At 37.0% G+C, this 121896-nt stretch overlaps 1 protein-coding gene and 1 long non-coding RNA gene across 15 annotated transcripts; one reads left to right on the top strand and one right to left on the bottom strand.

Annotated features, from left to right (window-relative positions):
- Nucleotides 1-349: 349 nt before the first annotated feature.
- Nucleotides 350-40073, bottom strand: LOC116961051. Of its 4 annotated transcripts, none has more exons than XR_006166557.1 (6): nucleotides 39103-39233; nucleotides 32832-32899; nucleotides 27648-27734; nucleotides 25828-26210; nucleotides 12590-12676; nucleotides 350-828 (listed from the first exon to the last, which is right to left on the bottom strand). It is a non-coding gene; the product is annotated as an uncharacterized LOC116961051 (long non-coding RNA). The 4 variants fall into 4 exon arrangements; XR_006166558.1 differs by having other exon boundaries at nucleotides 25828-26067; XR_006166559.1 differs by lacking the exons at nucleotides 32832-32899; nucleotides 39103-39233 and adding an exon at nucleotides 39817-40073.
- Nucleotides 39391-98633, top strand: ZNF280D (zinc finger protein 280D). 11 transcript variants are annotated; one of them, XR_006166554.1, is made up of 19 exons: nucleotides 39392-39529; nucleotides 43641-43786; nucleotides 47590-47655; nucleotides 47769-48139; nucleotides 53979-54096; nucleotides 58691-58858; nucleotides 61393-61502; nucleotides 63148-63377; nucleotides 65780-65937; nucleotides 66380-66480; nucleotides 66574-66720; nucleotides 67281-67415; nucleotides 68971-69215; nucleotides 70406-70546; nucleotides 70891-70953; nucleotides 71529-71647; nucleotides 71840-71876; nucleotides 74581-74678; nucleotides 96007-96113. XR_006166554.1 is itself a non-coding variant. In XM_042803767.1 (19 exons), exons 2-19 carry the CDS (start codon nucleotides 43648-43650, stop codon nucleotides 96638-96640), a joined length of 3072 nt encoding a protein of 1023 aa, XP_042659701.1. In that variant the 5' UTR covers nucleotides 39392-39529; nucleotides 43641-43647; the 3' UTR covers nucleotides 96641-98633. The 11 variants fall into 11 exon arrangements, 7 of the variants coding, with proteins under 7 accessions (XP_042659708.1, XP_042659701.1, XP_042659702.1 ...); XR_006166556.1 differs by lacking the exon at nucleotides 96007-96113 and adding an exon at nucleotides 76978-77131; XR_006166555.1 differs by lacking the exon at nucleotides 96007-96113 and adding an exon at nucleotides 76738-76794.
- Nucleotides 98634-121896: the final 23263 nt, after the last annotated feature.

Below are 121896 nucleotides of genomic sequence, written 5' to 3'. Positions count from 1 at the left end.
ACGAACTTACCACCCCCAGGCAAAGACAAACTGGAGATTCTGGAGCTTTAAAACGTTCTCCCATAGATGCCGTGTACTGGATGATCGTCTGGCCCTGTGATTCTATGCATATTCATATATTTGCCACTTAGAAATGCAGGAAGCAATTTGTATTAAAACATCAACACAATTACTTCTATTCTTTGTGCCCTTGAGGGACATAAATGCCTACTTTTCCCCTTTGATGTATAAATAATACTACATTTTAGAGGAAAGCACCCAGTGACAGAAATCATTATACATTTCATGAGGAATATCCTTTAATGTATTTTAGTTACAAGGAAGATCCCGTATTTACATACTGTGAAAATATTGTTGTTTTTTTTGAAGCGTTACTTTTTAACCAGTACTGGTACTCAGTACCAGTTAGTACAGCTGCAACAGGGATAAGCATTGATTTGAAAACTAACTAAATGTAAAGGTGGAAGCAATAATGCTAACAATTATTTGTACTGACATATAATTGTAAAAATTAAAACTTAATTTCAAATACAGTACTTTTTACTTGCCCTCTGACCTAAGGTTTTAAGGTTCAAAATCACAAGCTTTTATTTGTAGCTGGAAACTTTGAATGGAAGATGATACATCCATGTAATCCATGACATAGGAGTTAAAGATACACAAAATATTGTAAGGTATTTCATTAGATCCACAATGACACATCACTTTCTCATGCAGGTGCTGGCAGTAAACATGCTCATTACCAAAAGTCACATCATAGCAGCCGTTCTTCTCCTTTATATCTCTACGAGTTGACTGTCCTCTCTGGAAAACTTCACTTTCAGGCACCTGCAGAAAAAGGACTGGGACATAAACAAAGTTTCCAGAAATTATGCCAGACAACTTAGCAAATACCCAAGGCCTCAGGGTAGGTATGCTTTGCCCACAACATGCCCTGAGTCTGACCTAAAGGAGATTGCTCTGGGGAGCCAAAACTGTAATGAAGTGTCCAATTAGGAAATTAGAAAACAAATTCATACAGGTAACTTGAGTAAAACTCTTGTGAAAGATCAGTAACTATCACATCCTTTATTACATTCAAATTCTAAAAGGGGATTTAACCTAACGCTTCCCGGGTGCTGAATGTCATCTGACACACTGGAATCTTTAACTGATTTGGTTTTTAACCCCTCTTCATGTAATGCTGATCAGATTTAACATGTACACTCAAAACATCAATGTACAACATACTATGTCCATGCAATACTTTCACCTATTCTCAGAATCTCCAGCCCCTTTCTCAAGCTGCTACTTAGTATCCTTTAATCTCTGCTTCTCCTTACAAATTCTTCCTGTTCACTGCAAAGTTTAAAAAAGAAATACATTGTATATCCTTATCCTGTCATAGTTATACACAGAAAATGAAACAGAAAAAATTGTGGTCAGCATTCAAAGGAAAAACAACCAAACAAAAAAAAAACACCAACAAGAAACCCAAACAAACAAACTCTGCTTTTAGCGATTTAGAGATCTTTATGAGAAAATATGACCAAATACAACTTTATAAACATTTTAAAACATTTGAAGAAATAGGTATTTGAAACCTGGTTCAGACAATTACTATAGTTTCTTGTTTGCAACAAAGCAAATACTTCCAGTTTCCTTCCTGCTTCAGTGCCTAGTTATGGTTCTTTCCTTACATGTGCAAATGTGGCAAACACTACACAGATCATACAAAAATGAAAAGCTTCCAGCTTTGCTATGACACAACAGTACTTCCTCATATATTACATTGAAGGCTCAAGTGCTACTGTCTCCTGCAGGTGTTACACCTTTTTATCTCTCACTTCTTTAAAAATAAAAGGCCTTCGCTACCTGGGGAGCAGTGGATCAGATGGGGAGCACATCAATATAGCAGCAATCATAAAGACCAATCATTTTGCTAGTGATTTTGTGAGCAAGGACTCCAGCCATCAGGGCTGAATTCCTGAAGATGCTTTCCCCAATTGAATTATCGTCGGTGAATTTCCTATCAAGATAAATAAATTTATCTGTCTTGTGGATAAAAACTCTTCCCTTAGAGAAGTCTTAGATCTGTTGTGGAATAGTGCAAGTAATAGACAGGGAAACCCCTGCACACGAAGTCATCGGTGAACTCCAGACTCTGACAGAGCATACACCACAACTGCAAATCTTTGTCATAACAGCCCTGACAGCTGATCTACCACCATCAATATGGCCAGCTACCAACCAGAGGAGTCAGGGAATTGCTAGTTGCCAGATGGCGATGGCAACATTCTTCCACATGCTTCAACATGACCATGAAAATGAAAAATTACTTGCAAGACATAAAAAAATTAAAAGGAATATAAAAACCAAATCACTTGAGCACAACCCCCTGAAAATAAACACACTCATATGCTGTTTCCACAGCCTTCATGAATTGCTTTCCACCCACTCCTTAAAGGAACAATATTTGATACAGCAGACAGCTGTTGTGCATTCAGGGATGTGAGAAAATGTATTCCGTATTACTATTTAATGTATCATGCCTTTGTGAATAAAATCATTAAGCTTGCATGTCTCCTTTTGGTTTATTTATTTTTAAATTTACACACATTGAATTAATTCACCACCACCACCCAAACTGTACGAGCTCCTAGGGTGTTCCCTGACAGAGCATTTGACCCAGGATGCATTTTTTACTGGAATGGCTCCTTTAAATCAACATGTATGTGCTCAGCCTGCATCCACAGCCAGCAATTTATCCCTGATAAATACTACTGCTCAGCAAATCCATAGCCCTGCAGAGAAGTCAGCAAATCTCCTTTCCTGCTTCAGTTTTGGAGTTGTTTGGGTTTTTGTTTTTGTTTTTCTTTTTCACAACAAATTCCCACCCCCACCTAAACCACTGAATCCTTTTTACTGCTTCCAGCAGACTTCCCACTACAGAGAGCAATGCTCATTTAGAGGCAGCAATAAGGAGAACACAACTTTGTTTCCTGGAACTAACACGGACAAAACAATACCATTTTCTCATTGACTTGTTTCTGGGGTCACCTGGAATCTGAATCAAGCCAATAAAAATTAATAAAAATATTTTTGTTGCCATTCATTAAACTTTTGGATTAAGGTCTTGGGGAGGCACTGTATTCTTCCTACAGCTCTTCCTTCCAAATCAGACTTTGGAAGAGTATCCTACAAATGAGCTTACAGCTATATTCCTACCACCAAGCCTCATGATTGCGCAGGGCTTGCTGTTATCGGTACAGCCCATCTTACAGATAACTGAATTTACTGCCTCACTGCCTGCTATATTTATGTCACAGTAATTAAAATTATATAACATATATATTATGTAACGTGTTGTACAATAGAAAATATTTAGACTATTTGCAGGAGGCTACAATGGTGAAACCTCTCACCAGTCAGTATTATTTACGAGGGGACCAGAGAGAGCATGCAGGCTGACTACTGTAAAGTCCAAACCTGTTTCTGTGGGGGCACTGACAGCTACGCATAATTTGTTACCGCTGCCAACAAAACGCTCGCCGACCAGTACTTCTGGCTAAGCAGGAAATGGGTAAAAGCTTTAGCTCGTCGTAAGGGACGACCCTCAGAGAAGGAATTCTTAGAAAAGCAGAAAAGGAACTGCGGGGAAGGAGCTGGGGGGGGAAGCGATAAAAAGGCGAAGCGGCGGCGGCGGGCGGGCCCCGCTGGCTCCGGGGGTGCCGGGCGCTGCTCGGCGGGGCCTCCCGCCCGCCCCCACACCGCCGCAGAGCCGCCCGGCCGACTGCTGGGGCCGGCGGCGCAAGAACCGCGGAAAGGCGCGGAAAGTTGCGCCCGCGCCCCAAGGCTGCGCGAACCCCGCGCCGGCGCCCCGGGGCGGGCAGAGCGCGGCCCGCCCCCAGCCCCGCCCCGAGGGCCCTGCGGCCCCAGGGCCGGCCCCCGCGGGGACAGCGAGGCGCGGGGGGGGCGAGGGGGGGGGGAAACCGAAGTTGGTCGTGCCCGCCCGGCTCCGCCGCCCCTCCCCGGGGCCGGCAGCGGGGTAGCGCCCTGCCCTTGCCGGCCGGGGGCGGCCCCGCTCCCCGCCGCCGCCGGCCGAAACTTGTGCGGGGCCGAACAATGCGGCGAGGACTATTTATCCTTCCGCCGGCCGGCGGCGGCGGGAGGGGGAGGGGAGCGCGGAGGGCGCGGCGCGGCCCGGCCGGGCCCGGCCCGCTGCTGAGCGGGCGGGAGGCGCCGGGGGCTGCTCCCCGCCTCAGGCTCTCGGGGCGAGGCGGCCGGCGAAAGCCGAGGGAGCCCCGTCCCGTCCCGTCCCGTCCCGTCCCGCCGAGGCCCGGGAGCGGTTGAAGCGCGCTGCCCCGTCCCGTCCCGGGGCGGCGGGAGGAACCCGGCGGGTCCCTCGGGCCCCCGCCCGGCCTTAAGCACCAGCACCGGGTGTCCCTGCGGGCGCGGCGCTGCTCGCGGGCCGTGTGCGCCCTGCAGAACTTCTGCCCGTCTTGCCTGAGGTTCAAGAAATAAACCTGAACGTCAGCGGCGGCCGAGTAAACTGCTTAAATCGAAAAGTGACTTTATATTCACACAGGAGGTGGTTTGGACACTTAATTTTAAAAAGGTTGGCTTAAGCCAAGTAACTAAAAACAAGTAACAGGTTTAAGCTAAAAGCAACATAATGTTTTCTTACTTTTACAGTACCTTGCTACTTAAAGAGGAATAGTCACAGGAGATTTACACTGGCATAATAAAACTATCATAAAATTACACTGTGTCCAAAGATGACTTAAAGTCAGTATGATGTAAAGCTTAATTCACATAAACACCTAAACATACTCCTGGTAAAGCATGCATTAAATCAAAACCAGATCACTATCCCTGGAGAAAAAAGCTCCTCTCCCCAGTCAGTGCCTGTGACCCTTTCTGCTCCCCACGCAGTGCAGAAGGCCGCGGGGTGTGCTGCCACCCAAAGCAGCGCTCACACCTCCTCCATTCTAACAAAGCTCATTTAGAACCTCAGAAGACACAGATTACAACAGAGAAGCACATAACCGAGATTGCTGAAGGGAGGTATTTTCAGCGAGGAAATTCATACAAAGTTTTAAGTTTCCCATGTAAACTATGCCCATTGCTACAAATTTTTATGACCCACTGCATCATGCAGTTCAATGTTTTGAAATATCCCTAGGATAAGCATTACTGCTGAAAGCAGTTGAGGCGAAGCATCTCTCACCAGAACCTGTCTCATGCTGAAAGACATTGGCTAGACAGTCAGAATGGAGTTAATTTGCAGAGAGGATAAAGCATGAGTATTGCCATTTTTAGCCTGGTTTCCTCGGGAAATCACTTGCAGACAAGTACACAGCATCCATGTGGATGGATGTATTTCCTTAATAAATCATTAACTTATTTGCTAATTTCAACCAAGGAAAATGAGATCACGTTCACACACATTTAGTGGAAACAGGGATTGAAGCAGGAAAACAAAACAAAACAAAACAGATTGTGTTGGTGCACCTACTGAAGAAAAGACTAGTTAAGGTCAATCCTTGTCAGTGACCAAAAAACTTGGACACAGGATGCAAAGCCAGCGGAAGGTAGCTTTAGGTAGTTTCCCTCCTGGCAAAACAATTTCTGGTGTTCTGTGTGTTACTGGGAGCTGGAACCAGCAATCTGTTTTATACAGACCTTTTTGAACACTTCTGCATCTCCAGAGGTTCACAGGAGCCAGGAAATAATTGCTTTAATGTAATCAAAAGCCATATAACCCACAGATAATGTTTTCCATTCTAAAACTGCTTGAAAGAATGTAACTGAAGTCTGATTACAGCCATTCATCAGCCAGTCCCAGATGGGCCTCTCATGCGTGAGATTCCCACTGAACACTAATTCCCTCCTTGGCACTGAAGGGAACATGTTCTGTCCCTCACACAACTAATGGACCGTCAGATGATGCGTTCTGGGGAACTAAGGGATGACAGAGAAGACCAAATTTACAGAGGAAAATCACAGCTTTGAACAGTAGGAACTCTTTATACCAAACACATACAGAGCTACACTTTAAATTACACTGAAAAAAGTTTCATTTCTTAAATCAGTGGAATGATAACACATTTGGGTTAGTATTAGTTTCTATCATTTGTTTAGGCTTTAGGAAGAAAAAAAAATCTTAGTTTGTTCTACTCTGAATACTGCTCCAGCCCCATCTTAGGTGGGCTCTTATATGAAGAAAATGGTGACTATTCAAGTATTTTCCTCCTCATATACTATCATTATTATTTTGTCCAACAATTCTGCAGACCACACCAGATTAATTTTCGTTTGGGAATACAGTTGTGGGTAGTCTCCTGGTTAGATGTATTTATACGTTCATTCTAATTAATATAAGTATTTCTGTTAGAAATAAGGGACAGTTTTCCAAGCACTCTGTTCATAGAACTACTGACTGATTACGATTAATGTTCTTTTTACATGAATCATTTAGGATTGAGCTCCAGAAAATACATCTCGCTCCCATAATTTACCCTTGTGTGGCTCTTAACACAGTAAAATCTGGGGGAGTTGACTCAATTATTGAAGATACTTGATTATCCAAGATCCAGAAAATTCTGGTTATCTGTCTCAGACTGGAAAAAAAGTGGTTTCAGAAATAATAACGTGATGGGATTACTGTGTATAGCATATCACTGTTTTGACCATAAAGGGTTTCCATGACAGACATGCAAATATTCAAGGCCAGATGACTTCAACAATGGCACCCATGCTTTTGATGAACTAGTTTGCATTATCTCATCTGATCCTCTCTTTTATCATATGTAGATGAGATGTCTTATGCATTCACATGGTTTTGACATTGTCCCATGCAGATACTTATTGCAACTACATAGTTTCCAGATGCTAGAGTAGTACAGCAGCCTATTCAAGAATGTGTCCAACAGGAATTTTATGAGTTTGCACTCCAACTAGAAACTACCATAGAAAATATGCATGTTATACCACGTAGTAGGTAGTTCTGTACAGGTCTCAATTCTAGAGCTACAGTACACTTCAAAGAAAGTGAATTTTTTTATGTTTTAGCTTTACCTTTCTTTTTTGGGGAGGGATTTACTTTCTAAACAGCATATTTATACTTTCAGTTCTTCTGTGCTTATACAACACTACTTATAACTTCCAGAGCCATCATAAATCACCAGTAATCCTATCCTAGCTGCAGGTCTTGGAGAGCTGGCATGTGTCAAACAGAGGCTTCTGAATGAAATATGACCTTTAATCAAGTTTCAACAGCTTATAAGAACAGAGAACATAAGACAGGCCATGCTGCTCAGACCAAAGGTCTACCTAGCCCAGCAGCCTATCTCCAAAATAACAACCCAGTATTACATTTATTATCTCTCATATATTCTTAATGTAGTGACTACTCTGTGGGATTCTGGAGAGTGGAGATGGGTCTGGCCCTTTGCCCGCTCCTGGTACTGAATTGTTTCCAGAGTAATGAGAAGGAACAATCATTAGCCAGTACAGGACACTCAGGGAAGTACGAAAGAACCACGTATGAGCAGAGTCATCCTGTATCTGGCATATTCCCCCTTCTACCATTAAGAAAATTAAGAATTTCTCAACCAAGAAGTTGCATTTAGTTATTGTTCTTAATGGTTATTGAGGGCTTATACTTTATTAACTTCTTTGGTTCACATTGAACTATTTTAACTACTCAGTAGCTGTACATGTAGAGAACATGAAAATAGAGTCAGCAAATAATAAAACTTTTTAATACTGTCAATGGGGCAAACATATTCCACGAGGGCAACTCTTTGAAAGTCAGTAAAGGAGATCCAAGTCCTAAGAGGGAAGACTTGAGGGTAATTGTTCTCTGTCAAATACAGGATAAATGTTGCCATTGAAAGCTCTAAGGGCCAAGTTTGATTTCTGGTAAAATCCAAGATTTTAGTCATTCACATTTCCTGCATCACCTTATCTCTAGTTGTAAAATTAACGCTTTACAATATGGAACATACTGTGATTAGACCAGGGTTTCATGGTTAGTTTGCTACTATATGCAAGCTGTTGCCCCCTGGGTGCTGGATAGACCAAGCAGCATGGTTAAAGGTCAGTCTCTCCCTGCATTTGCTTTAGCAGGACTCAGGGTCTTCTACCCCGATTCTAATTTTCATTAAACTTGCAGAGATTTAGTATCTTTGAGTCAAATACCCTCCGTTAAATTGGATTAAAAATGGAAAATATATTTAAAAGTTATTGGAAAGACAGATGAACTGGTAGTGCAATTGCATAAACATATCTTCCATAAGGAAAAAACAGAATAAAAGCAGTTATAAAAGGTACTTGCCATAATATTGTTCTGATTGGATATGAAGCTACTGGCTTCAAAGAAGGACCAAAGTATCCCATCTATTGTCCCTTTAGTAATATTTCCAGCTCAAATGTCACAGCCTGTCAAAATAATTCACATTACATGTGAAAATTTTTCATTAAGTTCCATAGGAAAAATTGTTATTTCAAAGTCGAAAGATTTTTCCTTCTAACATTGTTTTGTATTAATCCCCTCTTTTTCAAACTGCAGAAAAAATTCAAATTAGTTGTACAGCTCAAGGCAATTCCAAAGTTTACATTCACTGTTGATGGCGATTGAAGTGATGGTTATTAGAGACCCAAGCAGCTGCACTGCCATCAGGGTCCTGGCTCAGAACTGAAAATTGAGGGGTTGAGGATGTCTCTGGGAGCCAAGAATTATGATACAGTTTGCGAATTTTTTTCAATGTTAGACTCATTTTAAGGTTTTTGAAAGGCTACTATTTCATAAATAACTTTGAATACTGCCTTCCACTTCATAGCTTTAAATATGACAATCCTTGTTCTTATTTTTAATGTTAAGGAAAATATTTAGAGCAGCACAAATAGAAGACTTGCAGCAGAATCTTGCCCTCCTGAACCATCTCAAAGTTTTAGGTGGAACTATGATTTTATCTCTGGGCTTTCAATTCTGCCAATAATCAAGTAACTTTATATAGGTCAGTTTAATTTTCTTTATCTCAGTTGCTTCAAATGTAAAATGAGAGTAAACAATAACCTCTATTAAAGAGTTGCCAAGAAAAACTAAAATACGAGATCTTCAAATGAAACACATAGTAAAAAAAGGTTTTAGATAATTTAACATTTAAAACTAGATGTGGGTATTATTCTGCATACATATATGGCTTTATTTTAATTTTGGATTGTAGGACAGATGTACATAGAAGAAAACCTTAGGTAATGTATCGAAGTTACCAGTAGGGATATACTAAATTCGTTGTAAAAAGTTTATAATGTTCATCTAAAAAAGCCTCATTATTTCATACACAAAGATTTAAAGAGACACTGCCCTACAATTTATTTAAATATCTTTTCAAATTTTATGAGAAATACATTTTTTAATTAGTGCTTGTAGAAGTATTATTAATATATATATATATATGACCTGCATTTCCTAGCAGCTGTACAATACCTACAAAATATCTTCAGATTCTATTACCTGTGAAAGCAAGGATTTCCTAATTTTTTTTTGTATGCAGAGACCATAAATTTAACTTTCTTTTCCTATGTAGAATTCCACATTTTCTGTTTCTCTGATCATGTTTTAAAATATGTATTAATTTAAACAGGAAACAGTTTCTATGGTTACACCTTCTACCTGATATTCTAAAAACATTGTGCAACGTATGTTGCAACTCATATCAATATAGCCTTTAAACTCTCTTTAAATCAAGTAACAAAAGAAGAACTATTAGAATAACAGTTAAGTGAGGCCTGCTTTTTGGAGGGAGGTTTTGTTTGTTGGGTATTTTGGGGTTTATGCTGCAGCTGTGTATTTGTATATTACATTTATGGTAGTTAAACTGTCATGGTAAAATAGCATGAGGTATGTATATCTAGAAATGAAAATGTTTTACTCCTTATTCTATGAGACAAGGCCATTTCCTGGACAACTCCAAGCATGCAGGAAAATTTTTACATAGTACATTTTACAGCTATTTGGGCATTTGTAGCTCACAAATAAAACATTATACATGTTTACTATGAGCTATTACTTACTTGCATTTCACATTTTCTGAACGTATTTTTCACCCCTCCATTATAGGATACACAATACCCAGAGAGTTAACAGAAGGTTCAGAGGTCCAGAACTGTAATATCTAGCATAGATGTAAGTCTGGGAGAAGGCCATAGAATAGTTAAAGCTTTGAAAAAGAGGTCTTCAGCTTTTATAATCCATTGGAGAGGTTTTATTTTGATTGATAGGAAAACAGTTTTAAGAAACCTTTAAGAACTTTCTTGAGACAAGAAAAGTTTCCTGTGGGATTGTTTTTCCAGACTACCAGTTAAACAGTGATACATTGGTATGTAAGCAACTAACTGCCAAGACAGAAGAGTATACAAGAACTGTTACCTTTATGTCATGATATTCATGATACTGGTCTTGTGACCTGCTCAGTGCCACCGCCTTGGTCTGACTTAACTCTGCCACACCTAGGATAGCTGGTCATCCCCATGTATCACTTGATTCATTGACCTTCTGAGGTCACTTCCAACATGAATTATCCTATGATCTTTTGTTACTATGATTCTCCATAGTCCATGGTTTAACATTTCTTTTAAACCCTCACACCAGCAGAGAAATTGCACATGAAAAACTGCTATAGGTACATAGAACTTTCTCACAGAGGACGGAATGGTGATGCCTCTGACCTACAACCAGCCCTTAGAAAGGTTAGCAATGAAACATCAGATAGTTGCTCAAATGTAGAAAAAAAATGAAAACAATTTGTTTAACATGATGTAAAGCCAAATTAAAACTAGGACAGAAAGCTTTTGGGGGAATAGACACATGCTAAATAAAAGTGGCTGCTGCCACTGCCACCCTGAAGGGCTTTACAAGATATCATGGAATGTGTCAATGTGATTTATTTTTATGAATTATTCCTATGGGCGTTATGTATGTATTCTGTGAAGATTAAAAGGAATTGTTTCTTTAGAGATATTACATTAAAAATCACCATAATGTTATAGTTTAATTTGGCAAAATAAAAGATCCTACTCACTGAACATAAATCAGTATAATAGAATAAATATTGTATACATATTCCATCACAGAACAATTCACAAGGCTGAATACATTTTTAAAATACAATGATGTTAGAAGTGAAACAATGAGCAAAAATATTTTCCAACTTTGAATATACTGAGAGACATATTTCCTATATTGTAGGATTTAATTTCCTTAATTATATCTGTTAGCCCTTCAAGAACTTATGAAGTGATTCTCACTGTTGCCCACTTTTTTTGAAGAGGTTACCAGCCTGTCAAATGCCAGAAGCATGAGTTTCAGAACAATGTGTAATTTCAGCTCACACAGAACAGGACTATTATTATCTCAAAAACATTATTTCTAGCGGGTTTTGTGTCTTTCTAATAATCCATACTGAAGGTCACACTAGACTTGATACAGGACTACTAACTATGTAAGTTTCTATAATAATTAATCACAATAGAGTATTTTTCTGTGCAGTGCCATACAGAAGCTTCAGGACACGCACAGCCTATCTCTTTCAGCATCAGAAAGCATTTAACGAGTGGCCTCTAGAGACTGCACCAATTACCTTCTTGGTTCCGACTGTAGTTACGAAGTTTCCACTGGACTACACTTATTTGTAACAGGTGCTGATTTTGACACAGACAGTACTCCCTATACTTTCAGTCACTGCTATTAGGGAAAACAATCACTGTGTGCAGCGAGACTGTCAGAATTCTCTTTTGCTAAAACCTTCTAGGACTACACTTGGCTGTTGACTATGGCTGATATTCATGCTGAAGGGCTCAACTTTGAACTGTGCTCACTTTGTCAGATACAACTGGAATAAGTTTAAAGCTTTAGGCAGTATAGAAGATTTCACTCCTATGTATGAGAGGACACAAAAATAATTCATGTTTCTACTTTTTACATAGGGCAAATACCTACATCTAAATAAAAAACACCTCATCTAATTACTTTTGAAGATTATTAGTTAATTTAATTTTGTGTACATGTGGATAACTATTGTCATCCTTCCATACTTCTATAGTCCCTTTTTTTCCTCTTCGTGTCTCATAGTGTGTTGTGATTAGGGTAGACTCTTGGTTCACAGAGTTCTTTTGTCTTCATCATTAAATGCAAATTTTTGTGGCAGGCCGCTTACACATGAGAATGTAACTACAATTGTGCTTTAGTTATATACCTCTATATCTACATGTGCATTTATACATTTTAACTATAGCACAAAGTACTTGAAAAGACATTTTATAAAATAATTGTTTAAAATATTATTTATGTAATAAAAAATTGTTTTTAATCGACACCCCAGGTACTTACTTGAGACTAGCCTCTTTAATATAGATTAAGTTCTAGTTAAGTGAGCTTCCTAAAAACATCCATAGACACTAAAGCAACAGAAATCAAGAAAATTTATTCTGTTATGTTCTGGAGATAGCTATAATGACATTTATCACTTATGAGAGGACTTCATAAGTGGAGCATTTGGAGCATCACATGTCAGAAAGAAAATCAAGTTCACAAATGACTTACCAAATATTACATGAGGAGAAGAATGATCCTGGGTATCTTTGAGAACAGTAATATATGTTCAAAGGCTGTTCCAGAGTAACAAACTACCTTGGGAATAAAAAATACATGTAAATGCTCTCCTGTTTTTTCTGTGTGTGCATTCTCTTTATGTTACTAATGATAAAGAGACCCTAGTTTAGAAAACATATGATAAAATCTACCTATTCAGTGTCAGGGCCCCAAGTGCAGTAATAAGCTCTCTCACTAATTGCTCTCACCAGCTTCACCTGAGGTCTCCCCCCATCTTTGATCAAGGACTCCATTTAAGTTCAGGTTAGGTTTTCCACTCTGGTTCTAAGCTATGTTTTGGGTGTGCTTGCTGCTGACTCTGTTCTTGATGTGTTATAATGTGTTCCTTGATGGACCTTAGGCTCTGTCTTATGTGATGATCACTGGACCGCTGCTGGGACTTGTTATTGTTATCATCCTGTTCTGCTTGCCTGTCTTTGGTGCTGTACCCCTACATCTTGCCAGTAAGGTCCCTGCCAAGTCTATGTTGTGGCCACGCTTTAGCTACCAGCTTACCTTCTCCTTGGGGAGCAGTATGCTCTTGTTGTTTCCTAACACTGGACTTAAACTGTATTCTTTAAGAGAGACACTCTGAAAATAATTTCTCTAGTGTTACAATTGTGGATAGTTTGTAATTAAGTAACTGAAGCATTTACTCATCTTATGATGGAAGATTAAGTTGCAGCTGGACTGATGGGCCCTTTTGGGGTTTACAGTTTGTACCCAGTTCATCGGGAACTCAGATAGCTTTGGAGTCCACACAGACCAGTGCAAAAGTACACAGGATATGATACCACCCAGGTTGTTACTATTATAATAGAAAGGTATGATTTTTACATGAGACAACTATTATACACACATGTCTATTATTGTATATTAAACTACAAGCAATGGGACAATTATTGGAAAACAATTACTGCAAGAAATGCATTTTGTGATTGAGACCCATCTTGGTCATTAACTAAATCTTGACCAGTACATAGCCATTTTATTGTGAGAGAAAACAAAAATTGTGGGTTTTTTATGAAGCATGAAGCGTGCTACCTAACAGAGATTTTTAAGCAGGATGGCAGATTACCTTGTCCATCCATTGCTCAATATCAACTTCTAAAACATGTTTTAAAGAGTTAAGTACTTATAAAAAATTTTATAGCCATACAACATCAGTCTTACTGAGTCATTTATCAGTGAAGTGTTAGGAATGAGTCATAATTTTATGAGGTGCTGTTTTCCTATAGTATATGAAATGCAAGAGCATGTCAAACATACTGCCACTAAGGTTTACTGTGAAGTCTGCTGAAATCATTTTTTTCAAAGCAACGTTTGCTGTATCTCATACAGCTTGAAGTCCGAATTAAATGAGCCGCTCTGTTGCGGTCAAAAGGAGAAAACAATCCTTTCCTTGCCTCAACTTTCTGCCCTGAGCAGCAATGGTGTCAGCTGGTTCAACTATACTACAAATATTAGCCGTGCTAATTTACAACTATACTTTAAGCAACTGTGGAATGTCTTTGCCACTATACCTTTATCGCTAATGCAAGATGGATGAATGACAATGCTACATAGTTGGCCCTTTTATAGTGACACTAGTCACAGTCTCTCATTTACTGTATATTAAAGCAACTACATGCTCTTGTACAGGCTAAAAGGTTTAGATGTATACCTGAATTTGTAACCTATTCCAGGTACATGTGCTTTGCATTAGGCAAGTGAGTGCTTTATCTCACATATGCACAGTTGTGTATGGAATTAGTCACTTACTGAAATGTTACTGGGGGAAAAAAAAAATCACAGCAGCTGACATGGACATGAGAGTATGACTAATCTCTGTTGGGTTTCAGTTACTTGAGTTTAGAAGGCTCTGTGAGGATACGTGTATTATTAAGATCCTACTGTATAATTCAAACTCTTTCATCTAGCCAATAGACTATACAAGGAGCACAAGAACACAAGGAGCCTCTAACTCATAAATGGTGATAATACTATGAGGCATTCCTTTAGTTTTGACCTTCATGCTCTGAGGTATGCACTGTTTGTAGAAGCGGTGATACAACTATTAATTTTTCAGGGTTAATGTGAAATTACACACTACCCAGATCACAGTGAAAGATCATGAGAAATATGTATGTGAATACTATTGACAACTGAAAACCAACTACAATCTTTTCATATACCCTTCTGCAGCCCTCCCCAGTTGTGATTCATGAGAATCAATATAAGCTGTGTTTTCTAGAAAAGAGGACTTACGGACTTGATTCTAAATGTAGAGTATATTTGACTAAGCCATAAAAATACTATCAAAGGAGAGGCCCAAGGCTAAAATAGGAGGTGTTTTTCAAGCTAGAATTGAAATCAATTGGTGGCTCTGCATGAGGGAAGCTTGAACGGTATTTTCCTGAACTGTCTTTGATTTAAGCAAGTGTTGGCAATCCTTATTTTCATGGTTAAGATGATTTTTTTTTTTTCAATAAATTATAAAAAATATCACTTTTAATCAGGCCTTTTCACATTGAGCAAAAAAACCTGCTGGTCTTCCTGACAGTTAGATAAATCTAATAATATCTTAAATACAAATATAAGTTAATATAAAATTGCACATCTTTTTGAAGTGTTATGAGCAGTGGCTTTATGACTGTGAAGTCTGTCAGGTTTTCTCAATGGCTCACATTTCAGTATCAGAACTATGGGTGGCATCAGGTGTCTTATATTTAACACCATTTAAACCTGGCAGCTGTTTAGCTTACCTTTCTTGCATAATAAAACCTTCCCGAATAAAAAGGGAAATTTTCAGTAAGACTGCTTAGAGCAAGACCACTAGATGCCACTTTAGTGTTTCACTGAGTATAGGTAACACTTTCAAAGGGACAGATTCTATAGGTTTCTGAATTCTTTGTGCTCCTCAGCCAGTAAGGAAAGAACAGAAACAGGGCTGACAACAAGCATAAAATGAGTGAAACAGGATGCAACAGCTCACCACCTATAACTGTCAATCTTAATGGGAGAAGTGACTATAGCACCCTAGGGTAAGGTGGTGGGGGTGACCCTAGTCCTCTGGTTCACTGCTAAATAGGAAGGATTAGAGCATTCCCCACGTTGCTGACATCTGTTATGGCCAAAGCATAACTACAACAGCAGACAACTAGTCGTAGTCTTCCAATTCCCCTTGCCTCCCTACCTAACAGGAATTTTCTACAGCAAATAATTATGTATCCATCTCTTGCAGTTCTTGCACTGAAGAGTGCCTTTGCCCTGGCCACGAGGAAGGTTACTGTCTGGACTGACTGTCTTTCATGCTACTCCTCATCAGTTGTTGATTTACTCTCAGCACTATTAAACATACTGCTCAGAATGGTCATCATGGAGATTCTTCCTGTAATTATGACTGAAGGTTTACCTCATCATTTCTGACACATGTTTATGTCATCTTGGAGGTAGATTGTATTTCCAGGTGCTATTAAACAATTAGGTTTCAAAAGGATCAGGAAGTTCTTTACTTTTTTTTTAAACACAGCACGATCAGATTCTTCTAAGAACAGTAGGTAATGGGCACAAAATGAAACACATGAAATTCAACATAAACATAAGAAAACACTTTACTGTGAGGGTGACTGAATGCTCGAACAGGTTGTTAAGAGTTATTGTGGAGTCTCCATTCTTGGACACATGGTCCTGAGCAACCTGCTATAGCTGACCCTGTTTCAGCAGGGGTGTTGGACTATATGTAATTTAGGTGTCTTTCAACCTCAACTATTCTGTGATTCTGTAATTAGATAACCTTCTTTAATGTAGCCATCATATGATTTATGCTTTTCACTTTGGGATTGGATAATTAATTGATTCAACAGAGCAATGCCCCATGACTACAGAGAGTATGAAGCTCTTAGAGATTCATAGCCTAATGGTAGAAATGAGACACCTGAAATTAAACACATCAGTGTTTCATGTCTATCCCAGCTTGGGTGTGTTTGAGGAGGAATCCAAAAGAGTTGGCTGGACTACATGTTACCATCCTGAAATCACCCTAAATGAGAGACCACATCTCTCCCTCCCTGTTCTTCACAATGAACCACAGAGGTGACTGAGCTAGCTGCCTTTCCACTGGCAGCACTGTCTGCCAGCATCTCTCCCCACTGGCATGTCTTCCCATCTGGTCTTGAATAGGCAGGTGTTGTTAACTCAAGCTAGTCTATAAAGGTGCAGGAGTTTCACAGGAGAGAGATGCTGAGAAGGTTTTCTTTCAAATTAGTAGAGTGTGTTTACTCTTTCAAATGTTCTGAAGACAAGCACTATCTGCTTCTTGCTGCACAGTGGTTGTAGGCGTTAGTGGTTTACCGAAGGGTACTTTTAAAGCATGAGAAAGATCACAAGTATTCTGGCTGAAAATATTCTTTGTCTTTGTGCATTCCAAATAAACACAGTTTAAAATTTAGCTTCCTTAGACTGTTTTCTCCCCCTAAATGTTAGAGATTAAGTGCCATTCAGATGTGTTGGAACATCTCCCCCCTTCCAAAGGCTACCCATACAGAAATGTTTGGCTTCCCTTCAAATCAAAGACTATAAGAACGGAAAACTGCTGAGAATGGGGGTTAGGAACAGTTGCACTTTAAAATGACTAGGGGACTGAGTTTATACTTGTGAAAACGGAACAGGTACAGCAGAGAGGCCATGAAAATCAGGTTTATACTCGGACTGGTTGGACTCATGGAATGTGATTAGATTATCAGCAATAGAACTTGCACAGATCATGGGAGTTAATCGTATTTGTACAGAGAGGCCTTAGCTGTACTGGCCTAGAGGAGTGCACTTGTTTAACAAAGAATTTGCAAACAGAGTAGCTCACTTAAAAATGCAGAGAACTAGAGATTTTGATGTCATGCTTCCAAATGTGAGCAGAATGTGTTTCTTTTTTTAAAATTTAAATATGTTTTCAAACTCCTTTAAGCGGAGAGCAGTTCTAAAAAAATAACAAAACAAAAAAAGCCTCTGTTGTTAAACAAATAATTGATTAGTAATTTTTAATGTTATTCCTATGACATTGGAATTAATAGTATGTGTTACCTATTTCAAATGTTAGAGCTTTAATAAAAACTGAGTATGTATTTAGTCAGCCCTATCAGTATAAAGTTACATGAAGCACTAATACACCAAGATCCCCCTTTCCTGTAACTCCAGAAAAGTGATCCCCTTTCTTATCTTTTCAGTATATCAAGCTCTTTTATGCATTTCTTCTACAAGCTGCTGTTGCCACTCTTCCCCCTCATGAGTCTTGACAGCTGATTAAAGTTGATGGCCACACTTCCACTGACTGCTGTAGAGTAACTGCCAAACCTGTTTCATACTGCAAAACTGGTACTATCTGTAACTCCTCATTTCTCAATTTTCTCCTAATATGTATGTAATTTCATTATGAATATGGTGTTGTGTAAGATATATGTGTAAAGTGTGGAGAGAAAAAAAAAGCTTTGTTTTCTGTTTTGTTCTTTTGCTGAAATAGTCAAATCTTTAGGAGTTAATATGCAGCAGAATTCCTTTGCCCAGAATGGCTAAAACAGGTGAAAGACTATGTCTTAAAAGTGAACTTTCCTACTACAAAAAAGAAGACAAAAATGAGTTGAGGATGCTAATCAAACAGTAGAAAAAGTCCTCAAGGAAGTATGATGGTGTTGAATGTGTGGTACAGGCCAGTTTTTGACTGAGGAAAGAGTGGTCATGTCAGTTAAAACCTACAATGTGTGGGCCCATAAGCAGACATTATTGACAATATTGTGTTTTGCAGACAATAGGAAGCAGGGTTTTGACTGGCCATCTGGTCTGCACTCTACAGCTACAGCTGTATTAGCTAGCTTAGAGGAGGAGCTGCAGCTGTGTAATGAACATATACAGTATAGGAGGGTGTGATATTTATGGCAAAGATAATTGATGAAAAAGTAGGACTGGACATGCTTTAGGTTTAAGATATCATATCAAATCTTGGTGTCTATGATTCAGTGCTGGACAGTATTCAGAGACCTGAAATAAGAGATTTGATTCATAAATTTGCTGTAGTGTGCATAAATACAAATGCTAGGAATTAATATACAGTTGCCCAGGTCCAATTGTTCTAAACATAGTTATACAAGCACAGACTTTTTCTGCCAAGCAAGATGATCACAAGTCTTCAGTTTGATAGCTTAGTATCTAAAAATTAGGAATTTCTTTCAGATAGCTCAACTGTGAATACCTCCAGCACAATTACTTTTATGTTTATTATTCATGCCAACGAATCAGACTCAGAATTAGAGATGATCTAGACAGAACAACAAATTGTCATCACAAGACATCTTCACTGATGTAACTTGATGGTATTCATGATTTAGAAAAAAAATTAAGATTTATTTTTTTTAATGATACTTTTTTACAATTACATAAACATATATACAGCAGATGTTAAACACATTCTACCTACTGCCCCTACTACAGAGATGGTGAATAAAGAATTTGAATATAACTAGCTAAAGATATACTTTTCCCTAGAGTACATTATTCAGCTGCCACAGGTAAAGCTGTTTGCGATGGTCCATATACTGGTAGAGAAGTACTAACCTGCCCACCAGTTAATAGCAGACGGGAGCTAACATGCAGTTGCCACAGCACACAGTACCAGCAAGAAGTTAGTCTGTAACTGGATGGAAGAAGAATTGCCAGCAAGATTTTCTTACTCTTGCCTTGTAAAAGAAATGTACCTTGGATGGTAGGTACTGCCTTGGAAAAAATATTCAGCTAGAAGCCCTTGAATATGGAATTAGTCACATTCCTGGCTGCTTTTCCTATGCCCAGGAGAGTTTGTGACAAGCACAGACAAGTGTGAAAAGCTTTGATAATAAATCTAGAGATAACATTCATCTGAAGAGTTGGTGTCCCTGGAGCATGGAGGGAAAGTGTTATTCTCTAGTGTTCCTTAAAACACTCAAAGCAAATGGGTATTGTTCTGCCTGTGAAGATGTTCTCAGAAATCTAATTCTATTAAGTGCTACTGCCACTACCTTAAGAAGTACTGTAAGAGAGTTAACACCCTATGCCTTCAAGAAGCTTTTATTGTCAGTGGAAAAAAATGGGCCACAGTAAATCCTTAGATATAAGGGTGGACATAAGTAGCTGGCATTTGTTTCTAATTTGCGTTTATCTTATTTTGTTGCAAATTTTAATTCATCTCTTCCAAATGAATATGGAACATTTCATTTGCTGATCTTTTGCATTAATGTGGTCAATATAATTGGAGCTGAAGTGAGCTGTTTGCCAGACTTTCTAACTGCTGCCAAGAAAAACTTGGGTGTCATTTTAGAAAAATCCATGGGTGGAGGAGGAGGAGATCATGACCATCTGTCTATGCATCAAAGGCTAAATCTTTATAGGGGGAAAATAACTTCTCAGTTGTGTTTGCCAGCCGCATTCCCTTTTAAAGTAAGTTCAGTTACTAACTTTTGAAGATAAACATTTTCTAAATTGTCTTGCGCACTCAAACATTTATTGGAAGGAATGTGGGGAAAAATTCAAAGGACAAAACTGCACAGTTTGGAAGTGAATGAGATAGCAGGAGGATAACATTAGAGGAAAAGTATACAGTCTCCTTGGAATCTTCCCAAACGCTTTCTGTTGCATCCGTTCCCGTTCCAGGATGTAACAAGTATATAGAAAAGGAAGCACATAGTCTCTTACTTGTCCTGCAGACAAATTACACACATACCATGCACAACAGCATTTACAGACTTCTTGACTTAACATTTAACAAAGGGACAATAGACTAACAGCATTTGAGATGTGACAGTGAACACACATCTGGACCTATTTGAGCCTTAGAACTTCTGTTGTCAGTCAGGGTAATAGTCTGAAAAGTAAACATGTTGCAAAAAAACTGCATAGGAAAGAGGGGCATTATCTGTACTATAGCCAATACTTTGCTTTTTACATTTGGTTGGTTTTTAATTTAATGCACTGCAAAATTAAAATCTTGGCATCATGCTGAAATCCATCATAAAGAGCTAAACTACGAACATCTCTGAAAAGCCATCAGTCCTTCAAACCAGGAGTCACTATTGCAGGAGTGCTGTAGGCTCCTTTATCAGTAGTCACTGTGACATAAAGGTCTCTATGATGAGAGTGAAATGACAACAAATTGAAAACGCCAGTAACCATGGGAGTTCTGTTTAGACTGCCACTTCCAGCATAGCTACTGTTTTAGTCAAGTCTGCTATAGTAACCACTTTAGTTCCCCTAAGTTCCACCTTCTAGCACAGTCTCATAAAAATATTTGCATTTTGTAAGGTATGATATCTAAGTCCAGATGTTACTTTAAAATATTGCTCTGGCTTCTCTGAGCAGGAATCCTTCATAGTGTCAGTCTTCAAAGGAAAGATTTACACTTCTTATCAGGAGTATGGGGTTCCTCTTTGTATTGAGATTCTGAATTCTCTCCTTCTTTGAAGATAAGAAACCCCTGCTATCACAGACTTTATCTGAATATGAATGGGTCCCTGGATTTGATAAACTGTTTAGGACTAATCCTAAATATGTGCACATTGAGAGTTCAAAAGGTGAATTAATTTCACCTTTGTATGCCTGCTATTCTTGATTCCTATCTTACCTGATAATAAGTAGTAAAATTTAAAAACATGACTTAGAAAAAAGTATGGCTTTTTGGAGTTATACTTCATGTTCTCCTCCAACATTTTAAAATAAAATTTAAAAAATATAGAGGCAGACCACGGTGTGATTTTTGGAAAAATAATCTATTGTTAATTTTTTAATAAATGAAAAACCAAGCACAAGTGAATTTTTAGTATGTAATCAAACATCACTAGGATGTTTCACATACTTGAAATGGAACAAACACAATTTTAATTTGCAGTACATTTTGAACAGAGATCCACAGCATTCCACCACATATGGAATCTCTGAAGATATATATATATATTACAAGTTTCTTTCTAACAGTAACTACAAAGTATTACCTCAGCCTCAGGTAATAAAATGCCAGCATGAAAATATATGGAATAATATAACTGTCTAACCAAGATTTTTAAGAGGTATTGACAACTGAGACAAATTATCCTTTAACATTATCAAAGTTGAATGATATCTTGAAAAAGGACTCAAATTCTGCAAGTTCTCTATAAAATTAAAATTAGTTCACTGCAACGATATGGCTGAGTTTGCTAAAATGTTTGTTTGCATCAGGCCTCTTGCTTGAATTGTATGTTAATCATATTTTTAAGTCTTTAGTCTTTAATTTTAAGTTAGCAGTGCAACAGGATTTGTGTATTTAAAAAGAAAATAATCAAAGGTTAAAAGAGTAAAGCCTAATAATTGGGCACTCTTGTAACACTAGCAGACACCTGGTGGTAAAGAATGAAATTGATTCATTATAATGCAAGTATATTTAAATATACACTGTTTCAGAACATTCTCCTAAGGTTTTTTAAAAAAAACAAGACTAAACACCTTTCTGCCCTGCCACTGTGTCACAGTCCACATGGTCAACAAATACTTGACTGTGAATAGTAAAACTTAACGTCTAAGCTGAATAATAGGATATCCTGTAAAGCAGGAGTGTTAGAAATCTGCATGGAGGATTGAATTGGAAAATTGCCAGAAGTTCAAGGGCCACATCTATTTTGCATAAAATGGAGCAGATGGTAGCTGACTTAATCTTTGATATCATGGTACGGTCCATAGAGATTATAAATCCCAGCATGAAACACTTGATTTCTTTCTTGCATTGAGCAGGTGATAAAGGAAGATACAATACATCTTGAAGATACTTTGAAACACTTATTTTGAAAATAGGCTCTATGTCGCATTATTGTTTCTCATCTAGATTTTTCTAGCAAGAGTTCTGGTTTTAGCATCTAAAACTAATAACATACAGTTGATTAATAACTACAACTAATTGGAAGTTTCTTGGTCATATTATTAGAGCTTTGCATATGCTGGCCCTAAGATTTACTCTGTCTCTTAGAAAGTCTTTTTGCTATGTTACACAAGCATTTATAAATCTTCCATCATTGTATTTGATCTATCTGATGCCATTCACAGGCATACCTACATCAACCAATATATCAAATGCTGAGAGTCAGTTTTTGAAATTCTCACACTACTCAAAAAGCTTGTGGGACATTAACATATTGCGAAGGAGAGGATGTCTTAGGTTGTCCCTGAGGACCATCAGCTTATAGCTATTTAACATACCATGAGTGTCTAAGACTATCAGCTTTTTTGGTTGAGAGCGTAAGAGATTTAGAGCCTAATTCAGCAAATATTAAATTTAAAAATAGTTCCTCTCACACTAAGCAAAGCAAGTAAACATGTAAAAAAAAAAAAAAAAAAACAAAACTCTAAATGGATATCTTAATGCGTACATCAAAATTCCAGGAAAGTCACACCATCTACATATGTACACTAAGGAAGCGTATGATAGAAAAATGTGTTATGGATAGTATTGAATCAGTCACTACTTGTAGACATCTCTGTGCTGCACCATATCAAATGAACACTTGGTATGATTTGTGATTTAATCATTTAATCATTTAATTGTGATTTAAAGAATCATAACTGGTTTTAGTTCTATTGTTAAATTTCAGATACAAAATACTAATCTGAAAATACTGGTATTCCAGATTGAAAAGGCTAAAGTCTGAAGTCAAAAGAAGTAAAGTATAGAATAATTTTAGCAACTGTCCACAACTTGTTTATACAGTGTAAAATCATTTGGGTATCTGATAATAAAAATTGTCTTTTGGAAATACTTATGCATTTTTCGGTTATTAGATTTAAAATATAGGTGCAAGAATATTCCTAAATTTCTGGAATACCCAACAACTATACTGTACTATATTTGGGGATATTTTACTTTCATCTACTTCCTAGATCCCTATGGGCTATGACAGATTTTTGGTGCAATTACTTTGTAAGAAAATAGTTCAAATTTGATTACCGATAACTGATCTGTTAGTAGGAAGATGACCTAGAAAGGAGTTATAACATTTAATCGCTAGTGGTTTTGTACTTATTTCCTTCAAAAAAGGAAAATGGACAATGTTTTGACATCAAAAGTTATAATCAGTATTACTCAACACTTGTGAAGCCCAGCCTTAGCCTGTCTGCTTTGTTCTGATCTGACTGCACAGAGCAAACAAAAATCTGGGTGGCTTAAATGGTGGAGAGTTCAGTGGCATTCCTGCATGTCTTTCAGATTATGCTGCACTTCTCCCATGTAGGTGCTGCCGAACAGTGGACATAGCTTTGTAGCTCTGTATTGCTCATCAGGATCTCTGGGTAAACCTTTAAAAACTGTCTGAAAGCTGAGGGAAGCTCAAATACATTCTTTGTTGGAGCCTGCTGGGGCTGTAGCTCCCACTGTGAGTGCTATCAAATAGTTCCAATCTCATGATGCAGTAAGAGCTGCAGAGCCAAAGAGCTGTATCCATTGCTTCAACTGGAATAGCATTAGAGCTGCTATTATTTGTATCAGGGTCTGACTCAATGCAAAACCTAAGGGGCGTCACTGCAAACTAAGGAGTAGCATTAAGGTTTACCACTTCTGATGAGAATTGCCCTGAGCCCCTGTAAGCAGTAATATTTTGATTTTATAGATGAGAAAATATGGAAGAGAACAAATTATTTCTTTCAATATTACAGACAGTTTAGCATTCAGGAATTTCTGTTCTTGTCCTAATACTGCAATATGAAAACAAAAAAAAAAAAGGGAAAAGAACATTTAGAAATTATTGCAACTGCATCTTTTCTCTCCCTTTGAGGATTTTGTTTTCAAGCAATGGCTTCCTCTCACAGCTTTTAATACTTAATTAGTAATTTTCATCAGCATGGAGTTGTTCTAATTTGTTACTTCTATGTTCCGATTATGAAATATGACAGAATTCTAAATATTTAATGGGAATGGGATTATTAGCAATGTGCCCTTGTTGCATGCTGCATTGTTATCCTCTTTGGTATCATAAAATATACAATGTACCTGCAGCAAAGAGACCTTACTAGAGCATACAGATGGAATTGAATTCCTAAAGCAGTCATAGATCTGCAAGCGTTATTCTCAAGATCTCAGCAGAGTCTTTTTAGATTATTATACATGAACATCAGTGAAAAAAGTCTTTCTCCATCTTCTTTTTAATATGGTAAGTCCACGTATTATTCAAACATATACTGGTACAAAACGATCAGTTGGATTACACCCTAAAATAGAAAAGATCATCTATGTTTTGGTTGGTGTTCATCATCATAAAGCCTATGATTGAATATTTCACAGTGCGGGATATTTTCTTGCAGATTATAACACCCCTTAGAGTATTCTGGGTTCTTTGCTCACCATTTTAAACAATTTTTTCTAATATTCTCAGAGGAATGTCAGACTCTGCCAAAGGTTTATAAAGAAATATTCTAATTTGAAATGGAATAGTATAAAACATTATGGTTTAAGACTTTGAGAATCATGTAGTGAGATCTTTTGTTCACGTGTTAAACCATTGAATTAAGATTATTATAATATCTGTTAGTCAGTGAAAGAACATGGCATTAGAAAGCCTCCTAGATTATTCACTTGGCACTGGCGGTTTTGAAAAGAGAAATCCGTGGTGTAAGCAAAAAATAAGTTTTTGTTTACAAGGAAAAAGAAGGACAAGTACTTTATGGCTGGTAAGACAAGCTTTTCCCACTGAAAGAGCTAATTCTATGTTGGTGGTATTTTGCAATGGTTGAAATTAAAATTTTTTCGGCCACATCAAAAAAGTAGCAAATCAGTGTGGGATTTTGATATAAGCCAGATATAAAAATAGAACAGCAGCCCAAAACATTCACTGCTCATAGGCAGATATGCAGAGAAAAGCCTGCAATGTACTTAGGGCTGTGTTACAGATCAAATTCTACCAATGTTAAACCAGCTGTGGGAAGTAGAAGATCATGATAAAGTCAGATTTTCTTTCTAGAACAGCTGGTGAGACCAATGAAGTTACTCATGTGACAGAGAAACATATTAGCAGCAACCATAGAGGTAGGCTGCTTTAGGAATAAGTAAAATTAATTATACAGTGGTCAAAAAGAACATGAAATTAAGTTGTGAGTTGCTGAAGCAAACTGAAATACATGATTCATCTTGTGTAGTAAAAGCAAGAGCACTGCCTAATCAACAATAAATTACCTACCTTCTTTTCTGCTGCCAGTTGCTCTTAGAGACAAAGATCAGGTCAGTGGCAGGGTGTCAGTCACTGGTTCCTACAGTCTTGATTGCTCTGTAAATCACAACAGTCCACCTGGGACTGCTGCTGTAGAAGATGATTTTCATCTCACATGTATCTTCTCTCATGTCTGTTAGGTTGTCACCAACCAGCTATCTGCTGTGTTCTAGCTTCCATTCAGCCATCTCTTATTCTGTATCTTGACCACTGAAGATGTAAAGCACATCAAGGGCATTTAAAAAGTTTTTTTCCTCATTATCTGAGGCCCTTCTTCCTCACTGTGTTCTTCAGCCTCATGAGGTTGTGTCTCAGGGACAGCTGTACCACCAGAATAGCATCTAAGCCTTCCACTAGTCAAAAAAGAAGACTTATTTTAAAGAGTATTCCTTAAAATTCTCCTAATGTACACTTTTTCAACAAACCTTACAAAAAGGTCCAACACGAGTAATCAGATATCAAGCATAATGTTTGCATTGGAGAGGTCATTTCCTTGAAAATGGTTAAAGAATTAAAGTATTTCTCAAATGGTGAGCATGAAGTCTAATTAAGATCTTGTTTTTCACAAAAACATGGAAATCAGGTGCAGGGTGTTCTTAGCACTGATGGTAACTACTGGGAATTAGGAAATGGAAGTAAGTTTCAATATGCTACATATGGAAGATTGACTTCTTCAGGACTGATAAAAAGAAAGTAGTTAGCCAGAAAGACTACTAAATAAATTGGGTTTTTTCACTATGACAAAATTTTGAAGATGCTTTGTATTACATCTATATGGAATAGTTCATGAAAGAAAAGCATAACTCAAGACTGATGTCATCAAAACTATTGCTACTCTGAATCTGTCTTAATTTCTAGTTGCTTAATACAGTTGCTTCATGCACTTCTCTTCAGACAGGATTTTAATTTATGGCACCTGATACTGTTTTCTCAGTATCTTCTGTAATTCAAGTTTGGAGGAAAAATGGGATCACTGATTTGGAAAACAGAGATTTCTACAATACATCTCCTCTATTAAGAGCACAAATAGATTTTATGTTATTGTGTGGCTCTTAAATTTTGCAGGTACTAGCAATATAAATTTCAATCTGTGAACAGGTAGAACTGTAATTTTTTTTTAACTCGGTATTAGGAAACCAGACGTAGGCAAACAGTCTGCCCCTCTGCCTAGAAAACATTTTAGTCAGAAGCTCTACGGTAAGTAGATGCCTAACCATGGAAAGTTAAGCTCAGACCAGTTTCTCATGAGATCGAGATCTGTTCTATGAAAAACTAATCATATTCCCTTATATTGTCAAGTGTAGGTTTTTATTAATACGATACAATCTTTCACTTTAGGTTTTTTAATTGCTGAGACAGAAGCTATTAAAATAGAAATTATTATCAATCTCAATTTTTTTTTTTTTTTCAACCTACCTTTTTTCAGCCTTCAACATCCCCCAAAACTATATACTGGAATAGAACTGTTTTACCCTTGAGCCAAACCCCCAGATTCTTATTTACTCAGAAATAAATAGGCACTCTTTACATTTGCCTCCCATTCTAGCTTTCCCATAAAAAGAACCAGGACTGCATTCTAGCAAACTAGGATTTCTATAGTTTCAAATAGCTAACTTAAAAATAATTGAATCCTGTTCTATTCTGCTGAATGCTGTGTTCAGTCAATTAGAGCCTTAACAACTGACCCACCCCAGGGGAAAAAACAAAACAAAACAAAACAAAAAAACCCCACCCCACTACAACTGAAAAAATAAATGAATGCAAACGTTTCCCTTGTATTTTTACATTACCTTTGATTTGTTCCTAGGTGTGGACACACATACATTGTACTTTCATAACTGTAGACTATTTCATTTCCAAAACACTTTCCACTATTCCTGAAAAGTACAAAATGATAAATATCCTGATTAGTACCACAGATACTGATTACTGATGCTACTACTGTTTCTGTAAATATTTTGTATTCCATTAATATTTAGCTTTATACCCAAAGATAACTGCTCAGTGCAAAAGGGTACCTATAGCTGATCAGTTCATCATAATGGCCTTCAAAGTATTGTTCTGGAAACTGAAAAAATACCCAAGAGAATTGATCCTATCCCAAGGAGCTGGTGGAGGTCCTCATCCTAGCAGTGGGTCCACATGGAAGCAATTCTCATCTAACACACATCCTTTTATGCAATTCTGACATATAAGACATCAAGTTTTTGCTTTTCCTGTAATATTGTTCAGTAAGTTTAGCTGTCTTCTCATTTACAATGCTATTTGAGATTTGACAACGTTAGCTATCTATGTTCAGTGTTACCACTTTCAAAGTACAGTTGAGTAGAAATGCAACCAAACCAGTAAATAGCTGGGAAAAGACATGGCAGAAACCTAACTTGAATACATTTTATTTTAATATGCTACAGTATAAATCAGTAAAATGAAATATTTTTTTAATCCAATTAGCACAATATATATGGTGAGGAAGCTATGTTCTGTTAACGGACACCAGAATATTTGATTTGGACTCTGGAAGTATATTGCTTTAAATATTTCTGATGTTTAAAAGAACAAGTTTGAGGTACATATATTTTATTCCTCTCCAAAATTATACCAAATTGAAAATACTCTAAATGAATCAGATGACTATAAGAGTCCACTGAAGCAAGATCTCTTTCCCTATTATAGATCATTAAGTGGTTAACAACGTGAATGAACGTGGCTGCTTCTGCAAATTGTTTTCAATTAGCTGTTGAAATAGAAAACTCATCTGAGAAACTGCTCTAAAATTATATCACAAGTTTCCCAAGTGAGTACTTTGCTACTAAATAAAAGAGCAGTCCTGTAGCTTAAGCCTCTAGACACTGTTTAAAATTAATGCCTAATTTTTCACAGGTGCATTTTTTTATGTATTTTGTCAGAGCATTGGCATTTTATAGCTAATTCATATTTTGTCAAACTGAAAGTTGCAGTTTAAGTCCACACAGCATAGAAGGTGTGTTGTTAAAATCTGTAAGTCAATTCCACTTGGTTAACTTCCAGAAGATTATTTTAGTTAAAAATTACCTTTTTGTCCATGCCAATAACCTAAGTTGCAGCACTGTGTGAAAGCCCTCTCTAGAACAGTAGTTCTGAACAGAAAATTGCCTTCAAGTATCACTGCTCCATATATACCACTGCTTCTTGATATTTTATCCTTCTCTTTCCTGAAAAGTAAAATATTAGCCTGTCTCAAACCTTCAAAGGGATGAGCTATTTTTTGACTGACTTGTACATGGCCTTTTAAAAAACTAATTTTGAGGACTGGCAGATCTGGTAAGTAATCCTGGCTTGTAGTAAAGGATATGCACAGTGTTGACATTAGTTTAGAAAACATGAAAAAATACCATTTTTAAAAATTCTGTCACATTCAGATAGGTATCTGTTTACTGTAGAAGTTTAATATCTGTACTCCACCTGTCTAAATAAAAGCAGAGTGGTCGACTGATTCATTGTTAATGCTCCCCAGTAAAACCATATACTAGAAGTGGGGCACTAGAGAAAACTGCTAGTCTGACATGTTTTGTTTGTGACAATGAAGTTAACTACAAACCACAAATTGTTTAGGGCTTGAGTATTTTGCTAGATATTTAAGGTCTGGAAAAATTGTTTTTTACTGCACATAGATTTGTACTAATATATTAGCACAACTAAGGAAGTCACCCTTCAAATGTCTGCTGCAGGCACATAAAAACTTGTTAGAAATCTGTGGGCTGCAGAATGCTACTATCTAGAGCCCTTAAAGAATTCTATGCGGTGTCTGCTTACCTGTATTTTTTGTAAGGATGGATTTTATTGCCATAGCATTGTTATTTGTGATTTAATACTGGTTGTTCATATAATTAAGTTATTTTTCAGCTGTTGTAACACCAGAATAGCATTTCTGTTGTCCTAGGCCACAAGAATTTTCAGCTGGTATCAATGGAATAGTATTATTTGCAATATCATATGAAAATTCTAATTTCTCTCTGTAAATCATCACTCAAAGATCAAAAAAGCGTCCGTCAAACTTCACTCTCCTATAACTCCCCCTGTTGTTTAAGGTTAAGCTCTATAATCCTTCATTGCTACAGGCTCTGATACGACATTGGTCTCCATTGCTACCAGCCCATTATGTGGGTTTCCAACACAGAAGTATCATCTCTACTGCAGTTGGCATGAAAAGTAACATCAGCCAGACACAGAATTTGAAGAGACAAAATAAAGGATATTTTCACTAGTTTTATGCACTTACACAACAGTGGAAACTGAGATAATAATAGGAAATACTGAGAGGAAATGGAGCGTTATGGGATGTTGAGAAAAAGCAAAGAAAACAAAGATAATCAACTTGAAGTGAGGTCAGCAGAGAAATGGTGTCTTCCCTCCTTCTTCCATATGCTGTATAATGCAAAAAAAGCTCTAAGTTCTAGTTTGAGACTTACGTAAGACTATTATTATTTTAAGAATACTTGTAGGATGCAGAGAAGTAATACACAAGTCGGAAGAATAATTCTGTTTGTGATAAACAGCTAATAAATTTTAGATGTAACAGAATGACACAGACTGTCACATGGACTTTGCTTTAGGAGCCAACTCAGACACTCACGTGCCATCCTTGCCCTCAGTGTTCAGGAGTTACTGGGATAATAACGGTGCTTTCCCTCAGGTCTGTGAGGATCACAACAAATGAAACCTGGCTCTTGCCTGCAAACTGATGGAAGCCACAGTTGTGGCATTTCTCAGCTCTCTCTCCTGGATGGAATGAGCGTCTCTTCATTCTAACTTTCACTACAGGTACTCTCTACCCAGCAGTTACTTTACAAAAATTTTAAGCTTTTACTTACACTAAAAGTGTATCTACCTTTTTATCAAATTTGTCTCAAATCAGCAGATGTGCTCAAAACCTATTAATGAGGCACGTATGTGCTATGATTGCACAAATCTCCTTTCTTTGGTAAAGTAGGCTAAACACCTCTAGGAAGCCAAATGAAAGTTTAATCTTTAAGAAATAACATTTTTTTAAAAATCAATTTCTTATAGAAGTTCCTACCAAATTTATTGTCATGTTGATACTACTATTCAAATGTACAGGAATAAGTAAGAAGTTATATTCTTTATATGAATTTTTGATTCCTCCTCCACATTTCTACATGAGAATATGATTCTCAATCAAGCTGTTTAAAACACCTGAGATGTTGCACAGCAAATGATTGCCTTGTCTGCTTCAGAGCTAAGTCAATATTAACACCAATGAAGTATGTATCACCATGCTATTCAGATGGACTTTGCATTTTGATTGAAGTACAAACATATCCAGGCTGCCAGACACATGTAGTCCAGCTAGGAAGCATGTGCTGTTTTGTAATTTGTCAAGAGAACTACAAACTGACTAAATTTTAGTCAAGGACCAAATATTCAAGAATCTGGAGATGATGGGATAACCTTAACAATATTAACTCTGCTTTAGAGTTGCTGCTTACAACTTTGTTTCTTAAGTTTTCTTCAAGGAGTGCAATCATTCCTGCTAAGAACATGTCTGTCCAACATGAGGGAGCCTGAAGGAAAGATAAACAAGTCAACTCTGCTGAATATCAAGGCAAAAACAAAATAGTTGTGCAGATATGAGGGCTGTTGGACAGTTTCAGACTTCATAAATAGCGGTTGGTGGATCAGAAAACATATGACAAAAAAAACACCAGCACAATGATTGTTTTAAAGAAGGTTTTTAAAAAGACATAATTTTACTATACTAAAGTTATCATTCATATTCTACAGAGGAACTTACTAAAACTGTAGAGAAAATGTTAATCTTCTAGACACTGTTCTCAACAGAACATGGCAAAAAATTGAGTTTAAGGGAATGCAATGATACAGTATTCACATTAAATAGAATGTTTTAGAGGTCAACATTTTCTTTTGACGGTTCCTAAACTTCATAAAGCAGTGTGAACGCAAACTGTAGGATGTGACTGGCTAGATTCATAAGCAAGAAAAGGAAGGTGGAAGTGATGTTGCCTTTCATCCAGAAGTCCAGGCACTAGTGCCTTCATCTGGGAGAATTCCCTCTCTGAGGAGCTCCACTCAGACTAGTAGGGATTTTGGAATAAACCTCCTCATTTTGTTTCATGTAAGCATTTACTGAGTCAGAATGACTCAAGCCATATGTGTCAACCAGAAACTGGGGAGGTGGGGCACCCTCAGCTTTTTATCTCTGTTCAGATAAACATTTAACATTCTTAAAGTGGAACAACTAAATCAGAAGAGGACCTCAAACACCCTGCAAGAGTCTGATTAGATCAGATCTCTGGGAAGCTTGAGCCTAGGACTAACAAGGGGTCTCCCCTTGCAGACTGTAAACTATCTGGCTACTGGATAAAACAGCAACCCCCATTGTTTTCTCTTTTGTTACCCTAATAATTTCTTTCCTTTCAGTTTGGCAGCCAATCTGATAAATAAAAATCAGTTATTCGCACAGACTTTCTCAGAATTCATGGACACATTTTAAAGATGTGATGATAATGCCAAGAAATCAGTTTCAGTTCTAGTTTTATGAACAGAAACTGCTAGGCAAATACAGGATTACTTGTAAAGAATATAAAGAAATCTAACACTCTCTAAGTGTGTTACTTTCTCATTACAGTGAACTGCCCGGAGTTGCTGATACTTCAGCAGAAATTCTGAATAATATCCTACTAAAGGAATATTACATTTAACAGATATTCTTCCTTGATTTCTGTATTATTAGTTTGTTTCTTTTGGATAACGAGAAAATACTTATTGCTTAGGAGCTGATACATTTCTATGTTTACCCTTCAGATATTTTTAAAATATTACTAATAGCAACTCATTGTGACACAATGGAAGCTATTTATGATTTCAAAGCAGATGCATAATTTATCACGTCAGTACTATCTGCAATAGTTTAAAAGCCACATTGGAGCACTGTACTTCTACAAGTTTTAACTCACTTTTTTTGTCTTTTTTGGAAGGAATTATCTTCTTTTTGTCCAACACAATGTGGTTTGGTTGTGGGATCCTATGGGAAGAATGGTTAATATTTTGTGTAACAAGTTAATAAATTTTTACACGTCACAACAAAAGGAAGCATCATAAGAGAAATTTTCACTTCCTGTTAACAAGGGCACATGCTGCTGAATATCTGTTCACAATATTCTAATGAACTAGAGTACCCTGGCAAAGTAATGTACAACAACCTTTCTTTCCCTGACAGGGCTTTGTGAGAGAGAAACCAATCTAGCAGTAGGATTCTTGCAGTATAGCAGTTGTCAGTATGACCTGGCAATTGCTGTCAATATGACAACTTCTCCAATAAATATACATTCCTCCTTTTTTTTTTTTTTTCCCTCAGTGGTGTCATTTTTTTCAACAAGTCTCTGGGGCATATGTTGAGTTGGTATTATGTCACTTCTCATGCTATTCAAGGCTTCTGCCAAGTATTACAACAATGTCTGGCAGCAACCCAGTGGAACAATGTTCTTTACTACTGAATTTACTTAGTTGAGTAGAAGGGAATGCAAAGGCTAAACCAATTAGTTATTTGCCTGGGTTTTCCTTACTATGTGAAGTACACACAGTAGTGGACATCTAGGATTGAATTTGTTGTAAGGGGAATGATAAGAATTAATCCAATAGACAAGGTATATGCCCTGTATCTCTGAAGCGAGAAGCGGACAAGCAGTTGCAATAGATAAATGAATGTACATAGGATCATTTTTCTAAAATCAATTTCTTAAATGAAAACTAAATTATTTCAAGGCTTATTTCTTAATCTACTAACTTTATTTTAACCTAAAGTCACCATTAAAAGATTCTGGGAACAAAAATCTTTTTAAGAAATGTTTTTCTTTTGCATCCCAATAAACAAACTAGACTTGTAATAGCAGTGACTCTGTAGCCATTTTCACTCCAACAGAGTTCATCCAATTTCAACATTTCTTTTAACTTCAAGTACTTCAGAATGTGTTCTCGACTGATGAGTCTGAGTAATGTAGACGAGAAATGTATGCATACTGAAGAGACACTGACTCTCCTCGATGTTATTTATTATTATTATTCATGATGGTATGTTGGAAGTGCTTAAAAAGACAATTTATGGTTTGGGTTGGGCTTTTTTCTTAATTTGCAGAAGCATACTTTCAGAGTTTAGAAGACTGGAAGCTTATGCCTTCTTCCGGGTTGCATGTTAGACTTTTCATATTGTGTCAAAAAGGAAAGTATAAACATGTTATATATACCTAACAAACATTATAAAGTAATGTTATAAAAAGATTAGATCACCACTTAGTGTTTATACTTGTGCCAAATTCCTGAATGTATGATACTGTAACAACAAACCACATCAGACTAAATGCAATCAATTTTACAAGTATACCTTATGGAATACTTGAGTAAACCATACATGTGTTGAATAGTGTTTGTTTTGCAGATGTTCATTTAGTATCTGTTTGTGCATTCATAGTTACAGGCTTCCCATCTGACCATAACCATTCTAATAAAATTTTGGCAGCATCCCCAATTGCAATGTCATATGGGTTGGTACTTGGTTTATGTGTGTAGTGCCTCTAAGAATAACAAATAATATTAAACTAACCCATAACTTCAATGCTAATGAGGAAGACTTCCTCACTCTGCTGTAGGTTTTTTACTGACATACAAAAACAGAACTAGACAATTGCACTCTGATTTCCATATTATATTCAAACAGTGATTAGGCACAACATGGAGTCTTCATTCAGTAGGGTTTAAAAAAAAAAATCATCATTAGGTATATTTGTCACAGTAGTTCAGTAGCATTTCCCCCAGTAGCTTAGTAGCACCAAATGTACCAAGTCTGCTTCTGACGTTTTAACTTCCTCTAGAAATATTCACTGATAGGGACTTCATAGTTTCCCTGGGTACCTCTGACAAAGTAAACTTTTATGTTAATAATAAGGCAGCATTATATCAAACTCAAGCCACATATTTTTTCAGGATTCTGGTCAAGACTTTTCAGAAAGACTTTTTACTATGGACTTTTTTACTCTTCAACCACTCTTATCAAATATTAATACTGTTTACTAAATCAATAGTGAAGAAAATACTCAAAGTTCATTTTTAAATATCAACCTGAAACTGCAAATTACATAAGCAGCATTTTAATATCAGCAGAACAGAAGGGGATGTCTGCTGAAACATACTGTAAAGTTTTAACCTGTAAAAGTTTTCCCTAAAAAGTCTGATAACTTTATGTTCTCCTAGCACTCTGCTTGTATTTCTGTGTAGACAAATTCACGATCCCTATTTAAATTCCCTGACACTTTCTTTGTAAATGGCACTTTCCTTCAAGTGGAACACTGCTGGCAGTTACAGTGACCTCCAAGTTCTACAAAAGAGGTATCTGCATGCTGATGGTAGTTTAACTGATCATCATATTTACATAATAAATAAACCTATACATTTTATGAGGCTTGCACAAATGTTTTGCAGTGACATCTGTCAATGCTTTGGTTAAGAAATGTGAATTCTACTTTTTTTGGACACTATCTCCCATTCACCCCTGTTATTTGTAGAGAGAGTTGGGAAAGTGAAGACTTTCAATCTAGTGAAATTGGTTGGGCCATTATAGTAACAAAATGGATTTTCCAAAATAAGTATCAATAGCAATAATTCTAAAAACTTCTTTATAAATTCTTAATCCAAAGATAATGTAATCTGTAATGTATATCTGATTTTGTGAATCTTTAATGGCATGGTTAAAGGTTTTCAGAATCAGCCAGTAACTACAGATTAATAAAACATCAGCTTGTCTTATGATTTTATGGTAAGTGGTAAGGTGGTTTATACGCTTTAAGCACACATATTGCTTAGCATAGCAAGGTTTCTAAAGTATGAACTATATTTCCTGGTTTCCCACTATCTAGCTCTTTGGTCTTGATCTGGAAGTATCAAGCAGTTCAACCGAACTCTTTGTGTTGCTAAAAATCTTGACTGAACTTTTGCTTTTTGGCTATATATTGGTGGGATGGCTGTAGTTAAAAATCAAAAGGATAAACAAGTTACAATGTATGGTGCAAGGGTGAAAAGTAATAATCCATCTTTTGCAGCCATCGATGCACTGTTTGAAGACCTGCTAACTGTTATAAAGAATACGAGGATTTTTTTTTTTTCTCAGCTGCAAGCATTTTTTCCATAAGAGAAAAATGGATGACCATCTTGAGAATTATTTTACTGGGCTTTTTGGTTGCAGAAATCAATGACAGACATTTGCTCACCTAATTCTTTTCTAGTCTCTATGAACCAATATGAGAATTTCTATTTTTTTTTACCATTTCAGCTGAAGGAAGTGAGAGCAACTGCTGTCTTGCAACTTGCTTGTCTCTAGTTATTGATTACTGCGTGAGAAGACATGCTTTGGTTTCCAACTTGCACGCCCTTTGCCTATCTCAACTGCAAAATCCTCATGCTTAGCTGACTGACACTTTTGCTTCAAAATGCCTGAATGTGCTAAGCAAAATAAGAACAATATGAACAGCTGCTGGTTGATATATAGAATAAAGTTGATAGTTGCATTCATAATTTCTCACTTACTGCACTTGTCCCTCTACCAGCAAAAAGTCAGAGGAGTCAAGACAGGAAGTTATACCCTCTGGTGTTGTGAGCAATTCAGCTACCAGTTTCTGCTTTCTTAACTGTCTTAGGGAAGGGAAAGGAATGTCTCTTCAGTAATTGAGTCATAGGCCAGTAAATCAAAGATGAGGTAATTTGGACTAGTTAGCTTTCAAGCTCAACTTCACTAATATAGCCAACAGTGCATGCATGCTGCCCAACAGCATGAAGTACAATTGTTCTCTATAATCAACTTCTGCCAAGCTTCTCTTTTAGAGTACATCATTTGTTTGCAGTGTTCTCTAAGTTTTCAGGCATGGTCCTGTTAAAACCTCTTGTTACGGTACCTTCTCTTACATATAATACAGTCTTCCCTCATGGTACTTAATTCTGGCTGGCATCTCCAGAACTTGCAGTTTTTTAGCCTGCATTTGAAAGTACTGCATGTCTTGCATCATACTGGCTTCTCTGACAGGAGATATAAATCTTCCTGTGCAGTGCATCTGCCTATGCCTTTCTTATCCCAAGGGCACCACGGAGGAGTACGTTCTTTAATTGCCTGGATCTGCTGGCCCACTACAATGGTAACTGCCAAGGACCATTACTAAATGTGGAGGGTAAGAATCCTTGGTTTTATTTCCACTCACCCCAGCACCTCCCATGTAATCTCCACGGCTGATGAGGAACATTAGGTCACCTTCACTGTTAACGCAGCCTATGAAGTCTCAGATCTTAATGTCAAGGAGACATAACTATCTGTATCACAGTACACTGACTTTTCAGTCTCTTTTTTATAAAGAGCTTTTACCGATCTCATTAAATTTTTTACTTTTTTCCTTTGTTAGTCACCAATTATTTGTTGCTACACAAAGTTTTAGGGCTTTCTCAATAAATATCTAATAAGCTTAGCCAAGATGCTCATCTATAAACTGAGGGAGCCTTGGAAAGAACTATTTTTTTTGTAAATATGGGGGCTATTTATTTTCCTTGATTCACTTGTGAGTTTCAAAGTTGTTAACATTTACTAGTTCTCACTTGGTAAACTTGTTTTGCTCCTATGGCTTCATAGGATGATGCAAAAACATGACATTCAAACAAATTTGTCTAAGGACTTAGGTAGGGGTCTTGAAGAAGAGACAGTGTACAATTGTGCACCTTCAAAATGCACAAATTTAATACATTAAATGTGCCAAGTTGATCTTGTTATTCCCCACTTTTTCAGTGTTTTGCCTTGTAATGTTAATAATATTTATATTTATCTTGCTTTACAAAGAACATAAACACCTGCAAAGATTTCTGAGTAGGTAAATGAGTAGCTGAAAATATGTGTTTCAGATAACTGGACTATACCTCTCTCTTCCCAGTTACTTCTGTCTAAAGTAAGTTCCCCTCTCTAGTTCTCATTCTTTTTCTCAATTTTCTGCAAAATATCAAGAATATTTCTTTCTTTCTTTTTGCCTCCTACTTTGGAAGAATGGCATAGTTCAATAGTTGTTTAATTTCTAAACAGTAATAACCAATGATTCAATGGCTTACTCACTGAGCAGCAATAATTTAATTCCTAATGTTGTTTAATTTTTTTCTTCACTTCTCTGAGGTTCCAAAGTACTTTGGAAGCATCTCAAGGCTAAAAATAATGGTGAAAACGAACAGAGCATTTTCCAGGCTAACCACAGTTGTCAGATCTTTAGGGCTTAAGTTCACAAGGACACTTCATTTGTTCTTCTGAAAAATACCTATATTTAAGGGAGAATTTACACTAATGGAGGATGTCTAAAGGTAGCTATGGTAGATGTCACCAAGAGTAAGTTGTGAGAAGTATGGGGCTGAAAAAGTTGATAGTTTACATTTGGTTATTTCCCATTATTTATCTTCAAATTTCACCAGAAGTATTTTTATATTTTACTAAAGGAAGAATCACACTTTTTTTTTTTTTTTTTTTTTTTTTTTCTTACTTAAGGTAGAGTAGACAGAAAAACTGTGGGGAAAAAAAAAATATCTAAACTAAGGAGCATTCTTAGACAGATGTTGGCCACAGTGAGAGAACGCTATAGGTAAAAAGGCATGAGAAAACCTGAAATTTCTTAGTTATGTTTTGATTCAGAGATTTTCATATGCAAATTCTGACATGAGTGAAAAAGCAACTTTGTGGTACTGTGTTTCAGGACTGTTTTCTCTAGCAAGCGTGGCTACACTGCCCACTTAAGGCCTTGTCTAGCACTTTTGCAATGTCCCACTGAAAGTAATGGGAATATTTTACACAGTAAAGGTTTGGAACAGTTGATCGTATACTTGATTGTTATTTAAGCCACTGGGTAAACGGCTATGAAAAAACACAGTGCAAACACAGTGCGAACCTCCAGTTCGAACAGCACTGTTTAGTATCTTACCTCCACTGATTCTAGTAATACACCCTGTGTTATATTCTCAGTTGTTTGCATTAAATGTTAAGTCTGGTTACAGATCTCTAGTTTTTCTTTGGCCATACAGCTGTGTGGACTTACTGGTGCTCGTGTTTGTACGGCAAGGTAAAGGCCTGACCACCCGTCACGGCCTACAGAGGGCCGCGCCCGCCATCCCTGCGCCCAGAACCGACAGCCGCCCTCCGTCGCTCGTTAGGCGGGGCCTACTTACGCCGCGCCGCTGAGCTGGACGTTTGACCGCGGGTCCGGGACCCGCCGTGATTCCAGCAGGGCCTTGTCAGCTCTCGCTGAGGGGGCGCGAGGCGGGCGGCGCGCGCCGGTCGCGGGGTGTGAGGCCCGGGCACATGGCGCACCGCCCCGCCCCCGCGCGGCCCCGCCCCGCGGCTGCCGGAAAAGCAGGCGCCGCTGTGGGGCTGACCCGCGCGCTACCCGACAGGCAGCGCGCGGGGCGCCGCGCGGCCACCCCCGCCCGCCCTCTTTTCCTCCCTCCTTCCCTCCCCCGGCGGCGGCTGAGGTGGGGCGTCGCGGGCCGGCGGTGTAAGGCGGCTCCGCCAGCGCCGCTGCCGCCCATCCCCCCTGCCCGCCCCGCAGGAAGCCAGCGCGCCGGCCTGTCGCGGCCTCTCTGGACGCGCAGCACGGTAAGCCAGCCCGCTCCTGCTTCTCCGCCCTCCTTGGTGGGGCGGCCTGCCGCCTCCCCGGGCGGAGGGAGCCGCTGCTCCGCGGCGGGCGGGCCGCGGGGGGATTGTCGCCTGTGAGACCGACGCCATCTTAGGTCGGAGCGCGGCCTCGTAGTCCCCCCCTCTCAGCTGTGGAGCGGGGACCCCGCTCTGGGAGGGCTTCGGGGGGCTGCCTGCGGGGCCCCGCTGGAAGCCGGCGGGGTGGAGCGGTCTGCCCGCAGGGGCGTCCTAGGCAGGTCTTTCTCTACCCTGCTCCCGCCGGCCAGGTCTCGCTCTGCCCAGCTCCGGCCGACCAGGGGCCCCCGGTTGGTGGGCAGCGGATGCCAGGCCCGCCGCCGGGCCTCGTCCCTTCCCGCCGCGGCTGTGGTATGCTAGCCTCGTCCGAGTTCGAGCCTGCAACCTCCGTCGAGTCCTTGCGGTCACTCGGCGCCGGGGAGGCGGGGCGGGCGGGCTGCGCTAGAGGCGGCGGCGGCGGGGTCGCTGCGGGCGGAGCGGCAGCTCCTCGGCTGCCCGCGGGGACTGGGCTTCCTCCTGCGGCCTCGCACCCATCGCACCTCGGGGGTGTGAACTTCTGACTGGCTTGCAAAGGCAATATTGCCCTTCCCTAGGTGGAGCTTACACCATTTCATTGCAGGGAGGGGAACGTTGGCTGTGTAGGTTGGCTTTTGAGGGAAGTTGGTTTCTCCTTGGGCTTTTGAACTTTTAGGTTCAGTTTCAGCTTGGTCATCGTTTCCTTGCTGCTGAAACAAATGCGGCCCTCAATAAAAATACGACTGCTCGCAGTTCTGATGAAGCTGTGGGTTGCACAATCTTCTACAACATGATGCAAAGTTACAAGCCTGTATGGGAAGCCATCTGAAAAATACAACATGGTGCTTTCTGCATAATCAGTGTTGTAAACAAATAACCTAACTTCCCTGTTCATTTGCAGTGCAGCTGTTAAACTGGAGGAAAAAAGTGTTTGAATAATTCACTGATAATACTGTTATGGAAAGATGACAAACAAGGCTCATCTGAGAACTTTGTGGTTGATGTAGATGTCCTCACTCTATAAGCTCACCACCAATTTCATACCAGTGGTTTGGTTTCAGTTATTTTAAGGCCATCCAAAGAAATATTGAGTATTGGAAGGCTCACCTGACCTTAGGAGTGGAACAGGTGAATGCCATCTAAAAAAATAAATGGGTTTTTAGTAACTCTAACTGCTATTGCAGCTGCATTTGCCATGATTTTCTGTGGTACTGATTTCTGTGCATCATTAAGGTGCGCTTCACATATTGCTTTCTGCTGGTTTCACTACAGCTGTTACACTCTTCTTATATTTACTAATGCTTGTGTCATTTTTGTTGCTTCTATATGAGTGCTTTTAAATCCTAGCAGTAAGAAGAACAGGTTGTAAATATAACTGGATTTTAATAGCTAGGTATCTTTAAACGTAATTGCCATAAGTGAAGATGTCCAAATTAGAGCTTTTAAAATACTTATTTTATCAGAAGCTTCTGGCTCTTTTGTGCAATTAGTTCATTTTTTTTCTTCTGTTTTGTATCAGGTTTTTAATTCCTTGCTTGTCTAGTAACTATAACAGTGTTTCAGAGACTTGTGTTTTTGCAGGTTGTTGATGATGTGTGCCTGCCTAATAAACTTTTATGAATAGCCTTAGTTTTTGCTGACGGTTGCCTTTTAAAGTGATATCCTGATATAGTCTAATGATATTTTTTAAAATGTTTTAAAGAACTTTTTCACAATTTTGACACTTTTTAGCCTACAACAGTGGTTTAAACCCTTCTTTTATTATGTACGTACAGCGCTTCATTGAAGTTTTGGACCTCTGAGATTCATGGACTACATTTAAGGAGATGTATATATGTTTATACATATTTTAAAATTAGGAAAATAAAATCTATTGTCAATAGGTTCACCTTTCTTATAGTGGCATCTGCATCCTCACTGGGAAATATTTGGGGAGAGTGGGGGAAGGGATCCGTGTTGGTTTTGGTTTTGACAGCAACCACTAGCAGGATTCCAGGAATATATTTTCTATGTTGATGTAGTTAAAGAAGCTGAAGACTTGCAAGCTAGTTGTACTGTAAAAATGGATGTAGATGTTTGCTTCAGCAGTGGGGACTGACAGAGCGGTTCCTGCACACCTGTAATAGAATCCATTCCCCCTTACTGCAACTTTGATAGCTGAGGCCACAGATTTTTTTGACCTCTCAGCTGTGCCAGTAAAATTGTTAGTGGGCCAGGTTATTTTTAACCTGCACTGGTTTATGTCACAGTCCCGTGAAAAGTTGTACAAGCACAACTGAGGGCGCAGTGCAGGAGCAGGGTGGGAACTCATTAGGCTGTCTTTGTCGCCAGTAAAAAAAGTTGGTGAAAGCTTGTCTTCAAATCATAGCATTGAAATAAAAAAATTAGAGTAAAAGGTCAGAAATAATCTCAATACTTTTTTTAAAAGCTGCCATATATTTTGTCACCTTTTAAGAATACCTTGATATGTACATCCTGACTGGTGAAACGAAATATCCATAAGAGGTTCCAGCAGTTGGTGTAACTTTCTAAAAGTCCATGCCTGTTAGCAAATTACCATTAACTGTATAAAAAAAAAAAAAATGCTGTATATAGTATAGCTGAGGTTGTCATGTGTATGTTGTTAGAATTCTGCTAACATATAGTTTGCTTGTGCCTATTTTGTGGTTTTAATATAAATTACATGTGCTCTCATTTGCATTCTCTGAGCACATTTTATAATTGATTACCTTTTTTCCCCTGAGGTCGCATAAAGCTTTTTTTAATAAAAAGACCACCTCTCATGTTGTCAGTTCCGTGAAAAAAGTCTCTGAAAATAGTCTCTCACTGTGCCTTAAAGTCTAATAGACTTTGCATCTGTAACTAAAGAAAAGGCATCCTAAGGAATGTCCTGCACAGAGTCAGGCTTGATTCTCTTTCAAAGACTGGGCGCATGACCCCTCCTGTCTCTGTCAGGTGGAAACTGGCTTAATACTCTTCCTCCTTTCCTATGACAACAGTCTAGTTTACTGTCTTAATCTCTTCTTTCCTAGCACTATGTTTAACTCTAGCACCCTAAGCTGATGGATGAAAAAAGGAAGGAGTATAGCTTTGCTACTTTATAGTATCCTTAAGACTTAGCATGTAATACAACCAGCCCCATTCTCATGCGCTTTAGTGCAAGTAGAGGCACAATTCTGTTTGCTCCCCTGTGATAAGCTATTACAGACTAGTTATTGCTACAGTCCCATTGCCAAACCTAACAGTTTATTACTCCTATCGCGAAATTGTCTTACTAGGTATTAGACAGTTTCTCACTGTGTCTGTGCTGGAGTCGTCCCTTTCAAATGCTGTTGACAATGAGGGGTACTCTTAGTTTTGCATAATTATACTTCCAAAAATGAAACTTGACTCAATGTTTAATATATACATTGCTCTTCAAGTATTTTTGGAAAGTAGAAAAATCATGGCAAAGTTTACAGAAAAATGTCTTGGATAAACACCCTTTTCATCTTAGAAGGTAAATAATTTAGTTTAAAAAATTACCAGTTTACTACTGTGAATGTAGTCTTGACTTTGTCACCTTGTGTATAATGTTTTATATTCTTTAATGACATAATGATTAGTGTTTCAGTAAGTCAGTTGTGCCAGGTGTATTATATAGTAGTGTTTTCAGACTTCTTGCGAAACACTTAGATGGAATAGGAGTACTTTTTTTAAAAGATAGCTTTCACTGTAGTGCCAGAGGCTTCCTCTAATAGTTACTGGTGTATTATACAAAAGCAGTTTAAATTATGTGGAAGATATCTTTGGTCTTTTCTCATCTTCAATAGCAAAGATGAGAATTCAAGTAATTATCAGACAGGTGATGTGGTATCAATATTTGAAGATCTTCTATATCAGCTCAGGTTCAACCTGTGTAGAACATGGCGGGAGGTGGGAAGGAAGACCATTCTATGGGAATTAATGTCAAGTGCAGTAATCTTTACTGAACAGAGAAACATTTGTTTCATGTAAGTACTAAATGTTTCGGTGTGTGTGTGTTTTGTTTTTCACTGTCTAGTCTCAAGATGGCAGAATTATTTATGGAATGTGAAGAGGAGGAGCTAGAACCATGGCAAAAGAGAGTGAAAGAAGTGGAGGAGGATGATGATGATGATGAGCCAATCTTTGTTGGGGAAATCTCAGGCTCGAAGCCAGCTAGTACATGTAAGATAACATTTTCCATAATTTAAAACTGGTATTTCAGGGTGTAAATCTTTAAACTTACTTTGAAAATATAGAATTTTTAACAGTAAAACTTGAGAAATTTTACCTCTTGAAGTCATTCTGTAGGTTGCTGTCATATTGAAAATTGGAATTCTTAAGAAATTCTGTCCTAAAACCACAGTTACGCATAGGTCTGTCTGCCTCTAGCCTTAAATGTTTGAAGTCAAAACAAGGATATTTGAAGGTTTTAGCATTAACAATATGGTTAAAAATTCATTATATACAGTGTTGAAACCATGCATGCAATTGCTCTCAATACGGTTGATATTCAGCTAGATACTTGGAAGTGTCTCCCTACTAAAGGAATGTGCATGAATTTAAGTCTTCGTGTTACAGTCTCTTTTTTCTCCACGCCACATTTTGTGTGTTGGTAGACAGTCTGAATGGGTGGACATCATTCTGACAAAATAAGGTAACCATCTTAAGTGTCTATAATAAAAGAACAACCAGGAAAAGTGAATAATGTGAAAATAGTAGAATCATCTCTGTTAAGTAAGAGGTTTTCATTAATTTATTCATCCTCTGTAAAATAAAGAATTTTTTTTATCAAGCTCTGTAGTTTTCTCATAGTGCAGGGAGTGAGGTTAGCTGGTTGTGATGACAGCACATGTGTCAGGATTTCCATGTTTGTCCTGTCCTTGGGCTTTGGCAGGTAAGTAAAGGAGAATATTATTTTTGTTACTTAAATGGATTTTAGTAATGAAACTTTGATTTCTGTGTGTGGCCATCTTGTAGTCAATTAAGAGATTTGACCTAAAGTTTCTCTACCTATTGAATATACACGACTTTGCCTGGTGAGATTTACTGTTTTCAGTTTTTGCCTCATTTCCACTATGCTTGTATCCAAGATTGCCAGTTGTTTTCTGAAGGTGTGTAGTTTGCAGTGAAGAATCTCAAGACAACATGTTAAACGAGGCTCTCTGTCACACTCTGCTGCATGGACTTCACAGCTGTTACTAGCTGTTCAGTCATTTTAGTTAATAATTTCATCTTGCATCTGAACTCTATTTTACCTTGTTACTCACTGGAATAGTAATTCTAATGCTTCTTACACTAGCTTAAAGAAGTGGAAAATTATATTTTAAATACCGAAGCTGATGTTGAAGTTCTGTCACCTGAAGGTACTTCTTAAGGATTATTCTTTTAGAATATTTTAAAAATATTCTACATCCTCTTGAAAATTTGAAGAATATGTAAAAATTACTCTAAGAAGTTTTCTGCAGTTACAAACTTCTAGAAGGGCTGAAAAATACCCTTAGTGTTTTCTGAAAGGTCCAGAGACTTCGGGATTGCTGTTGGTCATTAGCAGTAGGTCATGGCATAGAACAACTATTAAAGCCCTAGGTGTACGTTGGAACAACAAATATGCCATGTTCCACAGCACAGTTGCAGTCTCGAGATTTTTTTTGTAGTCATAAAGGATAGAAATAGTTTGTGTGAAAATGATAATTCTGATATGTTTCAGCAACTTCAAGGACTTTGGTAAAAGATAGAGACTTAATGTATGCATCTTATTCTAGTGCTGTCCATGCTTGGTCCTGACACAAGTAAAATCATTTATGGTATAACTTTTTACTTTATCTTTTTTCCTTCCCTTTCCTCAACTTTTCCCTTTGTAATCTTCTACTTCACTATCAAAAACAGCTATGGAAGAATGACCTCATTTCTTCTCTGGCTTGTAAGTAGTACTACCTGGCAGTAGTCAGGCTTCAGTTTGTTATTGGTGACAGGCAAGACACAGTGAATTCAACTTTGCTTATCACTGTTGCTTAGTTGTTACCTGAGAAAATTCCTGTCTGATAAGATGAAAAATTAGATGACAAATGGAGACTCGCATGTAGTTATTAATTTTTTTGAAAGATATATTTTCTGCAATACATAGTGATTTTTTTTTTTTAACCTTTTCTTGACAATATAATCATCAGTTTTTATACAGACTGGTATGAAAAACTTGAAGGAAATAATTAAAATCACAACTTTGACCTCCTGGCACAGTGTCATGTATAATAAAGTGCCTCTTCTGATGTATTCAAGGATTAGTCTGGGATGAAAAGTAATTCACACATCATTCCTTTTACCATTTCCTGCAACTTCTCATTTTTCCTATGGTTACTGCTCACCTTTGTTGCTTCCCTTTTCATAATGATATAAATGTGTAATTGGTTGCTACTTTAAAATGTTGTTCTGCATGTTAACTTTGTTATACTTCAGTGCTGTTTTATCTAAATGGGACAAATAACACTTCCATGGGGGAGGGGAAAGGGCGTATCAGGTCCATGATGAATCAGTTCTCATGTAAACCTAGTTGACAATTTCAAATCACTGACTTCTTGAAATGTTATTTTTAAAAACAGTAATATCTGCCTTTGGTTTTGAGGATATGAATCGTATGTGCATCAGACGGTCTGAAGCTGACTATGCTTTGTGAGACATAACTTTCAGAATAGCTTTTTTTTCTGTAGGCAGATAAAGGCTTTAGTTTAATTTCGCTCTGGAATTTAAATATGAGGTATAGATGCATTAACAAACACAGAAAAGTATGTGTCGAGCTAAATCCTGAGTTAAGTTAATCCTAGCTCATAGTGTTGTATTGAAGTAAAAATAGTACTACTGTTACAGGATGAAATTTATTCATATCTTAAAAAATGCAAACCTGTTTGGATCTGTTGGTAGCAGCTGCTTCTTTATTAGTATGATCTAAATGCAGGTGATGGGTTGAAAGCTGTGATCTACTGAGTTCTACTGCCACTAGATTTATTTATTAAGCTGAGTAGTGTATACTAATGAGCCACTGCTGGTAGAAACAGCCATAAGGTTGTAAAACACAATGTGTAGATACTCTAAGATCTATTGTTTGAGATCCTGATATAATTTGATCCTGGTTTGAGCAGGTATCTTAAACCTTGGTGGTTAGATATTGGAGGATCAATCTACTTTCATATGCATATTTTCACATGTCAGAGCAAGAAACTTGACAGTAACACTAATGTAACTGAGAATCTGGTGGTAGAAAAATATTTTGAGTTGATGGATATTTCTGGAATGATTAGAAATCCCAGACTAAGACACAAAGTTGGGGAATATTGGTGGCATTAGTTAGGGAGTAAACATAAAATCTAAAAAAATTCCATGTGATTCCAATGAGGTAGAGCCCTGGTCATAGACTACCATGTAGGATACGTAAGTAAATCGGTCTTCTCGTGATACGATTCCAACACAACTTCTTTGATTGCTGTCTGTTGACTTCTCTTTTGCATTGGAAAATGGAGATCATGAAGTCCAAACACAAGTTTGTAAGTGCTGTATTTTCCTGTAAAACGCAAGCAAATTGTCTAGTTACTGGTTTAGAGAAAATGCTTTCTTTAGTGTAGAGCAGTTCTAGTATTTGGGGAACTTATTATGTATATCAGAAACAGAAATGAATAAATGCATTATAATCAGCAAAGCTAAATATTTGAGATGTTCTTTTTTTGTTTGCAGTCTTACTTGTTTGTTAATCTATCTCCAAGAAAATAAAAACTAAGATTCCTAAGTGAACTAGCTTAACATAAGAGAAAGGGAGTAGAAGAATGTGTCTTAATTTGTGCAGATGACACTTGTTTTGCCAGGTATTTATTTTAGAAATAATATCCTAGTTCATAAGTTTAATTGGCTTATTTAGTGGATATGAATGCTACTTTTAATTTTAAAATCAGTTAAGCTATTAATTTAACTGCAATTAAGATAAATGTAACTTTTGACAGATATATTGAACAGAGTCAACCTCAGCTCATCACGAAGGGGGATACAGAATGGTGCACCCAGTAGAGGTACTTTATTGTCCTAATATGGTAATTAAAAAAAACCAAAAAAATCCACAACACCTATGAAAACATCTGACTGAAAAATGATGTAAAGATAACTTTGCAATCCTTTGCAACAGGTACTGTTACTACATTCAAGCCTGACAGTCACCATTTTGCAACACCTGACTCCAGCCCCAGTGCCATGCCTGTTTCATCAGTCTATCAGTCTGTATCCAGACCTACAACTAGCTCTGTAGCAGTTCAGCCATTGTCTATACCAGTGAATGTTTCAGGAACTTCACAAACACTGCAGAGACCACTTGCTGGATCTTTGTCAACACAGCAGATGCCTGGGTCAAGTTCTGGAATATCACAGCCTGTTAACAGACCTGTAAGCGTTCCAGTGACAACACAGCCAGTATCAAGAAATATCACGGTTCCTGTAGTGGCTCAACCTGTATCCAGGCCAGTGACTACTGTAACAGCACAGCCTGTACTACTCAATCAGGTAAATGTTTATTCCCTTAAACTGTAAAATACTCAGGTGCTGTTACTTTTGAATGAATTAACAAGGAACATACTGATTCAATCTAGTGATTTGACGACCTGGATCAGATTAGCATTATGTAAGTTGTAAGGATTCTAGGATCATAAGCTTGCACTGGTGAATTGAAACATATATTTGAAAGATATGATTTGCAAGACTCAAAGATGATAGCTTCAGTAACAGTGGAGTTATGTTAAATTGAGGTCTTGGGCATAAGAGAGATAGGTACTGTTTAGGTTACTTTGTTTTATGTTGTGTGGAGAAATGATTGAAATTCTCATTGTCTAAATTTTGTGGATTTCTCTGCTGTGACGGATCCTCTAAATAGCTTCCACTTAGTGTTTAATTTTGTGGTTTTCCCACCTGATTTTTAGAGTGCCTATCTTGGGATTTTTTGCTGCTTAAGAGAATGCTGTAGTGGTAGCTCCTTAGGTGTTTTTGCTTTTTGGTTCACATGGCAGTTGTAGTAAAACAGTAGTATGGTAAGGAGGACTTAAGCAACCAAAAGTTGCAGGGTCGGTAGATGAAACAATTCAGAAACATACTTGTTTTGCTTGACAAGCCCAAGGGTATTACGCACATAGATCATGTATCATAGATCTTCCTGGATTGCAACAGAACCTCAGAATGACAAATTTAAGGACTCAAGTTAGATGTTCTTTTTATTGTCTTAGTCACTGGATGTTTGTGAGAGGAAGAATGAAGATTAGTATTTCATATTTGTGTGAGGTAAACTATGATGTGGTACCTTTATTGAAAATAATTGAAGCTGAAACTGTTTAGACAATGTGCTTATAATATTAGCTACTACTGTCCGGTTAAAATGAAGCCTGACAGTAGGCACTATCTCCACTGACCTTGCAAATATACATATCTGTATGTGCGGTTGTCCCAGCTGTTGGTCTTTTGGTATAAAGAAAAATCATGCAGCCTAACATATGCTGCATTTGCTGAACAAGGCAATCAGTTTGAATGACCACAATTATAGGAAGTCCATTAAAACATAAGAATTAGATGTCCTTAAGACTCGTGGCTAAGTCATTGCTGATGGGTTGTTGTATTTTAAGAAAAACAATGCAATGTAATCATTGCCAATCAACTGAATTTCTGGCAGATTCATTAAGAAAGAATTCATGCTTTCCAATTTTCAGTCTGCAGTTGATTGATAGTTTGCAGAGAGAAAATTGTGGATGTGGCTAATGAAGCAGTTAGCTGAATCAATATGTCACTGTGTGTAAGAAGGCCTAAAGAATAGTATAACCAAAAGTCCAGATATCAGAAGGATATTTAGGTTGCCTCTGGAGTCCTCTTAAATCTATAAAGCAGGACAGATTAAGACAGAAAGGCCTGCTACTTCACATGATATATACACATATTTCAAATCTGAACTTTATTTTTATAAATGTTTACTTACTGCATAGTTTGCATTATTAAATCCTTCGGAGGAGTGCTGGGATGTCTTGCAGAATCTTTACTGCAAAAGAAAGCACCCTCCTTTAAGTCCCTCACACACACGTGCTCGTGTTTTTGTTCTAATAGATAAAGCTGCTAGCAGCCTGTGCATTGTTTTTATTAGAAACACTTAGAGTAAACAGACCTAGAAAAGCTGAACTTCTCCAAAACATATGTGTAAGCTGGACATAACTCATCAAGAGTGATTTTCTTTAAAGACACTATGCACGCAGCACTTGTTGTTGTGAGAGTTCCTTCTCATTCATTGAGGTTTACTTTCAACAGGAATATCACAGATGAGACTTTAGTTAAGTTTTAGAGTATTACTTTGCCAAAATCTGCAGGTGGTTGTTCTTTCCTGGCACAGTAGAAACACCTATTTGAAGAAGTTGCAGCCTGAAATACAACTTACAAGGTACATGGCATGGAAAAGGATCTCTAACCATCTGTTAGTTCTGTCTCTTCCAAGTTAAACTGACATGCTTTAGGAAGTAATGCATCCTTTTCTGGGATACGCAGTGCTTACGTATTCTGTGGTCTCTTAAAACTTCTACTGTTGAAATTATTGTATGTTTTATGGTTTCTTTGCAGTGTTGACGTTTTGATCATGGCTTTCGTGAGCTCGTAATTTTTTAAGTTATCCTCACTTTAACATCCTATTCTCTGGATATTAAGAAATTACTGAGTATCTTTAGGAAGATTTTTCTGTTGTTTTTCTTTGCTTACAACATGTTGAAAGTGAATTTTCAATCTCTTCAACTTCTCTAGATTCAGAATGGTATTTCCAATTTCAGCCTTATCTAGAATAATTTGTTTTATTGTTTTTGTACTGTTCCTGCCACTTGATTATGTTATACTTCTTATGGGGAAAGAAGCTTGCTTGGTGTGCCTTTTTTTTTTAGGGAGGTACTGTAGTTCAGCTTCTTGGGTGAAGTTCTGTGATATATTTTTAGTATCACTCCTGCCACATTATGTCATTTGCTGTTCTTAGTGTTATATGTATACTACTTGCGTTTTGGTTCATGTCCTTGGTTTGAATTGTCTTAATTCAAGAGCCCCTTAGGTTTTTGGATATTTTTTTTACCTCCCCTTTACCTAGTCTTTATTTTACTTGGGGCTACTGTTTTTTTGTTGATGCCTTGGGCTTTCTGTGACATTTTCCTTCACATATTTCCTGTTTCTTCCTAACTTGATTATTCTTAAGTGGCAAGGGCTTTAAAGTTTTTCTGGAAAATGCTTGATTGGATCTTCAACTTCCAGATGGTGAAACTTACCTTTGAAATTAAAATATTGTGATGTGAAGATCACTCTGAGTTATGACCAGGACCCCTTTTTAGCTGAACATCCATCAGAGTCTCTTTACATTCTTAATATGGTACACTATTTTTTAATCTCAGGATGTCAAAGTTTTTTCTGTGGGAACTGATTACTTTTGATCGTCAACTGAGTTGAAACATGTTTCTTCAATTTCATAACATGCAGGTCTATAATTTACCTTTTCTCAATGTTTGATATTTCAGTTTTATTACTGAAATACCTCTTTCCAATCACAGGCTTGATTCACTGACCTCATGTAAAATTCTAGGTTTTTTGTTCTTGTCAATGGAGTTTCTGAAGTTCTGAGTTGAATTTGACTTCAGTGATACTGTTTACAGCTATTCTAATTTAGTTAGAGCTACTGCTGTTGCATGAGATAGCATAGGGCTATCCTCTTCTTTAAGAAATGCGTTGTTAGCAATGAAGATTTTCTATAATTCAGTGCTCAGAATGCTCTCAAATAAGCCCCAGCCAATTATGTCCATATCTTTCCCTTACTTAATAGGCACTTTCCTCAGTCTGAGTGTGATTCAGGTTCCAGTTGTTCCTAGTTAATTTTGGGAGAGCCAAGATCTGATACCATGCGTTGTAATTTCTCTGTGTAGATTTGGTTACAAATTATCATGTTGGTTTCCACAGTTAGGAAATCTAGGATGCACAGTATGCACTAGAATCCATACTATTTTAAATAGTCTCTTGGGAAACTGAGAGTGGTGGTGGATTATTTTTCTTCACTTGAGCCTTAGGAACTTAATTGGTAAAGGTGTTGGGTTATACCTTTCTTCAAGTGAGAGCCCCTGTATGTGTTTATGTTAGTTTGATTTTTTTTTTTTTTTCATTGATGTGGTAAAACTGTTTTGTTTTTTGTCTTTAAAATGTTTTTGCTTTCTAAAGCATGGGAAGGTATTGTTTTTTTTTTTTTTCTGTATGTAAAATAACAAAGCCAAATTGCATTACAAGAATAATTGTAAACAGAAAATTACATTCAGAATATTATGAGACTTTGTATTTCCAGGATATCTGTTTTCATTCTTTTGCTTGCCAGATATGTTTAGTATATACTAGGGAGATGCACACATGCCATCAAAATACCCAGGCTATTATTTTCAAGAAAACTAAAATGTTAGCAGCATGTACAAACAATCAAACCACAGAGTAGTAAGAGGAACATACTTTGTGTGTAGCTACTGTATTGGTCATATTTCAAATGTAGGTGGTGTGCATAGCCCTCCACACGAAAAGCCTACCACTGGTTTACCATCTGAGCATTAGTTGTGCTCGGAGTGGGGTTTGCAGGCTAAACTGCATTGCCTGTAATTTCACTGGCTAGTCTCAAACTGTTGTGGCTACAGTAACACCTGCTCTGTTGTGACTGCAGCTCATGTAGCTATTACTCGTACACAAATAGAGCAGAGAAATTAAGTAACTGTTTCCACAGCTACTCTTGAACTTTTATGTTTAGCTTGCTTAGATTGGAGTGGGTCACTCACCAGAAGAAAGAATGGCTCATCATTAAGGTCTTGCAGGGTCTTAAATTGAGGTGTATGGCAAAAGGGCAGAATGGGGAGAAGCGTCTTCCTTTGTTCAAATCTTTTCTGGTACTTAGGAATCCTAAAATAGATTATCATACCTGTATATGTACTTGTTTACTTCTTTAGACTCCTTTCCATCAAGTTTAGTTAACATGGTGGTATTTTAAAATGTGGTTACTTCCACAGGGATGTTTTCAAATAAGTAGCATAGTTGTGAATAGGAAGCATTTTGTGAGACTGATCTTTGCAGCAAACAGTATTTTGGCCTTTGTCTCACGGATACACAGACTTTGTCATCAGTGTATGTGTATTGGGTGATTTATGGTTTGTTTTTTTTTTTTATAGAAAAATTGAGCTACTTCTGTCAAGTTTTTTTTTTTCTTCACAGTACAGCTTGATAAAATGTAACCAAATTAATTATTTCAGAGTACAAAGATCAAGTGCCCGTATTTTGCCCTTAATTTCAAAAGTAAACCTAGCTCTGTTACAAGGTTTTTCTTAACTCCTTATTGCTATTGCTGAAAATATTTCATGTTTTAAATGATTTGCCTAATAAGATGTGAGCAGTATTGATGAATCCTGGAAAGTGTATTTCTCCTACCTTGCCTTTACCTCTTGAGTGATCAGTGAAGGTGTTTAGTTCTAAGAGTTTTTCAGTGTTGCAGTCAATAAATGTGGGCAATTTAATTTTTTTATGTTAAATGTACTAAAGGGCAGACCTTTTAAGCTGAAGGTTAAGAGGATACCTGTACTTGGAGGTGCTCAAAACTTAATGTAACAAGGTGCTGAGAAACATGAACCAGCTTGTAGGTTAGCTATGCTCTGAAAAGAGGGTTTGATTATATTATTTCTAGATGTTCTTATGCAATTACTCTATGTAAAAGAAAAAAAAATGCTTAGTGGTATCATGAATGAGTGCCATTCCCAGTCAACATGCTATAGATACACTTTCACTTTCATTAAAGCTTCACCACTTAGTAGAATTTGACTGATTCAATATCATCTTGCTTTGAGAAGCTTGCTTGCTACAAGTTTTTGCTACTTTTGAGTATTTTCTGGTCTTTTAAAATGCAGCTAGCTGTCATGCAAGAGTAACAGGCAAATGCCTGAGTTTGGGTTGAAGGAAGAAAGTATTAGTGTTTTTTTAAAAACAATTAGAGTATAATTTGAAACATAGACTTTGAACAAAAGCAGTTAAAATTAGCAATTCAAACAGGTTTTGTAATGTTTCCTAAAATGGAATTTCCCAGGTCTTAGAGTTGTTTTTACTATTCTGATACACAGCTATGAACAAATTAACCACCACTGATGAGAGTTGCAAACTTATTAAAATGTCAAAAGAAACTATTTTTGGGAGGTTGTAATTAACTTGATTTACAGCTGAGTACTTATGAGTACTTTTAAGCAATCGTATGTTTTTAAAATAAACCCTTTGAAGCCTGCAAGTAAAAAAATGTTAAACCTCAAATTTCTTTTCCCTCTTGAAAATATCTTATTAGGATTATATTATGGATTCTCCACCAGCTGCACCAGATAATACATCTGGTATACTGTTTGGTGTGAGACAGAACTCGGGAGTTCTACAGTACCAGACTGGGCCAGCAGTGAATGTAACAGGTGGGTATAACTGTAGTAGTTGCTAAGAGAAAGAAACAGCCTAATGTCATTTAACTGTAGTGCAGATGTTTGGGTTATAATTTTAAATAGGATTTCTAGAGCATAGTATAGCTACTTTTTTCTTCCCCCTGTACATAACACTGTATAATGTTTAATTAAATAAATCTTGGAGCCTTGTGTTGTCAGACTTTGCTTTTCAGCATGTTAGACAGACTAATTTCAACTGATGTCGTCTTATAATACTCATTTAGATGGAAAAAAGTACTGCCAGATTCAGTGTAATTTTTTTGACAGATAAAGGCTCGTTTTTGATATATCCAGTACTCTTTGACTAGCATGAATAGGAATGACTGTCAGCAAGAGAAGGGCTGTAAACAGTACCAGAAGAAATTTCTGAGTCTGCTGAGTAGACTTCCTGTGATGATGATCTTGGTTTCCTGACTGCTATATATATAGGAGTTGGAGTAGATTGAATCAAAAAAGATCCTGTCTGAAAAGGAGGGGAAGACAAAGAGTATGCAGTTTGACAACCAAAATATTTTTTTCACCTAGCTAAATATTGTTTCATCAGAAACTATTTAACCTACTTAAAAACAAACAAAAAAGCACCTTTTTTATGTCACAGTAGATAAAGTAGGTTTGAAGTATGCAGTGTATTCAGTCTTAAACAGGCTATAACTTGGGGCTTCCCTCCTCTTTTGTGGAGGATTGTACTTCTGTAATAACTGACCAGAATCTTGTCATTCAGTCTACAAGTAATAGATGACAGTCACTTCTGATTCTTCCATGAGGTAACAGGTTATGCTAATGAATGACCTAACTGGTCATATTAACAAGTTATGTAGAACAGAGTGATTGCTAGTTTATTCTGCTTGATGTGATGATTTTGCATCTCTAGTTTAGACATTCACTCCGGATACTTATCAATTAAGGTTTGGTAGTGTATTTCCTTGCATGTGTCTATTATGTGATCTCATTCTTGTCTTACTGGATTAAATAGCTGTTTATAAAGCAAGCAAAGGTTTTATTTCTTGCAAATGGTTCAACATTCCAGCCCTTGTTCTCCAAATAACAGGTATTAAAGTTTAATTGTTTGTGGTTTTGGGGTTTGGCTGTTTTGGTTTGGGTTTTGGTTGGTTGGTTGTTTTTTGGTTTGTTTTTTTGTTTGGTTGTTTTTTTTTTTTTTTTAATTTAGGAGAACCCCTTCCATATCTAAGAATTACTTGTAATAGTCTCTTATTGAGGGGAAAAATACCATCAAGCACTGTAAAAGCATCAAGTATTGTAATTCAAAGCATCTTAAATATACCATACTTAGTCTTATTTCTCTAAGATGGCAATATGTTTTAGAAATGTAAAAAAAAAAAAAAATGTGGGTTGAAACATGAATATCTTTGACACAGGAGGTAAATTTAAGATACATTTCACTTGACCATAAGGAAATATCAGTGTATTATGTGGTTTGGCTTGCATGGTGAGGTCACATAATGCAGTTTACATCCATGTTAGTATGTGCCAATGCCTACTTGCCTGTGTTGGTGCTATACTTCCTCTAACTAATGTGCAGCACTGTGGGCACAAGACACTCTGGAATATGGTATTTAAAAGCAGAATCCTCTTGGGAACTGGCCTGTGATACTCTGCAGGACAATTTAACTTCTGTACATGGATCATTAAAGACATTTTTTAGCTCAGTATAGCATAAGTATTTCTGAAGTCTAAGCGGGGAAATGGCAAGCTGCTAATGGTTACTAACCAACCATTTTGTTAGGTTGCTAAATAGATGATGGTGTTCAATTAAACAGCATTGGTAACATACATGTAGGTTGGATGGGCACTGTGGGGGTGTATGTAAAACTGTAGCTTGCTTTTGATTTTGAGATCATTCTTCCACAAACTTCAGTCACTTTGAGAAAGCAGAAAATGCCATAACCAATAGAAGAACTGTTCTGTGGTATTTAGGGGTTGACTGGACTGTATACTTGCATTCATAGCACTAGATAAATGGGAGATGTTGGTGAGGGACAATGCACTAAAGGCCTGAAACAATTTGGCTTTCATGTCCCTATTCTGTTAATTGATCTAACTCTTACCACAGTACATTTAATGCTTTTACTCTAGGTTAGCGTTTCTAATGTGTTTTGCCATCATTTGTAAAATCAAGCCCAGCCAGCATAGGTGCACGTAAGTGTTAAGGATTTTACAGTAGTGCTGTAATTTGTATTTAGAAACCTGTCAGCAAGGTGATACTGCATCCAGTATAATTTGCTCCTTCTTGCAATCATTTTAGATATTGTACATAATAATACTGTCTTTGTGGGTATAACCAGCTGTTTTGTAATAGCTACAAAACATTTACAAAAGTATTCACTAGTAGAATGAAGTGAAGGTAATAGACTCCTGAGCGGCCTGAAAACCAAACAAGAATTGTTTGGCTGCTTCTTTTTGCTGCTCTCCTCAGTACTTGAAGTCCCTGACAGTTTCAGCTGTGTGGTGTGTTGTGTAGAGGATTGGACAAACTAGTCTGAAACATGACTGATCCAAGGAATTATTGTATCCATGCACCAGCTGAGAGAAGCACTAATTTTTTTAAATTAACAAACAGAATTCAAATGCTAAACTATATGTATTCTAGTATTGTTGTAATTCTTCTGAAAGAGGGAATTTATTAGATAAGTTTTATAAACTGAGTTAAGAATGCCCATCTTCATAAATATATAAAATAGACTTCATTTTTTGTCACAGGCGTGTCAGGCTTTTTTTAATTGAAAGTATGACCAATTTTGTTAACATGTGAAAATAGTAGTGTTTTTCCAAATCAGGTTTTCTATTTTAAAATAAAATACCTTACTGAAGGTTCTTGTAAAAGATGTTTTGTCTTTGTCTTGGCCCTTATATTAAATTAAGTGTAGTTGTGTAATATAGCAGCAGTTCCTGCTGTAGGTTGATGGCCTGATGCTCAAATAGACTCAGTGATGCAGAAGAATGCTGAAGTCATATGAGCTCTGTGGAAGCCTTTGTGGATCAACACACGTATGTCAATGTAACCAGCTCGCATACCTAACAATGCAACTATAAGTAAATTAAAAAACCCTAGAAAGTGGTAGTATCTGATGAATAACCTGTGTTCTTTGTGAATGTTTTAATTACTTTAGCCAAACAAAGAGTAGAAACACTTTTCAGCTTAATATGTTTATGTCAGAAAGAATGAAAGGTGTGCTACAAAGGAGAATATTAGGGTGATTAAACATGTGTATAGCAGGTGAATTATATTTTCCTGTATATGAGTAGTAGTATAAATTCTCCAGGGTGCTCAAATATTAGATTCCCTGCTGGGAGGCTTTGCCTGTGTGGGTTGAATGGGGAGACTATCCAGACTGTTGGTTAGGTGTACATAGTTACCACTGAGTAAATAAAACTTGAGGGTGGGAGAACTTACTTTGTTGCTTCTCGGAAGAAGTTTGAATTATTTTATATGACACAAATTACATTTGCTTGGTGAGAAGACTTTTAAATATACCAATTCGGTTTCTTATTGTACCCAGAGAAATCACTGGGGCAGCTACACCATTGGTAGGGGAATATACAAGGATGACCTTGGTTTCAGATAATTGTGTCTGGAACTAAAGTCTGGTTCCTGTCATAGTTTGATAATCTTAAGGCTGTTTGCAGTCTGTGATTCTGAGAGGTTTACAAGGCCTTTACTGGCACTTCAAACTTCTTAACATGAAGCTGTGCTCTTTCGGGTCTACTTGAGGACTGATCTTTGTATTGAGATTACATTGTCGGGGCAATCTTAAAGTAACAGAGACATGGGTTTCAGGACAAGATGGAGCCAAGTATTGATGGGCATGTTAATTGGGCACTGAACCTATGAATTTCCAACTTAGTTTTTAGTGGGTTTCCTTTTTTAGAAGAAATACTGCAAACAGTAAGTGAATCAACTGTTCTTTCAGAATAGAGCAAATAGGTGTGCTGTGATTGTTCATTAGAAGTTACAACACTGTTTTCATTTTGTATCAAACAGAAGTCTCAAATGTTTTATAGAGTTAAATAACAAACTAAACCAGCATTGACATGGGACCAGAAAAAAAGGAGATACGTTTTTCATCAGAAGGGCAGAGCTTGTTCCAGATAGTAGGCATTGCAGAAACCAGCTGCTTATCTTAACTTTATTTCTGTGAATTCACCTTGTCTCAGATTAGTGTGGGTCAAGATGTGAAAAATAGGCCAAATGAGTTCAGGTGGTCATAGTATGATTTACTGGGTTTCAGGGATGGGCCTGTATCTCTTTGCATTTACCCTTTCCTTCTCCACTGATCTTAGAATATTCAGTCTGAGTTGGATAATGGTTTTTTAATGTATGTATGGCTTATTGTTTTAGGGAGATCTTAACTGCTTTACATAGGCTTGTCCATCCATAGGCATCGCTAATGTGTTCGTAATATACTATAAAAAACAAAACAAAACAAAAACAAAAAAAAAAAAAAAAACAAAAAAAAAAACACAAAAAAAAAAAAACCAAAACAAAAAAAAACAAAAACAAAAAAAACACACAAAAACCCCTGAGGTTCTTTAATTTAAACCACTGTAGGTCTGAATGAGAGTATGTTTGTATCTAAGCGTCCTGCTACTTCTGAAGGCAACAGTGTAACTCCAAAAAAGGCCAAGCCTAATGAGGTTGGTGCTGGAAGCAGTTCAGATGTTTCACCTACAGTTAACTCTCCAACAGTAACACCATCACAAAATGTATCTTCAAAAGGTAGGGTAGATCAAATGGTCTAGCTGTCAATCCATGCATCTGTTTCATGGAAAAAGCTAGCACTCTTACAATGTTTTAATTGATCGTTGTTATTATTAATGCTTAAGGCAATGTAAATAAGTAACTGTTCTTATGCCTTAAAATAAGAAAAACCTTTCTATGCAAGGATATACATACCTTTACAAATTAATGCACCCAAGGTTATTCAAAATGTATACCTTTTATTCTTTAGGAGGTATGTTTGATTTCTGTAAAGATATGATTAGTTGTTTAGTGGCTGTGAAGACAGGTGATCAAAATAAATGCCCCATACCTCATAGCCTTAGATCAGATTTTCTATGTCAAAGAGCTGACTAGAGAGTTGAACCTTTAAAAAACAATCAATGGGAAAATCAGATTGTAAGTATTTTGTGACTGCTGAATTGGTCAACTAATTCCGATCAGATAAAATGAAGGAGAAAAGCCCCACATTGTAGGAATGTCAGGCAAGGCAGCAGGGATGAAGATAGTGGAATCTCTGTCCTTGGGGATACTCAGAAGTTGACTGGACATGTCTCTGAGCATCCTGATAAGGTTGGACTTGCATTGAGCATGAGGTTTGACAATAACACTTCCACAGGTCTAGCCTAAATTATTCCGTGAATCTGTAATTCAGATAACTATTGCAAAGTGTGTTTTTCACTTCCTCCCTTTACTTTGCAGCAGTGTTTTTGACACAGTTTAAAATAGTAGTAGGAAGGAAGGAGGGGGATTTAAGTTTCAAAGACAGGATGTTCTTTGAAAGATGTTTCCCTCCCTACAGGAGAGGTAGTCTACTTGTTTTGGCATGTTAATAAATAGGTGCGTTTTCCTCCTGAGCCAAAAGGTGCTTTCCAGCTGATTGTAATAGACAAAGATTTATTTATTCTTGAGTTTGAGATACTTCTAAGCACTTACTCTCTCCTATAATGTTAAAATGAGGAGTGGCCTATGATGTGATTCTGTTGTTTGGAATCACTTAATATTTGGGTTTTTTACAAGTCTTGTTTGCAGCTGGTTTGCTATCAGATTCTTTTCCAGCAACCAGAAGGAAGTGGCTATAACATGGAACATTGCAGCAAAAAAATTTCCTCCACCCTGTGTTGGGTAAGACAGATACTGTGCTGCAGCTTATAATATACAAAAGATAACTGGAGGATCTTACTAAGTGCAGTAACATAGAAGTAGATTACAGTCACTGAGAATGTTATTGTTATGAATTTGTCTCTGAGCCATCCCACGCTAACATAGCAATTTCTGATCTGTCACAGAATCCAGGACTCAAGCCCCACAGAACACAAGATCTTCCTGCAGAACCTGTTTTCTTCCAATTTAGCTTGCACTTAGCTGTGACGTTAAAATACTGTACAAATCATAATAGTGAAAACTTGCAGCACTGTTTTGTAGTATATCTCTTGCATGGCCATCCACTCATGTGAAGGACTTTCTGCTTAATTACAATTCTTAGCAATACTGTTATTTTCAAGGATAAATACTGTTTGATCCATGTCTACCTCATGGACTATGCAAGATTATTTTTGTGAAAAAACACGTAATGCTGTTGCACAGTCATCTCTTAACTCAGACATTCATTCCCTTGTTATAAGGTGGATATATTTGTGTGTTTGTTTTAATTGCATCTTCTCATAGCCCTGGCAGGGTACAGTTGATTCTACAGCTGAGATACTCAGATGTTACTTGAAACCCTTCCTGTGTTTAACCTCTTCTTCTAAACTACTTCCTCAGTATGGAGTCCTCCAGATCTGTGAACAACTTGAGAATGCAAGAGAACTTTATCTGGAAAAGTAACTATTGCTCTGATGGTTTTTGACAGTTTGGAGAAAACTGGAAGCCTGGGTTTATTCATTAAAATTTAAGCTGATGTAAAGCTTTTTTTGTTTTGCTCAAAAGGTGTTATTTCATGCTGATAAGAGAAATACTACTTCATTTCATTACTGGGAAGTAATTATTTAGAGGATTTATTCTCTAGGTTCTTCAAAGACACCTTTGCTGAACAGGAATGATGCATCTGAATAGGCATAGGTTCTAACAGCAGTCCAGAGAGAAATATTCTCATTGTTGAGAACCAGGTGGTGAAATTCCTTCCCCAAACCAGTTATCTGAACCGTATTGTGATGATCATCAGGTCATGGCATAAAACAAGTTTTATGTGTTCGTAAAACAAAACCATCAAAAATCTGGCCTATCCCGGGGGTGGTAGGGTAGTGGTGCACAGAATTAATGTTTTGTCTCTATCATGCTACCTTTACCCCCTCCCATTTTTTCCTTATTAGCTGCTGAGATTTTACAAAAGTTGTTTATAGGTCTATATCAAAAAGACCAAACTCAGTTTGGAAAAAAGGAAGGGTAGTTAAAAGATGGTTGTAAAACCTTACTGATGGTTACTACAGCTACACCAGTTGTAATAGTTTTCTTTTGAAATAGAATATTTTGCTGGAATAATAAATAATAATAAATCTAGTGTTATGAATCTTAACATATTTTAAATTTTACAGGTGCAAATGTTGCATCAAGCACCATTAAAAATGGAGGACCTTTTCCACGAGCTTGTCCAAAGTGCAATATTCATTTCAATCTTATGGATCCTCTAAAAAATCATATGAAGGTAAGATATTTGGGGGCTGGTAAACATTATAACAAATTTCAGTAGAATTGTGTTTCATTATGAAAGGGTGCCATGTTTTGATATGAAGAGTGTCTGGCTTGTGGCTATGATCAACCAGAGCCCAAAATGCTCCATGTCTTACAGTAATGGAGATGAAGAATGGAGTAGGGAAACTATATCTTTCTATCTTTCTACTTTTTGCCTTATTTTCCAATGAGTTGAGGCATATTTGCTGTGTCTGTATGATTTCTGTCCACCACAGCTGTGACTTCCTGAACAGATTCAGGTGAATTTGATGAAGGTAAATGCCTGTGATAATAGGCAGCTGGTTGACCCACAGCTGTGTTATATTGCTACTGAGACAAGGATGACAGTGTAAACTTAGCTTTTTATCTTGATATATCACTTGGTATCTAAAAAGTTAAGCTGAGTGGGGGAAGTTAATTTGTAGTTCATACTTAAACACTGTGAGAAACAAAGCTTTCAGAAATGAAGCATCACATAGTTTTTATGAAACTATTTATTACTGTTTCTGGAAATATCATTTCCTGGAAAATATTTATTAATATTTGGCAAAGATTCATGTATTTCTTAGGCATATGTATTCCAATTCAGGGGGCAGAGAAATGGCTTTGAATTCTGTATACAATATGAGTAACCCATGCAAAAAGGAGTATGAACCACAGTGTAATAGAAATCTGTGAGGCCCCATTACAGTTAATGCAGATAGTTGTGATTTACTGCGCTTTATGATACCCTAAATGGTAGCTACTGTCCTTTTGAGCTTCAGAACACAATTAAGAAACATAGGTGGTAGTGGAAAAAGTAAATCAAGCATTGTATTTTTCTCTAATCATTATCTATAGAGAATAGCTTTTGTGCTGAGTACATCAACCAAATGAAAGAACCATTGAAGTGGGTTTACTTAGTAGTATTTAATGAATTTTTTAGTTAAAATAGCAAGTAGCCATGCATGGTAAGAACCATTATTCAGCAGGAGAAAGATCTGTCCTCTGAAATGAGAATGTTTCATTCTCATTTTGTTCACTGTTGGAAACGTCATAGTACCTTCTGTATGAAACTTCATATTTAAGCATTAAGTTTCACAGTATAGCTATTGGGTTAAGCATTCATTATGTACACTTGGACATAAGGAAGCTTGAACAATGTGTGTTGTATGGCTTAGAATTTCTGGATTTTTCAGTAATGCTGGAAAGAACTTTTTCAAGTTTCAACATATGTCCTCCCCAAAGAAATAAAAGATAAAACTTTCCATTAAGTTGTCGGTCAACTTCTGCTTGTCAGCAAAATACATAAAAGCTGCTTTTCTTTCTCATTATTAAATGAAGTAGACATTTTTGTAATGAGTAAGACAACACTGGTATTCTGATTTCTAGCATAAATTAATCTCACATGAACCTGTGAGAATAATCCCTTTTCAGTTTTTATCATATGTAGTGTTTTATTACCTAAACCCTACCTAAAGATCGATTACAGTTCAAAATCTGTATGTGAATATGAATAATGTTGGTGTGCTGGAGAATGGAACTTTGCTCCGGTTTTTAAGATGCTGCTGTCATTGATGCAGTTTGGTAAGAGACTGATACTTTTGTCTCTGTCTCCTCTCTTCCCCTTTTCCATCTAGTATTGTTGTCCAGATATGGTAAATAACTTTTTCCTGGGAATGGCCAAAACAGAATGTTCGAGCACAACAAGCAAGACTGCTGAATCTGAGAAAGGAAAATTGATTATGTTAGTTAATGACTTCTATTATGGGAAACATGAAGGTGACACCCAGCAGGTACAACAGGAGCAGAAGACTCATACGACATTTAAGTGCTTCAGTTGTCTGAAAGTTCTTAAAAATAACATAAGGTATTTGAACTCACTTCCTTAATTGTTCATTAATCACAGCCTATAGCACCTAGTCTCATGCATTAAAAACTTGTCTCTCTGGAATATTTTTTTTTTCTTTTTGAAAACTGGTAATATTGGGTGACTGACCAGAAATTGAAATAATTTTTACTGTGCATGTATGGCCATAACTTAATCTGTCTACAGATTAGAGTACGAATTTTAATGGTGTCTAACATAAACAGTAGAGTTTTAATGAGAGCAGTTGTAGGACTCGGGGTTAGAAAGGGCAACACAAAGTATTTTACAATTTGCCATCTGGATTGATGGTGATATCAGTAGATGTGAGTGTTAATTCCCTTTAGGGATGCACAATGACTAATAGTTGGTGGTTTACTTATGTAACATCTGTTATTTTGATAGAATAATTTTCCTTCCAAATGCTGCAAAAAACTTCAGTAAGCTGTTTTAATAGGTAGACAAGTTCATGTCATTGTTTCTTTAGAAGTTAAGGTCATTGAACTTTTTTACAAGGGAAGCTGAAGTAGCAGAATGTAAAACTGAAAAATGGACTATCCTTTCAAAGGGCACAGTCTGCTACTTAAAATTAACAGGTTTATGCTAACATTACACCCATATTACTGAACAAAAGTTTCGTGTAATTACAAACACTATATTTGCTATTAATCATTAGATACATGTACATTCTAAGGAAAAGTGCCAATAATTTGTCTTAAGCAGCTTGAAAATGTAATGTTGTATGTTCTTAGACTTCAAAAGAGTTTACCTTCATGATTTTATAATTCCTGGTAATTACAGCATTTCTTACCGTGCAGTTTATCTTTTTAAGAACAATGAACTGTTTGATTTGAGCTGAGAGGTTTTTGTTTTGTTTTTGTATGCACAATACTTTTCAAATAAGCCTTTCTTGCAGTATCATGAAAAGTAGTCCACAGAAAGATTACTTTATTCAGATACTCAGTTCATTTTAAAAAAACATTTTTCAGGCACTATTTTCTACTCAGCACTATATTTTACGCTATTGGTGCTATGGTACCTATGTGTTCCACAACCAGTCATTAAAAATGAGCACTTAATTTTTTCTTTTTATTTCTCTAGAGTCAACTTACAGCGATATTAATTTTTGCTGTAACTTTGTAGTTGTATTGCATAGTTCTGTAACCTCAGAGTTTTTATTCCAAGGTATATTTTATACCTTGCATCATTTATAGTGGACAAAAATAGGTATGTAGTGCCCCTCTACTACTAGTGAAAGTTTTCTGGACCTTAATTCAGAAAAGCACAAAGTGATTCATCAGGGTAATCCACTACTTCCTTTAAAAGATCTGTGGTTGAACACACCATTGAAACAATGTTCTGTTAAGGTAATGTGCAGTACTTGTGCCAATTCCTTTCTTCTGCATAGGTACCTGGATATCTTCAGTTAACTTTTTTTTTTTTTTTAAGCAACTGCATGACATCGGAAGCTTGATTTAAGGAGACTGTTCTCCTCTCTCATTAGTTGTTTCTAATTCCAAGGTCACCATTTTGAGAGCTACATTGCTTTTGTGAGTCTGGCCTACATTTGATAGTTACTCTGGATGTACTGACATGAAGCACATGAAAAATAGAACAGTTTTTGAAGTTTAACAGTACTGGGTTGTGCAACTAACCTGTCTTTGCTATTCCAGCAGTAACTCTGGCCTGCCCAATGTTGTCATTGGTGCCTAGACTTCTCAACCAGAATAGGTTCCTGTTACGTATAGGTGGACATATGAATGAAGAAAAGGTTGTAACATGCCACCAAGTTTCTCATACTCTTTTGCTTCAGATGCACAGTGGCATTCTTTGATAACTGTCATTCATAATTCAGCTTCAGTCCTAAATCCTTTATACAAAGAAAACTGCTGGAACCCTGCCAGGTTTGAATGAGGTGCTTTCAGATACAGCTATAATGTCCTAATTGCAGATATGTTCTTGCTACTTAAGTTTTCAGCAGAGCTAAAGTTATGCTAGTTTCGGAATGTGGCTTTCAGACTGGTGGTGAAGTGTGAACAGATGATATGCTTTGTTGTTGTTGCCTTTGCTAATTTTCTTTATTTCAAGGCAAGAATTTTGTCTAAGCAAACATTAAAATTTCAATAGATTGCTTAATCACAGAATATGTTTCAGATATGTTGCATGTTCCCTATAATAGTCAAGATTTCTTCTTAAACTTTGAAAGATGATTTCTGGCATATTCAGCTTAACTTTGTTACTTTTTTTTTTTAATCAAAACTTACTCCTTAAATTTTTTTCTTTTTAAATTAGGAAGTCTTTACAGAGTACCATTTCTAAAGATTACTGTACATCTTGCATGTGATATGTCATGTATAGTGAATGTTAAAATGTATTTTTTTGCACCTGTTCACTATCATTTAAAGGTTTATGAACCACATGAAACATCACTTGGAGCTTGAGAAGCAGAGCAGTGAAAGTTGGGAAAGCCACACCACCTGCCAGCACTGTTACCGTCAGTTTCCCACCCCATTCCAGCTGCAGTGCCATATTGAAAGTACACACACACCTTATGAGTCATCTAGTAAGTTGAAATCTTCTGGTGACTTAAACTTTTTAAATATTGTCTGATTTCTACTTTGCTGGTTTGAAACTTCAGAATAAAGTTATTGTACTTTAAGAGCAATAATCTTGAGATGTAATAGAGGAGCTGAGCACTCATTCAATTCATGGTAGAGCAATGTGTGTGGAAAAGAAATGTAAAAAGCTTTTTGTTTGGTTTTTTTTTTGTTTGTTTGGTTTTTTTCTTCAGTTGAAAGCCTGACTGCAAGAATTCATGTTGTTTAAGGAACTTGCACTTCTGGCTTCCTGAAATTGTACAGGGAATTTCTTCCAAAGAGTAGAATAATTATTAGATTGCTCTACCTTTATAGATATATACAGTTTGCATATACATATGTATTATAATTTATCTACTTATGACCCCAAATGATTTATTTTTTTTTCTCATTTTTCACTTTTTCTAGCGATTTGTAAAATCTGTGAATTATCCTTTGAATCAGAGCAAGTTCTTTTACAACATATGAAGGACAATCATAAGCCAGGTGAAATGCCGTATGTTTGCCAGGTATCTCAGAGTGACTGTTTTGTATTTAGATTACACCCCCCTGTCTTTACTGTCAATAAACATTTAACAGGAAAGTAAAACTTTTTGTTTTAGGTATGCAACTACAGATCATCAGCTTTTTCAGATGTAGAAACACATTTTAGAACAGTTCATGAAAACACAAAACATTTGCTATGCCCATTTTGCCTCAAAGTAATCAAAATTGGAGCACCATATATGCATCATTACATGAGGCATCAGGTAAGCAGATACTTTCAATCCTTAATTCTAGAAAAATGCTAACTATATGTAAGGAATCTCTGGGAGAAAAAGAAGCGTAACTGATTTGTATGGTTGCTATGGTGTAAGAATATTTAATAAAATATGATAGAAGAATTGTGACTACTAGCAACTCCCTATTTAAAAAAAAAAAACTATTAAAAATCTCTGAATATCCTTGAAAGAGTACCTCTGCAATTAGGTTTCTTCATTAAGTTGTAGTGATGTGTTCTGCATTCCTTGAAGTTACTAGCAAACCTTTCACTAGTTCAAGGAGAGAAAAAAATTATGAAGTGCTGTGTCACCTTGTAACTGGTAACCTGATTACTCCTCCTCCTTAGTAATGATACTGCCTTGCATTTTCAAGTATTTAAATATTCTCTCTTTAATTCCTACACAGTATCTTGGCTTTGTACAATGTTAGGCATTTGTCTAGTTGATGTTTTAGAAACTGGATGACTGTTGCTTGAGACAAACTAGAGTTAGAGTTTTGTTTCTCATGACATGCATGCTTACTATAGATTGTCTTCTATTTTTAAAAGAAAAAAGGAATATACCGTTGCACTAAGTGCAGACTGCAATTTTTGACATGCAAAGAAAAAATGGATCACAAGACTCAGCATCACCGAACATTTAGGAAACCAAAACAGTTAGAAGGATTGCCTCCTGGAACAAAGGTAAGTGTTCATACTGAAAAAATAGAGGGGACAAAGGATAAAAAATTACTGGTAGAGAAAGGGGGTAGAATAGAAAGAAGTGTTTTTCTCCTTTCTTGTCAAAAGCACAGGTTGGTTTGGGTTGGGTGTTTTTGCCGCCTCTAAAACTCTAAAAAAATATTCCTATTACAAGAATTGCCAGGCATAGTTTATGTTTTCTTCACGGTGATCTGTGGTGTTGCACTCTGTCCCATTCTTCCACACATGTATAGGCTAGTAGTCCAGTCAGTGCTGCTACTTTCTTGAGCTGTTGGTTAATTCGCCCCCTCCTGTTTATCCTTTCTCATGCTAGGAGAAAAGGAGATAATCTGGATGTTGGTCTAAGGGGTCTGCATCATTTTTTGTGAAAGGTGGTACAAAAAATTACTACAGAGTGCAAGACTTCCCCATAGACAACATGTGCTTCATACTGAGTTCACCAGGTCTTTTTTAGCTCCACCAATTGAAGAGGAAAATAAAACCCCACAATTTCTGCTAAGTGTTTTATGAAGTAAACTTGGGTCCCCTTGGAACACTTGGGCTATCTTTAAATCATTCTCCTGTTTCTCGAGAAGGAACCACTTAGACTAGGATTTTCCTGTAGATTTCAGCACTTTTTCCTACAGTTTTTAAACGAATTGTGAAGATAATCTGTCCTTTCAGTTGAAAGGAAGAAGAAAATTAACATTTTGATCAGCTCTTCACAGTTCATTTGCTATAGAATCAGGAAGGGAAAATGACTGAAGTTGATGTTGATGGTGTTGCTTGGTAGAATGTAAAGCACTGATTCGCTGTTATGTGACAATACATCAATTTTCTAAATATTTCAAGGTCTTTGTGATCTAATAAAATCTTAGATTATGTTAAAATTTTGGTGCTAGTAGACCTTGACAGGATGTAGATGATGAAACTGAAGAGCTTGGAACCAGGTTTAGAAGGTGAGGTGCTTCTAAACTATGATTATGGGCAAGAATTATAATTAGGAGTCATGCTGCAAGTGAAAACTGGAGCGCACTGAATTTAAGGGCAGGACAGGGGAGCACAATAATGCCAGATTAGAGGTCAGAAACCAGAATTAGTCCTTAAGGCCCTAGAGTAAGAAGCAAAAAATATCTCAAGGAAGTGAATTGACTAGTCATGAGGCAACAAGACACAGGGCTTTTGTTAAATCCAGGCACTGATGGGATTGCTTGATACTCTGCTTAGTAGGGCTAATTGGTCTGAACCTTCTGTTTTCCACAGTTACATATATTTGCTTTGAGAAAGCAGGATGTAGCCAGTTGCAGATCTGAAAAGAGAGCAGTGTGTTTTGTCATGGCTATTTCCACCAAAGCAAGAGCTTTTTAAGCATCCAGTAAGCTATTGAGGTTACGTTTACTCCAGTCAACAGTATTTAGTATTTTCCAAAGCAGTCGTTCCTGAGGAGTGTTTCTTATGCAATGATTTTTGTCCTAAGATACCTTAAACTTTGAGACTAACAGTAATGGGAAGTTAGCTTAAATCTAAACAGAATTTTTTAAAAATTTCATACTTGTAGGTGACTATTCGAGCATCTGTTGGATCTCTTCAATCAGGATCATCAGCTACATCTTCTATTAGTACAAGTACTTCCACATTTCAGTTATCACCTAAAGCTAAAAATACAACCACTAAAAATCATAACAAATCTAATACAACTAAGTCAAAAGCAAAATCAAAACAAACTACATCAAGAAAGCAAAATGCATGGACCAACAGCAAAAAAAAAAAAGAAGTTACAAATACAGCACTGCATAATCTAAGGTAAAGTAGCATTAAAAATGTCTTTAAGTCTACTTCAAATATAAGTAACTAACCATTTAATTACCTTCTGATAACTTCTAACACTAATACAGAAGATTTGTCACTTCAGTTTTGCAGAAAAATCAGGCACATGAACTTTTCACATATTGATACAGTGATTATAATCCTGAATTTTCATTCACTCGTTTTGGTGGTGGTGGTGGAGCACTTTATGATGGAAGAACAGATGTTCTGGAAACTTCTATTTTAAACTTGGATATTTTTTTTTCTGTCTATCTACACAGAGCCACAGACCCTTGAAATACTAACTCATTAGGCAGATTTATGTTTAAAAGTGACCTGTGGAGGGGAATATATCTGCCTGGGTGTTCTTCGCAAGTTTTCTTGTGGAGGGAAAAATTTTTCCTCCTTTCAGTTTTAAAAAGGGTTTTGTTTTAACCCGATATTGTAAAAGCTTAAGTCTTGTTTGTCTTTAATTTGACGAGGTACCAAAAAAAAAATCAAGAGATTAAAGGCACATTGTTGGGAGAATGCTGTTCTTAGATTTACAATTTACTTGGGTTTTTCTATCCTTATATTAATAATTTAGCGGGTGTTTTATGGACTGAAATATAATTTCATTGGCTAAGATGAGATAGCATTTTTTTTGTCAAATATTTTATTTGCCTTCCAGTAAGGTGCTAACACTCACTGTGTGTAGCTGAGACATCCAAAAATTGCCAGCAAAACTGGGGAAGAGCAGCATTACATTTTTGCTTGATAGATATTTTAAAGCTTGTGGGAAATACCAGGGGTGACAGGAGAAACAAAGGCTTCTTCTGTGTGTTGTGGTGGATGAAGCATTTATTTGAAATCCTTCTCAAGTACACAGAAACAACAGCAGCAGCTGAAGTTGGAGGTTCTCATCTATTATAGTACCTTGTTTCCAGGAGTGTCCAATAGCAGATGTGTATATTAACTTTCCCGTTTTTAAGTAAGGTCATAAGGACAGTGTAATTCAAGAAAGAACAAAATTTTCATATGTGTGCTAACATAACCTATAATAATTATTTAACTGATAGATTTTGAAGTTTATCATTTTATTCCCTCATGTAGGCAAGCTTGCTACTGACTTAAAGCAATAAGATTGAAATAGTTACCTCACCTTAAAGGATTGATATTAACTATTAACTTTTTCATATTACTATTAGGTATCGTTTGGGAGCTCACAAATGTATTGAGTGTTACTCGGAAATAAAAGATTTTGCAAGCCATTTTCCTGCCTATGTCCACTGTAGCTTATGCAGATACAACACGAGCTGTAGCAAAGCCTATGTGAATCACATGATGAGGTAAGAATTCAAAGTTTTTACTTCGTTATCAAATACTTCCTAAATTAATATAAAGTGTGTTAAGTGTTTCTATTAGCTAAATTTTGAACTGAGTCATTGGACTGGCAGGAAAATGTCGAAGGTTGGATTTTTACTTTGTAATAAGTCCCCAAACCACATGTTCTTTGCCTTAAAAATCCAGTGTTTCAGACAGCATTCTATCTCTGCTTCAGAGTTTCTATGGAATCTTCCATAATCATGTCAGCCAGATATAAGAAATAATGACCAATTGTTGCATGCTTCTGGGATACGTGGAGTCATGTACTCAAAAAAACTAGTCTAAGTGGCAATGTTTTCTTACTTAGTTTTCACAGTGCTCGTCCAAGTAAAAGATTTTGGATCTATAAGAAGCATTCAGAAGAGCTACGGTAATTCAGCTTTTTTTCAGTTACAGACCTTTATGGTTTTACTTTCTGATAGTGAACTGATTAGTTAATTGAGATTGGAGCCTCTTGAATTTCTAGGTTGCCACAACTTAGAGCACGGAAATAAAAAGCATTAGCTCTTCCCTTAGGAGTGTTCAGTTCAGTGACAAATATTTTTTCATTTGTCCACAATTATTAACATCTTAACTCCGAGCAGTTTTTAAAAATATTTCTATTTCTTGATTTTTCCAGTTATTCATAATGTACAAAATACGGAGTGGGGGTGAGGGAAATTAAAAACAAACAAATCTACCAAAGAAATTCTTGCTTTACAGATAAATTTCTGTCTAAAGCGACATTCTTTGTAGTACATCCAGCACAGAGATGCCTTGGTGATAGACAGGGATTTCTGGGTGCTTGTTGCAGTATAAAAAGTAAGAATATGTTTTTATGAGTCATCTCATCTAAAGTTGCTAGAAATTTATTTTTTTTATAGTCTGTTCAGTTGCTACAGGTTAATAACACTGTTTTCACAGCCATGTTGTATTTATACTTCCTTCTTACGTTTTCTTCCCTAGAGGTGTGACTGTAGTGTGTCTTAATTGTGATTTCCTGACTGATGTTTCTGGCTTAGATAGCATGGCCACACATCTGAGTGAAAGCCACACTCACACGTGTCAAGTTATTATAGAGAAAGGTGAGTACATATAATGTCTTTTTTATATAGTGTATATATACATAAATACTTACATGCGGATGTCTCTTTGTTATTGCAATCCTTTTTCAATTGCATTATCATTATTTCTGTGTACTTGGATTTGAAAGTAAGTACTTCTGTATTTTCACATTTCAAAATATTTTTAATTAAATCCTTTATTTTTATTTTCAGTTTCTGTAGATATCCCAACTGCTGAACAAGTACCTGAGTAAGTTTTGTTTTACTGCTCAATGTTTATACCTGTTAACTTAGTGACAGATGGCCAAAACTTGCACTTTGAACTTGGGTTTCTTTTGCATTTCATAGAATTTGAAATGTATGAATGAACATAGACCCTTACTTTATTAGTGCTTTTTGCTCTTACCGTGTCCACAGTTACAAGAATGAGGAGATAAAATGCTTACCAACTGCAGCCAAAATCAAAACCAGGTTTTTGTTCAGTTTGGCTGAAGAGGCTTATAAATAATTCCTGAAGTACTAGAACTTCTTGGTCCTGACTTCTAAGTCTAGACATAGTGAGACTGTTACCTCAATTTATTTTCTATATTAGCTTTATTAAGTGGTTTATGTACTTTATGTAATGTTAATATAATTTTTTTAAATATGTGACATATATTCTATAGGACAAATTCTGTTTTAACATAGTTTTGAAAATAATTTCTAAAGATTTATAAAATATTATTTGTGACAATGATACACTGTTTTGTATTAATTTCTTAATTCTGAATTTCAGAGAAAAATTAATATGAGGCTTTTGGCATTCAGGTGCTCTTAAGGATTTGAAAAAGAACCTGCAATATTGTGGAGATTGTGTTACAGGATGTACTTGGCGTTTTCTTAGCTTTAAAAGAATCAGATGTGCTAAGCCACCCCTTATTAGCCCAGAACAGTACTTGAGTCTTTACAGTATAGCTTGTGAGCCTACTTATGCCTTTAATTGTGAAGGTTCAGGCATGTGTCAGTTGAATCAAACATCTGAGTTATCTCTAGACCATTTCAGAACACAGGAATAAAAGTGTCAATTAGACTGCGAAGAAAGATATTTTAAAAGATGGAAGAAAATAGTTTAACCCTGATATAACAACAAGGTGTCATTGAGTCCATCTAGCCTATAGCAGGATTCTAAAAGGGTTTAGCTATTCTTATGCATGATGAGAACTCTTCCAACAGAGCAAGAAATTCTTAGGCCTCTCAGCATATATCAATCTTCAGTGCGTTTTGGAAATATCCCCAATAGGTTATTTCATAACTAAGTATTTTCTTAGTTTCCATTAAGTGGCCAGTAAGAAGGAGGTACTGGAATAATTTGTGATGTGATCCAAACATAGGAATATTTTGGCTATGTGTATTAGTAGAGCAAAATATATGCTATAAACTTCAAACCTCTACTAGTAACTGTTTAGCATGTGATACAGTTGAATAAAGCTGGTGGTCTGATAGGATGACTAGTAGACATTATTAAAAAGAATTTAAGATATTCTGCAGGAAAGAACAAAGGAAGGAAGTTAATTTGGAAAAGCATTCAAAAAGAAAAAAAAATAAAAATTAATTTTCTGATTTTTGGAGCACAGAATATTGAAATTGAACAAAACACTGGAAAGAGTCAGCTAGGAGAGTGAGCAATATTCCCTTTGTTAATCCAGGGTGGCTTGTGTCCTTTAACAGTTTAGATTTCGGTGAAATTCAAACAATGGAAAAATAAAGTGTTGAGCTGTGATACATGTGAAAACCTTAGCTTTTCTACTTGGAGTTGGCATTAAGTGTTGGGAATTAATACTTGCTGAACTGTGTGTAAGGAAAGGTTATAAAGATTGAATGATGGGGGAAGAGGTACAGTTGTGACAGGCAGTCAGTACGGCATGAGGATCTTGCCATCTGGAATATATTACAGAGATGTCATGAAAATATTGAAGATTGTTGGATATACAGAGTATGTATTACTTAAGACAGGTGGGTGAGCAGTGAAAAGATTTTAAGTGAAGTCAAGAATATGTGCAGGTTTGTTTCTGCAAACTGCTAGATTAGGACAGATGCAGATAGCTGTTACTTTTGAGAGCTCTGATGTTGGCATAAGATTAGTTACTGGTACTACATGAGGTGACATAATCTGTGATAGTGCTTTTCGAAACTGTCATGCTCATAGACTTCATAAATTTCAGTAAATCTTGTCCTATTCCGTACACTAATCCTCTGATGCTTCGGACAAGAATATATCATTGCTAAATTGAAGAGCATGAATATGCCTGTGTAGCATTTTTTTTTAATTTCATTATTTGTAGTACAGAGTACACACAAAAATGGTCATCTTTTTGGTGGGATGGTTCTTCTTGGTACTCTGGTTTGCTTTGGAAGAGGAGGAGCTTGCAGACAATATTCATAACTTCTGCTGTGTAGTTTCTCAGTGATCTATGAAGGTTTCTTCCCATTCTTCGAGCTATAATTCAGTGAGGTATGACTTGTTTATGGGGCTCTTCATAATCACTTCATCGTTGGAAACAATGACTCACAACTACAATCTTGAACACCTTTGCATCTTCCCTTGCATCTCTTAGATGGTATCTTTTGGTATCTTCTGTTATATATCAGACTGTCTGTATATGTTGTGAAACTCCTCTTTATTGCTAATGATCAGACATGTTCCATGAGCTCTGCGTAGTGTTGATGAGATTGTTTTTGGAACAGAATTCTGCCATTAGTAATACAGATAACCTAGCTGGAGATGATGTTCCAGGAGAAATTGCTTTTTAAATTGTTACTCTACATAAGGTCACCTTATCTGTTTAGTGACCCACCTTGTGCTGAGGGAATAAGGCTTAATAACTGTGCCAGTACTCTTCTAATGCTCAACTCTCTGCTTTGCACAACAATTCACATATTTTTAAATGAACTGACAGCAGACATTTTTGTTGCAGGGGAGTTGAAAGTGAGCAGGTATCCTATACTGCCTTGGCTCACTGATACATCATTGTGGACCAGAAAATTGAACCCAGTCCAGCTTGGGATTATTTTGGTATGTAAGTGAACAAGGATCTGACCAGACCTTTTCCTTTTTCTTCATGCATTGAAGCTGTGGTATTTTCTTCTTGCATCTTGTAGGCAGCAGGTCTGGTCTTTTCTCCCAATATTGTAGTCTGGCAAAGGCCCTCCTGTGATAATGTTCTCTGCTTTGCAGCATTGACTTGCAGCTTTTTGGGGGCTTTACTCCTTTGAAGAGAGTCTTACCAGAAGTTTCACTTATGTGATGCAGTGTTTCTTTGCTGCTTATTTGCAGTGCTTCTTTGCTGCTCAAGTCTATTGATATCATCCCAAGCCAGAGTAGTGTATAAATGATGATGTATGTGTGTTGACTTCAAAGCCCATTTTGTTCTTGATCCTTGCTTCTGAAACTGAAGGGATTTGTCATTCCCCTTGGTTGTTCATTAAAACATACAGTCCTTATCTATTTAATATTCAAGTAAGTTGCATTTTTGTCTGCCAATAGTACAGTATATAGTGGCAAAATATGCTTTGAATGACTGGTGTCGCATGTAACTGCATAAACTGAATCTTGACCGGAGGAATTCATTAGCTGCTTTGCTGTGGTAGCTAGGCTTCTTTTTGCTCCTAAATACTGTAGGAGGAAAGCATGTGATGGAAGCAGATACATTTATTGAGCCTTGATTCTGAGGTTGGAGCAACTACAGTTCATTCATACCTTGTTCTTTTGGTATCATTTCTCATCTTCAGGGATGCTCTACTCAAGCTGCTGAGACATCTGCTGCTTTTGATTTCACTGCTTCTGACTTCATCTTTAGTTCTAGATTATCTATGGAAAGTTTATCCATCAACAGGTTGTGTGGATATGTGATGAGCTTTCCTTTTGTCATGATAAACATTTAGTGTTCCTCCAAACTCAACCTGCTGCTTACAGTGGATATGTCTTGGTTGAATGTCACATTTACTAGCTTCCAAGCAACCTAATAGGTAGATCTCATCTTACTCTGAGATCAATCACTGTTACAACCTCCTAGTTATAAGAGATTGTTTTTGATGAATGCAATCTATTTCTTGATTTGCAGCACTTTCTTTTTCTGCATAATCAAAATCTGAGATGAATTCATTTGTACCGGTATTTTTGTACTCTTCATTTCTACTATTCAAAGAGTAACAGTTTTGGTGATAGTGAGCTTCTGCAACCACTGTGGTATTGCTGATAATGGCAAGGATCCTGTCATCCATTGTCTCTTATACGTATTTTGTGATTAAGCATCTGCACGCTTAGTACTCAAGTCTCAATCTTTTTGCTACTTGTTTTTCTTCTGACAGAAGCTATGTTCCATCTTGAATGCTGCTGTTCAACTTCAAGCATTAGCTCCCTACTACAGGTTTTTCTTGCAGGACTTTTGTTTTGACACAGTAGCATTCAAAAAAGCATAGTGGGTTTGTGTTTTCATTGTGAACATGCTGTTGCATTTCAGAGGAAGTTGAATCTGTGATATTTCACTTTCTTTCAGGTTTCTGGCCACAACAAAAGTGGAATATGATTGTAGATTTTCATGGCTTTTGGAAAAGTTCTTGAAGAACTTCCCAGAAATTACATTATATTGATACTTCAGTTTGAAGTTTTGTGATTTACACATCTTTTTAATGCTCATTTGGAATATTATCATTTGATTCTTTTACAGCTTTGATACAGAAATTTTTTACTTTTCAGACTTGCTGTTAAAACACTTGTAAGATACAGATAGATAGATTGATTGATTTGCCAGATTTGTGTAAATAGTTCATGTAGAAACAACTGGCATTGTGGCATCCTGTTGCCATTTGTGTGAGGATCTCAGCAAAGTTACTCATGTGGAAAACTCATAACATAAAACCAGTACTAAACTATGCAAGTAAATCTGCTTGTCTGGATATTAAATATCCCTGATTGTCCCAAAAATTACAAAGTTACATGAATAATGTACCATACTGGGCCAGATCTGCAAGGACAACATGAATGTGCATGGTATAACCAGTTTAGCTTATGGTCAAAGAATTAAGATTTCATTTTTATGTACCTTAACCTGTCTCTTTTCTGTTATTTTTAGGACATTGAGTGTCACTGCATTATGGGTTCTTAAAAGACATGCAGTTGCAGAACAACCTTGCTTGAATAGCAAATTCTATATTACCTTTGTTTTGAAAGTCATTCTGACAAGAAAATAAATATTTCTGTTATTCTGCTAAATGTTTCTAACTGTGCATCTTTGCATAATAACACTTCACTGCTCATGATAATAACAGTAAGTTATTATGTAGCTGTCTTCATTGCTAACCTCATTTTACAGGTAAGAAACTGGAGACAGTGTGAAGTAACATGAATGTCATCATCTTTCCCATTCAGTCATCAACAATGTAGAACACCATAGTGTAGAGGCAGCAGTTGTTCTCTCTAACTATCCATTCATACATATCTTCCCAATAAATGTTTATACAATCAGATATTTGGCGGAGAATTGTGCTTTATGAATCATTGTCTCTACTTAGAGTTATATCTTTTGAAATTGGGAATGTCATGTGAAAAGCTGGGGTTCTTAAAAAAAAAAAAAAAAAACACACACAAAACCACAGACAAACAAAAAACCAACCAGACAAAAAAACACCCTACCTTTCTACTCTTTTGGTTGTAAAATAGACTTATAATGCTGAGAATGGTTCCGTTGAGTGGCTGGAAGGTGTCTTGAGGCACTTTGTTATTTAAGTTGTTTTCTATAAATGTTTGAAGCTGCAGTCATTCTAGAAAAGATTACTTTTGATTAGAGATGGGCAAAAAAGGACTGTTTGTCAGAAGATGCCAGCTAAGTTTCAGCAGTGCTGTGATAAATTGCTGGGAAGACAGTTGCTTATGATTCAAGCTGTTTGTGTGCGTGCATGTAAACATACATTATTTTATTATGTGAGAGCAGAGGAAGCAATGAGACTATGAATTTCAGAAATGAGAAGACTCCCATCCATGCTTGGACTGTGCATTTAGAGTCTACTTGTTTCACTGACTCCAAATCTCTTCCATTAGTCATAGATGACTCCTCATGTGTCAAAGTTTCAGATTAGCTTGAATTTAGACTTTAAGGAGTCCAATATTATTACGTGGCTTTTATTCTGAGTCTCTTTTGGTTTTATGGCCAGTCCATTCTATTGAGTGTCTCAAGCTGCAACTTTTTGCTCAGCTGCTACATTTTGGGGCATTTTTTTTTTTTTAAGGGATTGACAATTAAGGGGTATTTACCCATTGTTCTTAACTAGAAGTTTATGTAGAATAAAAAAATCTTTGGAGAGTTCTAGAGAGGTTTCAAAATGGCTCAGAATTGTGGACCAGTAGTCTGTACTTCCTGGAGATGGTCACAATCTTTGTATTTCCGTAAAGTTCTTTCCAGAACCACTGTATTTCCACCGATGTAAGATAAGTACGTTTCCTTTGTTGCTATTTAGGAACTATAGAATCTAAGGTTTCTGATATCATAAAAGTGTTGGGAACATCACCAAGACCATAGTTTTCTGTGTTTTAGTATCCATTTCTGAAACTTGGGCTAATTACAGATTTGAAGCAACTACTTTCTAAAACCTATTCCTAAACAGAATTAAGGTTAAGAATATATGTCAGGAATCCAAGGTAAACTGTATTAACAAAGATATGGTTATCACAAAATGTTATAAACCCCTGTTTACTTCCAAAACAACAAAAACTTGCCAGTTTGCATCTGTTTTATAAGCTATAAAACGTGACCACAGAACATAAATGTTTCAGAATTTGATCATGTAAGATAATGTTTATAATGTGTTTAAAATAATCTACAGATGCTGGATCCAATTCATACCCTTTTATTTTAGGTGGCAAAACTTAGATTTATTCAGACAAGAACAGCAGTATGTTTTGCCCTTGAATATACAATATCCGATTTATCTGTCTGAATTGTTCTGTTCTTTTAAGAGTGACTGTCTTTTAGACAAATTCCTATTTCCAACATGTTTAAGTCCTTGCATATAAATCATTAAAGCAGTGAAGCTAAGCTAAATATTTGGTGTTGCATCATTTTTTACCGGTGTTGCTACTCATGATTAAGTACTTCAGAGTGTTTCAAGTCCCTGACCCAAAAAATGTTTGTCACTTGATTAACCCAGATCATTTTTCTTAGTGTTAATTAGATGAGTGTTGTTACAGTGCTATCATAGAAATGTTATTTTAAAATACTTTTTTTAGTAGTTATTTTTACTACCTTTCATTGCAAAATAAGATGTAATAATTAAAATGGACTGTAGTATGAACAACCATTTATTGCTAAGTTGTTGGTTAGCTGCTAGAACATTAGTGTTACAAGGTGTTTATGGTGTGCTGAAACTATGTGCTAGAATTCTTTAAAAGGTCTGGGTTTAGCACTGCTCTTGGATTAGATTAGGAAAACACATTTGGTAGATATGAATCTAGTCTTAGCATACACTTTAAATAAATTTTAAGTTGGTAACGCTGTTTCTACTGTCAAGTATTTCGTACATTGTAGACAACCATTAAGACTCACTGAGGTCATGAATCATTTAATTTATGATTAATAACATTATTTCAGTATAACAAGGCAGCACCATACTTCAGCAGATTAAATTTGCCTTTAATGCAGCATCAACAAAGAAGATACAGGCATAAGCAATTCTGAGGATTTTGTTAGTTTTTCTTTTTTTCACAGGAAACCTTTAAAGGTTAGATTTTATATTGGAACTGATGACTTAACAAGGTTTTGTAGGAGACATACTTCTTGCTATCTCTGCAATAGCATTTTTTTAAATAAACACAGAAAATCAATTTTAGTGATGTTGTGATAAGCTGTTTAATTAATGTGGTTTTAAAAGTCAATAAATTTAAATAATGTATAGCTCATCTAATATATGGACTGTGCCTGTGAAGGTATTTTGAGAGAAGTATTTCCTCCAAATAGTAGTTGGAGGTCAGCTGCAATGTTTTACAGTTGCCCTAAAGTAAACTACAGCTGTGTACTGGATATTTGGGTTATGGTAGATAATTGAAAGTGAGCTAGTTTTGCAGAATGTTTTTGTTGGGTTATAATATAGTTTATGCATTTAATTTAGCATTTCAGATCTTAAATAAATCAGCCGTGGTTTAAAAGGGCTTTATGGTGAGATGATTCCTCATGTAGAATTGCAGTAAGCACTAGAATAAAAGTATTGCTAAACATATTAAGACTGTTGCTTCCTGGTTTTCATGAGATGACATAACTGGAACAGGATACATGAAACAAGTTTATCTTACAATTTTTATATATCCACTAAAACCATTTAAAATTCTGAAATGCTCTCCTGGAACTCTCAAGTATGTTTAAGCTCAAAATAAGTATCAACTTCAAAAATGGGTTTCAGATTACCAAGTTACTTTCTTACTGTAAATATCTTCATGGTTATCTCTATTTTAACCATACAGTATTTTAAATCAATGAATCTTAATTCATTATCCAATAGGTTAAAGACCGAAATTTCCATTAGAGAGAGAGAAGCTAAGTTGGAGGTAATGTCTTGTCTTTTCTCCACACAGTCTATCTCTGAACTTCAAACTAGTTTGAAGATCCAAGACAGTTCTTTTTGACTATACATACACTACTGAGTCACGGTGTTCAGAAGATATGCATAATGCAAAAATCTAGCTTTCTGTGTTTTACTACAGAAAGACATGGCAGTGTTGGAGGGATGCCTTTTGTATGTCTGTCACACCCAAAGACTTCCAGTCTGCAGTCAGTCCGTTCTGGTTGATCTATATGCCAGGCTGCAGTGAAGGAATGGTTTAGTTGCCTTATGTATCTTCAGGTAACCTGGAAGGTGACCTGAAATATAACCAGAGATCTGGGTAAATATTGACTCTGAACTGTATCTTGGTGTGGGTTTTCTTAGTGGTACTTCTTTCAAGAGGAAAATCTTTGGAAATGCCTCTTCAGGCCTGACCGTTTCTTTTGTTTTTGTTTTTTCCTAGGTGTGTGTACAAATCTTCCCCTGCTTTCTGCTTATCAGGAAGCTAAATGATCTCAGTACATAATCCTAATTTTTTTTTCAAACATCCCATATTTGGATTTTGATTTTACAGATTTTTTTTGTCTGTAAACTGTTTTTCTATTAGCCTTTTAAAAAGGGCGATCTGTTACAGAAATCCCAGCCAGTGAAAGAGTATAAGAAGGCCTCAGACCTAGTGAAGATTTTTCTTGTAACACTGCTTGTCTACTTTCCAAAATACAAAGGGGTTGGTGAGGTTTTTAACAGAAGCAATGATTTTGTAGAAATGTGAGAAATGTTCATCTTCATTCAGCAGCATTAAGCAAGCTTCTCAAACATAGCCAGTACCACTTTGTCTTTCCATACCTTTTTTCTTTCCATTACCACTTCAGGTGTGCTTTATCTTTTCTTCTTTTTTCATCCCATATTGTGTTTCAGCATTATAGAAGATGTTGAATTTGCATTTTTTTTGCTCCACAATATTGTGTTCTATAATACTGGCTTTCATTTAAAAATAAAACAAAAAAATGCAACATCCCCCTCAAAACAAACTGATTCACACACCCTAGCCCTTACAGTTGGAAAAGATGGAGAATACAGACAGAATAGCTGTCTGAGCTTGCAGGACATCTGAACCAAGGTCTTTTACAACAGCAAGCTGCTTTTCAGTGTGGTCTGGGCTATGTGGAACCTTTGGTGTTTTTTTCCAAGGTGCCCTGGAATGCCTGTTATTTCACTGCATCTGGATGTTTGATGTTTTGGCTGTTTGTTGACATACACAGCAGGTGGTCAAGGACAAAGTCCTAGGGTGTTGAAGAACCCAAAATATAAATTGATGTATCATATTGTTTAAAAACATAGCATTTAAAATTCAGACAGTTAAGTCAAGAAATCTCCATTTGCTGGTAGATCCCAGGAGGGAATACAGGCAGCCAAGGCAGAAGAAGGTTGTGGAGGTTCTGTAGTAGAAAGTAGAGTGCAGTAATTTTAAGTCAGAAAGTGTTTCGTAGCATGAATCATATGTGTAGGGGTTTTCTATGACAGAAATGTAACAAAGTGTGATAGAAATAGAGCAAAGGGTATTTTAGAAGATAGACTAAGTGTAACTTTACCATATAAATTTAAAATATTTGCTGCACAATTTGGCCTCATTGAAAGAAAATACATCACCTCTGGGGGGAAAAAAAAAATACTATGCTGAAAGTATGCAACATTGTTGACACAGTTTTAACTATTTAAGAGATTTAACTATTAAGACAATAATAATAATGTTTATCTTTATGTGCAGTGATCTTTTCTATTTCAAAACCAAAATTAACTTACACTTGTAATCGAACAGAAGAAAAGTTTAATTTCTTAATTTTGTCACTTAGGCACGAGAATAAAATTTTATGGGACATATGCCCTGTAGCATAGGAGATGCCTTTAGAAGACACAGTGTGGCTGTTTCCAAATGGCAGTTTTCAGTCACTTGTTTTTCTGCTGTTCTAAAAATGGGAGAAAAAAATTGCCTTTGTTCATGTTTAGAGTTAAAAATTTGTTTCATTGGGTACATTTTAATAGAGACTCAAAAGTTTCTTCTGTGCAAGCATTTTGTTAAGCATCTTCCTTATACTTACTGTAATAACATCTAAAGGGCTAAAACACTGTGTAATGCTTAAAAAAATATATTAGCCTCAACTTTGTCTTCCTGGCCTTTCCTCTGCTTTTTTTGCAGTTGTTTTTTGCTAGCAAAACACAAGTTTGTTTCAGATTTTTTTTTCCCCTTCAAAAAAAAGCTGTCCAGACTTAGTTTGCATCCTATTCAATAAGGCATAAATGAAATTTTGTCTGTGAAAAAGGCTACAAGAATTACTTTAAAGTTTTGCTTTGTTTCTGGTTGTTGTTTTGCTTGGGTTTTTTTTAAACGTGGTACAGGTGTTTGCAAATAGTTTTCCAAGATCAATGCTTAGTCTGTGCTACATAGCGGATTTATGGGAATGTAGTGTGAAATTATTTCTGCAACTTTATATTGTAATCAGTTGCTCATGAATGTAAAATAAAAGAAATATCATTAATTATTACAGAAAATTTCAAGACCTAGTTTATCTGAAGGAAAAACAGAAACACCAACTTTTGAAAGGTAAATGCAATGATCAGCTGCATCTTGAAATCAGGTACATAAAATAACACATGCTGTGTTATCTCCCAGGTAATTGGGCAAAAGTATTTAATTAGTATTTTCATAATGTGTGTTTTCTATAATAGAGCATTTTGAGTGGTGGTCATAATGTTCTTACTCAACAAGACATGTAGAATTTAGGTTCTAAGTGTCAAAACACATTCTTACTAGTGCTTAAACTGCAAATCAGTGAAGACTGATAAGACAGTAAATAAATTGTACAGATTGTTAAAAGAAGCATTTTTTATGAGTTAACAGCATAACTAGGGCAATTAGGAAACAATTTTGAAATATAGTACAAAATGTTAATTCTTGGATATTCACTTAGGTTTTTAAACACCTGTGTCATTTGTGGAAAGCATACTCAACCAAGTTCTTAGCAGAGCAAATATGTGAAATTGTCAGGTAGCTAACAATTACAGCTCTACACTTAAAAATATGTGAAATTGTGGAGTTCTTTATGTCAGTCTGGAGAGATAATTGATATCTTACGCATTTCTTTGGCACATATTGTAAGCAGACTTAGACTTTATAGAATTCATCTACATTATTACTCCAGTGCTCCACAGCCTGAGATGTCTTATTCCAGTTAGTGATCTTTCACAGTTGTTGGTACAATTTAACCTTTAAACACTTAGTTAAAACGTAATTGCAGCTATTTGTTAAATACGCATCTACAGCGCCTTTAAAAAGAAAAAAAAAAAAAAAGTCTGATTTCAGATTCTCTCTGTACGTTACTTTTCTTCTTAGAAAAGGTTCTGCTTTATCTTTTTTCTAGTCGTATGTGGTGTGGGCCAAATAATCTGAAATTTTACCTTCACTTAAAATGCCTGCTTAAGAAATGAGACTAGATAGTTCAGGTATTAGAGCTTAACTCTGCCTTTAGGCTACAGATTAGTAAACACTGTAATCCTAATTGAATACAATGTACTACTTTCTCCTATCCTTGTGCTTAAGCAGATAAAAATAATTTTAATATATAAATCTGTTTTGTGTTCTCTGTTAAAACGTTGACGCTATTTTATTGGCTTTAAGACAGACAGCTGGAGTATTGCAGCTCTAGCACCAGAGATTCTTAATCCTCAAACACTTTATATTATGCCAAGGTAGTTATGTTGATATTAACAAGTAATTAGTGCTGCAGGCACAGAGCAGTAGATGAAAGCAGTTGATTCTGAGAATTCTGCATCATCACTGCACTGTGGTTGGGAGATGTTACTTTAGGTCAGACTTGTGTTATTCAGAGCTGTGTGGAACATCCATTGTTTGGTTAGAGTCTTGAGGACCCAGCTCTGTTAGGAGTTGGAGCACTTGTGGATCAAAGCTTCTAGTTCATTCTCTTCAAAAAGAAATCTAGTTTGCATGCCCCAGCACTGCTTTGTAAACCAAAATGGTATGTGGGAACAATAAAGGAATGTGCCTGAAAACCATAGTGGTGTTTCACACTGAACTGCTAATGCAAATGCAGCTTTAATACAGGCTTTGTTACCTGGAAAAACTTTTCCACAGACTGAATGTGTGTTTCCATATACTTTGCAACTACTGTGTGTGCAGATGTGTAAATGTCACTTTGTTATAGTTTTGTTCTGAAGTTGTATGATTTTTTCTTTCTTGCTGTACAACTCTTCCCTGAATGATTTTTAAGATTTTATTTTAAAATACTAATGCAAAATAATAAAATACTCTTTATTTTTGGTAGAGCAGCCAAAAAATTTGAGCTAGTAAGATTTTAAAACAACAAATACTCAGACTAGCTTCCCTCAGCTCACTTACCGGCCAAATCTTACATTTTCTATACAATGAAAAGAAGAAAAAAATTCCTTTAATTTCTAGGCTTCTGTAGCTTGGGCTGCACCTGGTAGACTCATTTCTTGAATTCAAAATTATATTTTATGCTACTCCCTTGAAGTAGTCTTATTTTAAAACCTATTTTCCTATGGATGATATAGCAGCAATTTCATTAGTATAGCCCTTATTTGCTAGTCTGGCCACAGTTTGTATCATGATTTAGAAAATTAGCTAATTGTTTTCATTAAAGAAAAGTCAGATTTTACATTCCAACTGTTCACTGAAATCCTCCTTTTTTATAATACTGTTGTTATTTTCACGTTGTCTGTTATAGGTAGATTAAGGCAAATCACATCCAAATATGGATTAATGAATCTTTATTAAGGTAAGAGAGCAAATGCAGTGCTGGTGTGGCCGAGGAGTCGCAGCTCCATCCAGGCTCACCAAATTGTTTAAGTTTGAAACCCCCTTTTATCCACACAGCTGCCGGTTTCAACACCTTCGGCACGCCTCCTGGCTTCTTCTACAATCTTACCTTCTTCTTTCTTCAGTCCTGTGGTCACAGTACACCTTGTCCTTCAAGTCTGGGCCAATTTGCAGCTCCTTTGTCTTTTATGGCTCAGTGGTTTCAGCTCCTCTCTTCTCTCAAGGACAAAGGATACCAGAGATGGCCCGTTCTGTTCTTTCTCATTCCATTGCAAAGGAGTTACCACCCTTTGATATGGACCATCTGGTGAGCATCCCAAGGAGGGGGGGCTGTTGGGTTGGTGTTTCCTCAGATCAATTCCCCCCTTTTCTTTTCCCAGTAGTAAAGTCTTTACTTTTCTTAAAATTTGGATCATTAGAAGTAATTGTTTAATTACTTAAATGAAAGCAAAATTCTTCTATTATTTATCACAAACCACCCCTTTTCCTTTTTAATACTCTGTTTTGCTTGAGCTTACTAACACTTAGTCTCATTCTTCTCTTAATATAACTTTGTGGGCACCAGCCAATGCAGCCATTTCAGGGTTTATCAACATTGCTGTTATTTGCATCGCCTCAATAACATGAGATATTAGCTGTATAAAGCAGGGTATTAAACACATTAAGAACAGTAAGCCTGCCATAGCACTAAGGAAGAAAAATCCAACCTTTTTCCACACTCTGGTGTTGGACATAACAGTAAGCACTTGATGCACGGATTTGCTGCTATTAGAGCAAACTGTACCAGGATGATTAGCAGAGGTCCGGTATAACATATACTCCCACCTCTCATGCATATGGGGTTGCAGCCCACAGCTGAGAAAAAGGTCTTCTTGGTAGCGAGCACAGAGGTTAACCTGGTCTTGCCCTCTACTGTCTGCTGTTTAACGAATCCATGTTTTAACAGTCAATTCAAGTGCAGCTCCTTTGTAGCCACTTCCTTTGTTTCTAAGCAAAGCAAACTTTTGGCACTTTCTGATGGTGTCCTTCCATCAACCCTCAGGGACATCCAAAATTCCGGGGACTAACCTCTTTTTCCCATAAATCAAGGTTACAGTTCGTGCTCCTTCCCTATACTCACAGTCCCTATTACAGTTATAACACAATTTTCTCCATCTGCGAGAAATACCACCTCCGGTGACACATTTCACATTCACACAAACCCCATGCTTCATGACATCCGTATATACACTCGAGACAAGGTATTACGCTATTAGATTGATATTATAGCAATGCCTGATTGAATCCAAAATGCTCACAATCTATTACCAAAAGCCAGTCTGACACTTGTCCGCCAGTTAATGCTCGGTAAAGGCCAGCTTTTCCCTGACATTTTTTGTGGTTCCATATACATCAAGTAAGTAAATGAATAAGTAAATTTTCACAGTGTTACCTCTGAACCCAGTCAAAAACCCAGTCAAACCACTGGTTAAGAGTCATTCAATCCCCTCCTGATGAATTTACTTAGTCCTTTGAGGGTGACTTGTAGTTGGTCAGTTGATGGTACCACAGTCCACTCCCGAGGCTTTTCCACTGGTCCTTTTCCTCAGGAGGCAAGAGTCCACCCCTTTTCTTTTCTTCAGATCGCTGTCTTGGTGGTCAGCAGCACCTGAAATGGACCTTCTCACTTGGGAGTTAATGATTAATCTTTTCACACTTTTATCAATACGCAATCACCTGGTTTTACATTGTGGATATTAAAATCCAATGGTGGCATTTGAGGCAGAAGCCCTTTCTTTCTTAGTTTCATTGAAGTGTTAGCTATTCTTATTACATACTTTCTTACATACTGATCTCCTACTTCAGGGGTGACAATATCCCTGTCCTTACTCATATATGGTAATCCAAACATCATTTCATAGGGAGAAATACCCAGGTCTGCACGTGGCTGAGTATTGATCCTTAATAAGGCCAATGGCAGGCATTTAATCCATGACATCTGAGTCTCAATCATTAACTTAGTCAAGGGTTGTTTTGAAGTTTGATTCATTCTTTCTCCTCTTCCAGAACTCCGAGGGTACCATAGAGTGTGCCACGCCCATTCGATCCCTAAGGCTTCAGATAGTTGTTGCATAATTCTTAAAATGAAATGTGTTCCTCTGTCCAAGTCTATTCTTTCTATTAATCCATATCTGGGATAATGTTTTCCAATAACATCTTGGATACCATGGTTGCCACTGCCCTTGGTGTGGGGGATTGCTTCCACCCAATGAGTTAAGTGAGCCACTAATACCAACAAATACTTCCACCCTTGTATTTGAGGTAGCTCTGTTAAGTCTACCTGGAGGCTTTGTATGGCTAGCTCCTGTTCCCCAGCCACCTTTTTCTCATTACCTTTTTGTTCACTTTTTAACAAATCAGACATCGATCAACTAGTTGTTTAGCCTCCGTATATATTCCTATACACCCATATTGTGTAAGAAAATGATCACAAAGTGATTGCATTCCCTAATGTATTTTCTGATGTATTAATGACAGAATTTCTCATGATAATGTTTTATTTAACATCTATCTTCCATCTGGTAAAGTCCATTTTCTTTCTGGATCTTTTTCCCCCCTATTTTTAAGTATAACCTTCTCTTGTTCTGTGAAATTCGGGGCTAAATTCTCATAATCCCCCGTTGTTATTACCAATAAAACTACTGATGATAATTCTGTAGCTGCTTCTCTGGCTACTTAATCTGCTAAATTATTCCCCCTTATTTCCATTGATGCTCCCCTCTGATGTCCTTTCACATGCACAATTGCAATTTCCGTAGGGAGCTTCAGGGCTTCTAGAACTTCTCTGATCAGCTGCTTGTGTACTAGCTCATTCCCTTTTGTATTTATAAGCCCTCTTCTTTCCCATGTTTTCCAAATGTGTGGACCACTCCAAATGCATACTTTGAGTCTGTGTACACTGTCCCTTCCTTATCTCTCAAATATACCAATGCCTGTTTTAGGGCATAGAGTTCACAGACTTGTGCTGACCACCCAGCAGGTAATTTCCCCTTTTCAAACACTTCCATTTTCTGCCCCTCGATAATTGCATAACCCAATGTTCTTTTCCCTTCTAGGCATTGAGAGGACCTATCAATAAATAGTTTTTCCCTATAGGGCAAAGGTTCATCTAACAGATCTTCTCTTATTTTTGTTTGATAACTTATAAAATCCACACAGTCATGCTCTGGTTCCTGAATATCCTCCCCAATTCTCCTCCCATAATTCTAGTAATTTAACCACCAGTTTTCCTTCATCCAGCACCACACCTATTCCTAATTGCACTTGTAAATCTCTACCTAGCAAATTACATCCTACCCCTGGCATTAACAACAGATCATTAACAGCATATTGATCTTCCCCTTGTATTAACACATTCTTTATAACTGGGACTAAAAACCCTTTGCCTTTGGTCCATACAGCCCAGGCTGTATCTTTTACATAATCTTCCTCCTGGGGACTTAATTTCAAATTTATCAAGGGCTCTTCTGTTGGTATACCCCCCAGGAGGTAGAGCTCCTGACACCCCTAGTGATTACCACCCTCATCCTGTTGGGTTACTTCAAACACCAACAGGTCCCATGTTTTCTGGGGGCATTCTTGTTTACAATGCCCACCCCTTTCCCACAAAAAAAAAAAAAAAAAAAAATCCCCTTGGGATTTCCCTAGCGGATTCCCTGTGTTTATTTCTAACAGCCTCTTGTGCAGTTATCATAATTTTAGCTTTAGTTATAGCTTTTTTTTTTTTTTTTTTTTTTTCATCCTTCCTAACATATACTTTCTGGGCTTCTCTCAGGAGTTCATCCAGATTCTTATTATAATGACCTATAGTCACTCATATCTCTTCTCCCCTCTTGTTCATTCTGATTCCACTGCAGAGGGGTTACAGGGAGTTTCTGTTCCCTGGGTATCCCCTGCTGATTTTCTCTCTCCCATATCCACATTCCAGCCGTTCTGATCATCTCTCTCTCTTCAGGGGAAAAAAGGATTCCCATAATCGACTGCATCTCCTCCTATGTATATATATAGGGTCCCAGAAATTGATCAATCTCCTCTGACAGCCCCACAGGGTCCTCTAATAACAATTTCTTTCTTATACACTTCTACATTAGTGAGCTGAGCGGCACATCCACAAATCCTCCCCCACCATTTGAATTCCTGCCACTGGAACTTCCCCCCCACCCCGGCAAGGGATTAACCCTAGCCTCCCCGTGCTCCCTTAAACGATTCCCCCCCCTTCGTTGCTGCTGGGTTTCAGGTCTGATATTAACAACAGGGGCCTCCTCACCCGCATCTTCCTGCTGCACCCCCTTCACCCCTTGATTTTCTAGGTGTGCCGGGTTATATGGGGGGGTAAATTATCCAAAGGGTCCCATCTCCTTCCTTTCCCTTTCACCTTCTTCGACCTCCCCCCCAGCTTCAATTTAAAAAAAAATCCCAAATCTCCGCAACCCCTTCCAACATGAGGCATATTCACTTTCTTCTTGATTAAGTGGTTCCTTTGAATTAACAAATATTAAGAGCTTAACAAATCCAGTCCTCTTCTGATCCATATTTTGGCCAATACATCGAATCTTTCCTGATAGGTCCTTTAATCCATTTAAACATACAATAATTTACCATCTTGATTTTACTCTTTTCTCTGATATATGGGCTGTAATCCCAATTTGTTAACTTCTTTCCTAATGGAGTGTCTGATGGAATACCACCTGGTAATTTCTTGTTCCTTTTTTTTTTTTTTTTTTTTTCCCCCCCACTGCTAGGCTTTTCTTCCCAGCCTTTCCCTAATGGATTGTGTGGGAAATGTGGCAATCCTTGGCTCCCTATTACCCTGGGAACTCAACTATCTAGCTCCTAGTTTCTTTCTTATATCCGTCCAGGATTTAGCCAGAAACTGGGTCTTAAATAGGGCCTGACCCACCGGACTATCAGGGTCCAGACCTGAATATAATTGCAACCCCTTCCTTAGATGCTCTAACCATTCAGTGGGGGTCTCGTCCTTCTTTTGTTGTTCATTGAAGGCCTTATTAATATTCTGTCCCCTCAGTACTGAATCTCTAATTCCTTGAATTATCATGTCTTGGAGGTCGATCATATTATTTCTATGGACCGGGTCTTAATTATTCCAATTAGGTCGCTGGGGGGGCCACTTTGTATCCCCAGCGGGTCCTTGTTGATGTCTTTGGTCCCAATGTCTCATACCAGCAGTTCTGATCATTCCTCGTTCCTCACTAGTAAATAAGATTCTCAAGATGGATTCCATCTCATCCCAGGTGTAAATATTTGGGCCAAGGAACTGATCAAACTGTTCTGCCACCCCCTAGAGGGTCCTCCAATAAGTGTCCCAATTTTTCTTAAATTCTCTCACATTCCCGGAGCTGAGTGGGATCGATACAAAACCAACTCCAGGCTGGGGTCCTCCCATTGCTGTTTCCCTTAACGAATATAATAATGTTTCCCTTCTGCTTTCCCAAGTCTGACTTCTAGTCGTCCTCCTAGGTGGAGGAGGAATTACTGCCTCATCAGACTCAGAATTGAATTTTTTTTAATTAACGGGGACTCTGAGGGAGTGGAGGGAGAAGAATCCCGCCCAGAGTCTTGGGGTGGATTAAAAAGGGGAAACATAGAGAGGAGGAGGAGGTGGAGTGTCATCTATATCCTTCTTTTTCTTGTTTTTCTTTTCCTTTAGCGGAAATAAATTTGAGGTTCATGATGTACTTAGAATCCATAAGAAGGCGTATTCACTCTCCTCCTTATTAAATGGCTGTTTGTCATTTACATAAATATTTAATTGTTGACATATCCAATCTTCAAAAGAGCCATAACCTGGCCAATATAAATCCCTACTTATCTCCTTCCCCCCCATACTTCCATACGATAATGGATCATCTTTTCCCTAGATATTTTTTTTCTTCGGGAGGGGGAATTATCCCAATGCTGAATCATAAGCCCTAACGGACTATCTGGAGGTATTTTAGGGAGTTCACCACCCCCACCCTGCTTATTCTGTATGGTGCCAGAAGCCTTACTCTTCTTCTGGCTCATCTTCCGGCAGTGCCTTCTGTCACACAAGTCACTCGCTTAGCCCGTTGGACTCCTAAGTCCGGTGGACGTCTCAATCACTCACACTGCGGGTACCCAGTCCCCAACCAAACGGTATCACAATATACTCACTCAGTCCAGAGTCTTCATTCGGTCTTCGTGCACAAATATTATGGGGAATGGCCGTCTTGGGGTGTTACCGGGGAGTCCGATCCCCCACCCCGTATCCTCTTTGCTCTCCTATCTCGGATCGGAAAATCCAGGTGAGCTAGGTCGGGATTCCCTCTGGGACCATCCAAGGATGGGGCACCCTCCCAGAGTTGAATTCCGAGTCAGCTGTCTGGATCCGAGTCACGGCACCAAATTTTGTTATAGGTAGATTAAGGCAAATCACATCCAAATATGGATTAATGAATCATTAAGGTAAGAGAGCAAATGCAGCGCTGGGATGGCCGAGGAGTTGCAGCTCCATCCAGGCTCACCAAATTGTTTAAGTTTGAAACCCCCTTTTATCCACACAGCTGCCGGTTTCAACACCTTCGGCACGCCTCCTGGCTTCTTCTACAATCTTACCTTCTTCTTTCTTCAGTCCTGTGGTCACAGTACACCTTGTCCTTCAAGTCTGGGCCAATTTGCAGCTCCTTTGTCTTTTATGGCTCAGTGGTTTCAGCTCCTCTCTTCTCTCAAGGACAAAGGATACCAGAGATGGCCCGTTCTGTTCTTTCTCATTCCATTGCAAAGGAGTTACCACCCTTTGATATGGACCATCTGGTGAGCATCCCAAGGAGGGGGGGCTGTTGGGTTGGTGTTTCCTCAGATCAATTCCCTCCTTTTCTTTTCCCAGTAGTAAAGTCTTTTACTTTTCTTAAAATTTGGATCATTGTACTAACAATAGCTTTAGCCTAAGAAGTAATTGTTTAATTATTTTTAGCGAAAGCAAAATTCTTCTATTATTTATCATATTGTCCAGTCATTTTTATGTCAGAATTTTAATTTTCTTACACTATAACCAGTATTATTTGCACACAGAGTAGTGTTTCATTCCTAATATTGGATGCAAGGCTCTTTTTTTTCAACTAGACTTACTAACATAATGATTTCTTGATATCCTATATGAATTTTCTTTTTGTTGTGGGATTTTAGTGCATTACAATTGCTAAGTTTTCCTTACTCATCTGCAGTTCTTAGCAGATGTAGATTATTTCTTTGGAGAACTGTTCTGTCTAAATGAACTTACTGTTGTGCTTAGCAATCTAAAAGATCACTATGCTTTGTGGATAATTGTTTTTGTTATGGTGATTGTACAAAAACTTGTTGAATTTTATTTTTATACTGTTTTATTGGTATAAATGACTCATGGGAAGGTACGCTGATGAGACACAGCTTTTTTTTCCATGAGAAATTAATATATAGAGATTATTATTTTCTTCCTCTCCCCCCCCTTCCTGTGTTTCGCCAAAGAGTAAGAATGTGTTGTGGTTTGACACCAGAGGGTAACTGAGCACCATGCAGCCCTTCACTCATCCTTTCCTACTGTTAGGAATGCAAAGGTGAAAAGGCAGAAATGACTCAAAGAATCCAATCTAAGGACAGGGAGGGATAGCTCACCCATTATGGTCACTGGCAAAAGACAGACTGATTAGAGGAAGAAAAGAAAACATGACTTTAATTCTAATGCTAACAAAGACAACGATTACAGACAAGGTGAGACAGTGAGAAGCCTACCACATCCAAAAACACCTTCCCCACACCCCTCCCTTCTTCCCAGGCTCAGTTCTGCTCCTGGTTTCTCTACCTCCTCCCCCAGTGGCTCAAGGGGCAGGTGATGGGGACTACAGTCAGTTTTGCAGCTGCTTCCTTCTAGTGATGGGGGGTGAAGGCTGCACATGCCTCCCCACAGGATGCAGCCATTTCCATACCGATCCAGCATGGGTCACCCCTGCATGTTGCAGTCCTCCCAGCACTGAACTATAACTGCGGGGGCCACTTCTCCCCTCAGAGTCCCAGCTTACTTTAAGCACGGATGCCTGCCCTGGAGTGGGCTTCTCCACAGGTTTCGGGTTGGCCTCTACTCCACTGCAGACCTCCATGGATGGCAGGGTGACGGCCCTGCCATCTCACCACGGGATACAGGGGTCTCTGTTCCCGCACACCTCCCCCCACATCCTTCTGCCTTCCATTGACCTTGATGTTCGTTCATCCTTCTCCCCACTCCTCCTCACAAGTCCCAGCCCCCCTCTCAGGTTCCCCTTCTTAAATACTTCTCACAAAGGCGTAGCCACCATCGCTAATTGGCTTGGCCCTGGTCAGAGGTGGGTCCAGCTTGGAGCCAGGGGAGCTGTCCAGAAGCTTCTCACAGGGTGGCACTGCTGTTGCCTTCTCCCTAGCTACCAAAAAACAATGCAATTTTGGTTGCTAGAAGGTGAGGGAGATGATGATGGATTCCTTTTATAAGTTAAGGACAGAGTTGTTCTTTAAAGAGTTTCAAGGTGTGAATCTTGTGTGTATGTGTGTACATATACATAATCCATTTGGGATTTCCAGTGCAGAAATGCTGCTCTGTGTGTGCTAATGAGGCATTAGTCATCCATTTATTTAAACCCTTTTTTTTTATTTCATATCTGTGTTCAAAGCTTCCCACACAAAGCATAATAGTGTGCTTGTTAACTCTGCAACTACACCTCATTCTCAAGCTTCTTGTTGAAAAGTAGTAGCTAAAGACCATGTGTATGTACACTGTTTCATAAAGAGTTGACTGGATTTTCAGATGAAAACAGTTTAAATATTTGCTAGTGTTTATATGGCTCTGTATAGCTTGTGTTTTTCTGGAATAGATGGGGTAATTAGAAACAGCTATGGCAAAACCTGTTACATCAGCCACAGCTGACAGGTGGTTCTGAGTGTTGGCTTTGTGCTGGAACTTTGAGTTTTCCCTTAAATATTACCTTTTTTCCCATTTTTTCTAGAAGTTTGGGAGGGAGGAGAAAAACTAGGACAGAAGAGTTGTTCGTATATTCAACAATGTCATTTACTGGTTTAGGTAGTCCAATAAATGAAAAAAGCCTTTGTTTGACAGAAGTAGCAAATACAGGTTGTAATTTAGTTAAGAGGTTTGCCTATCTCATGAGTTAATTCCTTATTATGAATGAAAAATCAGTGTAACAGGATGAAGATTCTTGTGACTACCTCGGTGACCGGTCAGATTTCACCACTCAGGGATATCTCAGCAGTCTTATCGCTGCTAAAAAATTCTTCTGACTTAAATTCAGAGGACGAAATGGAGTATTCTTGAACTAGTTTATTTAAGTGAAAGTAAAACTTAAACAGATTTTTGAATGTCTGTAGTATGTAGCATCTCTTCCAGGATAACCATTTTCTGTAGAACTCAGTATAATTTAGCATACAAGCAAGTCACATGAATTATTTTAAATTCCTGGAACAGTGGAACAACATGTCTAGATTTTCAGCTTGAAAATATATCATAAAAACATAGTAGCAGAAAATTGGTTATTCCTTTTAAGAGTCTGTTGCTTAGGTAAAATTAAAAGTGGTTTTAGTCAAAAAGTATTTTAAACCATTTTGAAAACTATTTGAAGAAATGAAGTGCAAATGCATTTTGATTAATGAGATACTTGATGATATCATATCTCTCACATCTTTTGTCTGCATATCACTGTTGAGAGACTATTTTCAATACAAGTTATAAAATTTAAAATTGAATTAGGGAGATTTGCTCCTAATTTAACTTCCTATATAGAATTTATATCTGAAATCAGACCAACTGTTCTTCTTCCATCTTCCCCCCCTGTTTTCTTTTGTCTGTCACCATCATCATTTTAGGTAATTTGAGCTAATTATCATTCTGAAATTTTTTTAAAATTATAAACTGTATTAAAAATTTTACAAATTTAAGTTCTTACAGCAGAAATGGAGCTCCATCATTGAAAGAATGGTGTTCCAATAACAAATGAAGAGAAATAATAGAAACTAGTATTTAAGGTTTTGACTGTTGGAATATGAATATATGAGCAAATTGGATATAGCAATATGACCAAACAACGTTGTGGTTTTGTGGGTACAGATGGCATTTGAAGTATACAGTTCGGTCTTTCTTTGGAGCATTCTGTTTGTGTTGTTTTGGTTTGGTTTGTTTTTTTTTTTTTTTTTCCTGGTTACCCTAAAGCATTGCATGTGTGTGGATTTATTGAAATAATACAACATTTAAACAAGTAGTTTGTCTACAAAGTTTGTATGTTGTGGTTTAGATTTTACTATACAGTAAGATTCTCACTTATACTTGCATAATTCCCTACAAATCTATGTTTCCTTTTTATGAACATATATTTTTACTCTGAAAAGTGACTGAAAATGCTACTTCACAGACTGACTTTTTCAGTGAATTCAAATTTATAGTTGCTCAACTAAATTTTAGGTTTGAGATACCTAACTGTTAGTGGTTTTCCTCACTTTACTCTCATTAGTATTGTAGAGTCAAGTGGTTGGCATAAAGGTATGAACTGGCTTTTTTTTTTCCACATCGTCAACAAAAGTTTGCAAGTAGTTGTATCTGCATCTGTGTTGAAGAGGCTGTGCAGGTAGAGGAACTTAATTGGAAAATTCCATGTGTCACACAAAGGGGACAACTTTAACCTTCCTTTCTGGAAATGAAATGCAAGAACTAAAGGGTATTAATTGACTGCTAAATACAAAGATGAGTTTGTAAATAAGTAAGAAAAATGCAGCTGTAAATTAAATTCAGCCCATCTTGCTATAAAAATTTGTGAGAAATACCAAATAAGATATCTACAATACCTCTTTCTGAGTGTCACTTTGCAGAGTATAGCCATGTGTTGCTTTATTTAATTTGATATAAAATTACTTCTTTTGTTTTTTTCAGCAAACAAGAGCATGACTCTTCAGATGAAACAAAAGAATGCAATAAAAGTCAAACTAAAAAAGTTGCGTCAGTTGAAAAGAATGAAGACTCATCGTTGTCAAATACAGAAAACGTTCCTAGTTTGGAACTCCCTGACAGCAGCTCAAAGAATTCTTTGCATGACAAAGGAGCATATTGTGATTCAGATAATAACAAACAATTAGTAGATGAGAAACAAACATACATTCATAATGAAAGTGAGTTGAAAACTTGCCAAAGTTCAGATAATGTTATCTTGAATGAGCAGACTAAAGTACATAGCTTGGATGAAACTACACTTTCAGCATTGAACGCAAGGGACTTAAAACTAACATTGGGTGAGGATGTTAGTTTTGAGCAGTTCTTGAGAAAAAGAGATGAACCTGAATCCGTTAGTTCAGACATTAGTGAGCAAGGCAGTATTCATTTGGAGCCTTTGACTCCCTCAGAGGTACTCGAGCATGAAGCTACTGAAATTCTTCAAAAAGGTAATGTTGCACCGTCATCAAAGCAAGCTGGACAACTCTCTGAACAAACAGATGAGACTTCTAAAGAAAGCAGTCCCAACAGAATGGAAACAGCTGTAAACAAGACAGATGAAAATGAAGCAAGCTGAAATTATGTTAAATTTATTGTTTGTTATAAACAATGGTAAGAACACCATGGACCATTCCTGATGAGTGTGCTCATGGGTGCTAATTATTAAAAATTTTAAAAAAGCGGGTGGGGAGAGTGAGGAGAGGAAAAGACACTAAGGGGGAAGTTCTGCGTATGAAGATAGCATGTATGTGTATGTACAACTGAATTAACTGAATTTACAGAAGATAACACATTTTAATATACTTCCTGTCTCTTAGATATCATATCTTATTACATGGACATTTGAAACGAGGAATAAATTCTAATTTTTATAGTTAACTAGCCTGGGATAAGGTGATTTGTTTGCCAAGAAAATATTTTTTTAAAACCTTCAGTGTGAATATCATTGAAGAGTGGAATTCCGTATGAATTCACTTCTGATGCTGAAATGGAGCACACTTGTAATGATGGTTATTGGTTTGCTGGTAATTTGGATAAACATAAACCTTTGGACTTGGTGTCACATTCCTGTCTGTAAAAGCATGTAAACAGAATTATATGAATCTATGCACCTCTGTACAGGTGTAATCCTGCCAGGCTGTAAGCTTACCTTAATAAACTTTCAGTGAAAGTGGAATTATTACAATAAAAATATATATTTGTGGGGTTTTCAGTGTGCAGGCTGTGCAGAAATACCGAATATAATTGTATGAAGTAGAACATACTGCTGAAAGTACTGTAGCTGTTAGGCTTTTACCATTGCTTTAATTATTCTTAGCCGTAGACCCATAGGAATGGTCTGTAAGTCACACCAAAGTATGGTTTAATGTAAAAACTGTTTTAAGCAAAACGAAGGAAAACCCCAAACTGGAAACACCAATTGGCATGCACTCTGCCATTTTGCAGCTGCTACTGGCTAACTGTTACAAAAAGGACACAAGGACATATAAAGTAGAATTGTACAGTTCAATTTCAGGACTTTTTGTAGTCTAAATTGTGTACAGAAAGATGGCTGCTGATTTTGGTTTGTTTTTTTGATTTTTTTTTTGTCTTCTAGTTAGCAGCTAGATGTAGGAATGCATATGCTTAATGGTAGCTTGCTCTTAGGACTTCATTTCTCCATTTGAAACATTCAGAATGTGCTTTTGACTTACAGTTTTGTTTCTAATGAATGTTAAATGTTTTGAACAGCTGTTAAAGTACTGCTGTAAATTATTACTTTTTGAGTAAATATTTGCAACAAAATTTTGTCTTTGTGCATAATTTTATGCTCATCTTGAAACTTTGGGCATAGTCTTCCCACATTTTTTTAAAAAAGCTTTACTGTCAGTTCCCAAAAACTGTTTCATTGTAAAATTGTGAGTTTGAGACTTATATGGGTTTTTTTGGCTGGTTGGTTTTGGGTTTTTTTAGAATTAAATGAGCAAGTGCCTATGCATAAACATATTTTTGTAGCACTGTACTGTGGTAAAAAGTGGTAATTTTTCCAGATTATATAGAGATTTTTCTGGGCTGTCAGCATGCAACTGAAGTCTACTTTGTCCTCCTAGGTTAACTGGGCTCAGCTGCTAAATGAGTCTAAACAGCAACAGTACTAAAATTTAGAGACCATCTAGCTTGTTTTTGGAGCCTCTAAAAAAACCACGTTAATCTGAACATCTCAAAAATTGCTTCAAACTCTAAAGAGGTATATGACTTAAATTTTGAATTGCACCTTAGTTTTCATCCACACAGGTTTAGAAGACTTTTCAAAAGAAAAGTGGAACAGTTTACTTAGTCACAGCTCTTCAAGATTTACTGCTTTTAAGAACTTCAAATAACAAGACACGTGAAAAAGCTGAGAGCAGTAACTTGTAGTATTCTTTTGTTCTTTAAAGATTTTAGTGAAATTGTTAACTCTAAGTTAACAGTCTGATGTCTTCATGCATATATACATGGAAGATGTATAACTAGATGAACTAAAATTCATTACAGTTTTTCCCATGTTAGGTAATGCATTTGCTGAATAAACACTGTAGGAGACTGCATAATTATGGAGATGAATCTCTTATCATGTTCTTTGGGAGGTTTCCTAGAGATAAGTTAAATTAGTACTTTTGGCTGAAGTCACTCCAGAGGATCAAGTTCTGTTGAATGCATTTTGAGCTATTTGAACATAAGCACAGTGTTTTGTTTGTTTCTGAGTCATTTAAAAGTGTTGGGTGCTTTTCCATCCAGCTGTCAGTAGTTCTTATTCTGTGTCGCCACCTCTCTTGTTGTACTTAGAAAGGCATTTTTCCTCTCATTGCCTTGTCAAAAAACAGAAACTTTAAGTTAATTCTTGGTATCCATACTAGAATCACCACTTTCCCTCTTCTCAAGAGTTTTACCATATTTGCTTGAATAACAATTGCAGGTACTTTATATAATGTTTATTTTCAAGGAAATCACATGCCATGCACACGCTATCCCCGTTATTTGCATTTAATGGAAAACTTGTCATTATTAGATTATGGTCAGTGACTGTTCAGTCACTTGGAGCTTTCTCATGTGCAGCCAGGGTCTCAATTTGCCTTGTGCAGTTTGGGAGAGACACTTCGGTTTACCTGCAGTTCAGTTTTTCTTTTACAGAATGGATGAGTAAACCAAGCGGCAGGGGAACCAGATCAAATCATAGCACATGCTGAGTTCTAAGTATTGGGTGATGTATTTTAAACAAGGAAATTTCTATAACAAAATCGTGTCCAGTTTTCCTGGAAATGGGGAGAGAGAGAGAGAACCCTAGGTGACAAGTGTTAAATCATGTTCCGTGATGCTTGACTACCTGAAGGCATTAGAAATTGAAGGTCAGGGTAAAGAATCTTAAGTAAGTCTTGGTGTTCTGCAAAACCTTAAATAAAAGATCTCAAAGTTTTTCTGCAGGCATAAAGCATTGTTACTTATATGCTAGAATGTAGAAAACAGTTGGGTCTTTTATTCCACTAAAGACACAGTAGAGTTTTTTTAAAGACTGCTTAGAAATCTTTGTGTAGGGCAAATTTTATACCTGATTGTTCTCTTTTTTTTTTTTTTTTTAATAGTGTTTTATTTTTGAGGCTTGTGAGCTTATTTTGATTAGTTGCATCCTATGGGGTTTTTTGATATATGCTTAGTATGCCTCTAATAAAGTGGTAAGTATTTTTTATGATTACTGGAATGATTTTTGTCTTTAATAAAAATGTTACTCCATAGTCAATGTAGTTCAGAAGGACAGTTCTTAGTTCTAAGATGAAGCCCAGCATGTTATCTCCTTTGAACATTAGATTTTTACACATATTTTTTACTCTCTAATTTTTCTTCCTTTAATTCAGTGCTGAGAGGGAAAGTATGTTTATTTATATTTCATATTAACTTGCAGACACTATGCAGAAAGTTCTTTGCTATGTTCATTTGAGTTTTGGATCACTGCTCTAGCTTTAAGACAGTTAAAACTTTGTATTCAGCCATTTCATTGATCCAAAGTAACCATGTTAAATTGATGTTTCCTGTACTGCACCGTTTTTTAAAAAAAAAAGAAATGTGGGAAATGTTTAGCTGTGAAACACTTCATTTTTGGGGAAATTAATGGAGTTGCTATGCCTGCAAGGTGTTATAAAGCTGATGTATTTATTGATGTAGAAATGTGCTGGTTTGAGGTGGTTTTACTGCTCAAACCATTATTTCATAGAGGCTAAGGTTTTTGTGACAATCAGAGGGATAACTGTGATGTTATATGTATATCTGCATTTAAATTTAGGCAAATTTACCTTTGTATTAACAAAATTAAATGCTCAAAATACATATATGGGCTGTATCAGATGATTTAAAATAAGATAAATTCTGTGATCAAAAAGTGTTGGCTTTTTGAGCAACCAATTCTCCATTCTTTAAGCTTTTTTTTAAGTAACATTCCTAAACAAATCCCTTATGTTCTGAATTTAACGTAAATAAACTTCATTTCATATTTTAGTTCAGTAAATTCTCAATGTTAGGCATTTAATTCAAAAGAGGTGTTTTCTCCAAAAATTTTAGTGAATGAGGTAGCATATTATGGTATCTTTATGAAGAAAGTTATCTCATACTGATAGTCTTGAAAACTTAACTTTCATATGTTTTGCTCATAAATACTAGGAATGAATCATTTAGACTAAAGGGAAGTAGCCTGCAGGTCTGCTTCTTACAGCCTCCTGTGACTTTTTCATTCCGATCCTGTCATGATACTCTAGCAATGTATTGAAGTCCTTTTTTTCCTCTGTTTTAAGGCTGTGGAAGTGGTGGGACATGAATACTTAATAGTTTAAACTGTATATATTTGAATTACTTGAGTGTTTGCTGTGTGAAATGAGGATTTAATTTTGTGTACCAGTTTCTCAGGTTTTCAGCTGAATTCAGCTGAGATTTGTGTCTTTCCATTTATTGGAAAGATTTAACTTTCTCTTTGAGCTAGCGAGTTGATGGCATGTGGTATAATTTTCCTATGATATTTAATGAAATGCAGTTTATTTGGTAAATATCATTTAAATAGATTCTTTTTCCCTGTCACAATCCTTTATATCTTGGAATGTCTTCTCCTCTTGATAGTTGGTGTATAATCAACTTTCAAGTCGTTGGCTGGTGATGGAAAGCAAAAGACACTTCTACAGAGGAGAAGCAGGAGTAAGTTCAGAATTTTAATAATGAATAGTAGTGTGCAACACACAGGTTAATCTCCATTGTCTGATAAAGTAAAGCTGTTTTACTGATTCCTAAAACTGTAACTTGAGGAATCAGAACGGGTGGGCGCAACCAACCTTCATGGCTCTGAAAGACAGCAAAGAGCTTTAGACAGGCTATAAGATCAGAATTCCCAAAAGGAGCCTAAGGCAACATGTTCATGCAAGGAAAACTTTTCTTCTATTTATGTGACTTGCCACTCTATTTTCTTTCCCAGATAACATATACTGGATGCCCTCCTGAGACCGCAGGAAGGCCCATTATCCTAGAGAAGATGAGAGTGATTGTATGATCTTTCCTGATGAAACAAAAAAGAAGCTCTTACCGTGTGTCATGTATGCTGTTTTATATTAATGTAGTGACATGTGCCTTAGTGTTCAATAGTGGCATTTTATTGATCTTTTCCAAATAATTAAGTTCTGTCAGGTCTTCTGAAGAGCCTCTTAGCAATACTGTTTAAAATAAATATCCCTTAAACTTTGTCACTTTTCAGTGACCTTTGTCTGATACAGCAGGCTAGTAAGAAAAGTATGAAGGCAGTCTGTGTCATCCTGTTTTAAGACTGATAATGACTTAGCCTTTCTTGAGGATAACCTACGAAGTTTCTTCAAGTTATAAGAGAAACTTCAGTGCATAGAAATTCTATTGTTTATAGACCTGCTTGGAACTTAATATTGATTCAGTTAAAATTAGACAGACTTATTAAAACACAATATACTTTTTAATACCCTAAAACTTATTTCTATTTGATTAAAGAAATCCTTTGTCCTCAGGGTTCCTCAGAAGGCAGTCTTGATGATGTAAAAGGAAGCAAAAGTACAAGCTGCATTTAAAATACAGTAAGCATACCAAAGTTTTTCCTAGCAAAGTAATGCAATACTTGTGGATAGGAATGTATAATAATCTACTCTGCCCAAAACTCTTCTCAGTTTTATTCAGTGGAGTGAAAGATAAGTTTCCTCCCTTCCCTTTGCAGTTGTTTCCTGTGGCATATTTAAAATACTAGTGAGGGTGTAGTGCCAATGTCAAGCCAGATGTTATATTTATATGGTCTTTAAATAGCAGGAGCAACATTATGGAAGAAGAGCCTGGGAGCTAAAATTCAAACCTTTAATTGATATTAAAAATAATTAACTGAGTACAGCATAGAACTAAAGCATACTGCAGTTAATATTTTGGCATTATTCTTCTAGTTGACCCTTGGCTGTTTCATAGTGATTTCTTTGTCCATCCTGCAGAGTTCTAAAACTCTCCTAGTGTCTCCACCAAAGAGTCTGGTGCTCTTCACTTGTTTAATCTGTCTTTTCTCTCAAGTTGTAGAATTAATGAGCATAACAGAATCCAAAATAATTATTCCCATCTTATACTTTGCTGCAGTTTCTTGCTTCAGTTTCACAACCCCAAGAAGGGCTATGTACCTGGAAGTTTATCTTTCTATTACGGCCACAGATACAGTTGAAGGGAAAAAAGATGATTCTCTTTCCTTGTAAACCTGCATCACCAACACCCTTGGGACTATCATACTACATACACCACCAGAAATAGTTAAGTGAATTTTGGTTTATAAATCAATTATTTTACTTAGGCATTATAGGTTTTTTACATTAAGGTATCTGAGTTTTACAAAAGTCTAAGTTATATCTCATAGATTTGCTAAACCAAGGTTTATAACCTTTGATTCTGTAAGAACATTTCCGAAGATTGAAGCATCCCTTTTCTTCTGGAGCTGCTAAGTCTCACTTCAACCAATTTCTTTGGATACATGCTGAGCTAAATCACAGAGCTGATCAGGCTGAAAAAACACCACTGGCAGCAGTGACAAGCAGCAGCTGAGAACAGCATGGCCAGTTTAGGCCAGTCAGTTGCTGCTGAACGGCAAACCGCAGCCTAAGAAAAACAGCTTTTGGAGTAGTCCGTAGGGGATTGTAGACAAATTCCTACTTTGGGGAGAAAGCATTTCCATAAGAGGAATAAACATAGTGAGCTTTCAGTATACCAAGCAGCTGCAAGTAATGAAGCTATTAGATCAGTTCCTTTGGAAACTGTCGGCTTATTACGGCTGAATCTCCAGATAGGTTATTAGTTCTGTGTATTTCAATTAAATGCTGCCACTGAAGGTAGAAACCATTTTTGAGTATGACCTATATATACATCCTTCAGTGTAAAAGCTTAAAGGTTATAATACAACTTCTATCATTTGCATGCACATGATGTATGTTTTTAGATCTATTCAAATTTAACATACTTGGTTCATCCAAGCAAGCACATTGCAATAGGGGCACCCTATTGCAGTTACAGAAGACTTATTTTCAACATAAATTCTGAAAATTCAAATGTTACTGTATAGGACTTTAGAGAGTATAAAACTAGTCTGATATGCAGAAAAAGTTCATCACTCACACTTTAATTTTTATTTATATATATATGAAATCTTAGTGATAAGTAAACCTGGGACAGAATGAAGGGACTCAAAATAAATCCCAGTACTGAGCAATAAGGAAGAATTTAGCCTGAAAGGAAACTTTAAAAAAAAAATGAATTTGATAGAGGTTGAGTGGTGGCAGAAGTCAGGTAAAGTCTTAGCTACGTTGGTCTGTTACTGCATTCCCATTACTTTTCCTTGCACACATATGCATGCCTATTGATGTGCAACTATAATGAAAATGTAACTTGGTTTTATTTTTCTGATGTAGATGAAGAGTATTAAAGAACAAAAGGGATCTTATTTTTTATAATGTTAAAAAGAAGGTAGAGATCAGCAAGAATATTTATGCTCTCTTGAGCTCAAAGTTGTCTAAACAGATTGTTGTAAAATTGCCATTGTACTTGAATTAGGGCATCTTGCTAATCCAAGCATGCTTCTGACCAGGTGAGCTACTCAGTGGAGGGAAATGGTATTTCATCTCCACGGTCCATAAAAGTAGGTGAGCTATGTGCTAAGGAAGTACGGCTTCCTGAGGGTTCTGCAAAGCATTATTCCTGTCCAGGACAGCTGTGCTTCTCAAACTGTTGCTAGGCTTGTGTTCTTCCACCAGGCTAAAGCTGGCACCTCCTAGTACTGTTGGTCCATAGACACTATTATATATGGGAACGTTTATTTGTTGTTGAAATGAAACAAACAAAAAAAATTCTGCATGAAAGTGGAATTCTTTTCCTGACTGTGAGCTTTCACAGAGTGATTTAACTGCATTAGGGAACTGCTGTTTAGCAGTGGTATCTTTGAGGCTTTTAACATGCCATTATCTCTTAATTGCCATTTGTATTTTGGCAGTAATAAAGATATCTGTTGTCTTCTCACATCATATGTGGTTTATGTTAATGTATTCTTTATTTGATGTGTTTACACAGTCCTTACAAATGTGTTGGTTCTTTTCTTTCCAAAAAAAAAAAAAAAACACAAGTATTGTTTGAGAGAGCTTACAAGCCACTTGCACTTTTATGAGAGTTCTTGATCACATCTCACAATTTGTATGTTACCCTGCATAAAATAAATTGGGGGGAGTAGCAAGTGGGAACTATGAAAAAATGTTTTAAAGGTCAGTCTCTTGCTTATTCGTAATTGGAGTATGTAAAATATATCCACCCTGAACATCTGACTCCCTGCAGTAACAGACATTCTTTTCCTTATAGGTGATGCTAAAATGGGTAGGAATTCTGCTGAACAGAATTGCTAGAGAAAATACAAAGCAGCAAACAAAGAGTGTCATTGGAGATAGTCAAGATGCCTCATTGCAGTAAAAGATCAATAAGAAGCAGCAGTAAATGAGAACTTTACTGTGAGTGGAATATAGAACATGTAAGCCAAAACGCATCTGTGTCTAGTTAAACAGAGTAGAGGTCTCTATTGAGAAACATGAGATTCTATGCAGAGTTTGACCAAACTGTGTGTTATCAGTCACTTCACAGCACAAAGAGATTTGACCTGACTGTAAACCAATATTCTTGACTATAATGTACACCAGTTACGTAAAGGTCAATAACCAACAAAGTTTGCTCAGTCCAAACTGCAGGAATAATTCCTGTTCATCAAGCTAAATATATTTTACTGCAGTATCTGGTTTGGGGGAGGTGAAAACTGATTTCTGCCCCTCACCTGTATTATCTACTAGGGTCTCTTCTCTTTCTCTGCTGAAAAGAACATGCACAGAGTAGGAAACCTTTATGCTTGCCAGAAACTGTACTAAGTCAGTACTGTCTTTTTTTTTTTCTATTTGTGCAATACGTCACATTTTGGGGATGCTGTAAAAACAGTTTCAGTTTAACTAGCCTCGTGTTCTTTCTCCTAGCATAGGAAACATACTTTCTTTCCTGCATTTTTTTACACAAACATATCCTTATTGCTCTGCCATCAGGTTGACAGTGTATATTTTAGTCATGCATAGTAAAGTTAGTAATGCTGAGATATAAAATCAGAGTGTTTAGAAAGAAGAAACAGTTCTATGTATTTATAGATCTAATATTCATCAATTTCACGGTGCCTCTCTAATACCCTTTATTTTTAAATACCATACTAGATCAGTTCTAAGATCAGGAACATACTAAATCTCATGGGAGAGAGAATTTTTTTATTATTTTTTTATTTTATTTTTAGATTTATTTTGATCATAACTGGAAATCCAGAGAAAAATGAAGAAAGATATAGATATTAAAAAAAAAAAACTTTCCCACTGCAACAGCAGTGTGACTGTAAAGGTCATGTCACAGAACCACTGATCAGGCTCTTCTTGCACACAGTGCCTAGTGGAAGCTCTAGATGAAGTTACTGAAGCTGAAAACAGCTAAAAGAAAAGCAGATTCATCTCTTGAGGTTTCACAAGAGTGCCCTTTAAAATTCCAATGGGTTCTGTGTCAGATATTGTATTTTTACCCTTTCCATCATCAGCAAGTTTTGCGTTACAGATTGTGCATGCCTAGAAAAGTTAAAAGTTGATCAAAAAAAGTTAACAAAAGAACTGTTTTCTGTTGCATGTAGTTGTGCAGATCAACTTAATTGACTAGGAACTTGCATATCTAAGGAAAGGTTCTCAAGGCATGTGCTGAGCTTGAGCAAAGAAATTAGCAGCCCTTCTACTGATTGTGGAAAGGCTCTGTCTGAACATGCTGTTAAGATGAAGCAGACAAGCCATTACTGTGTGTGTAGATGGATAGCTACAGTATTTGCCTATGAAACCATAGCTCATTAATCTTTGTACCCTTTATGGACCGTTAGAGTATAGGGTGGGATAAATGAATTGCGAGGTTAACCAGCTGCAGTTGTGAAATGGAGACATGCTTAACTAGATATGATTTGAGATATTAGTACTAGAGTCTCTACAGGCAATCCAGGCAATGATTTCTCCTATTACTACAGAAGCAAGAGGGTAATTTTTTTTTTAAACAATACAATATCTTTTTCTAAGTATGGGTGAAAAATCTGGATAAAGCTCTCTGAGGTTCAGCTAATTCAGTAATGAGCTAAGACAGCTTGGTGTGCAGTAGCTGTACTGATGATTGAGTCTGCAACCACTACAAGAAGGTATTCGTGAAATCGAAAATAGGAGTAATTGGACCACCTTCAGACTTTAAAAAGCTTTTTGCAAAAGAGCAGAGACAGCAACTGTAAAATATTCTGGTCTTCCTAAAATTGAATTCAAGAGTCATCTTGTCAATGAAACGTGATAGGTTTATTAAATACACTGTAGAATACTGTATGAGAAAGTTGGGTTTACCTGCTACAGTTTTTCTCCTTAATTTCAGCTGTATGTATGCTACTGCAGCTTGAAAACATCTGGGTGCAGCAATTTTTTTCTTTTCTGCACCTGCAAGTGTAAGTACACACATAAACAAAAAAGAAATTAAATCTTTCACAGAGGCAAAGAGAAAGAAAAAAACCCAACCAGCCATGAAGCTCAGGGGAGCAGTATGACAAGTGCTGAGCTGTAAACAAGCTTGAGAGGGATTTAATTCTTATGACAAGCGGCAGTGGTAGCATCTCACATGGACTCAGCATATGCACACATTTCAGAGGAGGAATCACAGAGGACCTAATGCAAATATAAAAAAGCTCAGATCACATCAGCCTATACTGTTCTAAAAATAGCCTTATAAATCAGAATGAGCTAGGGTTGTAATTATCTTGATTTTTCATAATTTTGCCACTTCTAAGAGGGTTTCTGGTTTATGCTCACATTATAATTAGACTTTATAACATATAAACTGCAAACTCTGTCATATTTGTAGGACAAGTACAAGACCTCATTGGGTGGTGTTTTCAGGGTGATAGTACAACATAAAGGCTGAGTAGTATCTGCTGCACTCAGTTTTAAAGAAGCTTATTTTAGGTCAGAAGCATTTTTGTTGTTGTTTGTTAAGGAAGAACTGAGATGTAATTTGGTATCCAAATTAAATTTTAAAAGCCTCTAATGCACACTTACTCCCTAATTACAGTCAGGCCCTTTCTCTTTCAAGTATGCTCATAACTGCCTCACTTCTCTAGCAACATTCTGGAAAGTACATACTGCAAACCATGCCCTGCAGTCTGTATTTAAGCAGATTTCCCCATGGCAGTTGATGAGTTAGTGCTGCAAGATGTAGACAATTTTCACATAGCCTTCAGGCAGCTTTGAGATGAGTAGTGTGCTCCCCGCGCTCCAGCCGCTATGCAGGTTCAACTCATGTAAGAAAGCAGAGCAGTGCTCTAGTCACCTTAAATCTTCAATCCAGCTGCTTTCTTCTCTGCATTCTTCAGTCTGCAATAAATTAATTTAAAGGTCAATTTTACTAGTGAAGGGTTAATAATCCCTGGAGGTATGGTTTTGGATTGTCTGCAGGCTCAGCCAAATGCTAATCTGTTTGGTTGTAGTTAGCCAAAAACTTGGTTTTAACCAGAGTTTAGATATTGTTCCAAAAGGAGGCAGTCTCTAGGAAAAGAATGTCTCTTGGACCCAGTCTTTCTTCCTCACTTAGATGACTGACAATTGGAAGGACATGTTATTTTACCAAAGTTCTATTAAGTTTTAAACATGCTGAATTTTATATACAGTTTTACAATACTGATATTTTTGGATTGAAATAGGAGATTTTGTGTGTGTGCAAATTACCCTTCATTTGTATGATGTAAACATTCAGTTTCTTAACCTGTTTCTGGATATGTGTGTTGGACACGCCCTATACTGCAAATGATTGAAAATGGCCTTGCATTTGCAGTTGGTATGAATAACCTTCAAAATAACAACTAACAGGCTTGACACTGAGTGGAGTAGTTTCACATCTTTGGCATGAAAAGCTACAGCTGCTCTTTCCTTGTCTTGTACACAAAGTAACATCTTATGTTTTAAAATTATTTTTTTTATATTGATTTTTATTTCTATAGTTTTAAGGACAAGTAAGCATTAAAGGGAACTAATTTTGTTCTGAAGTATTCTATGATTTGCAAAACTGCAAGTAAGCATTGTGTCTTCTAGGAACCTGTAATTATTTACTGTTTTAAAATTACCTGGATAGATCAATGTATGGGAGAATAACAGAATATCAGAATCCTTTTTTATCAGATGATTAGAAAGAAAGTTTTTAATTAATTCTTTGTTACCAGAGCAGATGGAAACTCCCCGTCTGAACTGTTGATTATTTGTAGAATTTTTGGGAATCATGTCTAAATACAGATTCAGATACTGAAGTAAGCATCTCTGAATCTTGAAAGCAAACCCCCAATGTAGGTTGGATCCTGCAATGTTTATTTCCTTTTTGAATATTGAGCATAGTGCTGCATGTTGCAGAAAGCCATGGTAGTTCTTTGCCCAAAATTCTGAGACTTTAAAGAGATCCTATGTGAAGAGAAGATAACATCTTTTTCCCTTTCAAAATAATCTTTTATGCAGATCAAGATCTAGTATCTGATTTAACAAAACAAGTTACAGTGACTCCATTTATACTGCAACACTTTGGCACAAGCATTGTACACCTGTCAGCAACTTGTTCTTTATTTGTGGCAAGAAATAATAAATTTGACTTTTCTGAAGAGCTTCTAGAAGAATTGCTACATAATGTGTTCAGACCTAAAGGGTCTTGCTTTAAGGTAGGCTGAGCTGTTACTTTGCATACTTTGTGGATTCCTGATTTTCAAATACCAGTAATCTTCCCCATGAAGGGAAGGTTTGGGTTATGCTAAATATCTCATAATAATTTCTAGAATTGTAATGGATTCTCATTTCTACTTGTCTTGCACAAGTAGGCTGAAAATAGATGAGGGTTATTTTGTTGATTATGGTCTTATCCATAAACATCAATATCTTCTAACTTGATGCAGGTAATCCAGGTAACTGTGTTGTTTACAGACCACTGGGTAACCATCTCTGCCCATTACTGGTTTTGCATGTCACTGCTGTTTGTAGTGAACGTGTTAAATAAGCTACATCTCTCTTACAGAGATCTGGTATTTTTAATACCCTCTGTTTTGTTATTTTTACAGATTTGACTTTTTCTTTGTGCAATAGCGGTTGGAAGGGTGGTACGGGGAAGACACCAGATAGTGAAGGTGGCAGCAGAACTACTCATTTTTATTATCCTGGGAATATGATATGTTGATGAGTAAAAATTAATATAGACAATAGACAAGGCTGTGGTAGGGTGCTGTGCCTAAGAGGTTTCTATTAGTTTTAATATTATTATATAGGTAGTGATGCCTAGGTATGCACTTCATGATTCTCTGTCAACCTTGACCTTCTTGTTGGGAAGGGCTGAGAAGTCCCTGCTCCCCCTATACTTTGAGTAAAGACTAATTATGTGAACACAGATATATAACTACTAAGCCCTTAGGCCAATCAAAACTTAACTATAAACTGCACTGTACTATACTTATAATGTCCCTATAATGTAGGAACAGGCTATGACAGATAGTGTATATATATTTATATATGGTTTGTGGTTTTTAAGCTTTCTATTCAAAATGTTTTGCTTAATTATATAATTTGATTGTACCAAAGTCGTGTGTCTCTTTCAAAGGTGAAAGACTGGATTTAGAAGAAGGGTTACTGAGGTAAGAGTTAACTGTTACTATAGGCTTCCTTGTGTCTAGAGTGCTTTGTAGCAGCAGAGTGTGCCTGCCAGGCTTCCTCTCACATTCCTTCACTTCTACCTCTTGAGTAGCCTGGGCAGCCAGTGGAAGGAGTGACTTCGAGCCCATCCTATTCCAGATGTCATAGTTTTGGTTCTAATAATCGTAACAAAAAGACTGCTGCTTTCATAGTAGTGGGGAGAATTTCTATAAACAAGGCAAATATTTGCTTCTTAAGGTGGGCCTTCGTTTTTGTAATTATCAGAAATTAAGTTGATTGAACTTTGTATGCCCTATTGTTGAACCTAGCTCACCCTTCTAGTTCTGTAATAAAAGCAAGTGAAGAGCAAGCTGCCAGTTTATATAGCTTCTTCAAGTAGCTTACAATTTAAATCTTGCTTGTGCTACATTTAAGAGTGAGGTGGTATTTTTAGATCTCTGGTTGCATATATTGGTCTGAACATCCAGGATGTTGAAAATAGTTGATTTACTGTATTTCTCTTAGTAAGTAAAAGACAAATTTATTCTACGTGATAAAGATGACATTCACCAGGACACAAAACTGTCCTACACACATTGGCTGAGTTTAAACCTTGCTCCATTAATTTCAGCACTTTGTGGATGCACAGGCCAAACATCAGTAACCTGCACGATTTGTTAAAGGCTTTACTCTTCTAATTCCCACTGGGGTATTTTAATGTTGACAGCTGTTAAAATTCTTAGACTGGAGCTTCACATCCATATTCTCTTCCTCACAGACACCTGTAATGGGATTCATCTGTTTTCTTTGTTATTCCCTCTGCTCATTTAAATGTAATGTGCATTTCTCATCACATCACTGGATTAACTTTTATATAAAGTACTAAAATGCACAGATACACACACGTACGTTTGTCCCAGAAGAACAGAGCATGGTATTTCAGTTTTGAATATAAAGTTTGGCAAAGATTAATACAGTACCATAATCACAGAATGGTTTGGGTTGGAAGGGACCTTAAAGATCACCTAGTTCCCAACCCCCTGCCATGGGCAGGGACACCTTCCACCAGCCCAGGTTGCTCAAAGCCCCGTCCAACCTGGCCTGGAACCCTGCCAGGGAGGGGGCAGCCACAGCTGCTCTGGGCACCCTGGGCCAGCGCCTCACCACCAGCACAGGGAAGAATTTCTTCCTTAGATCTAGTCTAAATCTACCCTCTTGCCTGCTTTTCTTCATAATCTTCATACCTTTCTTTAAAATAAAAGAAGATCTTTATTATGTGACCTGTAAGGTGTAGCCTTTTGAAGCTCCTCCTGAAATTTTAATCTTCACTATCCCCTCATCATTGAGCAATGTTCCAGGAGTGGAGGAACTCATTCCATTTATACTTCTGGTGTTTTACTACCAATCACAGGCTCCTCCCCTGCCCATCCAGTCCATCTCTTCTGATTTATATTATCTGGAATAATGGCTCTGCTAATTTTTTTCCTAGGAAGAGTTAGCCAGATAACAGGTGGGTATTGTATTGCTTCAGGGATAGTTAACTTACAGGGCCTTTTTTCTACAAATGATGTGTTTTAACCTGATATCTGATTGAGATTCCTACTGAACCAATCTTCTCTGCCTTGATTCATCTACAATTCAGGCAATTCAGGATGTCAGCCTTGTATTTGCACTTGAGTTAACTCAGAGATAGCTTGGGTGTCATAGCTGGTAAAGCTGAGGGGCAGTGGCTGAACAGTTTGAGACAGAGCTGCTAAGCCATACAAAGTTTTCTGTTGCCACAACTATGTTCCTTGCGACACCTCGCTCAGCCCATTTGAAGTCTTGCTGGTGAGTCTCTACAGCACTGTGGTCCCAACAGGGATCATCAGAGAATAGCTCTAGCACGCGAATTGAAAGTATGAGATTAGCTGTGATGTAGTCATTAAGAATCTAATCTGTCGAAGATGTGTGCTGCAATGCTGGTCAAGTTAAATTCTAGCAGGAAGTCAGGCTTGTATGTTACCTTATTTAATTCCTTTCCTCAGCAAGCAGGGAGCAAAAGAATAACTTCATCTAGATGTGTTATCTACCTCTCTGCAAATACTCTTTCCGTACCAGCAGTGTTGCCTGCTTAGCTGGAAGAAAGGTCTGCTGCTGTGATGACTCTGGGTATCATTTGCTTTTACAACCTGCATATGAGGCTGGCAGGCTGTTTGGGCATCAGTCAAGGGTGGCTTTTTGAGATGAAGTGATACTTAAGTGCTCAGATGAAGCAGTAGTCCTTAGCTGTTGACAATGATGGGGGTTAGACTTTGGTAATTTAGTAATTGGTCTAGTGATCTTGTGAAGGGAAAACAGTAATGCAAAGAAGAGGTGTAAAATACTTAATTTGAAAAAAATCAGATCTAGTCTTTTGACTTCAGCTACTTGGGGAACTAGAAATAACGTGCTGCTATTTTAACTGTGCCACTTTGGCCTTTTAACTATAACCTTATTGTCATTTTTCACTTCTACAGCTGCATGAAGAAGCCCAACCCAGATGTATAGTTTTGGTATATATGGTATAAATTCAGTATATTTTTTTTTGTTACCTAGTTAACAAAAAGTCCTGTAAAAAGTTTGCAGTGGGAGGTTGGAGAAAGGAAGGTTTTAGTCGATCAAAGTCAGAAATATAGACAGTAAGCAACTTTCTAAAACTAGCCCTCAAAGACAGATTAAGCAGAGTGTATGTAGTACTTTCAATAGAGCTAGAAACAAAGTATTTCCTTAATTTCCATTCTGGTGTTTTAATTTAAAAGGCCTTTACCATGCAAGTAACCAAGTTATAATACTCAAAATACACAGAGAGAAGCATCAATCAGACAGAACAGAAGATTTATTTTGGAACAGTACAGGAAACTTCAGTGTTACAGAAAGAAAAGAAATCCCTACAAAATACTTTGTATGAAGAACTAAGGTATGTTTTGCATCTTGTGTTTACATTCGATGGTGTAAAACTCAGTCATATTGGCATATATGAATAGGAAGATTTTGACATCTCATATAAAGCCTTTTCCTGTCATACCTTAAAAGCAAAGAGAGTGTACAGTTTCTAATAAAAATATTTGCTCTTTTTTTAACAGAAACATACTAGAATAAAGATGTTACCTGTGCATCAAGCATAAAGAATAATGTTGTCTTGTTATAATGTGTCAAAATATCCTTTCATGAGAAAAGGTATATAAAATGTATGAAGCAGGGCAAACCAGCTATTAATACCTTCATTACTGTCTGTCAAAAAATGACAGTCCTATCAGTAAATGAATGAGCTAGAAGGAGTAAATGGACAGTTTATCGAAACTGCTTTCACAGTGATCTCTGAACACAGCAGATGCAGTTTTAAGCCTTCAGATTTCAATGCAGTCATTTTGGCAATAGCAGCATATGAATGTGTTAGGTGTCAAAAATGTTTTATTCTTTATTTTCTGTAGTTAGGCTTTGGAGTATTTTTTAGTTTAAAATACCTTTTGTGTAATACTAATGTGTTCTATCCTTTCAAAATTTTTTAGCCAGTAGCATTATACTGGATTGTAGAATTCAACCTAGTAATTATACTTCTAACAAGTATAGCTGTTGGGGTTTTGGCCTTTCAGAGTTAATGGACCTCTTTGTCTGCTCAAGGCATATCAGAGCATAATATCATGAGCAAAATGCTGACCTGACTATTGGCTCCAGGGGATGATGCTGGGGCATAATATCTTTAAGGCTCATTCCAATAATAAATTACAGTTTTAATGATGGTTCTGCTAACATATCACAAATCGAAAACACTTTTCATAGATTAAGCAACATAGCTTCCATTAAACATCTGCAAGGACTAAAGAACAGTAAATTGTTAACCACATAAGTGTTCAGTTGTTGTACTTTCTGCTGAATTTTATAACACCTTTCTCCTTCCTGCTTTAACATGTAATCCTCATTAGAAATACTATTACTAATCAGGTTACCAAATCTTAAATCATACATACTGCTCCTGCTATTTTAAATCTGTACACAGTGTTTACCTGAGAAGCAGTGGAAGAAGACTACATTTCTCATAAATCAATTGATGAATATTTATATACCAGATGGTTTTTCAAGTGCTAGCCAAAACTGATGGTGTTTAAACCAGAGCAATTGACAAAGATTGAAGAAAGAAACTCATGAAAGTATCTGTGGAGGGATGGTACATTTGTAACTTCTAACAGCCAAATAATTTATGGATTTGAAAGTACAGTTTGCCTACTGCTGATACATTCTCGAGCTTAACATTCTTCATTGTGCATCTGATCCTGTAGTTGGCCTCTGCTTCTAAGAGAATGGTTACTGCTGTGCATTGCACAAGCTTAGCAAAGGCTGAAAGTATGATGACTCCAGTAACATGAATATCTATCCACAGTATCCCTCAGAAGTAAGACTGACTCTCTGTCTCATTTTGATGTGCACGCTTTGAAAGGCAAAACCTTTGTTTACTGGTTAAGGATTGAAGTCTGAGACATGGGTGAAGACAGAGCAGGGGAAAGGTAAGGGTTTATTTTAAAAGGCACATTCCAGCCTTTACTTAGTTTATGTCTATTTTATACAGTTTAAATTAGCTAAATTTCACTAGATCTGTTTTGATGTATTTGTCCAAGCAGTCTGTCAGTTACCTAGTAGTGTTTGCTTACAGATTGAATTTTGGTGCCATCATCTGTTGACAGTGCATAATTGCAACCTGGGCAGATTGGGATCCTAAAACATCTAAGATTACACTTCTTGTATTGCTTGTTTCACATATAATTTCAATTCTTGTACTCACAGATGGACCTTATATATGCTGCTTTAAATAAATAAATAAAACCCACAAAAGTTTATACAGTGGAGCAGGTATTGTCTGCTGTGTTGGATGTCATATGTGCAGACAAAGCAGAAATTTCCCAGGGAAATAAACTAGACAGGGTGAACTCTAGAACAGCATCTATAAAGTTGATTTTATGTAGCCACTTTATGTCAAAATCTACAGGTGCTCTGGAGATATTGCAGCAAGAGTATGTGTTGTAGTTGTTATTCTGTTTGGAAACTTCGGCTCTTTGTTTTGGTAAGCAGTTTGTCTGACCTGTGTGAACAAAACTATTTGAAAGTAGTTAACATTGACTTAATTCTGCTGCTCTAGAAACTAGAGATAAAACTCCCATTCACTTCTCTGGGAATAAAACATCCTGCCAGTATTCTCTGTTCTCTTCAATATTAGCATCTGCAGAAAGAAGAATGATTTGTTTCTTTGCTTTACCAAAATGGTGTGTTCAAATTCAGCAGATCATCTAGAGACAAGAAGATTTAACATGAGTCTTACTTGCTCGTAGTAGATGCATACACTGTAATCAGGCTTTTCTAGCTGTGATGTTCCTCTCCACATTTGTATCTCATTATCACTGGGTGAAAAACTTGTCTCCATTCATAACCTCAGTCTCAGCCTCCATTAATCAGTCCAGCAAAAGTCTGAAGATGTTGGAGAGATGTCTGGAGTAAGAGTCACACTTGTCAGAATGAAGAATGTGACTTGGCTACACCTCAAGTCTATGTGCCTGAAGTTTGTGGATGAAAGTCATTGTCCAAAGATGTCTACATCGGAGTTGATCTTTTTCCACTAACAGCCAGTGGAGAGAGATGCTGACATGATCCCACCCTGAGGCAGACCTTTATGACTGTCAGGCAAACCTGCTTCTATCCATTGGCAGTAACTAGACTTCAGATTCTACTGGAGATGCTACAGTCTGAACTTCGCTAAGATGGATCCCATACAATATATCCACAGTATCACCAGATTTCTGTTGCAGAGAAAGAAACCCCATGATGAATTTCTACAAAAGGTTGTCAACTGAAAAGGAATTACTTGGAAAATCCCAGAACCCTGAAACTGAGAGCAACATGCTGGAAGCTGGCCCAGCTCTGATCAGGGGGTCAGACCAAACCACTGCCAGAGTCCTGTCCACCTACAACTTGTGAGCGTTTCTGGGTATGAAGCAAGTACCCTCTCTGAAGGGTGAGAATCAAGGGGAAAGCTTTCTTTTGCAATGTGTGCAGGATTTCTGTGTGTTATAAGTGATACTTAGCAACCAAACATATATAACATTTATAACTCGATGACAGATCTGTGCTGCACAGTAAGCTGCCCAGGTGAACTCAAAACTTGTCACTGATTTTTGCACTCTCTTAATCTTCCTGTTTATTCTGTGCTTCATTACAGTCAATCTCTGCTGGACAGACTGTCACTCAGGCTAGGCCTGTCCTGCTGTCTACACTCTCTGGGGATCACCCTTCATCCTGATAAATGGTCTATTAGGATAGCACGTGTCAGAGAGAAACCCTCTGTGAAGCTAAATAGATTAGAGTCTCTTCCCTCTGAACAGTCTCAGTGGAATGGGGCAGGCATGATCGTTAAAGCGGATTTAGAATGAGAAGACACTTTTTCCCAGGACAGGAAATCGCTCTGAGTTTAGAAAGGTACAGATTAGTTCTAGTAGATGTATAAAGGGAAAACTCTCAGCATTAGCACTTGCCACCAGAACAGATGCAGTGTGGTCATCTGGAAGTTGATGAAGTTTCTCATGGTGCCCACTTGGGAACTGAGTATATACAGCCTTCTGTGGAGGTTTTGTAATAGCTTTCTGTAACTACAGCAGTTGCCAGCATGTAAGAGCAGCACTAAAAAAAGCATTTAATATTCTTGCAATGCCCTGCAGCTATGTTAGTGGGACCAGCATAATGACCAGCAAAACCTCCAGCAAAGGGAGGGAATTTCTTGTTCTTACAGACATCCCATCCCACTAGCTGTGGCATTGTAAGTCATTGCTGCGCTGTACTTGACCCTTTAAACACACTGCAGTAACAGCAAGGCCAAAAAATCCCTTACAAATGGAAAACCTTCCCTTGAAACTATCTGTTTACAAGTGTGACTTGGGTGAGGTATTGCACACCCAAATGCCTCTGGTTCATCATCTGGTGCTGCTTCTTCCCTGGTACATGTTTCCTCAGGTGCAATGTGGGGAGGGGAGAGAGTAGCTTGGGGTGCTCCTGTTCGTTTCTTTCTGGAGTTTGGGAAGTGCTAGGGAGAGGAAGACAAGCTCAGCTGTTTCTGAGGTTAGTGGACATTTAGCAGAGGTTGGCACTCTTTTCCTGCAGACTCCGAGAAGCGCTTTGAGCTTCAAGGTTGCTGATGTTTTGTTTTTTTTTTTTAATCGCCTTTTTTTTTTTTTTTTTTTTCCTTCAGTGTGTTAACATCTTCCCTTTCTCTGCATTACTGAGTGGGGATGAATGGAAAACTGATTCAGAGCTTTTCCCCACAACTATGTATCCTGAGCAGCCATTTCTGTTAGCAGCAAAAGTCTCCGTTTCTCTGATCTTGAGCTTATTCACCACTCTGTGGATGTTTGAGGTGTTGCAGTGGTGCCTGTGGGAAAGGGAAACCCTATGTGAAGAGTAGACAGATGAGATCTTGGTGCTTCTTTTCTGTTGCTTGCAGGAACTAACATGCAAAAGCTCTAATTTTCACCCTTGTTGGAGCCAGTCCAAGAGAAACATCTTGGTTCTGTTGACACCAAAGAAGGTGGCAGGTACTCGTTGGTGGCATTTGTACCAAAACAGGGAGTAAACACTGCCAGAAGACTCTCTTGTGTGAAGAGTGACTATGGCCCAGGGAGAGGATAGCAAAAGGTTATGCTGAGAGAAGCTAATTTTAAATGAATTAAAGGAACGTGAATTCACATTTTCTGGTAGAGTATCCTCCAGGAAAAGAAATCAAATAAAAGAATAAAAAAGTAATAAACAGTAAATTCAACATTAGTTTTAATGAAGGGCTAAGCAAATGTTGTAGACTTTTTAATAATAGTAATAAAAAGCTACAACTATCATAACAATATGCATGTTGTAAACTCATGTAATCGTATGCCATTATTGTTCCTAAACTGCATCTTGGTTTTTGCAGCAGTAATATATTTTCTGCCTGGAAAGATTTGGTAGACAATGACTGCAATGATGGTAGAAAGTTGAAAGAGGTAACATGGGGAAAGGGAGTTCTGGAAGACTCTTTTCAGCTCTTTCTTTTGTTGTCATTTATTTAAATGCAAATCTTTCAGAAAAAAAAAAAAAAAAAAGAAAGAAAGAAAAAATGTCCAAAATCTGATAAATATTCAGTAGCCTTGGTGGACTCCTGCATGTGTGGCTGAAGTTAAAGAAATGGTGAATCACGCAGAAACTTGTCTGGAGAAACAAGGCACTTTGAATATTCAGAAGTTAAAGGAAGAGCAGAGTATAGCAAACTCTTAAATTAAGCCAAGGCCTATAGTGCATTTTAGTGTCTTCTAACAGTGTACTTCAAAAGTCATCTTTTAAAAATAAAATATGTAGGAGAATATTCACTTTGGTCATCTTCAGGCAGACCTAAGCAGTACTGCATTCAGACAGCTTTGATCAGTGCAGCCTTCTGCTTTCAGATCTGTGAATGACAAGGGCCTGTAAAGGCGTGTTACGTTACTGTTAGAAAAGCAGGTTGTTACGAAGTCTGGGACTATGTCATCATGCACAACTGTAGTTGTGAGCATGGTATCTAGAAATGTCATTCTGCTGTGAGCGCATGACTTCAAGTTCTGGTTTGTATCAGTGGAAGTAGCCCTTTCCAGGCTGAGATCATCTCCCAGGGCTGAACACAACCTGGTGCAAACAGGTGCAAAAGCTCATTTTCTCTTTCTGTCCATTGGTAAATCAGTGTTTGTACAGTGTGGCTCTTACTCCCTGGGCAAAGTGCAGCAAAAATGCAGCTGTTCCACATGACTCCTGTGGGAATGGTACTAAACCTTCCTGCAGCAGTGAGGGGTCTGGGGATACCCCCGCTTTCCTCTGTCAGTCCTGAAGAGGGTGTGAGAGTCAGCTGTTCCACCTGAACATTATGGCATGCTATAAATATGTTAATTCTTTAATTTATTAAGGTTAAAACTTACTTGACCTATTTCAAAAATGTCACTGCTTCCAGGGTATCAACAATAAAAAGAATACCTGGAAGAGACCTATAGAAAAGCCTGGATGCGTGTCATGAATGTCATGTTATTTCATGGCTTTATGGTTAAGCATCTCAATTACTGCATCTACTCATACTTAGAAGATTACCAAACAGAATGGGTTCAAAACTTCATTTAAATTAAATCTACATAGCATAAGAAGAATTTACAGTAAACATCTTTGGGATGTAGGTAGACATGACAAAAATGTGTGGTTTGGTATTTATTGTGTACTGGTATTGTTGTTCTTGTCTTTTTTACCATGCCTCATTATGAGTTCATGACAAGGGCTTTGCCTTTACAGTATGATGTGAGTAAGCTTATGTTTAGCATTATTATTATTATTATTATTATTATTAATATTATTATTATTATTATTATTATTATTATTATTATTATTATTATTATTATTATTATTATTATTATATCATTTGCTTGTAAGCTTTGCCTATTTTATTGATGAATTATACATTTTTAGCAATATTATTTAGAAAATGTCTAGGATTTTTTCTGGTTTTACTCAGATCAGTTTAATTTAAACTGTTCAAATCTGAGATAAAATACAGCTTAGTAGAGTCTATATATAACTATATATATATATTAGAATTTATATATAACTTTAACAGTTATTTATCACTGACTTAGGACTGGCCAGAAAATTAATATTTAGGGAGGTCTTCATACTTTGGGGGATGAAAAACATCTCAATTTTTTTCACTGTTTCTTGAGGAAAGAGAGACAAATTCTCTATCTGATGCCGTTGAGGGCATGGAGGGTAGATCTAAGACTAGTAGATATTTAGGATTATATACCCCACTACTCACTCAAACCCAGGACATTTTTTAAAGATATATCTCACTTTATAGTCTCAATTTCCACACGCTTCTTTGAAAGCACATTTGGAATATTGTTGATCGGTTGTTTTCTTGCTTTCAGCTGGGGACAAGCTGCTACAAGGGGACTCAAGGTTGTGTCATCAAGCTCAAGGTGTCCAGAGAAGGACTTGTGCAGGGGGACTCCCTTCTACATGTTAGGTCTGGACTGGCTGGATGCCATTCTCATTCCAGGCTGTGTGCAGACTAACAGGATGTTTTCCTGTGACTTGTTAATCAAGCTTGGGATCCAAGAAAGGTGGGTATTTGCTGACAAGCTGCCTGGAAGGCAAAGAGAATCAGTTTTTCAAATATTAAAATTCATAAAGGAAAGAGCTTGCTTCTTCCTCTCCCTGTCCCACGCCCAAACAAATATAAAAATCTATAGTCCTTCAGGAAACTGGCACACTACATAGCAAGTAGGTGAGAATTAATTGTTCCTTTCAGTCCGTTTTTAAAAGAGGAAAATACTTAGAAAGTGAATGTTGCAGTCTAGATAACAGTAATTTTGTTTAATGCAGCTGCCAGTGAAGAGTCTGGTGTAAAAATGCAGTGGTACTTGTAAGTAGTAATCAATAAACATGAATTACTTAGGAGACACAGGATAAAAATGAGTGAGTATTAAAATAGAATCAATCCACTGTATAAGCACTAAAGAATGAGTGTGAATTCCTGGCAAATTGATAGTGACATCCATTTGGAATCTCAGTTCACATGCATAAAAATAAAGTGTATTTCATTATCTAAAGGTAAATAAATTACATATAAATGTTAATTAAACTGCATGAACTAACTGTTAAGGATCAAGTATCTTAAGTTAGAACACACATCTACAGTATATAAAAGCAGACGTGTCTGGCCAAATGGTGTGAGAATAAGAAGTGACTGCATTTCAAATAAATAACAAGCACCTAGAAATCATGTGCAGAGGGATTCAACTGATCACCACATTTTAAAATAACCTGGAAGGAAGAGATGAGACAGTTTAGAAGTGACTTCTTTCCCCATGCAACTGGTACAGAGAAGGTTTTAAGATCATTCCAAGGTGGAGAAAGAAAAAAAATTCTATAGTAGAAATGGCAACATACAAGGGACAGATTCAAGCAATTTACTCTGCTAGACATCAAATGCTTTTTCGAGGCTCTGAGTGGTCATTCAAAAAATTCTCTCAGATTAGGCACCTGTGGCCAAACAAAACCAAGCAGAGAGGAATCTCTATGTTGGCGGGGCAATGAGGAATTCTCATTTAACACAGATGCTGTGTTATGCACACTTTTTTGTTGCTTCTGTCTGCAGAAGTCAGGGCACAATAGAGCTCTTGGATCCCACAGAAGCTTGACGAGAGATGTCATTCCAAACCCACAGACAGATAAGTCACCCCAGAGCAGGGAAGAGGAATAATAGTCCTTACATATAAATTAAATGAGCCAAGGTCTGAAAAATGCTTCACAAGAGAAAAATTGAAGCCAGGAACTAGGAGTGACCAAAAGAGTGCTTGGGAGAGCAAGAGTTTGTGGTATGGTAAGAAAATGACAAACAGGTGACAGAGACAAAAAAGAAGGTAGAGATAATCCCTCTGAAAATACAAAAATGAGCTTTTTAACCTACAGATGTATCTCTGTAGTACATGTCTGAATAGATATGGGGACAGGAAATGGATATTTATAA

The sequence above is a fragment of the Tyto alba genome, unplaced genomic scaffold (assembly GCF_018691265.1).
Source record: "Tyto alba isolate M040663 unplaced genomic scaffold, T.alba_DEE_v4.0 Super-Scaffold_41, whole genome shotgun sequence".
Lineage (NCBI taxonomy): Eukaryota > Metazoa > Chordata > Aves > Strigiformes > Tytonidae > Tyto > Tyto alba.
This window is presented reverse-complemented; position numbering and strand designations above follow the sequence as displayed.

What these genes read in the sequence shown, in the direction of transcription:
- ZNF280D (XM_042803767.1), top strand. Translation starts at nt 43,648, where the DNA reads ATGGCAGAATTATTTATGGAATGTGAAGAGGAGGAGCTAGAACCATGG. An exon ending in GATTGCCTCCTGGAACAAAG is followed by an intron (nt 67,416 to 68,970) that starts GTAAGTGTTCAT and finishes TCATACTTGTAG; the next exon opens with GTGACTATTCGAGCATCTGT. An exon ending in TCAAGTTATTATAGAGAAAG is followed by an intron (nt 71,648 to 71,839) that starts GTGAGTACATAT and finishes TTTTATTTTCAG; the next exon opens with TTTCTGTAGATATCCCAACT.